General features: G+C 38.6%; 1 long non-coding RNA gene across 4 annotated transcripts; it reads right to left on the bottom strand.

The window, feature by feature from the left end:
* Positions 1-32797: 32797 nt before the first annotated feature.
* On the bottom strand, positions 32798-124078 carry LOC106027181 (uncharacterized). Of its 4 annotated transcripts, none has more exons than XR_010039999.1 (5): positions 123923-124078; positions 91902-91956; positions 37067-37265; positions 35761-36053; positions 32798-35498 (listed from the first exon to the last, which is right to left on the bottom strand). It is a non-coding gene; the product is annotated as an uncharacterized LOC106027181 (long non-coding RNA). The 4 variants fall into 4 exon arrangements; XR_010039997.1 differs by having other exon boundaries at positions 91902-91953; XR_010039998.1 differs by lacking the exons at positions 91902-91956; positions 123923-124078 and adding exons at positions 49983-50023; positions 52012-52521.
* Between the last annotated feature and the right edge of the window lie 20101 nt (positions 124079-144179).

Raw genomic sequence — 144179 nt, 5'->3', positions numbered from 1 at the left:
ATAATGGTTACCACAATATATCTTATTACCTTAAAAATAACTGCCCATATCATCAGACATAAACCTTCATAATTTTTTAAAGATATTTTATTTATTTAGACTGGTAGGAAAAATACAAAATACATTGGTCATTTAAAACATGTAGTCTCCCTTCTTAAAAATCTACATTCATTAATCTTGTTTTCAATCTTATAAGCTAAATAAGTCCCCTTTTACAGATGAAGCAACTAAAAGAGTTCCCTGAAGTCACTCAGAATTTAAGCCAAGAAATCTGGGTCCACACACATATACTCTGTTTTCTCTCAAGACCAAATACAATGTACTATTTCTCCCTCCCATGGGGATTTGTTTCCCAAATTGTTCCCATAGCAAAATTGTAAGCAGAACTATAAAGCTCAGTTCAGGCCTCTCTACCACCTGAAATAGCCCACATCCCCTTCGTCTCTGCTCTGATACCATTCTATGTTTGCTGTAGTTACAGCCCTGCTCATATGGCAAAGTAAGTGATTTATATCCTTGTATGTCTGTCTCACCTTAACAGCCCAGTATCTGGTTCATGTCGGTACCAAGCTCAACCCTTTCTGCATAAAACAGATTCAGTTAAAGCCTGTAAGTGCTAAAAAGTAGAAAAAGACAAGTATGGAATAAGCAACCAGGAAATGTTGTGATCAAAAGGACTTGGGTTAGTATTGGCAAAAGAAGGAAAAATAGTATTGGAAAAATAGTACTGGAAAAAGAAGGAAATGCTTTAACATAAAAAATATCTACCAACCTAGTGATTTCTTATATAAGATTATACAGAAGTAAAAATAACCAACCTATTCACCATCTATTTTTTGAACTTCTCCTATGGGCATACCACTGTAGGGAGAAGGCTAGCAACACACGTTTCCAGTGTGGCAACTCAGAGAACAGACTACTGAGAGAAGGAACTTCATTCTGGAGAAGTTGTTTGTGTAGGAACACGTATTGAAAAGAAGAATTGGATGTTCAAATGAATGATTTGCAAAATCTTCAAGATGAAGACATCTGCATTTTCTGTTTTGATTTGATTTTTATTTTCCTTTACTCAACACAAGCAAGGACATGTATTTGTCAATCATAGAAGAAAGGCTCATAGCAACAGAGTATTTCCCGTAGGTGGCAGGGGGGTGGTTTTGAATGAGCGTTGGCTTGGTAGCTGCATAATCAAGATTGCAGTGTTATTAATGTTCCAAAATTCTCAACATAAAACCTGAATTGTTTGCAGTTTTGCATGAATTTACATGCCAAATTAAGGGAGTTTTAACCCATGTAGGAGGGGGAGGAAAAAAGAAATTAATACAGTATGTATAATTATATTCAAGTCCAAATTAAGAGGTTGTTATGCATATCATATGCAGAATAGTTTAGTAAATCCATCAACTCAATCAGGTCCCAGGTGAAGGAAGTTACAGGCTTCCTTCAGCTACAGTGATGTGCTGGTAAATGTTTAGCAACCAGCTCTCTGAGAAGAGAAAAATTCTGATTTGTAGAGTTGGCCAATTTCCTAAGCAAAAATACTCTCACCATAGACAATCTAAAACCACCTATCTGGCATCACTGAACTCACTAACTGGAAAGAGATTTGGCTTTCATGATCTGTGATATTCCAGTTACAGCATACTACTGGCTTTCTTTGAAGATTATTGTGCTCATTTATTGTGCTTCTAAATGTAAGTGCTTGTTACAAGATGGACCCTCATACTAGTGAAAGGACCAATAAAAAGCAACAATATTAAACAGTGAGTCATGCATCTCCTAAATTTGTGGATTTGTGGCATGTTTGGAGAAGACATGAAGCATGAAAATAAATAAAAGCAATTATTTTCCCTGATGGGATGTATATCCCATCTCACAGTAGTATCCCTGACTCACAGTAGATTCTACTTAATCTGTACATTAAAGTGAACTTGCAGGGAAACTGTTATGGTTTGTGTCTGGATGTCCCCTCAAAGCCTCATATGGTCATGGAAGGGGGGCTTTCATAGGTGGCTGAATCCAGTGTTTGTGATTGGTTCATTTTCTTATACTAGGATTGGTGGTATGAGTGCTGCACCTGCCCTGGGATACATAGCCAGCATACAATATTAGGGAAGGAAGTAGGTGTACTCTTCGCTTTTTGCTCCTGTGTCCTTTGGTATTTGCCACAGATGCCATGAATGGTTGCCTCTCAGCCACATCACCCTGCTTGGAGCCAGCCAAATATGGACTGAAACCTCCACAAATTGTGAGCTAAATAAACCTTTCCTTCCTTCATTTTAGGCATCAGATATTTTGTCTCAGCAATGAGAGAAAAGTAACCAGAAACATTACTTTTAGAATACTTGCACTGCTTCCCTAACAGGTACACTATAAGAACTAATGCAATGACAGATGGAAAATATTTTGAGAAGTGAAAGAATTAAACAGATGCTGACTACTATCATTATTATTGATAATGCTGGTTTATCTCAGAAGATTCTACTATCACCTAATTAAAGCAGTATGAGTATTTTCTACTCAGGGATATTGACAATAGCCTCTTATAGGCATGGAAATCTCCTGATGATAGCATAAGTGCCTTAAAGTGCTGTCTTCTAAATTATTGTCAGAACATGACAGATAACCAATCTCAGAAGCTTGAAGTATGAAGCACCCCACTCCCTGGGAAAACAAGGAACTTTGTGACAGTGTTTCTAAGATCCATATTCTGACAGTAATTCTACAAGTGCTGTAGGTTCCTTTTCAAATATGTCTGCTTAGAATACTGTTAGCTACTTTTTGAAAAAGATTCTACTGAATGCAATTAGGTTCTACTATAGCTGCTTTAGCAAACAGCAAAATTTCTGGTCTGTTGACCTTTACTTACTGGCCTGAAATTTTGTAATACTTCAGAGATTTCCAAAAGCGGATGCATATCAAGCAGGTCAGCGGAATTTGGGAAATTTTTGTACACTGCACATGTTACCCAGAAATTCTAATAGGCCTCTCATATAATGTACCCTCTTCCTCCCTCCAGCCTGAGAATCACTCATATGTAGTCCCTCAGATAGGATGGGATGGGAAAACAAAATGATTGGGAACCTCTGCTCTGAGATAGTGTAAAGTAAGTGTTTATAGAATCAAATTGTAAGTAAAGCTGAAGAAGACTAAAGTTGTATGTAAAGTTGAAGAACTAAAGAAGTCTTTAAAAGATACAATGTTTCCTTTAACCTCACCATTGAGAAACTCAGTGGTAGAGATCAGACAGGAAGTCTCACTGGGCCAGACAAAAACAGAGCGGAGGAGTCTGATGCCTGGCTCCCCTGGCCAGTGACCTCACTGTGCCTATCTCCTCACTGATGGTTTTATTTTAGTACTAGTGCCATTTGCCATGGTCTGATATTGAAAATGATATTTCTTAGTTGGTACCCAATCTGCTTACATAGTTGTCAGGTTAATAATTATTTTAATATTTGATATGAATTTCATTACTTTTATGATTCTTATCTCCTTTATCCAATTTTCTGTTTCCACCATAATATTTGTAACATATACTCACAAGCCCCAAACCTCTATCTTTATTCAGAGAGAGTAAGCCTATTTAAGAAACAATATTATTTTCTGATAATACCATAGTGCACAGGATGAACAATGCCCCTATTATCACAGAATTTACAATCTAGCATGCAGGCAAACAAATAACCAGTTAATTACAACATGGAGTAGTAGGCAACGTAATTCTGGAACTATAGACTTCTGTGAGAATCCAGCGAAGAATGACTGAATTCATTACCTATGCTGAGGAACGAGTGACCTCAACACTTAGTGGCCCAAAATATTGAGCACTTTTATGCCAGTTTCTTTGGATCAAGAACCCAGGTGTGACTTAGCTGGGTGCCTCCAGGTGACAATCTCTCACAAGGTTGCAGCTGTGTTTTCAGTTAGAGCTATGATTTCATCCCAACTGGTCAATGGGCAGCAGGAGTCATCTAGTTTGCAAGCTCAGTTGAATGCCTCTTTGAAGATCTAAAAGAATATTGGTTTCTCAGCTCATTGACCAGGTTGTCCCAGGCTTAAATTCCTCAACACCGTGTGGTAGTCTGGTCATTGATGATCTGAGAGAGTTAAAGTGTGAGATAGGGTACCAGAGATAAGAACCATAATCTTTCTAACCTAAGCTTGAAAGTAATATCTTAAATTGGAAATGTGCTCAGGTTTGCTGCAGTCCATTCATGTGAGCCCCAGGTGCAGTTCATGGCAAAAAGAAGGAAGTACACAAAAGTGGGGGGCCATTGAGATTACTCTAGAGACTCCCTACCACAGTTACTTTAAGTAGGCAGTGGTTGGGGTATCCAAGGAGTCATCCCACCCTCATTTCGGAGGAAGTGGTATCTGAATGAACTTGAAAGAGCAGAGGCTGAGCAGAAGTTGGCAGGTCATGTGGTCAGGGAGAGGTGTACACAGGGACACTCACTCAAGGAACCAAGAAAGCAGTCTGCACAAAAGAGAAAACTAATTTGGCATCCCTAAAGAGCAAAAGTTTAGCAGCATGTGGAGAATGGTAAAGGATAAGGTTGATTGGAGAAACAAGTCTGAGGGTGGGTCCTGACCCCACGCACTAACTTTCTTTTGTGTCCATATCATGGTTGTCCCTGTTTTACCATTTGGATATAGATAAATTATTAAAAGATGCACACTCTCGATGCTTTTGGCTGCGGGCAAAAATGTTAGCTCAAACTAACTTAATAAATAAGGAAATTAAGTTTGCATAGGACCAGAATGTCCCAGTGGCTGACTGAGGCTGAATGAGATTTTTCTTATGTATCCACTCTCTCACTGTCAGTGATGGCTTCATTCCAAAGCATCTTATCCAGGAGAAAGATGCTCTACTACTATATTCCCTACTGAAAGTCTCTGGATTTTCTCTCCTACTTCTCTGAGACCAGGCTAATCCTTCACAGAACCCTTCCTGAGGAAGTCGTGGGCACGAGGAATGGAATTCCCTTCAGTGACTGAGATGGACTGATGGCTGATCAGCCACACATGTCCAAACAGACAGTATCACACTTGGGCCAGGTTAGTTTAGAATACCACTCACTGGTTTGTACTCTACCTTTCATAACCTGGTCTTTAATTAAGTGCAGATTAAGTGGGATGACACACAAAAAATCTGCTTAGACATTGACTGAAAACTAATTTTTTAATTTTTTTATTATTTTGGAGGTAGTAAAATACAACAGAACAAGGCATGACATAGTCAATTTAGACAGTGTAGTGAAATTGGTACAGAACCTCACAGCAGATTACCAGGATAACAGAAATAGGAACCACAGTATATCTTGTTATCTTCACAATAGTTGCTCTTTTGATTAGGTATAGCAAAATAAAATGAAATACAGAACAGTATAGAATTTATCAAAACAGAATGTTGAATAGAGCAATATCATTGATCAGAACAAAGCAAAACAGTAGTAAAAATGTTTACCTTCAAAGAGATGGTAGAAAGAAATCCTCCTCATTTGCTATATTGCATATGGTCAACCTCCCAAGAGATACTCAGATCTCTGGCTCCCATTTTCTAAGGGGGAGTGGAGGATGGTTGATTTTTAGCCAGTGCACCGGGCTCACTATAGCTTAGCAGGGAGGCGAGCTGGTTGCTTGGTTTCCCAGCATCCCAAGTTCCAGCATGGCAAGGATCTCAGGGGATGCTGGTGGTTCTTTCCATGGGGGTCCAATAGCCTGCCACACCACAGCCACTTACCAGGGAGGCAAGCCGGTTGCTTGGTTGACTGAAAACTAATTTGAAGGAAATTTTTCCTTATGTCACTTGGGGTCTTTTGTGGAAAGCTATGCATGAAAAACTCCTTTCAGAATTAAGGTTGGATGGGAAAAAAAATCTGTTAAGAATGTCTTCCATCTTTCTTTCTGAAAGTAAGAAATGCACAACTGAAAACACTTTTTTTATGTGATGGTGTAAGGAAACATCAAGCTTATAAGTAAATCACAGGCTGCCATTAGTAATTATAATTATTGTCTAATTAATTTCCTATGTGAATTTTTTGTTTGTTTTGTTTTGGAGACAGAGTCTCACTTTGCAGTCCATTTGTAGGCCTTAAATTCACTGTGTAGCCCAGTCTCAAATGCATGGCCTCAAACTCATGACGAATATCCTGCCTCAGCCTTCTCAGTGCTGGAGTTACAGATGTGCACCACCACTTCCAGTTTCTACATTTTTTTAAGCTTCATTTTCAATTTCTATATCTCTGTCACCTAGATATCAATTGAAGCCTTTGTTTGTACTTCTCTGGTTCGGCTCGCTCTTTTTCACCCTTTGGTGTCATAGGCTCATTTCTATCACTGGTTACCACCAGAAAACCACAACGATAATCATTTGGATAAATTTATACACTCTCAGATTGCTGGGGGATGACAGGATCACAGGGAAAGCTCAACCAAAAAGCCTCCATTACTTAGGAATTTAACTCACCTGTGTGATCAATTCCTTTGTTTCTCACCTTGCCTTCCTCCATCTCTTCCTTGCATGTGTGTGGCAGCCTGGGCATCATCCTTGGCTATTTTAGTATGCCTCTGGGACTTCTTTTTCCACCCTGGGCTGCTTGTCACTGTACTCTAAATACAGTTCTCCCTAAGACAAAACCTGACAAGTAAAATTTCCTCCACCATCTGACATACATTTTGTTTATGAATCTAGTATGAATATCATGTTTTAAGCTACTCAAAAATTCTTTTCAGAAAAATTATACTACTTAGTAAAGTTAATAAAGCCTTCTAAACAATTCCATGAAGGACATGATTGGCTACAAAAATAAAATGCCTGACATAAGGAAATGTGCTGCTGACTAAGTATTTGTAGACTATTTGGTGAATGGTTGTATTAATCTTATTTTCTTAACCTTATTCTTTATCCTAATGCTTACAACCAAGATGAGAAATAAAGTATTATTTAATAAAATACTAAATGTTTTGGCTCCAAAACACAGTTCTCCAATATTTAGCAATTGAGATTGTAATGAACAGTTAGACCTAATGACTATATTGCAATCCACATGAAACATATGTGCACTTTGCTGCTATACAGAATTACAGTCAAGACAGAAACCTTGACATGATATTGAATGTTGCTGCTATACAGAATTACAGTCAAGACAGAAACCTTGACATGATATTGAATGGCTATATGATCCCACCAGGGTAGAAAGTTTTTTAAAGATGCTGAAAAGGATACCTAGCCCAAAACAATATTCTTAAATTATTCATTTGGCCACAATGCAGTTAGAAACTGATCCCTAAAGGTCTGCTTTCCCTTGTGTTCCAACCACCTTTCACTGTTCCTTTGGAGAGTTCAGCTAAAGTCACTGCTATTCAAAAATCTTTCCTGGAACCCAGCATGAGTATGCAAAGCCATCAATAATTCATTTTTTTCCACTTTGGGTGGTGATGATGTTACTGTATCAGCACAAAAATGATCCAGGTTGATAAAGCGAACAAGAGAGAGCTACCTTAGATGTCCCTGACTCATTTTCACCCTGGAGCACAAAATGTTCTCCTCGAATTTGGCTCATGTGTCCTTTCAAAGAGGTGAACGCTGGTCTGTTATTAAGTTAATAGAGAAGCATAAATGTTTATTCCACAATCAGCAGGAGAAAGTGGGACTAACTAAGAAAATGCTTTGTGTCTACTTTAAAATTTTCCATAGACTGAAGACAGAAATCATGTTTACTGCCTCTTTTTGAAAGTCCTCAGTTGTACTGGGGAAAATCAATAAATGTCATAAATGAAGCTAACATTGGCATGCGCATCACAGTTTACCATGACTCTCTCCATACCACCACTTCTAATCTTTAATACTACTGTACGTATGTAAGGATTTTTTTATCTTCATTTTCCAGATGAAATTAAGGCTGAGAGAGGTGAATTTATTTGACTAAGATTTTAGAACTAGTAAGTGGGAAGCCAGGACTCAAATCAAGATCCCTGATTCAAAACCAAGTTCTTTCGTTGCAGTGTTTCTGACTAGCAGTTGATAAGAGGGAGATTTAACCACACTTCCAATCATATAATAACACAGGGTGCTTCCTATTGTTGCTTAGGATAAGGAGATGGAAAATAACTTATTCCAATCATTAAGGCTTAACGTTCAACTGGAAAATGTGAAAACAACCACTATGGAAGATCTGTTTTTATTTGAAAATAAACAATTTATATACATAATATTGTCAAACGGCTCTGAGTTTCTTATCTACTCAGAAGTGACTTGACTCCAAGAAGCAAGACTCTTTCTAAGACTAGAAGGAAGAGGAAGACAGGTGTAAGTATGCTTTAGCTAGATAACAATTTAAACAGAGACATACCATCAACATGTAAATGTTAGATATGTTAGGAATGAGCACATTCAGCATGATTTGCTATTCTGGAGAGTTAAAGGGCAGGCAAGTTTTTAGCATTAGGACTGTCAGAATCACAAAGAAAGAAGGTGCATACATTATCTGCATGCCTGGCCTCTCAGAATTGACTAACATACTACAGAACTGTGGTAGAATCCAGGAGCTGGCCACCAGACATTGTTAGGAAGAACAGGCCGCACTTCTCCTCAGGCACTAAGGATAAGGATGCTAACAACCACCCACTGGTCATTTCCTAGCCAGACCCAGCTCCAGACACTGAAGATTATCTATCTTCATCCTCACAATCTTAACAGGAATCACCCTAATTAGCAGCTGTGAAAACTGAAACTCAGAGAGGTTCATTCCTCCCACGTTCCCAGCTGGCAAGTGTAGGCTGAGCCTCTTCCTCACCACACTTCCCGGCAAGGTAAGATAGAGCAGGGCTGTTCTTCTGTTAAACAACACATTGACTGCAAAGTTCAAGGATAAAGCAAAGCAACAAGGAGGAGGAAAAAGGATACAGGAAATCTCCCTCCCTGGGCCTACTTGTTTCCCGCTTCTGCACATGCTCAGTCACAAGCCAAGGCCTCTCCTAATCCATCTCCCGCAGTCCTACTGTAAGGTAAAAGCAGCTCCTGCTCTGGGCCCCACTAAGGTGCATTACTTAAGGCTGACCAGGAAAACTGTGACTTGTCCAGGATCATAGTGTAGGGGCTTTCCACGGGCTACCTTGGCAGTTATCCCTGAGACCTCTGCAATTGGGCCTCTTAAGCTTCCACGCACATGTGGAACAGATTATGTTGCTAATCATAACAGTGCCCAAGCTGTCTTCAAATAAGGAGCTTGAGAGAGAAACCACCCAAATAAGGAAACCAACGTGGGCACAACAGAATTGGCTTTCAACTTCTCACACACTGCCAGCATTTTGTCTGATACTATCATGTAAGCATCTGGGTTGTAATGCACAGACTTTTTCACCAGGCATCCTCTGTCTCTGGAGAACTTGTTTCAGATTTACTTATAATTCCATGCATTGATATCTGTTATTTTTCACTGCTTGCTTTTGTTACTTAGAATATTCTGCCCCTCAAACATATTTTCTGGAAAGAGCCCCAGGGTTCAGAACCTCTGAAACTGACTGGATGGATCACATGACAGTTCCCATTTCAAAGCGAATATTTTTGGCATGCTCAGTCTTTCCTGTGGCCTCTGCTGTGGTTCTAGCCTTTGAGGGAAGGACTAGATAAAGAACCAGAACATTTCTCCTCTCAAGGATATCTCATGCACCTTCAGCTTGAATCTTGGGCTTGAGACCTACCTCAGTGCCCGATTTGGTGTTCAAACCCCAAGTCCAACCCTCATTTCCAAATCACTCCCAAGTCCAGGGCATCTTTTTAGTGAAAAGACGAGCACATAATGATAATAAGTATCTTCATTATCTCTTCTCTCACAAAAACTCTAGGAAGCAAGCACTATTACTTTAATTTTCCAGTTAAGGAAAATGAGATGCAGAGGGATTACATAATTCACTGAAGCTCATGTCTGTAGTGAATTGCCAGATTTTGAATAGCAATAACTAACACTCACTATACACACTCACTATACTCCTGTATCCTGCCATTTATCTAATATTTTAGTTTGTAAATAATTTCAAAACTATCAAACATTAGCTAAAATATGACTAGTACTAAGTACACTGACATTCCTCACTCAGCTATACCTACTAGTAATATTTATGCTATTTACCATTTGCACATAAATCTCTATCTACATTAAGTACATTTTGTTATATGATATACAATATATATTATATAAAATGTTTTTTCCTGAGCCATATGAAAGCGGAGTACATTATGCCATTTTGCCTTTAAGTAATTCAATGTGTACTTCCTAAGATGATATTCTTTCGTATAATCTCAGCACAGTGACCTAATTGAATGGGTAATTGACATTATATAATATTAGCATTAAAGTACAATTTTACCTTAATCTAAATCCATATTACAATTTTTTCAATTGAACCTAAAGTGGCTTTTATAGCATTTTAATTTCTCCTATACAAGATTCAGTCTCCTTATCCACATGCAGAGGGTTGAATCCAGACCTGAATGTCTCACCACATACAAACTAAAATTAAAATGTATGAAAGATCTGTTAAAATAGGGGCACTTAATCCTCTGGAAAATAAAATAGATACAGATATAGGGTTAGACAAGGACTTTCTAAACAGAACTCCAGTGGCACCAGGAATCAACAAGTGGGATCACATCAAGTTAAAAAGCATCTGCACAACAAAAGAAATAACCAAAAGAGAGAAGAAACAGCCTACAGAATGGGGAAAATATTTTCTTGCCAGACACTCATTCGACAAAGGACTGATATCTAGAATATATAAAGAACTCAAAAAATTACACTTGCCAAGATGTAAGACTCAATCAAAAAATAAGCTAACAAAATTAAACACTTCTCAGAAGAAGTACACATAGCCAACAAATACATGAAAAAATGTTCAACATGTCAGGGCCCTAGAGAAATGGAAAATAAAACAATACTGATATTTTACCTTATACCAGAAAGAATGGCTATCTTCAGCAATGACACTGCAAGAGTGGGTGGGAGGAAACATTTCTGCACTGTTGGTGAGAAAGTGAACTAATACAATCATTAAGGAAATCACTATGGGGATTCTCCCAAAAACTAAAACTAGAAATTCCATCTGGCCCAGCTATTCCCCTTCTAACTATCTTCTCAAAAGAGTTAATGATATCATATTACAGTGATACATACCCATGTTCATAGTAGCACAGTTTGTAATAGCTAAATCTTGGAAGCAACCTTTATGCCCGTCTACATATGAATGGATAAAGACAATGTGGTATATATGCACAATAAAAAACCATAAAGAATGAGAAATTTGAGTCATCTGTAGGAAAATGGATACACCTTGACACCATAATACTAAGTAAAAATAAATGAGACACACGTTTAAATAGTATCTAGTTTCATTCATATGAGAAACTCCAAATATAAATAAAGAGCAAAATAAAAGATAGTAAGAAGTAGGGAGATGCTATTGATCTTTTGCATAAGAGAAAGGGACAAAGAGATGGTGGGAAGGGGAGAGAAGGGAGGGGAAAGTGATGGAAAAGAAATTAAGATGTGTTCTTCCCACTTAGCAGCAACTCTCTCAAAGGGCTGTAAACCTGATGTACACTATTGCAAATATTTACACATATAAAAAATTAAAAAATAAAATAAAAGATTCAGCCTAGTCAGGTACTATATTTATCATGTTTCTTTAGTCTCTTGTAGTCCACAGCCCTTTTCTTCTATGACATTGGTATTCAACAACATAGTTTCTTATTCCTTTCTTCTAGGAGAAGGTACCTAATTTGAGGTTTCTCCTGATTATATGTATCATATTCATTTCTAGCAAAAGTACTCCATAAATGATATTGTGCTGTGTTCATGGTATCTCATTTTAGATGTATATAATTTATTTTGCTTCTCACTGGTTATCTTACTTTGCTTACCTATTAAAGATATCGTCTGATTTCTTTACTGTTTACATATAATTGCTTACTTGAAATTATTAAGTAGTGTTTGTGAATGTAACTTATGAATGTGAAAGTATCATTCTCATCAAAATTTCCCTCCTTTACTGGGCATTGTGGCATATACCTATAATCCTAGCCTTCAGGAGACAGAGACAGAAAGATTGTCATGAGTTTAAGGCCAGGTTCAGTTACTTAGTGAGTTCAAGGTTGGTCTAAAGGGCATTGCTAGACTATATCAAAAAGCTAAAACAAAAACAAAGAAACAAAAAAAAAAAACCCTTTAATACTGATTGATGATGATTTTTGCCCAAATCAATTTTGAGCAAGCAGGATAAATGTAAAATGAGTAAGACATTATGGTCTTCTAACACAACAATCCCTTTCCTTTACTAGTCACCATTTTGCCTTCTACATTAACAGCCATCTCTTTTTCTTTCATTTTATTTACATATTTTAGTTATCTACTTACGAAATAAAGTAATTCAGGGTCATAGATTTCTACTTTTCTCCCAGTGGATTATAGTCATACCATCTTTTCTTATATTGGCTTTAATATTGTTTCAACTTTAGACAGAGAGCCATTTCAATTTAGCTCTTATTTTTAAAACATACCATCATCATTTTTTAACATATCCTTATTTTTTTTTTAATTTTATTTAAGGAGAAAAGAAAAAAAAAGCAGGGAAAGGGTACAAGTTATACAGATTTACAGAAAAAAAATGAACAGTAGGAAATCACTAGTTAATGGATTACATATTGTCATCTTAGAAATAATTGTTCAAGTCACAAAATTAAAGCTTGTAAAGTGGACATTCCATCAATGATACTGCAAACAGTTCTGTTCATTGATCCAATAAAACTCTGTGATATTATTTTCTATCTTATACACTTAAATATACATGCAGTTATATAGTTTGGAGCACTTTCTTTTCCTCTCTTTGTACCATGACTATTACACATTTTGGGTTTCATTGCTCCCACGGTTCTTATTACTTTTTTGGAAGAGAGTAAAACCAAATATGACATAACAGAACAGAATCGGTCAAGTCAAAAGGGTGGACATAATAGATGTAAAAACATAATACAAGGTGATCAACAATGGTTACCATAATGCCTCCCGCTATCTCTAATAGAATTGCCTATATCGTTAGTTATAATACAATTGAACAAAACAGTAAAGAATAAAACCAACAAAACCAAAACATTGGAGACAACATCCTTATTTTTTTTTTTTTTTTGGCATAATAAGGTGTCCCAGGATCCTCTAGAACTTTTGCTGCTCTAGTTCTAAATGTAAATATTTCTCTGAGGAGCCCTTGTTCTTTCAGTAAAGAATGGTATCAGAGGCCAAGATCTAAACAGTAGGTATACTACTCACTACTTTGATGTTTTTGTTTTAGCTCCTTCCAGCAGACAGAGCTAGAAAAATATGTATCTTGAGTTTCTCCTAAAATTTAGAGTTTATGACTACCAATTGTTTCAAGTATATGGAGGTTATTCACATAACATATACCAAGTCCTAAGACAGCTGTGAGTCCTAGGCATAGTCTTGTATTGAGAGGTTGATGAAGAAAAGCATAGGCATGTAAGCAAAGTGGGAATGAAAGAGGGCCATACCAAAGGAGAACTGGATCCCCTCTCATCTCTAGGCACTGGGGTGTGGCTGAAAATGCAGTCCCTAGTGATAGATGAAGTTGCTCGGTGACCCCATTCCTTGATGCTCTGTGTCTCCCTAGGAACTACATTCAGGAGTAGGGAGTTATTGATACTGTGGTGACCAGCAGCCACTCATGCAAACCTAGCAACAACACTGAGCCTATATGCATCTTCAAGGGTAACGGCTTGAGTCTCATGGACCACACCTGGGTGTGACATTGTCCCTCAAAACAACCATGCTTACTGGAACTAATTGGCTTTAGCTTTTAGCCTATATAACAATGGTGTTAAGGCAGCAGTCTGTGATGATTTTAGTTAGAATCAAACAGACCTGAGTTCTGGTCCTGTCTCTGCTGATAAATGTGTGGTCTTGTATCATAGTAACCTTTCTGAGCCTCAGGTTCTTCATTCATCAAATGAAAATTGCTGAGAATTTGTTATAATAAATGTGAAATTCATGCATAGCATGTAGCTTGATCTTAGATAAATGTAGATTTTGTTATGCATAATGTAAAGTGTGGTAATACCTAAAGTACGCTCTAAGTTCTTAGGGGTGTTCCTAAGCAAACAGAGTGAGGTGCTTTATGGGCTTGAGATATGATCTAGGAATGAACTGAGCTTGTCCAAATGCACAACCATTCTTGTTAGATCATTTCTCGGTGTTTATTGGCTAACTGCTAACAAGACTTTTTCCTATATGCATTAGCCAAAATTCTACAGCAGTGTAATGGTTTGGATTTATGTCTTTTGTTATTGAATTTTTAGCTGCTTTCATAACTGAAAACATACCAGCTCTCAGTCTGCAGTTATTCTGAGAACACCTGCAAGATGGCATTTTCTTTGGAATTTAAATTGCCAGATATGGTACAGTAAAGGCCTGAAACTAAACACAAATATACCCTTGCCAAGGTATTCCCTGATTGGTCCTGCTGTCCTCAGAGGCAGCATTTCCCCTTTAAAAAGGATGCATTCCTCCAGTTTTTTCTGCCCAGGATTACAGGTCCATAGAGCACCTAGCATGACAGGCTCCCCTGTTATCTAAGGATGACTGACAGGTAAAAGGCGGCTTTTGTTCTTTTCGTTCCCAGGCACTCAGGTACCAGAGCTGTTGATGGATGGTGCTCTGGCAGATTAATACTGAAGCGCATATCTTCCAGCAACGCTATGCAGGAGGAGAACGTCCTGAGCCAGTCTCAAAATCTCTCTATTCTGTAAGAAGCCATTGCTCCAACCCAGGTGCTTTTGTGGGCTACACAATACAAGTTCATCTGTCACCGGGGTGGAAAGGGATGAGAACTGGGCTGTGTGAACAATGGAGAGCAAACTTCTCCTCCAAACTCTGACATTCGGTAATTTTTAACAATATTGTACTGGCCAAAACTCATGAACCAGTGAGTGTGTGACTCCTCTCCTAACCCAGCAATTCTTCCTTGCAAACCTTTTTGTGAAGAAGCCACATCAGGTGCAGAGACAAAGTTCCTGCTCCTGGCTCTATCACCAAAGAGCTCTGAGCCTCATCCTGGACTACCTCTAAAATGGCTCACTTGGGTTTGGGGGACCCTTATACAATTGTGGCCCTTTTCAAGGGTAATAACAGCAAATTATAAAATAGGAATATCTCACTAATGAATATTCATTCAAAATAAGAAGGCAGAAAAACATCGATTTTAAAAAGCTTACAAATACTAGAAATATCAAAACCCTAGAAAAACAAGCATAAGATGTATTTTGACTTGTATTAAAAGCTTATCAATGGTAGTAATTATCTGACAGACCTTTATAAATGCTTATATTCTGAATTTTGGCTACATCTTTTCTGGTTGTTTCTTCTTTTGAAAAAAACTTTGTAGTGTCTTCTTCAGAGAGACTAGAAACATAATTCAGACTTTTCTTATAACATGCTTGATCCAAATTTATTTTTTCCTAATAATGATCTAGAAATTTTTTTTCCATTTTGCAACTTATTACTGGCAATGTCACATATACTTTTAGCACTGTTGTCAAATCTGAAGACTTTTCTATCAGGTGTCATTCATTCATGAGCTGAAAGGTTCATATTTCATTGGGCAGAGGTTAATCTGATATAGTCTTTAAATTGATGATACTCATTAACCAAGACCTTGAAAAAGTCAGCTACTCTTGTCACCAGGCACCCGCTAACCCTGCTGTCATGGACATGGGACTTCTTACCTCTTCCTGATGAATGGCTCTGCAAATGCTGACCCTGCCTTTGAGCTGCCCAGGCTCCCTGCTTCCATATACCCACCTTCAGGCCGTCCCACCTTGTGCTTTTGGGACTAGAAGAGAATCCCTCTGTGATGTTATAACTCTGTTTATTTGACTGCCTTCCCCACTACACTCAGATTCCCTTGAGGGAAAAGAATGGATCTTCCCATCTGTTTAGCATAACACCTCGCTAAAAAATAAATAAAATATAAAATAACTCAATAAGGGTGTCACAAAACAGAAATTGTTTCACAACACAGATGCAAAATAGTGCCACAAGTGTTTACCTTTCTAAAGCAATCTTTATTCTGCTTTGATTGCAAAATTGTTGACTGGTGAGTAAGACAGTAGTGTTCATTTATTGGATCATCTTCTTCCTTAGAGTCAGGCACACAAAAAGAGAGTTGCTCTCAGGCCATGAATCAACTTTGACTGCCCTGTACACTTTCTCCTGTCTCTAGGAGGGGGACAGAGCTTCAGTCCACTCCACTTGATTGCTTGGCTCCTACAGATCTGTTCCTTGGCTTTCAGAAGGTAGCACAGGGGCAGGGATGGAGATCAACCACTAAATCATCCTCCTCTTGAGTTGCCATCAACTGTAGGAGGTACAAATGTGGTCCTAGAGCAGGTCTGACCTAACCAAAGAACACTCATGACTCATTTTCCTTCAAAGACCTCAAAATCTCCCCTAAATGACAAAGTACTCACCAAATCTGTGTATCCTCACCAGTCTCACAGAAAGAAATGAAATTTAAAAAAGAAGAAGAAGAAAGTGTCACCGGGATTTGAGATGTGGGAGTCTCCTTCTAGAGGTGGTTTCTGAGCAAAGAGTTGGTCTAAGCAAGGTTTTATACTTAGAGGAAAAGAAACAGGCTCTGCAGAGCAAATTTGGGCCAAGAAATGTAGAAAAAGAAGTGCACCCTGCAGCCCAAGCATGGACTACGATGAAAACACACAGTAGCACATTGCTCGGGTCTTTGTATCACCCACTCCTCAGGCTGACGTCAGCTCTGGGCCTCCTCTCAAAACAGGCTCTGTTCTTTCTCCAAAGAGGAACTAGCACAGCAAGCTCTGACTGGGTTCACAGGCAGCACTTTGAGAACTGCTCTGTGCCTGTGTCCTGGGATTTTGTAATTAACACGTCATGCCTACTTCCCCAGCCAGTCTGACTCGCACTATTCTCCTGTCTCAAAAAAAAAAAAAAAAAAAAAGAGAAAATATCAAAAGGCAAAAATTACAATTCACCTAACAACTTTAATTGGCTTTATTTTCACTCCTAATATTGGCAACCCTTAGTACCATAAAAATATAAGCCTTCTGATAAGCCAGAAGAGGAGGGTTGGTATAATAAGCAGAGAGTAGAAAACAAAACAAACAAACCACAAAATGCAGGTCATTTCAAAGTTACTTTTTCTTGTGAGGCGGTGAAAGGAAGCAGAATAATAGAAAGATAACTCATAAGTGACTTTTTTGTGTAAGGGTTAAGATAAAAGAAAACTTCATTATCATGCCAGCTGTAACCAGTCTGTTTAAGATAGTCAGCCTGTAGTCCTGACTGCTTTACAGTCCTTTTCTCTGGTCCTAGGTGCTCCCTAGGACAGTGCAATAAACAACTTAGTTTCAGCCTGGTGATGTGGAACTTCAGCATTTTAGCCTAGTGTGTTGGGACCTGGTAGAGGACTTTATCCCCAAACAATACCTCCCTGGAATGTATATTTAGTGAAGGAAGAGAAAGAAGAAAAGAGAAAAAAGGAAGGAGAGGGTGAGAAAAAGAAGGAGAGAAAAAGAGAAGGTAGAGGGAAAGGAAATAAGAGACTTCTGCAAAAATACCCCAAACGCAAGATGCAGAAGTCAAGTCACCGTTCCTCTGTGGATGAAAGATGCAGTTACTTCATCCATTTTCTAATAAGTGTGCTCAAGCAAGAAAACAACAGTAATAATAAAATAAGGCACAGGTTAATTCCTACGTTAACTTATTAATACATTAGCCTGTCAGAAATGATTATTGAATGGATCATTCAGTGACTGCATTCTCATGGTTCATTCATTATTATAATCTATTTTTTTTTATTTTGGGTTTTTTTTATTTTTAAAAGCAAAACAGAAAAAAAAAAGGTAGAAATAATACAGAATTTCAAAAAACAGTAAGAAATCAACACGTTAATATATTGCATGTTGTTAACAGTATTTGTTCAAGTTACAAGATCTAGGCATAAAAAATGATAATCTATTTTTTAAAAATGACATTAATATGGTGCAGGAGGAAAAGCGTCCCTCTCGTCACACTTACATAATTGTGCAGGTAAAAACAGTGATTAGAAACCATTGCCTTGTGGCCCTGAAAACATAGAACAGATTTGTTTGTATCTGCTACAATGATAGAATTTCCTTCTCTGCTTCAGAAAAAAAATGATTATGCTTACTCTGTACTGTATTTTACAGAAAATGATTAAGGCATTTGGCTCCCACTGGCCAACTTCAAACTATATTGCACAGGTTAAAAAAACAAAACCATTTTGCCCTTAATCATAACTCCTTTACTAGAGGCTGGCTTATTGTGCCTTAATATCCTGATCAAAAGAACTAGCAGATTTCCAGAATGAAAGGCACCCTGAGGAAACGTGGTGCTCGGTGTCCGGGGGAGAACTGGAGGCTTCACTCTCCCACATCATCCAATCCCTAAATCATGTAGCAGAACAAAATGGCTTACCAAGCTCTTTTCTAGTTAGCAGGACTTATTTAAATTCCTTTCCCTCCCCAATTTCCCTTTTTATAACCGGCAGCAAATTACCAATATTGATAAACCATTAGAAAATAAAATAAGAGACAATTTTATTGACAGCTAAGTGAAGTAATGCCTGGGTTGTGTTGGTTTCCAGCAATTGAGCTTTTTGTATTCATTAAAACTCTGCAAGCAGCATGTGTTAAATTTTTGATATATGCAGTGCACACTGAAATCTTTATCAACATTAACTGAGACACCAATTTGCACCCCTGTTGCACCCTAATAGGCTGATTTATTGTGGTTTTCCAAGGCCTATTAATGAAAGAGCCTGGAGTTTTTTAGTGGCCTAAATCAATTCCATTTTTTGGATGCAGCAGAACCTGTCAAGGTCCATGTCTCTCATTTCCCCTAATGTCAGTGTGGATGGATTGTATGTTGTCTGCAGAAGCTGGAGGCTTGACAGATTGGCACATAGGCTGGGAACTACTTGGACATCTGCGCAGGCTCAGTGAGTGGAATGACAAAGAAATGCCATGGGATTTCCACCTGTCTTCAAGAGGAGGAATGCCTACAATATTTTTATACAAATAAAAAAATACAAATAAAAAGGGACAAGACACATCCACCTAGAGTGGTAACAATCACTCTCCACTATTATTAAAAAGTCCTTGAATTGCCTCCTTTAAATTATTTTTCTTCACCCCTCTTTCCACTTCAGTGTCTGAGATGGGAAGGAAGTGTTTGTTTTTATCCATAGAATCTGAAAGAGATTCTGAGCTCAGTAAATATTGTCCATGGACACACTTTCATACAATCAGGAAAAAAAGAACTAATTCATTGAACAATTACTGTTATAATTGATGCTTGTTTCCATAATGGTCAGGAGACCTTTGAGAAACCAATGAAACTATGACCTCTCTCTCTCTTCTCCTCTCCTCTCCTCCCTCCACACCACCTAAATTTTATTTATTTTGTTTTTGTTTTCAAACACTAAAATTTCCTGATAATTTCAGGTTTCTTTGAGCTTAGGGTAAAACACCTTCTGTCCACACAGTGCAAAGACCTCAGACTGTACAGGGAGCAGGAGATGTGCAGTGTTACAGAGAGGAAACTGATCCAACTGGATATAACGTACCTATTTGCTTACTGTCCCTCAGAACATCCTAACTCAGTCAGCCAAACAAACCATCCAAGTATTAATTTAATATACTAATCTCTGTTCATAGCCCAGAAAAGATTAAAGAGATAATGAGCAAATTTGTCAAAAGCCACATAAAAATTCCCTTCTTTCTCTTCCAAATGTGTTGGTTGATTTGTTCCCTAGGATGGATGAGTTAGGGAACTCTCCTCTGGTTTTGCTTCCTCATTATGGAGCAAGTTCAAAATATTTAGGAGCTGATTTTACTCTGAAAGCAACTGACCCAGAATTAAGATACTCCATCATTTTGCAAGACCTCCGCGTACTCCCCGGAATCTGCGAAGTCACAGAGGAAGGGGCATCTGGCTTGCTGTGGGATGCATATGATGCATCTGGATTTAACAAATTGTGGCTGTGTACATCACTCTTGTTGTCTTAAAGACATTTCTGAGAAACTTCATCAAGGGATGTGATATAACGAGGTTAACCTTTCTACATTATATAAGTAGATTTATTTATTGATTTATTTTTGGTCTATAGTTTTCATGTCAGCAATCTGAAAACCTGAATGTTATCCTCCACTGCTCTCTAACGTGATGATTGCCTTATTTCATCTTGTACCAGAAAATGTGATCTAGAGTCAAATATCTCATGGTTCATATTGTTATGAAACAATGTGTCATAAAATCCTGATACTATGGCAGAATTCTGACAAGAAATATGCTAACCCAAAATTTAGAAGAAAATGTAATTTAAAAAACTTATATAGTCTTTCAGAAGCTCCAGTGTGTCTTTTGTAGCAAGAGGAAAGTTTTCATATTCTAACAAATCCTTTTGTAAATTTTAGCTTTGCCACTAATTCACTGGATAACCTCAGGCTACTTGCCTACTTGTCAAAGGGTTTCCTTACCTTTAAAACAGGTAGCAGAAGGATTAATAAAGATTATGCTTATATGTCAATTAGGGTAAATCCTAGAAGCACAAAATGTGTGCTCACAAGAAGATTACATTGCTTGATCACGCCTATATCTTGTAATATGAGCAACTACTTTGAAGATAACAGTACACAATATATTAACCATTGTAAATTTCCTATTATCTTGTTTTGAAATTCTGTATTGTTGTTTTTATTCTTTTTTATACATGAGGAATGGAATCATGTCTACTGATGGATTCAAGTGTTATCTCAGTTTATAATTCCAAATTCTATATTTAGTCCAATAAACAATACTATTTCATAGAAAAACAAACAAGCAAAAGAGACTGTTTGTGATCTCTTCCAGGGACCAGGGAAAAACTGCATATGCGAAGCAGAGACCCAAGCAGGTCAGGGGACTAAGAAGACACTGGTGGAGTTTCCAGGCTTCAGAACTGTTGACCGAAAAATAAAGAGGTTTGAATTTGAGGACCGTTTCTGTTGGGTGTGCTGGGAGGATTGGCAAATGTGGCTTCTACTAGGATGTAAGCTGGAAACGGAAAATGCAGTCCACATTTTGGCAGGCAAATCAGTTGGAAAAATTGCAACACTAAAAATGAAATCCAGGTCTCAGTTAGCAATGATAAAATTTAAATACGCTACTTTATAGAAGGAAAAAAAAAGGTACCACTGAGGCCAGTGAAGCTATCATCAGTGTGTTCTCAGGTCAAAACTGTAACAAACACTTACAGTGAATGAAAATACTTTAAATTCACAGCAAAAGCAACACCATGGGCCCAAAGCCAGAAACTATTTTGGGCCAAAACATTTTTGCATTTGATGCTAAATTTAACCAACTGGAGAGTTTTTTGTAAAAATAGCCTCTTTGTCAACCTTTCCAAATGAAGAGTTTGCATTTGATAGGAAGCACAGAGATGGAGCTCCATGCCTTGAGCTTTGCTGTTCTTCGAAGAGCAAAGTCACCTTGTCACAAATACTGTAAGTGACCCAGTGACTAGGGTGGCCATGGATACAGAGGGGCAAGAAAGGATTTTCTCCCACCAAGGGAGGCTGCATTGTGAAGCACTAATCTTGTCTACCAGGATAAAACACATCCAAGGAAAAGGTACGGCTGTGGAATAAAACACCTGGTATAATTAAGACTATTGTTAAGGAAGAACTTAGTTATCAAAGGATAAGAGTCAGCAGCAAGTTTCAGCAATGAAACGACATGCCATGGGCAGTTTCTCAGATTCCTGCTTACTTTAGGACATTACAATGTGCTAATCAAAGAGAATCCTGATCCCATAATAGGGTGAGAGAGTAAAGGGAGTAGTGAAGGACAAAAGAACTCCAATAATTCATTTCCAAGACAACAGTTAACTCTGTGGCTAGGAGTATCAGCAGGTTAATTAAATAGTCAGTTGGCAATGAGGCTAGCGCATTTTCATTTGCAGATGATACTGCTCATTAACCCGTGAGCTTAACTAATAGTTGCCGCAGAGTAGCATGCTTTTTCAGCAGGCAGAATGCTGGGGATGATCTCCTAACTCAGAGGGAAAAGCTCCCTTTGCTTACTCTGCCCACCAAATCTCTACTGCTAAAGAGAAAGTAGCTCTGTCATCCCTTGTATCTGTTGCCTACCTATGAATTCAACAGATGGAGAACTCAGATTCACAAGCTTCATGGATTTTAGCCTATAAAATCTTCACTAACTACATTATTTGAATACTTTGATGGCAAGACAGAAAAAGTCCCAATTTAAACAAGAAGGATTTGTTTTTCATTTGCTCAAATCTAAGGCACTCATTCTAATATAGCATGCTATTTTATGAATCAGTAAACAAAGAAAAAAAGGAAAGAAACTACTGTCAAATAAATTGATATGTTTTCTAATGACTTAAGATATTTTATATCTGCTGAAAGTTATAAAACTTATTTAGATGTCTATTTTAGCATACATAAGATACATTTTACCAATATTATATATCATACAGTCATTTACATCTGTAAGCACTAAATAAGCATATTGCTCTCTATTCATAAAACATCTTCACATTCAAATCTGAACCTTCCACATTGCTTTTTAATACAGAGCCATATATACTTTTCCATTAAATATTATTCCCCGTGATATCAAAATATGGGTATGGGGGGTGGTACCAGGAAATGAAGTCAGAACCTTCACATTGAGCTGCATCCTGAGTCCTTTCTTATTTTTATTTGGAGATAGGGTTTCCCTAGTCACCGTGTAGCCTAGGGAAGACTAGAATGTGCAGTGTCCCTGCTTTAGCTCCCCAGAGTGCTAAGATTGCAGGTGTGTGCTATCTTGCCCTCATGGTAACATCTTTTAAAAGAATGTTCTACTACTGCTTCTTGAATTTTCTTCTAAGCATGGACAATCATTATGCAACTTTTGATGAGAGTGCTTTCTTTATCTTTTCAGAAAATGTCAGTAGAAGTTTCTCAGATTGAAAACAGGATCTTTACTGCAACGCCCTTCCATGGTTTGTTGACTGAAATGTCACAGGGCTGCAGTCATGTCTCAGGGAATAACAATCAAACTGACAGATATACAAGGAATGGCAACTATGTCCAACTGCCCCTGACCAACAGTGATTATAAGATGTGATCATGGCAAAATATATCCTGATTTCAGAGACGTGAAACTAGGAAAAAAGATGCAATGTTGAGTCAACAAAATGTCTTATCTTACTTGACAAGAAACTTGATGATATCATTGTTGCAGGGCAAAAAAATTCAGCTACTCGATATTACTGGGAAGCAGTTCTATTCAACCATCCTCTGCATGGCATCCTGTGCATGACCCAGATAGATGGCAGAAGGTTCCCAGAGTCATAAGCAAACACAATATCCAAAAGAATTAGAGAGAATGTTTACTCCCAATAATCTTTGTCAATACCCTCCCCCAAATTTTTTGAGAATATTCCAGGCACAACAGAAAGCAGAGAAAGAACGTACTTTTTTGCTCAGCTCTAGTCCATTATCACTTTGCAGGAACCAGGAATTAATATTAACAGATCTTCCGATTTCTCAAAAAAAAAAAACATATTAGAAAGCTAAATTGTTCTGTGGAATACCCTGATTTTTAAGATAAGTCTCCAAACAAGTTTCTATACTGTTCCATGCTATCCCTGTACAGCATGGAAACTAATGAACTAATGGAGCCTCGGTGCCAAGATACTCTGTAACAGCATAGATCTGGCAATGGGGAAAGGTTACTGAAAAATCATGCCTGACATAATTCTGGAGACATAGCTCACAAACTAGTTCTTTGTACCCGAAAGACTGGGTACAGACAAGAGAGGCAGAGACGGCCCCCAAGCAGGTGAGACAAGACTTCTGCTGATGAGCCCGAGGCTTGAGCAAGGCGCATGCTGCTCAGAGGTGGAAAACCTAGTGAAAGTCCTCTGAGACTCCATTTAGAAGTTCAAACTTGGCAGGAAGTTTTTACTGGAACCACGAGCACCACTAGGAGTCCTTCCAGCAGATGACTCACACAAGTCTTGGCAGCTGACCTCCTTCAGCCTGCTGACCACTCTCTTGTCCACCCCTTCAATTCCTTGGTTCCCCTCCACCACCATCCTCTCAGAGAACAAAGTGCCTGCTCGGCCCTCCTCTGTCCTCCATCGTCATCTACTTCTTCCTCCTGGCTCTGGTCTCTTTCATTTGACCCTTTACCTGCCTCTAGTTTATTTGGACCAATAGTAGTGAACTTGGCCTCTTGTTTGCTGCACTATCCCATCAAGCAGTTTTCCCATCATGCCTTGTGTTCAATACTTGTCCATTCCTCTACATCTTAGTCTGGCTTCACTCAAGGCCACATTTCCACCACATTTGGAAAAAAATGACAAAATCCACAATTCAAATTGAGCACTTGTGGGTTTAGGGACAACACAGCCAAGGCTCTTGCATAAGTGTGAGTGGTAATAAGAGAAATACTTTTACAAACATGATTTTCTTCCTTCCTTTCTTCTTCTCCCATTCTTTTCTTCCTTCTTTCCTTCTAACTACCCTTTGCTCCTTTTTTTCCTCATCTCAAATGAATTTGCATCTTTAAAATATGTAAAATATAATAAGGTATTTAGGGCCTTTCTAAGATAGACAAGAATGAAAACCTGAGTCTTGTTTCTGTGCCATAAAAACATTACTTTGAGTATTTTAATGTATTATCTTTCTAATTTTTTTCTTTATAGCTTTAATTATTGATTGATTGATTTTAAGCTTTGATAATGTTTATTTTTCTATTTTTAAATCACCAAGTGTTTTTCTAATATAATTTTAAAAGTTAAATTTTCTCTTAAATATATACCATAAAATTTTACCATTAATACTTATATACAGCATTCAGTTAAAGCAGGAATCTATCAGAAACATTTTCATTGTACTCTCACAATTCTTTTAGCACAGTAACCAGTCAATAAATTTACTGAAAGTTTCAAAATAGAGAAACCCAGATACAATTAAGTACCATTCTCACTAATTTTAAATACTCTTCAGTTTTGCTTGACCTAATTTTGTTCTTTCCTGCTCAGGTTTGAGTAGTACCCCATGCCTCGGTCACTTTCCTGGTACAAAATAGTTGATGCTTACAACCCAAAGGAGGACAGTTTTACTTTGTCTCAAGATTTAGTCCATAGTCAGCTGGTTCCAAGGCAGGAATGCCATGGTAAAGGGGACGTGGAGGAGGACAAGGTTCTCAACTCAAGTTGGTCAGGAAGAGAGAGCAGAGAGGAGCTGGGGACAAGAATGCAACCCTTCAGGTCAGGCTGCCATTCACCTGCTTCTCAAAGGACCCACCTTCTAACAGCAAGGAGCCTGCACATTTATCTGTGGACTAATCCATTAATGAGCACAGTGCCTCCACTGTTTAGGGGAGGGGACTTTTTTTAAGTTTAGGGGACATTTTAGATCTAATCATTGTGTGTTGTTTCTTCTTTAAATTAGAACATTGTCTGGGAACATTTACAGAAATCCCAGGGTTTTAGTCCCTTTACAAGTGTCAAAACCAGGACCTGGCACGTAGCAGGTACTTAAAACACATTGGCCATTGCGGCTGTCATTGTAATTGTTATTCTTGTCAGTAAAAATATTTTTACTTTTAAGGTGTCATTAGGAATCCGTGCTTTTGTTACTGAATTGCCCAGCCTGTCTCGACTGCATGGTAATAAAGAAAAATGATTGAATCCATGTTTCCACTGAATTTAATCCATGGTTTCATTGAATGAAAAAAATTTTAAACTTGCAATATTTTCTTTCATTTTTGAACCTCTCAAAGCAGAAGAAAAAAATGTATCTTTTCAAAGAAAAACATTCCTTCATCACACACACAAACACCCTCCTCACACAAGATATTGTCATATCTTGGTGTTTACATTTCTTTTCTCATTTTGAAATAGATGCTACAAATAAGTTGTCCAATCAATCTATTATGGTTTGTACCTGGATGTCCCCCCAAAGCCTTATGTGGTCACTGGGGATGCCAGGTTTTTTGGAGGTGACTGAATCCAGAGTTCATGATTGGTTCACTGTCTACTGCTGGGACTAGCAATGTGCGTGCTGCACCTGCCTGGCATAGGTAGCCTCCGGACAGTATGTGGGGGGTGGAGAAAGAGGCTCGCTCCTCCCTTTTGCTCCCTTTGCTCTTGTTACTTTTGCTGTCTTCCACCACCATGAATGGTTGCTCCTCTGCCATGTTACCCTGCCTTGGAGTCAACTGATTACACACTGAAACCTCCACAAACTGTGAGCTAAATAAAACTTTCCTCCTTTAACTGAATGTCATGTACTTTGTGCCAGCAACAAGAGAAAAGTAAGTAAGACAGAGTCCTTACTGCTCACAACCAAGTTATACAGAAGTCAATTTTCATCTAAATAAAAATTAGAAAATTATTTTTATCTCAGTATCCTTGTTTAGACTTTCAGAGTTCTTACCTTCTGAATTAAACACCTTCATGAACTTTTAATAAAGACGTCTATATTTACATATAACTAAATTCTCTCACATAGACAATGGTAGCCAGCAACCAAGAAAGTGGACCATATTGTTAAATGAAATAAATCAAATACACAGGCTTAAATAGTGCATAGTTTTTCTTACATGAGAAACTCAAATTAAAAACTAAGAATAAAATAAAAGGTAGATAATAGGAAGCAGGGAGACAGATTTTTTTCAAGTGGGAAAGAGATCAAAAGATGAAGGGGTAAAGGTGAGAAGGAGGCAAAAGAAATGCAAAATGGAGTTCAGATGTGTTATGCACATATGCAACTCTGCACAAGGAATGTAAACATTATGTGCTACACACATGTATAAATAAAGAAATAAATAAAATACACTGTTAATTTTTTTTTAAAAAGGAAGCTAAAGAACAGCTACAGTATTCACTCCTGTTCCCTTCCCCTCAGACTGTTTGTCAGTCTGTTTAGCTACTTGTACTCTCCTCATCGAAATACACGAGTGGACAAAAGCAACTTTGCAGTATCTGAAAAAGCTGTAACATGCATTTATTTGATCTGCTAATCCCAAAGCTAATATTCAAGTGTAGCGAGTTTTGAATCAAACCCTCAGTTCTCTGAAAACCAGCCCATTGTATACAATCCATCCTGAGTCATAAAGCTCTGCCTTTGGTTTGTTGCTACTGCCTCAATTTCCTGGAACCATACAATTTTAGAGCTGGAACAGACCTTACATTATTTGCGACTTGACCTCTTAGCCATTTTAAAACCACTTTTCGATAACACTGTACTCTAACTCTTCTATTGCTAAATTCTTATGTTCTTTAAAAGAAAAGAAACCTCTCTTTCAGACGATTTTATGGGACAGCTTGTTAAAGCATTGTTCAGTGGGATCCTTTTATAATCACAAACTTTGAGGGAATTTTTGAGCCCTTTGATAAACACTCACTACTTGAGTTTGGATTTTTTTAAAAGAAAAAAACCAAAAGAAAACAGAAAAAAAGATAGAAGTAATACAGAATTTCAAAAAAATATATTAACACTAAGAAATTACTAGTTGATAAATTGCATATTTTCTTTTTAGGATCAGTTGTTCGAGTTACAAAATCATGGCATAAAAAGTGGACCGATACTCAAACATGTTTGGACCTTGAGTGTCCTCCTGGGGGCCATTTTTTGAAGGGTGATTGGCCCACAGGCTGTGGTGGCGTTGTTGGGTACAGTAAGTCTTAGTGGAAGGAGGTAGTTACTAGGCATGCCCTAAGTGGGGCCAGTGGAGCCTCAGCCCCTCCCTCTTTCGGTCTGTTTCCCAGCCACCAGCAAGTGAACAGGCCTCCTCTCCCATGTGTTCCATTATGATGTACTGCGCCTTTGCAGACCCAAAGAAGCAAGGCCAAGCAAGCACAGAATGAAACATCAGAAATCGTGAGCCAAAATAAACTTTTCCTCTGTTTAAACTGATTTTCCAATATTTTGTTACTGTGACAGAAAGCCGAGTCACATACTAGCCTAAAAATATTTCCTGTAAGTAAGGAAACTTGGAAAAGAAGCAGGCAAAGGGCCCAGCCTCTGCTGAAGGATACTAAGTGCAGGGGATTATAGTATCTCTTTTGATATAGACGTCAAGGTAACTATTTTCCCTGTTTTACAGATAATGCAACTGAGACCCAAAGAGGCTTTAAAAGATTCATTCAACACCTCAGAGATGGGGGTGGGGGGGTCACCAACAGAGTGTTAAGTCCTAATGTCTTCAGCTCTACATATGGCCAATGTTCTGTTCATCACATCAAACAATTTCCCTTGGTCTTTATTTAAATAAGTAGCTCATTTCATGGTCCTCCACATGACTACTTGGACATGGTAGACACTCTTCTCCAGGGCACTATTCAAAAGAACATGTTTGAAATCTAAAGATAATGAGTTCCTATTTTCTTCTGTTTGGCTCCCAGATAATTTTAATTGGACACATTGTAAACCATGGTTCCTTTATGCCACAAAGCAGTGATTGATTATTCCCTTGAGGAGCTGTCTGCCAACATTATTCTAGACTCTACCTGAACATTTCAAAGGGTCGAGGCCAATCAAGGTTAGATGCTGACTTTATCCATAGATTTCTCATAATGGGACCTCAACTCAGGCAGACTGACAGCTGTGCGGCCTTCAAACAACCAAAGTGCAAGATGTGTTAATACCTGAGGTTCAAAATGACTGAAATCCATATTATCGATATGGTCTGGCCATTCTTCAACACCATTTTATGCCCAGGAGCCATTCAATCTGCCAGTGAAAGGAAAAAATGGAAAGTATAATAGCATTGCCTCCTTTCTGGACTTAGAGTCTAGAAAGAAACAATAGATACTTAGAAGTATTTTATACTACTCTGCACAACTGAAGATTACTTACGACTTTTCTGAGTTGGATTCTACCAATTTTTTTTCTTGACCCATTTCTAAATTCAGCATGGCACAGGCAAGATTACAAGATGCCATGCAGATGGCTACAATGGAAATGTAAGTAGTAAGCCTGTATACTGAAACTACCTCACTGCTCTCCAAAGTGATATTGAAAATCAAGAGTTGCTTGTAAGGTTAAAGTCACGGACTATAGATCTTTCCCCGCAGTCTTTGTCAGGTATGCACTTAATCTCAGTATTTCTTAAGCTTCGTGCTTTAATAAGACAAAGCCAACCTGCATGGTGCTTAACGGCAAGGCTCTGTCACATTCAAAATACATCATGCTAACACCTAACAATAATGGTTACTACCAAGAAATGGGCTTCTGGTTTAATTGTCTTTATCTTTCTGACCATTTAGCACCTCTGTTCTTTGCCCAACTCAACTCTTTGGCTCTCTCTTGACTGCTTCTTTTTCAACTTAACACTCTGTGATTCTGTGATCACCTTAAACCCTCGTCTTTAAGTCTATATCACCTTAAAACCTCGTCACCTTAAACCCACATACCAGCTCCTCTCCAGGAAATCCTAGCATCTTCCCTTTTCATCCTGTGAGAACATACAGTGAGCACACAGTAACTTCTGCTTTTGGGATAGAGTAGCCCTGTGTGTCTTTGCAGGTGAATAGCTTAGCTTGCCAGGAATGACTTACTTTACTTTTCTTTCATCCTTTTAATTGCTTTCTTAATGCATCCAGGCAAGCATCGTGTTATAAAGAATCTGGGCTGTCTAGTGAGTGAGCAGCAATTTATTTTTCTCACCCTTTGGAAGTGTTTCTTGTCAATGTTTTTCATTCAGTGACCCAAATAATAAATGTTCCTGTTATGCAATACATGTGACACGTCAGGGAGAGATGTGTTCACATAGCAACTTGCATGGCCTTAATCAGACATAGTCAGGTTGTTTTTATTTAACTACAAAAAGAAAGTAGAGAAATTCAAGGAAGACTCTATGGGACACTAGATAAGGAAAATCATTCTTTACAGGAAGAGAGAAAATTTTGTTTTAAATTCTTTTTAATCCATTTTGACTCAGAATTGGAAGCAGACCACTTGAATATGGAAATAGTCCCATTTGTGGTTTTATTAGGATGCATGTAAATTTGGAAAGCCCTTGACTCAGCATAGTATAGATGCATTTTGCCACTTTTTCTTTTTCCAATTTAAAGCCATTCATATTCCAAGGAAATTTAATCTGTATATTTATGATTCATTTGTGCTTAACTTGTCAAAATATGAAGAGTTGTTTCAAATAAAAGAAGACTTTGGGTTTTGATATTTATATGATTTTTATCCTTAGAATCAGAGAGCTGTGCTTTGCAAGGAATCAACAGCCTGCTGCTTTATAGGTGTGTGCATCATATGTGAGAAAACGCAGGGACTCAGGTGGATCACAGATCTATTGCCGTAACTTTAAATTGCAATCTACAGGGATACATAAATAAAAAAGCTTTGAATTTCATTTTTTTTAAGAAAACCATGTAACACATGGTGATTTATCTTAAGTGAAGTTACAAACTTATCCCATCCTTTGCAGACAGTATGCAATGCTGTTCAGGTTTCACACTGCACAATTTTGGGACCTATCACTCACAAAACAGTGAGACTCATTCACAGTGAGTCATCTTCCTTGCATCTTAGATGTTTGCCTTTCACTTCAGGCTCAACTATACCTACGAATATACCAAGCTACCATATCCTTATTAATCAGGTCAAAAATTCTCTCTTTTATCAAATTTTCAAGGACTTGTAAGGGCTTCATATATATTATTCTAAGATGGTTAGTGGCTGGTGAATGCATAATCAGGCTTTGGGTTTAACTCCAATTCAGTTTATTACTTGGTTCTTGCCTTTGGAATGGTTTCTTAACCACTAGCTTCTGTTTCTGAAGATGGGATGCATACCTCTGAGGACATCAGCTATGTGAATCCAGTCCACACACCCAGGTGTGTTCTCCCTGAGTATAAATCCCCACCGAGATAGTCACAGGGAACTATCAGGTCAAAGATGTAGGTCAGAGACTTTCTGAAGATGACCGATTTTTGTAACACAACTGTTTGGGCTGGCAGGTGGGGGAGTTGAGAGTGGTGAAGGAGTGGAATGCAAGGGAACAGAGGAGCACCAGACTGCAGCGGGTGAAGCAGGAGCTGTGCCTGCTGAGGTCTGCAGGGTTCCGTGCGCAGGAGACCCAGCCCATCTCGCTGGGCAGATGGCCGGCTTTTCAAAGGGCAAGTGGGGTTGACAGCTATAAGAGTGCAAGGATGGGATATATTTTGCACTGTCATCATGCCTACATTTCGTGTGACATAAAGGCATACTGTTTCTCCTTGGCCCTTTTTGGGGCATGGATTCACTTCTCCAAGGCAAAATAAACACTGTAGAGGAGCTCCCTTATAACCTCCCCCCCCCTTGCCAAACACAAGGGTATTTGTTGGATATTTTGATCTTGTCTACCTTGTCTGAGTTTACAATCTGCTCCCCCTCACTTCCTATGTTTCTGGAGGGGCTCACGACCTTGGGATTCTAATTCAGAAGCACAGGGGAAGACACAGGGTCCATGCTGACCACAAAATTCTTTTCTACTGCAGACAGGGATTGGGCTAGCAGTGGAAATGGCACCATCAGTACCAGAATATTTTTTCAGAAACTAATTTGGCTGAGAGAGAAAAGATTATTCTGCTTCTAAGACTGCTTAAAAGAAAGCACTATCAGAATTGGCTACATCCTTCTGATCATCTTCCCACTGGATAGGGCTAGCATGTAAGTAAATACTACTTTCCAAATTCCATCCTAAATTCAGGGGGTAATTTTAGTGTTGTGCTCAGTTTTGCCAGTTAGATGTGGCTTAGGAATGAACAAAAGGATTCCAGTGAATTTGGACAGCTTGTGACAGTGCAAGTTTGGTAGGATTCTTTCGATATAGTGTTTGGTCATTGCCTTAAAGCAGTCTCTTGACGCCAGGAGCACTGAAGCAGTCCAGCTCTATAAAGGGCATTGTGTTGAAGAGAAATGAACCCTTGTTCAAGAAGCTTTAGAAGCTTAACATAGTCTACACAGGTGGAAATTCTTTTCAACTAGATATTACTCAGTGTGTTTGAAAATGTTTTCACTGTGTTGAGGCAAACTTTTAAGTGGAATGCAGATGGTGTTTTACTTTTGTATTTCTCTTTTCTATTTTTTTGGTGATTAAAAGTTTATGAACATTTGTGTAAGACTTATTCAAATCTTTCCAACATCTGTGGTCCTGTTTTTAGTCCCGCAAGAATCCACAGACGGTATAAACACTGGATACTAATATTGCTGAGTATGTCTAGCCAGGAGTAGGATGACTGGAATATCTCAGTTATGAAGAAACAGCACAAAGGCATTTGCCATTTTAGTAGTGCAGTACAGTAGCTGGAGAAGGAGACCTTTTAAGTCTGTCTGGACCGGGGAAGTGTTCTTCTAAAAAGAGCCTCTGAAGTCATTGCAAAGGAAGAGTTGATTATCTTTATAGCATATTTAATAATTATCTACATGAGGATAGTAGGACCCGTCCACGTGCTCCCTCTTCTCCAATGTCCTCCCCCTTTTGCCATAGCCCTAGTATAGCCTCATCTGCATGGGTGTACCAAGACGCAGTGCTGCTGCTTCCCAAGACAAGTGAGAAGACCAGAATCTCATGCCTGGGGATCCTTTATGTGAGGTAGCACACACCTAAAACAACATACCACAGTCTAAAGACAACATTGTGAAGTGAAACATGCACTTTATTGCAATTATTCATTTTGGTGTTTATTATCCTAGGTATTAACTATTTCTAAAGGATCCCCAAATCATCACTTAGGTGAAATTATAAAATGACATTTCTGAAAAATATTTAGATCCAATGAGCCATAGTAGGTTTCTAGGAGTGACTTCAGGGTAGCTAAGTGAACTTTTCTGTTTTGAATATGGTAGAGTCAAGAGACTGTAGATGCCTGGTTCCACTTAAACCCTACAACAAACTTGCCTTGCCTACTGTGTGGACAGCAAAAGAGACCAGTGAGTCTGTTTATCTTCAGAGGTCTAAGAAAATGCTATCCATGTGAGTAGTTGTACAGAACTGATCTAAAAGTGATTGATAGTAATATTTTGGAATAACTTCAAGAATTGCTGACAGTTATAAATGTGCCCTGAAATATTAGCATGCCATTTCACCATTTCCACTGGCATGCTTTTGTAGTATTTTTGTACCAAAAGAACTGAGACTTTGGACTACTTTGAAGAAAAAATTTATATAATTTAGCTTTATTTTAATGTCTTCTACGGAAACACTGGGGATAAAGTATGTTGGTATAGTTGTTAATTCAGGATATTTAAAGTATTAAATACATTATAAGAAATTAAGTGAACTTGTATATTTAAAAATTATTATTAAAAATAATTTTTATTTTTATTAAAAATAATAATTATTAAATATTATTAAATTTTTTTTCCAAAAAAAAAGTATCTAAGCTAAGAGTTGTCAAGGTCCAAATTAAAAGGAAATAGTAATTAGATTAAGAAAAAAATAGATATCACTGGATCCGCCTGGGCCTGATACACTAGACTTCAGTTTTATAAGAAAATTAGTTGTGTTTAAATTAATTTGAATTGTGTTTCTATCAGTTGCAACCAATAAACTTGACAACTATGTGGGAATTGTCATTGGGAATTAAACATTATCATAGAAAACATTTTTTAAAAATTATCTCCCCCCCCCATTCCCTATTTACTATGGATTTTAACTTAAATTGATATTTTAAATTTTTTTTTTTTTGGTACCGAGGATTGAACTGAACAACTTTGTGCTTGCCAGGCAGGCGCTTACCCCACTGAGATAAACCCCAGCCTGTATTTTAAAGTTTAAATTAAGCATTTCTATTCTTCTGCCACCGAATGAGTTATTTCCAGAGACACCCAAAGGGACTTCCGAGGCCGCACCGTAAAAATCCTGCCCGCAGTGCAGTGGCAGCAAGGGCTCCTCCAATGGTGATGATACTGCTGGCCCAGTGTGGCACTAGTCCTGTTCAGGGTCTCAGGGGCTGTGACAATCAAGGGCACACACAGAGTGGACATTCCACCTCACAGCAGGGCAGTGATGGTGTCAGAGTCAATGAGTAAAGGAAGCGTCCTAAAGACTTAACAGAGAAAGGGGCAGAGGTGACTGTCCTAGGTCCTAGGCACAGAGTCACAGAATTGCCAATCATCAAGTTGGCAGCGGGAGACAACAGATTTTGTAGGGAGAGTAAGAAAACAGACCTGACCCCACTGGACCTGTCTGCTACCTGAGGTACTGAGTGGACTGAGACCAGTACAGCTAAAAGGAGACCTAGCCCACAATCACAGCATAACCAAATGAAGGGGACACATAGTTACAGGAAATAAATGCTCATTCATTTACCAATGTATCAACACGTTGTTTTGTTTTTGTGATAACCAATCATATACTAACACCATGGACTGAGAGTGGTGCAAGTGCATTGGAGACAGAGAAACACAAGTAGCCTTTGCCTTCTAGGAGACAAAGCCTAATCAGAAGTCTCTGGAGGCGTGCACCAGTAACCATCAGTGTGCGATGGTTAAATAGCAGCAGCTGCTACAAAATACTTAGGGAGCAGATGCCGTTCCTGGGTGATCACAAGAGGCTTCCTGGAAGCAGATAACAAAGTGGCACAAGTAGTCCTTATGAGGAGGGATCCGTGCGGATTGCAAGGTGACAGGCTAATTGCTTATACTAATGTGACTTTAGGCATATTTGGTTTCTGTGAACTGCATTTCCCTCCTTTGCAAGTAGAGAATACTATATCAAATACCCAGGGTCTGGTCAGGATAAGGGAAAAATCTGAGATAGGACCTGAGTGAATCCCAGAAGTGGCAAAAGTATCACCAGTGTCCCCTAGCCCAGCACACTGAGAGAAAACCCACAGGGTCCCCCAGAAGACCAGGCAGGAGCTTAAAGTTCAACCCAACTCAGAATGCTTCATGTAGCCTTATGATCCAAGAGGAGCAAAATGACCAAGAGTAGCAAGAAGAGTCCAGTGCGGAGGCAGGAGGGGCAACAGCACCCTTAGGAGAGTAAGGACTCAGCAACTTCTCCCATTTTACTTCCAAGCGAGGATAGGACTCAGGAAACGCTGAGGACCAGGTGGCACAGCCTCCCTGTGCTCCAGCCATTGACAATACCACACTGCCCAGCAATCCATCAGCATCCTCTTCCGAGAACCTAGAGGTCAGGGAAAATGGAAGCAGAATCCCCTCCTGGCTGGAGAAGAAGTTCCTGACAGCCGGAAGGGATTCGAAATAGGAAGTACTTCCAAAATACGTAGACACTTTATTGCTTTTGCAGTGGAGTTTACGAATTTTAACTTATGCCAGCCACGTAAACCAGGCATGGCCTGTATTTGTTCTTTTCTTCCTTCTCTCTTCCAGAAATTTGCACTTGTGGATGCGATTCTGTATGGAACTGACAAAAACAGAAAATTAACAGGTATATATTGCCTATTACCGATCTGTTTCTATGGCTTTAAAATGAATTCAGAGCACATGTTTCTCTCAATGGCAGGAAAGACACTTTACTGCCACATGGAAGGGGGATCATATTTTTTAAAAAATCATTTCTATATACCTATGTCTCCGGCTTTTCAGACCAGAGAAGTTGACACAATTGTGACTGACCTATGAGCAATTTTTGCAAGCTGGGAAAATGGAACCAAGTGTCCACTTACCCACAAGTGCAGCACTCTGGGGAGATGGAAAGGCTTCTTTCACTGGTGACATTTAGGAAAACAGCAGGGACAGCTATCACTCTGTGTGGCTTGGCTGCCTGAAGGGCAGTGTCACTATTGCTGAGAGCGCAGTTCCCAGGGCTCCAGGAAATGGGTCAGAATTGACAGCAGCCACCGCTCAGCCGCACCTCGCCCACAGCCGCTTCCACCCAGGTCTTTTCTGGGCTCCTCCTGTTGGCCTCAGATGTCAGCTCCCCTCCTTTCTTCGACTTCCCCTCTTTCCCACTCTCAGCCTGCCAGGAACACAAATCCAAAATAGTGTCCAAATAGAAAAATGAGAAAAACTTTCCTGGAAAAATTACATTGAGAGCATTAAAAAACCTTATTCATGGTTTGCCCAGAATTTAACTTTTTAAACCCTATATTTTGAAGTTTCTGTGCTAAGGCCGAGGATGATTTGGAGTCTGCCTTAGTTTCTTGGGTTGACTCTTGGGAGGCCAATAGATGCTATTGTAATTCTACAGATTTCAAAATCAAATATTATATATTCGTTAATATTGTGGATAGTTGATCATTGTCTTCGGAGCATAAAAACTTTCTAATTTAAAATGTAAACCTTCACTCAATCAACATACTCTATGGAGAAATATTACCTCATTGGTAGGTCATGAAGAGCCACTGTATTGCACCCCCATGGCTGAGTGGTACTGAACTAATTTTGTAGAGTCAGGGAAGGCTGGGTCAGAGGTCCCTCAGGACTATGTACAGACCCTCATGCAGGTCAAACTTGTGCAATATCTGTCACCTTCTCTGCAATGGAGTTGTAATCAAAACCACCACTGGACCTAGTCAGCATGAGGCTTTTATTTGATAGTAAGAAACTGGGTACCATTCCAGTGTGAACAGTAAGACAGTGCAGTCTGAACAAGACCACCCTAAGGAGCAGATTCAAAAAGGTGAATGATACAAGGGTCTGAAGATGAGAATAAAATCAGGTCAGGAATGGAGTTGGTAAGAGTAACCAAAGTCAGCTGCCTCCTGAATTTGGAGAGCTGTGTGCAGTGTGCCATGTTAAGTGGTTTCCATTGCTCGAGTTTATATAGTTACTTCTATTTGAGGGACTTCTTAAAGGACCCCCACAATTTTGACCCTAGCATTGACATGAATGATTGCCATTATGCTCATTCTTATAGCAGATTGTTAATTTCAAAGGCGGGTTCCCAGCATTCGCCCTCCATCTTTGTACTCCAGCCTGACAGTCAATGTGATACAAAATGGAGAATGTCCAGAAAGCACTCACACATACCCACACCCACTGACAGCAGCAGCACAGCCACCCTATTGTCCAGCCAGTTGTCCTTCACTTGCAGCTCTGATTCAGCAATTCGCTCTGCTGTCCCCTCAGCTACTGAGGTACATGGCCCCGGAGAGAATTATTTCCTGTCTCTGTACCAAAGAATATTCCACTTGTTTATCAAGTCACAGCTGTGTTTCAGTTGGTGTCCCTGGAGGGTCAAAACAAAACAAAATCCATTCTTCACACTGCAGCCAGAGTGGTTTTTTATTTAATGCAAACCTGATCACGTAACTCCTTTTCAGCAGCATGTCATTTTCTTTAGAAAAAAAAAAGCCCAGAATGCTTCTCAGGCCCACCTGGTCTCATGTTGCTGGGCCCTTCAGTCTCCTCTCCCCTCTCTGCTCAGCCACTGTGGAGTGCTTTATTCAGACTCTCAGCTCCATGCGCTCCCCACCCAGCCCAGGACCTGGATACATGATTGCCTGCACTTAATTAATATAGCTCCTCCCTTGCCAGAGAGCTGAAATCTAAAGCCACTCATTCTGCAAGACTCAGTTTACTTAGTGAGAGAAATCTTTGCAGACATCCCTAAAGTCCAAATGCTTCTCTGCTGAAGCCACACAAATTTGCTGAAAACCTTATTCTGTCAATGACATATTTAATGTTAATCTTGGTTCACTATTCTCTAAGCTCTAGAAGGGTGAAATAACAGATGTAGAATCTGTAGTGCCCAGAACTCCTATGGTATGGGTGGGCAGTGTTCTTTAAGAAAAACAAAACAAAAATAGTTTATTTTGCTTATTTTACCAAACAGCACATGATCATGTGATCATATTATTAAAGCCAGGGGATCTCAACTTTACATTTCTTCATGATAAGTCTGCCTGTAGGCAGGGGCTACATTTATCTCGTTTGCTGCTATCTAAACTCTCTGGTACCTGGCATAAAATTTTAGGTGGAAGACTACTACTTATTAATTTTCTAATCACTGAATTAGCCAAAGGAGGAATTATAAATTCTATAAATTTTAAATATAAAGTCAACATAAACTTACCTATAGACTTCCATTGGGAATGACATTAGCATATGGACTCTGAGTTTTAGACAGATCATATATGGATGATGACACTTCATCCTGTGTCCCCCATGAGAGAAAGGCAAGAACTGTTGCATGAGTGTACCATGGTGGCACCACTGTCAGGCCAATCCTGACCTTTAGCCCTTGCTCTAAGCAAAGAAATTTGATGTTCTCTTATCCTACAAGTCTGAATCAGGGATCTATGATAAATGCACATTGCTTATAAAATTGGTAGTTTCTGTCTATGTTCCATTTTCTGAGACAGGGAGAAGCCCACACAAGTGCCTGCAACATGCATGGAATCAGTGGAGATGTCAAAACAGCCCAGCCAGATCAGCCTCATATCTCAGCCCTAATTCTTAGTCAATGAGCATCCTCATAATTTATTCAATCATTTTTGAGTTTACTTAAATGTATACTAGGGCTGCTTATTTAAGGAAACTGTCGTAGTACCCATGTATATCAGTATGTATGTGTGTGTTTATATACATATATATACAATATGATGCACACATTGTCTTGCCTATTTCTGCCTCAGAGCACACACCAAATAAATGTCCTTTCTCATTGCTTCTAAATAAATAGCTTTTCTTTGCTTTAGAATAATCTCTGTACTGGAGATTAAATTATATAAGAATAAGGCATTCATTTACCCATTAATTCATTTTACTTTTAAAGGTTATTCAGCACCTAGTACATGCCAGACTGTGCTAGGCGTTGGGCAGGGAACAGGGTGGGAATCAAAGAGCCCTAAAATGATTTAAGAAGTGAAGACATATCAAATGAACTGGAAAAAAATCAAGAAGTACTTTTGAAAATCTTCCACTTCATCGTGATGATGCATTCTCTCTTGGAGATGAGCCTGTCTGGCTGTCTACCCTACTTCAAAGTGGCAGAATAAAGATGGAAAAATGTAGTCAGTCATGTGCCTTTTTGTGTAAAGGATACCAATTATCTTAATGTTTCCAACATTCACGGCTCCTGTGTTATCTAGACAATAATTTCCGAAGATTAAAACTTTCATTCTCAGTGGGATGGTGTCATTTTTGGTGCATATAGATCAGATAATTTCATATGACAAACCACCAAAACTCCTGTCTCTGATACAGTGCAACTGGTTCTTGTAAAACAAACTTCACTTACAAAAAAAAATGTTATCAAAGTTAACAGCATTACTCAAGATATCTCTCTCTCTCTCTCAATCCCCTCCCTCCCTGCTCTCTCTCTTCTCTTTCCTCTATTCCCTTCTCTTTTCTCTCCCTTGCTTCCCCCTCCTTCCTTTCCCATCATATTTGATTTCTCTCTGCGACCCCTGCATGCTGACCCTTCAATTGTTCCCAGCGAACAAGGCTTCCTCAAGTGCACACATTGTCTGGTGAGCCTCACCACACGCCCACTCCCACGTCCCTCTAGGTTTGTCAGATGAAACACAAAATGCCTGTTTGAAGTAGATAAACAGCAGACACTTTTTATGTGTACGTGTCCCTATATATTTCATGGGACATATGATACTAAAATTACTCTTTCTTTATCACAAATTTGCATATAACAGGACATCCTGTACTTTTCAGTTGCTACATCTGACAACCTCATCTCCACCCCTTCCTGGAGTCATGGCCTGTGACCAAGTTGCAGCCACTCTCAGTACTTTGGACTGCAATGCCATTTCCACTCTGGCCCATCCCAGTCCCCAAGATGACACATCTTTTCTAGATGCTACTCCAAGTCCCTTCCCCGCTCCCAGAGATGTTGCAAATCCTAGCTTTGCTTTCTCTGGTCTGCTCCCCAGTGATGATGTCTGATATCACAGGAACCCTTCCCCACCTCAGTCTTCCCTACCTAACAAGACTACAGCAGGATCTGGTCTCCTCCATGGCTGCTCTCATTCACAAGAAATAAATTACCTGACATCCTTGATAAAGCAACAGGGTAGCAGGTCTATATTCAGTTTTCAAGATAAAAAGTGGTTGCATTCATAAGTGAACATGAACACAGAAGGCCAAACAAGGCAGGCAAAAAGACATTACTTATTTCCTAAGAAGAAATGTAACTAAGTGGGAAAATATCTAATGAACCAATCTATGAATTAATAGTTATACAAAACATAATTTGTCTCAGAGCCTGCAGTTCAACCTCATAAGCACTCATAATATCAAAGCTTTTTTATTTCCTCTAAATTTATCAAGGTCTTACTTAATTGCTATAAACACCTGAAGACACGAGCAGATTAGCATATAAAATTGCAGGATTTTAGCTGATACATATTCATGAACGCATGTTGTTGTGATCAGGCAAATAATGACCCCAGACATTGATAAATTTGGTATAAGTAAAAGAAAAACACAGCACACAGTAAGAATTCGCTGTGGATCACAGGACGGAATCTTGGATAAGCCTGGTTCTAAGAGATCATTCATAACAATTATTGTATTCCTGTAATTCTTTCAAGAGAGAGATCAGCAAATGTTTAATCAGTAGGCATCATAAAAAAAAATACTGCCCCCAAAATGCTTGAATGTTAGATCAGTGCTAAAGAATGCTGGCTTCTTGGAAGGCGAATCCAGCTCCTGTTTCTCAGAATCTGTCTCACATTCTTCCTGGCATTCTTGCTGGGGTATGTACTGCCATTAGGGTAAGACTGACAGTTTCCACACATTTGTGGGAATCTCAAGTTACAGCTGTTGCAGGGTCTTCCAAATGAGTATCTTTTATCTTTCACTTAGATGGAAATATCCATCATGTGTTGGCTCATCCCGAGTTGCTACACTGTAGTTATTTTTGAATCTCTGGCCTGTTAACCCTTCTCGTTAGAACCTATCCATACATAGCTCCTATTCATTAAATTCTTTGTTCTCTCCCAAGCAGGCAGTGCCCCTGTGAGCTGGATACTGCATTTAGTCTGAACATAGCTGGACTGCTTTTGACAAAAGAATCTATGCAAATGCCTGAGGCAGTCCGAGAAACTGTGTGGCAAAGGCATGGACTGTGGCAAGCCCTGAAAAGGGCTCTTGAGAAAGAGGCAAAATTATGCAGCACATGATAGGAATGCTAATTAATTTCACCTGAGCCCACTAAACTACAGGCTCCTTCTGACCTCAGGATCCATTTCCAATTAACCTGGGGCAGGAAGCCCTTTAAAGTTTTTTTTTTGCTTTTGCTTTACCCTGTCCATTAAAGTCAACAAGGGAGTTTAGCCTAGAAATAAAAAATAATGACACTGCTGCCAATCTGGTATTTTTAAAGTATTCACTATGTTTCAGAAACCATGGCCTCTATGCACGGACTCATATATTCCTCACGATAATTCTGTGACACTGGTGCTCAACTGCCTCAAAGTGCAGATGCGTGCTCCAAGTCACAGTGAAGATCAATATTCAAATAGGGCCCTATCTCCCTCTCCATTCTTTACTCTCAACCATTCCACTGACAACTGGACTAACATTAATTGGGAAGAAATTGACAGCTGCTCACTTTGTGTCCTCAAGAAGTAATAGGAAAATCCTTTCCATTCACATTTTTAGGAGCCCCCTCCCAACTCGAATCCGTCTGCTCATAATGGAAATGAACAAGGAGTAGAAGATAGACGGGTGTGACCATGAAATGTAGTACTCCCGCTCAGCCTATACATAGTAGACTGACTGCTTAAGTATTTTAGCCTCCCTGGGCATGATCATGATGATACTTAGCCTGCAAGATCAGATGAGCATTAAATGAAATATGTAGAGAAATATATTTCACAAGTGGAAAAGTATGCTAAAGAGTGTATTACTATTATTAAAAGCCAGAATGACATAAAAAGTATATGATTTTTCTCAAAAGTATTTGCATCTCGACAGCGATGTTTACACTTAGATTCTGAGTGCAGTTGGGAGCAGGGTGGCAGTGGCACTTTAGAAGGTGAGACCCAGGGGTTCTGGGGAAGCAGCATAAGACCTGTTACATGGCTGGAGATGGGGAGATAAGCCTGGGGCTCCTACTCTCGAGTCATCATCAGGGACAGTGATTTGTCTCACCATCAAGCCCAGATACATAGACTGGATTCGTGTACTATCTTTGTTAGAAAATTCCCATTCAATTAGACATTTTCTAATTAGCTCTTTTAAAATACAGATGTGATAATTTGAAAGTAGTTATCATCTGTGGAGATACTAACATAAATACGATCCTTTTGAAGGTGTCTAAGAGTCTGAGAGGGAATCATCAGGGCTAAGCAGAAGTGCACACGCTCCAGTTTGGGGTTTGGTCTGGGTAGACTTGGGCAGGGAAAGCTTCCGGTTCTCCACATCACCTATTGCTCCATAACCTCAAGGGCTGCCTATGGGTCTTATTTCTATTGAAAGGTAAGTCAGTCCAATTATTTTGCAGGTCAATTAGGCGCGTTGAGGAAGGGGGCTAGCCACTGTCATCAGTGTCATTTCACCTCTCTCTGTGGCATTTCTCATACCTGTGTGGTGCTTTGAACACTCATCCAGTAAAAAAAGACAATGTGTAAGCCCTGTTTAAATATTTGTCTGGATCACTCGTTTGGTAGATGTTCCACAATATGACTTTAATCAAACTAGATGGGACTGAACTTAATTCAATTGAATTTAAATTAATTGAACTGCTTCCTCGTCTAACCTTGCATCAACTAAGGAAAGGCTTCCATTTTCCTCCCGGTGCTATCTCAAACTAGCCTTATCTTCGAGTATCCCGACAGTGAATGGAAAGCTCATCTGGCCAGATGTGGGGAGTCCTTTCTGATGCCATTTCAGCTCCCTCAACCTTACCTCCCCAGATCCTCATCCGTTTGAGTGTGGAGTGTGTGCTCATGCCGGGAAGTCAGTCCCACTTTCCATGCTCGCCACCACACTCACCGCTGTCTGTCATCTGATCAAGCATTGAACAATCCCTATGTCTCTTCTTGCTCCAACCCCCATTCTAGTCTGTACCACAAAACTAGAGAGTTCTCATTTCTTGCAAAAGAAAAAGCAGTAAATTACCAATAATGCCCCCCGATAAAAACTTGTAAGGCCTTCACATAGTCTGTGAACACAATCCAGAACCCTCTCTCCTGAAATGTTCATACTTTACACCAGTCCCCAGTCTTCATTCAGCCATTCCAACCAATCTTCTCAAAGGCTCCACAGTTCTTCATACTGTACATTGTCCCCTCAGCCTAAAGGTTCTCCTCCTCCTTCTGCTACTGACTGACATTAGTAAATATGCTCCACCAGGTCCTACTGTCATGCACTACTCTGGAACACTCTTCAAAATGCATGCCAGAACCTGAAAGTACACATATAAATGTGATTATCAATTTCATTTCCCTCTAAATAACAAGATTTCTGAAAATAGGGACCATTCCTGCATTCTGACCATTCCTGTTGCTGGGCCTAGCATTGGGCCTGACATATGATAGGGAACAAAGACCATGTATTGCTGAAAGTTGAAAGAATGGATTTCACTAGCTCTTAGAGCCATGAAATGTCAATCCAGAGGGCAGAGACATGATGAGCTGATAAAACCCACCTACTTCTTATTCTGTCTCTCCTCCCGTTTACAATTACTCGTTTCTGTTTCAGAAACGTGGGGTATACACTTTGCAGTGGCATTTGCATTACATTTCCAGGGTGGGATGACAACACCGTGGATCACAGAGATGTTCAGAATGACTTTTGACAAGCTTTTTGTTATGGCATGGAGTATTTTAGAATGCTCATTATTTATAGAGCAAAGTTTAGAACAGTCCCTGTCACATAATCATTGGAAGGATGACCCTCAGGGCACGTCAGAGTCCTGTCTTGACTCATTGCTTCAGCAGGCTCCTGAAGCAGGCCACACGGGAGGCTGCCTCCTCTGTATAAAGGGCTCCTGGGATGAGAAGGGAGCACAGCGTCGCACTGTGGTGCAGCTGCACTTGTTTGGAAGTCCTGCCTTATGTTGTGCTGTGATATGCCTTACAGCAGCCTCTCCTGCTGTGTTCTCAATGTTTATAGTCCCCCAAAATTTGTGTTGAAATCGTGTCTGTGAAAGTGATAGTTTCAGACAATGAAGCTTTTGAGAGGTGATCAGATCAAGAGGGTGAACACCTCTTCATGAATGGGGTCAGTGCCCATTTAAAAGAAATCCTATAAATCTTCCTCGTCCCTCTCACAAGATGAGTACACACCTAGAAGACACCTCTGTGAAGGAGAAAAAGGACCCTGAATTTGCCAGTGCCTTTGAATCCCCATCCTCTAGAGTGAGAGAAATATATTCTTGCTGTTTATAAGCTATCTGGTTTATGGTACTTTGTTACACAACCCTGAACAAATTAAAATCCCCACCCACACACCATGCTCTTGGAACCAATACCAAGTAATCCTAAATGCTTTCCACAAGGCAATCCTTCAGTTATTTGAAGAAAACTAACATCTGAAGTCTTCTGTATTTTATGCTTTTCCTAGCCTTGATTTTTTAAAAATTTATAGACCACATCTTGCTATTTTATTGCATGCATTCTTATAAGCTATCTTAAATCCTAGGTACACGAAGGCCATATATAAATAAATCTGTCTTTCTTTTCTTCAGGCAACAACTCAAGTTCCCCACTTGACAGTCTTGTCACAAGCTCTCTATATTACCATCCCATGTCTGATCACCATGACACTGGAAAAGAGGCTCTACACAACCTCAGTGAAACCATCAAAGAAAGGAAATTAACATTGCACATCATTACACACGCTCTCTTCTCCCCATTCAGTCTGTACCAATTGTCTCAGTCATACCCTTAAGAGTGCAAAGATCTAGTGCAAATTTAAACACTTGGCAGTCTTTAAGTCTCCAGCAATCCAAAACACTCCTCCAGTCTTCCCTTGACATGCATCCCCTTGAATTTTTGAAAATGAAGTCTAGTTATTTGTAGAATGGCCCTCAGACTGAGTTTGTTTGATGTTTCATTACAACTAGATTCAAGTTATACATACTGTTATAATTAGATTCAAGTTTACATACATACATACTCTTCTATGTCTTCCTATCCAGTTAACTTTGATAATTGGATTAAGATGTTATCTGCCAGGTTTCTCTAAAAGTTACTCTTTTTTTCTTCTTTAACACATGAATCATAAATATTTTACAGGAAGCACTTCTTTAGGACTATGTAAATACATACTCTTAAAATTTTACCCACTTAATTTTTATTCATAGCCAAGATATTTCTTGGCTTCATTATTATTATAATGGCTGCCAATTAGTGATTGTCTAATGCAATTATTCACTTCACGTTTATTAATCAGCATTTACTTCTCATATCATCTCATGTCCTTTTTTTGTGCTCATATCATTCTTGGTCTTTAAGTCCTTGGATGCTCAGTTTTTCTAGGCTTCTCTTGTACTTGTCCTGATCCATCTCTGGCATCAGCCATTTATCTAAGAAACCATGATGGATTTTAATATGGGATAATATTTAGTAATTAGGATTTGCCTTTAATGTGTGATTTTTGTAATTGGAGTGTTACTATTCCATGACGTTTTTGTTGGTCCAAACTAGAAAATGCAGTCATCTATTGGTATCTTTGGCAGATTAGTGCTGGGATACCAAAATCTGCTGATGCTCAGGTCCCTTGTATAATATGGCATTGTATTTGGATATAACCTATGTACATCCTACCTTATATTTTAAATCACCTCTAGATAACACAATGCAAATGTTACTTAGATAACTGTTACACTTGGTTGTTTAGAACATAATGACAAGGAGAAAATCTATACAGTGTCAGCACTGATACAATTTTTTAAAATATGTTCTACTTTCACTGATTGAAGCCACAGATACAGATATGAAAGACAAATTACATGTGTGTGACATACACTTAAGCAGACATAGACACATCTACATTTCTTTTTCTATGTCTATATCTACCTATGTACGTATTCCCATTACCTCCAATTCTAAGCTTACATCATTTGGGTTCACTCCACTTTTCTCCTTTTCCAAATTTACAATTCCTTGCTTAAAGTATGTGGAACATAACTCCGGGTATCTTCAGCATATTTACCATATTGAGTCAACCTTGTGCATGCATTCAGCTCACTGTCATGGCCCGGCTGTGCATCCCACACAAAGCCGCCTGAGGCCCTGCCTACACACTCTCTCTCTCTCTCTCTCTCTCTCTCTCTCTTCACTCTCTCTCTCTCTCTCTCTCTCTCTCTCTCTCTCTCTGACACACACACACACACACACACACACACAACCCTACTCAGACCAGGACCTCCTGGCACCATGTCATATCTCCCCACCGCTCCCACCTCACCTTCCTCACAGAAGCTAGTTTTGTTCAGTCCCCCATAAGGGTCTCTAGCCTCGATTATTCAGGAAGTTCATGTGTGTTATGATGGACGAGCATAATGTCCCTTGCCCAGCAAGTACTCACTTTAAGTTTTTAAAATATAATAAAATAAACTTTTTTTAGAAAAACTTCCCTATGTGAGGTTTTTCACATAAAATTTAATGTTCATTCAGAAAATAACATAACTTATTCATTATAACTTTCTTATTATAAAAAGAAAATAATCCAATAACAAGCAATAACAAACAAAAAGGAGCCTTTCAAGAAGCCTAATCTTAATTTACTTTTATAATAACCAAAAGTCCTTCATAATATTATTTTAATTAATCTTACTCTTAATTTACTTTTATAATGACCAAAAGTCCTTTTATAACGACCAAAAGCTGACCTTCATTTTTCCCAGTCTGCTAGTAAGGAAAAAACTTTTTAAGTTTTTTTTTAATGTCTCTGTCACGTCATGAACTTGAACTATTTCATGCTCATATTCTTTTTGCTCAAGCTGTCTGAAGCACACTGTGGAGGGCATCAAAACCCACAACGTGGCTTTTGTGACTCAAGTGTGACTCAGAGTCTTCCCAAGAGGGTTTCCTCATCAGGCCCATTGACCTGGAGGTCCAGGTCTGAGCATTTGGCTCTTCCATTCCATATCCTGTTTGATTCTCTTATAACTTTTAAAAATTGTTAACATATTACAACAAAGCTTGTACAGCTTTCTTCAGTGATATTATACTTTGTTTGGCTGATTTGTTTTCAAATGTAGTACACACAGATGTGATAGGGTTGTAAAATAAACAGGTGTGTGGCTCATGAAAATAGGGTTCATTACTTTTGTACAAATAAATACTTATATTTATATAAATATACAGCTAGTAAAAAATATTTTTAGAAGTATTTATCCATTAGGATTAAGATTCACTTCAGATTAAAGGCGACAGCTAACCAGCATTCAAATTTCTTAAACTTAAACTAAAACTTCAGTAAATATAAAGGCTCAAAGTGAGCATTTCAGGGACTATTGAACAGTGCTGACCATAAAACTTTAGGTTTGGTCCAATTTCAGATACAGTAGGTATTCAGTTGCTAGTGTCATCATCTTTAATTTTCATGACAACAATAACAATCCACAAATATTGTTATACATATTCCTCACAAGAACACTTTAAGGTAGAAAACACAAAGGTTATAACATGATTTCACAAGCTTACACATCTAGTAAATGGTAGAACCAAAATGCCATCCTAGGTTTTCATTCAACCCACACATCACATCTCTCCAGACTAGATTATGTTTGTAATCGGTTTCCAATTCCTCAACCACATCTTCTTATGCTGTGCATCCAAACTCCCTTCTACCTAATGAGGTAGATAAATCAAGCCAATCAAGTCTAACCTCGTGGGGAAAATGCCTTCTGAAAAGATGTTTTATTGAAGATAACTGTCTTATTCACAAAACTATTTTCCCTGCAAATTAAGAGCAAGATATCTAAAAAATTTCTCAACCAGGTTATAGTCAGAAATCAGAACATTCTTCTGCTAATAATTAAGGGCAGTTTTGAAACTAACAAAATAGGGTGAATTCTTTTTCTTCTGGACTATCATTTTTATATTAAAAAATAGTAAATTCCAAAGATGGTTGTGCAACAGCCAGGAGAACATAGAATGGGAAAGAAGGGATATTGATAGTCATTACAAAGACCAAAAATCACCATTTTCAGTTTTTAATGAATCTATTACTTTCATCTACTGAGCGTTCAAATCATTTTATCATAATAAGCACTATTTGTTGTGTTTTGATTATAAATTTATTACATGGTTATTATTTTTAGTGCAGAAAGTTATACAGAAGAAAAAATGCATACATTTTTAACTACCAAACAGTAACTACTTATTTCTCTTAAAAATTCCTTTTTATGTATTTGCATATATGGTTTTGTTTTTATAAAACTGAGATGAAATATGCTTTACTTTCTGCTTTTTTTCATCTGTATCAGTAGCCTTTTATCATGATATTAAACTGAGTAATGTGACATTACTGGATATGTCTACAGTAGGTATCCTAATTTATCTAACTCTTTTATTACAAATGGTAGTTTTTTTAATTTTAATTGTTAAAAATAACAATGTAGTAAATACCTCTGCATGTAAATCTTTGTCTACAACTTTGGGTGCATTCCTGCAGGTAAAGTTAAGTGATGAGAGGGCACAAATCCCTCTGAAGAATGATAATTCACATTGGAAAGTCCACTTCAGGAAATTCACACCATTTTATACTTCTAGTAATAGATTATCAAAACACTGAACCATTTAATATTTTAACAACATTTTGCTAATTTTCTAGCTTAAACACTATATCTCATTACTTGTATTCATTTTCATTCATTTAACTATTAATAAAATTGTGTATTTTGCATGTTAGTCTACCCTATACGTTTGTATACATATGCATCTGCTCTATATGTGTGCAGCATCTATTTTTTAATGAGATATTCATATTATTGCTAGAAACATATGTCTTCATGCACCAATGCCTTTTTCAAATATTCAATATAGCCCCTGACATATCTGTTGTCAACATTATCAGTTTGTCATTTGCTTTCAACTTTTATGCAGTCAAATCTTGAAGGTTCCACTATGTATCAGAGTTTACGGTGCTTAAAAGATACTACACATTTTGGTAAAGAGAATAGTTTACCATCAATTTTTCCATTTATGGCTATATAGCAGAAATTAAACTAAGCTGCCTTGGGAGGCCAATAACTCCTAAGCAGCAATCTCTACAGGCAATTTTAGAGAGCTGTGAATTATACAAAGCTACACTTCCAGACCCAACCTTCCATAACCATTTTCAGTGGAGATTTGAACTGACCTAGGGCCCTCTGGGAACTGTATTTTTCTCCATACATAACAGTACTTCCCAGATATAAGAATTAAATCTTATCAAAAGCACTTTAAGAATCTTCTAGGAGACGTCAAATATCTATCGCTAAATAGCATTTTGATGAGCTAAGCATATGGACTTACGGACTACATTTCCTTTAAATAAACACAAGAATATAAAATAAAAAGGTGTTTGGTCAACTTTGGGATGGTTTAGAAGGAAAAACTGAGTTTAATTGAAGTATAAAATATAATTGTGCATATTCGAGCTCAGAATAAGTTGGGTCTGTGTTGGCCACAAGTAACAATAATTCCTGAAAGAAAAGCAGGAATTCCAGGAATATTTCATATCAACCTACATTCCAAATCCCTTTGTGACCATATTTTCAAAAGAATGTACAAAGTGTATTACTTTTCCTTTCATTTCAATTCTGCAACTGTAGGAAATTAAGATTCACATTAAGCCAGATGAGGCCTTCCATCCCACTCCAGGCTGAGCCAGCCCAAATGTGTGTAGGAGAGACCAGACCAGTAGCACAGAATTACCTTCGAGGAATTGAGCTAGTCTCAGCCAAAACTGCCATCTGTCCACCGTGAAATCTGTCAATTGTGGCTATTTATGAAATATTTAGTTGAGCCTATAAATGATTCTGTCTTACCTTGCCTACTCTCTCATCACGAATCATACAGAGCTGCTTTTCTGAAAAGAGATTAGCATAGAACAGTCACTAAAAATATTCATGAAATGTAGATTGCTGTTATGACAAGTAAAAGGCTGGGCTTTGGAATGAAGCCTAGAGTCAAACCCTGCTGACACTTGTTATGTATATTGGATTTGCCTTTAATATCTCTGTGCGTCAGTTTATCTGGCTGTGAGATGGGAACAGTGATACCTGTCCTGCCACATCCAGTGGTAGTGGGAAAGTGTCATTGAGAAAATAAACACAAAAGTGGCCATCGATAGCAGTTTCTTAGCACATGGCACTTTCATAGGACTGCCTAGCGATGTTTTTCAAGTCACGTGACAAAGAACTGTCAGTGGAGTTAGTAAGGAAAATGGGGGTCAGTTGACAATAAGATTAAAGATGTTGTAAGAATATTTAGCCTTCACTTCATTCTTTGGGAGCGGTCTCCTTTCTTCAACATGATACCATCTACATTTTCATAAAGCTAGAATTCTTAAGTAGTATTTGAGGTGTTATGGCTTAAATCTAGATGTCCCCTAAAGTCTCATGCAGTCACAGGTGGGGCTTTTCAGAGGTGGCTGGATCTAGAGTGTAGGATGCTGGGAGGAAGGATGTGCGATTACTAAATTATTTCACTGATTGACTTGGCACAGTTCTGGTAGATTAAGGGTGCCTCACCCTAGGTGTGAGTGCTACTAAGGGTGTGTAGCCTGGATAAGATAAGGGACAAAAAGAGGGTTAGGGTTAGGGTTAGGGTTAGGGTTAGGGTTAGGGTTAGCGGACTCTACCATGCCCCTCTATTATGCCACCTTGCTTTGGAGCAAGTCAATTATGGACTAAAATCTCTACAAACCATGAACTACCATAAACCTTCTTTCCTGTAACTTTGGGTGTCAGGTATTTTGTCTTAGCAATGAAAAATGTAACAAAGACATTGCCTGATTTTTTTGATTTGTTAGTGTTATCTGGAATGACTTACAAATAACCAGAAAATCATCAATGGAGAAAATTCCAGGTTAACCAAAACATTGTTGGTGCATCTCAAAAATGTTAAACATTTTCTAAACAGTATTGGAATCATATTCTTTTTCTCAGGCAACAGATTCTGCAAGGCATTGCTGAGGATTCTGAAAACAGTCGTTTTTATCTCCAATAGACTGTTTTTCCCAAACTCTAACCCCTAAAAATGTTATCACTTTACTCTAAAAATGTTCACAAGGTCATGCGTGATAGTATGTATGCGGACTCCAAATGTCTTCTACAAAACCAAAGCAGAAAGAGTAAGGGAACAGCTTAAAACTAAGTCTATGAGATTCTTAGTATTTAAAGACATACCAGGAAAGTGTGAGACCCTTCATAAAATGTTGGAAAATTTGACAATATTACTGTATCATAAATCTGTAATTAAAGTATCTCAGAATTTAGATTTCATAATTTAAATGAGAAACACATCTGAGTGTCATAAACTTTACCAGACCAGAGCGTAAATGAAACCCAGACCAATATCAGTTTTCACCTTATTTCTTATTTATAGCTTAACACTTGACTATTATACATAAAGCCATAGACAACATACTTTTCAAGACAAGGTCAAATTTAAATATCATGTTTATTTTCACCCGTGAGTATATTTCTCTTTTCATAAATATACAAGGTTACTGTACTTAGGTAAGAATATAAGCTTTTGAGTCAGATAGAAATGAAATGATCTGGATTTACTATAAATTATTAGTGTGATCCTGAGGAAGTGATGGATGTTCTCCATCACTTCAGTCTCAGTTTCAGTCTCAGTATTTAGAAATTGTGTTGGGCAGCATGAATTTTAGCTTAAAAACTGCAGTCCTAATAATCATTGTATTCTACCCCAAAATATGTGAGCAATGCTCCAGAGTATGTAGGTTAGACTCCTAAAAAGTGGCAAAAATTCATGATGTTCAGAGTATTTACACTAAAACTTTATTGTCCCAACCAAATTATTTTCTTTAAACACACACATACATACCCAAATGTTTCTTAAGATTTCTGGAGTTAGTCATTCTTCTTCATTCTGTTTTATATATGGACATTTCACAGCCTTTTAGCTCCTCACCTGGAGGATCACCAAATGGAGAAAACTGTGGGTGCCTCAAATTTGAACTCCTTACAAAAATGTGTTTCTTGAATAGGTATGGTAGCACACACCTGTAATTCCAGCACTTAGGAGGCTGAGGCAGAAGGACTACTGTAAATTCAAGGCCTGCCTAGAACTCATAGGGAGTTCAAGGACAGTCTTAACTATACTGTAAGACCTTGGCTGAAAATAAAGTTGTGTTTCTCTCTTGTGAATCAGATTTCCTTATGCGTAATCTTAGAGAAGTTTCATCCCTGTTTAGATTCTATTTCTTCCCTACATTCTTTGAATGCCTGTGCCTTCTCTGGGTCTGTCTTCAAAAATTTCAATAGTCATCATATAATAAATAAATTCATTAAGCTAAACTGAATGTTTCAAATGAGATCTTAAAACCACCTTCATAATTTAATAATTCTTACTGTCTTTGACCATTGCACCGAATAATATATCTTATTTTTAATAAGCCAGCCTCACTATGTTTCTCATAAAATGAAGTCCATGATGAACACTACCTAATGAATGCAAGTTCCATTTCACTAATAAGCTTGGTCTTGGCTGTGGGCTTTTTAGAAATGATTAAATATTACAAATGTAATCCACGTGTAAGAGTACGTGAAATGTTGGGGAGCAAAATTTCCCTAAAAGAAATTTTCCTAGCTCAAGAGTAAGGCCAGTATGGCTGGGGAAGGAGCTGAAAACACACAGAATAAGTGAGACTTGGAGCAGGAAGGAATCTGAAAGAGGGGGTTCTAACCAGTGGGGAAAGATTCTCCAGGAACCCCTTAGACCCGGGCACTTTTTTCCTCCATCTCCTTAAAGCCAGGAAGGTTTCTAAATTCCTCCCAACTAGTGTTGCAGCAGGCATTTTATATAGAGTTTCTTGTTCCAGAAGGAAAAATCACTGGAAATTATCCTTAGTGGAGAAGAGCTTGTGTTGCAAAAATATACTACAGACCTGCGAAATGACAAAAAAAAAAAAAGATAATAATAATAATAATAATAAAGGGACAGAGACAGTCAGGGAACTCTGTAATTAAAACTCAAGTACTTTGCATTTTCAAGACTGAGAGGAGACAGCTCCAGATCAAAAGCAAGGGAATGCGGTTCAGTCAAGCCCTGTGCTGGAACAGAGGATGCGTCCAAAAGGGGTCTTAAAAGCAGAGCAGAGGATGCTACAGAATGGCGTGATGAAGGAGGGAGAATACAGAGGAGTCAGCGGCATGGTAACCTTCATAAAAGAAGCCAAATGCTGTCTGGGAAATGTGCAGGTCTGAGGGCGGAGAGTCCCATCTGTGTGGCTTTGGTAAACAGAGTTGACCTCATCCAAGCAGAGGAGATATCTGACCTTTCTACTGTATACTTTATACAGGTCTAAATGAATTGCAGATTCTTTCCTGCAGCAATGTAAACCCTCAATCTTAAAACGGTGCTGTGTGCAGAGCAGGCTCACATCCTCCTCTTTATAAAACATTCTCATTTCTTCGAAGACAGTTATTAAATCACATCTCAGAACTCGGGTATCTTCAGGGAAAAAAAAAAAACTCAAACTGCTGTTACTTTGCTCCCCTCCCCCAAAGATTCAATTAACAAGAGGGAAAAGGTGGTGTGTTTTTAACAAGTTCTTCACGCTGAACTGCTTAGAGATGTACATTAGGCCTCCTTTTAGTAATAGGAAAAAATTATCTCGTCATGATTCGGCTCTCTTCCCCACCTCCAGCGTAAGACTGCAATCAATCAGCCGGACAGCAAGATTGATTTTCTAATTAAGCTGGCATTTGTATAGGCGCAGAGAGCCACAGAAGGCTTGCCTACTGTATCTTCCCAACACATTCCTATTTGTATTCATTTACCCTCACGCAGGCTGTTCAAAGTTGGGGAGGGGAAAGGGTTAGTCACTCTCTCCATGCAAATATCTAACAGGAAAGAGTTACATCTAATTACTGAGCAAAGGAGAAAGGGAAAAAAAAAAAAAACGGGGACAGAAATCCATTTGGACTGCTGCTGCTCTGGGGTGGATGAGACTGGCCACTGTGCGGTCCCCCTTCCATCCCACCCCTGGGTGGGGGGGCCTGCTGTGGCCGCAGCTGGGCTGCCAACACAGATGGCTGGAGGGACCCGGCTCTGAGCATTTCTATTTCAAACATCGCTTGCCAAAACGGTATAGCAGGCTGTGGTGGCAGCCTAGGCGATAAAAATGTGCTCCCGATTTAATTTATTTAGGGGAAGAATATGAAACGCTGAACAGCTCAGCCAGGTTCTGTGCGTCCTCCGGGATTCCATAGAGGAGAAAACTTCCTTTAGTAATTCTGGATCCCACGCGCGGGGTCTTGTTGGCCGTGATCTCCTTCAGTGCAAGACACCAGGGAATAAAAGTGAAATCAGCAAGAAAAGCTTGCATCTTTTTTAGTTCATTCCTGGTACATCCATTACCTAATATTTTATTTAAAAGCTCAGACTCGCCCTAATTCAAAATGCTAAGTTCAATTCGAGAAACATTCTGACCTGAACTGAAATGAGGTCCACTTATTTTTTTGTTAATGTTCAAAAAAATAGGAAGAAAAAAAGAGAAGAAGGTAGTAGACCTGAACTGAAATGAGGTCCACTTATTTTTTTGTTAATGTTCAAAAAAATAGGAAGAAAAAAAGAGAAGAAGGTAGTAGAGGTAAATAAAATGACTTGAGGGGGTGAATGTGTGTAACCAGTTTGTGTAAGAAATTATGTGTTTCAAAAAATAGTCTTCAGGTAACACCACTCATATGCTGGTCTTTGGTGGCCACCAGATCGTTCCTGTTGCCCTGTGCTATACAAACACAACACACTCCAGATGGAACCCTTCACCCTTCCCTGAAACCCTGCTCTTTTCTGATGTTCCCATGTCTGTTTATTGGATGCCCATGTGCCTGATCGGTAGGTTTAAAACCTGGATATCACTGTGAATTCAATTGTCCCTTGAGCCCCATATCTAATAGGTTGCCTTGTTTTATAAAGCAGGTGTCTGGTTCAACTAGTAAATTTATTATCATTCCTCATTCAGGTCATGGTAATGATTTCCTAACAATTGTAGTGAAATCATTAGTAATGGTCTCATTATTTCCCCAAAGTATCTTGTATTCTGACACTCTATCCTCAGATTTCCTGCAGCTTCCTCCTGAATCTACTGAAGTATAAATTCATGAATTAACAGGCCTTTAGTTACTAATATGACACTGAAAGTGCAGGGATTTGTACGGGAAGTTGACGCCTTCCCCACCAGTAATAAAGATGCTTTGCTGTCCAAACTTTAATTTTTTTCCTAAGCCTTCTCCTAGGCCTATCTATGCATTTCCTTGTAAATCCAGTTTTAACACGAACCCTCTTGAATGAATTCAACAAGAACCCTAAGATCAATCACTTTTATTAGCCAACCAGCTTCAGTGTTTCATCATTTCTCTTCCATCATTGTCCATGTGTTGTCTGATCACTTTGGCCTCTTTAGTAAGAGTTATTTTTAGGTAGGTTTAGCCAGAATCCTTTTCCCCCTGGTAATGTTTTATTAATTTACCATCCTGCTCTTTGACTATAAATTCTCAGGTGCCCATCCGGCCTTTGGAGTTGAGCCCAGTGCTAACCTTTGCCCCAACCCCTACCATCACACATATGCAGATTACAAATCTCATGGTCATTGACCCTATACCTATTGCAACGGTACTGACTAGTATTCCTTTCCATGATTTAATAAGTATCATTGAGTAATTTTGTCTGTATAGAGGCATTTGAAAGCTGTGTCAGATTTGTTTCATATGGCGTAGGGACTAGAAATCATAAGATCCTAAGAGTAAGACATTCACAGATGCAGTACCCTACTGAGGAACACTACTTCAAGTCTGGCAAAATGTAACTTCCTCTTCCTCCAAATGAGCCTCACCTTGGTTATGACTCTCTCCACCTCCATCCATAAGGCAGCTCTTTCAAGCACATGGTCCTGATCATCACTGAGTTGTGCACACACACATGCCATATGCATTGGACTTTTCTCATTGTGAATTTCAGTTAGGACCTTAACATGGTAGGTCTTATACTAATAAATTAGGGACTTTTACAATCCCTTCCCTTAAACTGTAAGCTCTTCAAAAGGAAGTGCTTGTAATATGCATTTGTATATAAGTGACACAAGTTAAACAATGCTTAATGTACAGTAAGTATTCAATTCAATATGCAGTCATTAAGTTGATCTGGGTTAAGCTTCTGTGCTGGCAATGAAATCCAGAGGCTCAGGGAATCAGTAAGTAGAAAAGGCAAGAACAAACCATATTCTCAGAAAGCAGGAGTCACAGCATGCAGAGAGAAGCTGTAGCTCAGCTATCTGAGAAAGCAAGCACAGCATTCCCGATGAAAGGTCAGGCAAGAAGAGCTCAGAGCCTCTGTGAGCCAGCAAAAAAGGGCAAAGCAGACACAAAGAGCAGCTCAAAGAAGCCTAACAAACAAAAAGACAATTCAGAATCAAAAATGATTTCATCACTGAGAACCTGAGTGGTCAGAGGCTTTGACAGGAAGAGTCAAGCTGCTGAAGGGAGCAACTGCATGGCTGTGGGGCTGGGACACAGCTGAGCCAGCTCGTGTTCTGCCCCAGGCTCTGTGCTCTTAGCAGTTCCTCTGAGGCTGAGCATTCATCTTGGCTATATTAGCATGAGCTCTGCAGGAGGGGACAGACCCCTGGGAGCACTTGGCCTGTGCATTTGCAAAAGTCAACAGTAGCTTTTCAGAGAAAAAGCTAGAGAAGGCCATTAGCTTCCCAGCTGCTTGGCAGGAATGGCTGCAGGTTGAGAAGGGGAGAGACGGCGTTTCCATGTACTCTCAGCTACATGAGTCAGACTCGTGATAGACTGCTAAGAAGCAAGTGACTTGAGGAATAAAAACCACACCTGAAAGTAATTTCTGCAGAAAGAATGGAAGGAGGAAATGTTAGAAATGAAGAGAACTCCAAAATGAAAACAACTGTGCAACACAGTAGGACTGAAGCCAAGGAAATAGAGTAAAAGAAAATGAGAAAATGTGCTACAAAGAAAATTGCAAAGGAAAAGATATTTTAAAAGCACAGATGATTCTTGTTTGTGTGTTTGTTTTGGTACCAGAGATCGAACTCACAACCTCACACTTATCACGCAAGTGCTTGAGCCACTGAGCTAAATCCCTGCACCCAGAAAAAGGTATTATGATCTCAAAACATAGACTGTGTCTAGAATAGAGAGAACAGAGGCAAATGGCCATAGTGTAAAATTATGGAAAATAACTGTCTCCCCACTAGGCAGGTCACACTTAGGTGGTAGTACCCACAAACTGGTAGAAAGAGAATGATTTGGGAGAAACTGAAACTTAATTGAAATTGTATTTTGAAAAAGGAATAACCATTGATGGTGACAAGAATAATAAGAAAATTCATCACTGAGGACATATGTATTGGAGGACTATTTTTTGTGAAGTACTTTTTTAAAGCAAAAGATATTTGAATTGTTCCTCAAAAGTCAGAATTCATAAAGAGAATAGAGCATTCCTGGGGAATGCAGACACCATGAACAATATCAGCAACATATGTAGATACAGATTAGTCAAGTGTGCTATGGTTTAGATCTAAACCAGTTCTCTAACTCTTACTTTGAGGGGTGGAGCCTGGTTAGAAGAGGCGGTGACTGGGGGTGTGGGATCTGAAAGGAATCACTCCTGCCCTCAACTCTTGCCGTAACTCCTCTCTGCTTCCTGGATGCCAGATGAGAGCAGCTTTCTTCTGCCCTCCTGCCACTTCTTCTACCTTGCATTAGAGCCAGCCAAGCATGGACTGAAATTGTGATCCAAATTTAACTTCTTGTCTTTTCAGTTGGAAATGCTGGGTATTTTGTCACAGTGGGACAATGGCTAATCCAGAAAACTGACACTGAGAATAAGGGGTCACTGTTAAAATCACACCTGCCCATGTGGTTCGGGGGCATTTGGAGCTAGTTTACTGGAGAAGTTTGATAAGATGCTGGAGATGTCCTAGGCTATTGTGAGCAGTGCTTGATATGCAATATTGACAAAGCTTGAAAGGCTGGAATGCTGTTAGGAATGTCTATAATAAAGATCAAATTCATGAGGTTTTTGTTGGGAATAAGGACTCCACTGGGAATTGGTCAAGAAGATATATATGTTATAATCTTTCAGAAAATTTGTCTACTTTTTACCAACATCCTGACACTTTGTGTGAGATTGAGATTAAGCATAGTACTCTAATGAACCTAGTGGAAAAAATTTCAAGGGATCCTAATGTTCAGACTGCAGCATGGGTACTCATGGCTGCTATTAGCTATATCTAAAGCTATATCTAAAGGGAAAATTTCAGAGCTAAACATTTTGCAAAATTTTCACTTTTTCCAGAAAGCAAAAGCATGCAAAGTTCATGTAAGGAAAGAATAGCCTTAAAACTAAGCTAAGTACTTTCTACAGAGACAAGAAGAAAAATTTCTTGAAGACAGAAATTAGTAAGACCCCAGTGATCACAGTTTCAAGGGTGAAAAATTATCAATCTTTTATTTGAGAAGAGAGATCCACGGATGCCTATCTCTTCAAGATACCTAAAGAAGTATATATCTGAGTTCAGCCACCCAGACTCTCAAAAGCCACTCCAGCCATGGTCCGAGAGGGCCCAGTCACTGCTCAAGCTGGCAGCTGACCTTGACATCAGCAACATGGTTCTTGTTTTTCAAGAACTCAGAATGTAAGTGTTCTGGGGTCACAGAGACTTCTATCTAGATTTCAGAGGAATATCTAGAAGTCCAAGCAGTCCCTTCCAGGAGCTCCATAAAACAACAGTGTGTGAAGATGTTGAGTGAAGCCAAAAGTGCAGTTAGAGATGTCTAGAGTATAGAACATCGAGGGAAAGGCAAAGAGGGCTGCAAGAAGTAAGACTTTAGGGGCAGGACCAGCTAAGCTCTTTGTGCTCACACCTCAGTAGAATCTGTCTCAGGTGTTGGACATAGAGTTGCAGGATTTAATACTTGCCACATGGAGTTTTGGGCTTGCTTTCATGCAGTTTGTATTTATTCCTCTATTTCTGTTTTTTGGAATAGGAATATTTACTACGTCACTATATGTTGGAAGACTTTAACTTTCTTTTTCATTTTCACAAGAGCTCACAGTGAAGAGCTAGCCTTGAATTACAAAAGGAGGCTTTAGCTTTTAATTTTTTAGTAGTGCTGGAACCATTATGATCTTGGTGATTCCTAAAAATGGACTCAATATATTTTGCATAACGAGATGGGTATACGCCTTCATGTGGTCAGGGGAGCAATATTATGGTTTAGATGTGACTTCTCCCCCAAATGTCTTACTTTCATAAAAGGAACTCTTTGAAAGAGAAAAGTCACTGGGGGCATGACCAGGAAGGGTGTGTTTTTGTCCCTAGCTTTCCAGTGCTCCACCCCAATCTCACTGCTTTCTGACCACCATGATTTCCTCTGCCATGCTGTTCTGCCACATCATTCTACCTTACAGTCAACTGTGGAATGAACCCACCAAAATGAAAGCCAGTAAACATCTTTTAACAGTGGATGTTGGATATTTTGTCCCAGCAATGGGAAAGTGACTTATACAATGTCTTGTTGGGAAATAAGTAGAATGGAGAAGAGAAAGGACATGGGAAGAGTTTATTAGTAGTGCTGAAAATTTCACCATCATTTGTCCAGTGGTGAACCATTAAATTTCATAGAAAAAAAGATACAGAAGTCATAGAGACAGTGAGAAACTGTATTCACTGATTTATAAAAATAGTTTGTTGACGTAGAGAATTATGACACTGAATTTACATGTACAGGAATCACTTTTCTCCTTTTTCACACCACTGACTATTCTGGTAATTATTTTTGCTTTATGAGTCCAGCAACAAGAAGCATTCTATGAGCTCCCTGGACTTGGGCTGCTGCCATCCTTAGCATGGTCCTTTAACTTTGAGAGTCTCAGTTGCATTCACAAAGGGATGGTGACAGAGTTAATTAGAAGAAAAGTTAATTAGAATCTAGATCTTCTAAAATTTCTTCCTACCTTCAGCAATTCCTAAAAGTGCCGCTTAGAGGAAAAACTTTGCACTGAGGCAGGACTTTGTGGCTATGAAAGTAATTCTAAAATGATTATAGAGAGATGAATATGACCTGTATATACAGGAACACTTGGCATTTCATTTACTATATCTTGTCATCTGGGGATAACAGGATTGTAGAGACAGAAGGTCCACCTGTGTCTCTCAATGAGTCACCCAGTCACTTTAGATGAGGAGAAAAGAAAATTAGATAAAATAAATAATAAAGAGGAAGAGACTTGGACAATCTATCGCTACTATTTATGGGACAGTAGAAAATTCATCTCCATGAAATTATTTTGTCACATCTGTGAATCAAAAATCTAGTCAGTTTTGATAAGTAGATAGAAAAAGAATCACTATAGCATAAGTACATATGTGGGGGAAGTTAATATGGATCTTTCATAAAAATAAAATGAAATGAAAGTAATTTCTGCAATCTTTATTCTCACAGTTAGAGACATCTCTGTTGCAGTTTTCTTGTCTCTAATATGCAAATTATAATACCTATTTGTTGGGGAAGTTGTGAGGCCAGAAAAATCATGTACTATAAACTTAGCCCATGCTGATACCCATGCCTTATGGTTTCTATGAAAAGGAGCCATATTGGCAGGAACACAGAAGGCCACAGGAATGTTCTTCCTATCGCATGGTTCCTATTTGCATGTGCACAATGGAGGGAATGGCAGTTATCACATAGGCAGACTCATCTGTTTGTCTCTCCCTCTCATGAGTTTTTGGTCTGGCACCCAACAAAATAAGTTGCTGTGGATCAAAATGAGTGCAAATCCAGCATCTATTATTGGGATCTTTCTTAATGTCTTTGACACCATTTAAAAAAAAAAAATGAACCAACCAGCCAACTGGAGACTATTCAACACTAAATAAACATTTGAAATAATGCCAGACCTTTTACAAAATTACAACCTACTCAAAATAGATGCCTCAGAAGTCAGTTTCAAATAGGCTCACTGGATGTCCATGTTTGTTTACTTCTCCTCAAAGGCAATTTCAGGGCAAGTAGCTCAGACAGCTGCTTGGGCATCCAACATTAAGTGCAGACACTGCTGTTCCTTGAACAAGACGTGCTGCACCACCATTTCTATTTTAAAAGGATTTCCCATCTTCCTTTGGCACGGCCAGGATCAAGTGTGAATGCTGCACTAAAGACATTTAGAAAGAAAAGTAGGAAATGGAGAAATGAGGAATGCAGAACTCACATTTCAGATGTGGGCACTTACTTAGTCTATAACTGCTCCTACCCCAGGTAAAAAGATTTCCTGATGTGAAACAGAACAATAAATAGACCTAACAGTTTAGTGAAAGTAAATAAGTATTTAAAAATTAGTTTTCACAAAGCATAATTTCTTGGTTACTTTTCTCTCATTGCTAAGACAAGACACCAAACATCCAAAATGAAGGAAGGAAAGGTTTATTTAGCTTACAGTTTCTGGAGATTTCAGTTCATAATTGGCTGGCTCCAAAGCAGGCTGGCATGGCACTGGGGCAACACTTCAAGGCAGCAGCCAGAGCAAAGAGGGGAGCAAGCCTCTTCTTTTCCCTTATATTGTACACAGGCCAGCTCTTCCCCATCTCCAGAGTGGGTGTAACACTCACAAAATCTCTGTGCCCTCCTCTTGCTCAGGATGAAGTTATTTACAAAGTAAGGATCCTGGTTCCCCCTGAGTTCTTTAGTTAAACTTCTAAACTTCTCAAATTGACACAATGTATCAGACATAAGAATAACTTCATAGTTAAATAATCAGTAAAACAAGGAATAATCAGCTCCTTTTAATAAATGCATGTAGCCAGATGTGGTGGAGCATACCTGTAACCCCAACATTTGGGAGGCTAAGGCAGAGGATCATTGCAAGCTCAAGGCAGCCTAAGCTGCAGAGAGAAACCCTGTCTCAAGAATACAAACATACAAACATACACATGTTGAAAAGATAAAATATATTTGTGGAAAAACTTTTGCTTCCAAAAAGCAAAACACTCAAAAATCAGTTTTGGATGTAAGATATCTTCCCATTTTTATCTTAACAAATAATAATAAACTCAGACATTCTTTTAGGGGCAAGAAAAAAAGTCAGTTAGCTTCAGAGTTTCAGAAATTGAAAAGGCTAACAAATTGACTGTTGAAATGCTTTTAGAAATCTTTAACATCAGTTGTTCTATATAAACTAGTTACCATATCTGCCCCTGGGTCACCTTAAAATAAAGCAGAAGAATGACCTACCAAGAACTACCAAGTAAAAATTTTCTTGTACATTGAGAATACTTTATTTGACCAAAGGAAAACAATAATTCTTCTGAGTAATTGTGGCTTGACAACTCAATCCTGAACAGATTTTCTCCTTTACTGAATTTTTATGTAATATATAGGTTACTCCATTCAGAAGCTAATTACACACAGCTTTTGTGTGTGTGTGTGTGTGTGTTTCTCAAATTGTCTTACATGAGTTTATTACTCCAACTACATGGAAAGCTTTTTTCCACTCTGAGTGGCTGCACTAAACGTTGTAAACTTTTTGATAGTGGTCACGTATTATATTTATTCTGTTCCTTTGGGGCATTTGTTTGGTGCTGGGCACATCAAAGACTTTCAGTAAATATCTGCTGAAGGAAAAAAGTTTCAATTACCACAGTGTAAAGAGAAGTGTCGTTAATATAAGGTGTTACTTCAATTAGAATTATAATCAACATGCAGGTATATTAGAATCACCTGGATGCATATTAGATTCACCTGAGGGAGCTTTAAAACCATTTCTATGCCCTATGTTAGATGTTGATATTAAAATGAAGGAAATACAGTAATCTCATTACCACCAAGGAGCTTACAAATCTAGAGTTGAAGACAGATATTGCAGATTATAGTAAATAAATATAATTCATAACTGCTTCAGAGAGACACATTACACATCAGCAGATAACACTGTAGTTTCCATAACTGCCATTAATTTCTGAGTAATCATTTTCATGGTAACCATGACTGAACTCCGGTGTTCCCCAAGACTTCTCCAATAATTCATTTACCAAACATCCTCTAAAATAGGTTGTTTTCACAGATGTTTAAATTCAACAGTTGTGCATTGATGATGATTAATTTTTCTGATAGAAGAAAATTCTATTTCTGGATCACAGGAAAAAATAGTATAAGATGTAGCTTCATATTTATGGATATATTTTATATTAATTTGGTACAATTTTATGTTAGTATTACATATTCCAACAAATATAAAATAACAGGGACCAGATTCATCTCTTAGAGCTGGGGATTTAGCTCAGTGGCATAAGTGCCTGCCTGGCAAACATGAGGTTGTGAGTTGGATTCCCAGTAAAAAAAAAAAAAAGCAAAACAGATTTATCTTCCTGCCTAAAACAACTAAAGAGTTGTATAATTCAAACTCTCAAGATATTGAACACTGACTAGGAAAAAAATAGTGATCCCTAAGACATGGGAAACAGAGGAAGTGAGTCCTGTGGATGCTCCCAATTGTACCCCGGAGAATGATTCCAGGCTGTGGAGCAGAGATAGAGAACACAGGCAGAGCAGACAGACTAGGTCGAGGAAGGAAACTTGAGAGACAAAAACTTCCAGGATTTGCAGATCTCTCTGAAGTATTCTGATTGATATCATCTCACAGCCAGGGTAGAGAATCTCGCAAACCTTGAGTTATGGATTAGAGTGGAGTGGGCAAACCATGGTCCGCAGGCCAAACCCAGTCGGCCACCTTTTTCATAAGTTCAGTTTTGTTGGCACACAGTCACACCCATTTTTTAATGTACTTACTATGTTTGCTCTACAGTGATAGAGTTGGGTAGCTGGAACTGACACCGGATGACTCAGGTGACCTAAAATATTTACTATTTAGAACCTCAGAGGAAAAAAAAAAAATTGCAGACCCCAAGGCAAAGTATTAAGAAGTGCTTCTCCTTCATAATGGAAAAACTGAACCCTATGCTAAATGTTTTTCTGGTCCCATCCAATAAAGCTGGCTTTTGAAGCAAGATTGCTCCCAAATAACTTATGTTCCAGAATAAGCTCAAGACTTTCCATATGAATCCAAAATACATATCCAGCAACTGCCAATGTAAAATTCACAAGATCTGGAATCCAGTCAAAAGCTACCATGCATGCACAGAAGGGAAATACAGTCCATAAGGTGGCATACTGTGGAAGGAGACTCACAATTAGTCAAAACTGAACCAGACATAACACAAATCATAAAATTAATAGACGAGGACATTAACACAACTATTATGACTATTTAATGTGTGGTTACTTGAGAAAAGATTGCACACATTAAGTGAGAGAAAGGAAAATGTCTTTTAAAACCCAAATCAAGTAGTCATTTAAAACAATATAATAGCAACGTATTTGGGGATATATCATGTTGGCCTGTAAAACATAAGAGATCTCCCAAGTATCCCATGATAACATGAACACAAAGAGTAAGAGAGATGCAAAAGACACGTATCATTATTTTCCAATATGAAATCATTCAACATTGCCATTAGTGGGGGTGCATGCCTACAATTATGGATTCTTCTGAAAATAAGCAGGAGAATCAAGAGTTTGAGGCCAGTCTGTATAACTCAATAAGACTCTCAAAATGTTTTTAAAAGATGTGAATGGGAAGGAAATGGCTCATTGGTCATGCACTTACCTCGCATGGGTGAGTTCATAGTGTCAATATCCAATACTACTAGACACACAAAAAATTAGTCTTAGTAGTAAGCAAGGTGCATGTGTGTAACTGCTGAAGCAACTATTTAAAAGCACACACACATAGTAGTATGTTGGTAAACCCATCAAATACCTATTTTGGGCCTTTCTATTTTCTTTGTATAGCTGCTATTTCTCAGCTGATACATCCTTCTCATTCATTTTTTCCTGCCTACTTTTTTAGTGATGTCTTCATATATTTACATGGTGTTGTTAAAGTAGTCTTTTTAAAAGAATTTTAACAATGAAACTTATATTGGTCTGCTTGTACTTTTTCTTTTAATTATGTTTAACATTTGCCCACTTCTGCATGCACCTTACAATTTGTTATCGAATGCTGGACACTTATGTAACAGAACAGTAGACTATAGTACATAATATTTACACCCACTAGAATTTATGCTTTGCTTCTTCTATCAGGCCAGCAGCATTCTGTGGTGGTTCATTCTAGACTTACTTGAGTTAGGTACCGCCTATGTCTATGTTGCTGTCATGCTCATTTTACCGCTGAACCGGATGGGATAGAGAGGGATATTCCTCACAGCCAGTCAATGAGGTCTAAGAACCTGGAGGATTCTGGAGATTCCAGCCTTAGCCTCTTGTTAAATTGCTTGAGACCTTGATTAGCTCTCCACTCTCACCCTCACCTCTCGGCGCCTGAGATTTTTGCCTGTATTTTCTTTACTCCCATCTGGATCAGATTCACTCCATCTCCAGCAACCCCACCTGCAATGAAGGCATCGGTGGGCCTGCTCGACTGCCCTGGAAAGAATTTACTTTTCCTGGAATTTTATTCATTCAGGTTTTTTTAAAAATCCCTCAAGTCTTTGGAGAGTTAAAAATAAATCTATGATTTTTGTAGCTATCCAATTTATTTTCATTGTTAGGATCAGAGTAATGGTCTCTTTGGATTTTCTCCTTCCCAAATGGAAGCAGATGTTCAGAGTTCATTCTTTCCAGTGAGACACATGAAATGGCCATTTGTTGCAAGAACAATAAAGGTGGTAGGAACAAAGGAATTGTATTAATTTATACTTGTATTAAATTGTATTAATTTACAATTTGAAAAACTAAATTGGTTTTTCAAAACTAGAAAATTTTCAACCACTGACTCATGAGATTTGACAGTAAACTAGTAAGTTATTTGCACCATTTGAAAAATTATAAATTATTTGCATAAGTTCAAGGTTGTATCTTCAGAGGAATTTGCCACAGACTTAACTAGAACAGGAGTTGACCTAATCCAGAGATTTAAACACAAAGTCCATAGAACTCTAGGTACCTACACAAGTCTATGTAGAGCCACCACAAGATGTGAGTCAAAATCCAGTCTATTCTGGCCCCTTCTCTAGCTAAATTCTGAATTTTCCAGGTTTTTAAATATTATTTTTAGTTAGTATTTGAAAGAGAGGTTCTGATCCTTTCAAAATTATGAAATAAACAATATTTCTCCAATTTCCTGTCCTTTTTGCCTCTCTCACACATGTGTATTGCAAAGAAATACATATACACCCATAGAATTACTGATGTTTTCTTAAGGAACAAAAGCAGTTATAGAAAGCAACTTCCTTAAGATCACACAGGTACCCAGTAACAGAAAGGATACTAAAACTCCTCCTAACCCAGTACATTTTCTTCTGAACATGTTCCTTCTCATTACGAACTAATATGACTGTCCTGGACCATTGTAAGTCCCCGCCTCACAGGTCAGTTTCCATGTGGAACCACGGATGAGTAGGCCTCGTTGGATTGATGAATGATCCTACAGCTTCAGAGGCTCTCGTGTGACATCAGTTGGACCCAGGTGAAACGGTAATCACCAGTGTATAAATGATTTGGACACTGTAATTTCCCCCTGTGATTTAGTTTGCTTTCTCCTGTTGATTTATTTAGAATGTGCTCTGCTACATGTTCCAACCTTGCTTCCCTTTGAGCACCAATAAATGTCAAACAGATTAGACAGATCCATAACTCAATGGGCACATTTCTAAAAATGGTACAAAGGTGAAAGCCTAGCAGTTTCAGATGATTGGAGTATTTACAGGATGTTAAGAAAACATCTGCTACAAAAATTCAGAGGTTCAGGAGTTGATGTAATGTTTTATTAGTGTCCTGTACCACCGCTAGTCATTGTACAGAAAATATTAAGTTATTACAGAGTGAATGACTTTTGAGCACCTATTACCTAGAATGGGCTGTACACAGACAGGCTCTCTAACAGCCACTTAGAGTGAATACATTTTGCTTTTATCAAAAGAGAAGAGAATAGTGCTCTCTTTTATAGCTTTGCTCAAAGACAAATGTGGGTTAAAAGAGGTATTTTCTCTTTTGGTAGTGACCACGTAGGTATGGGACTATAACATACTCGCTCTGGTATACAGTTACCAGGACTCACAAGCAGATAAAAGGTGGCAACAATTCATAGAACAGATCTGAGACTTTTGATTATCTACAGTGACCACTGTTCTATCACCAGTTACAGCACCAACCATAATGTTCTATCTCACTTATACCAATATCTCAGACTGCTGAGATACTGGTATAATTATTCCCATTTTACACAAAAGGAAACTGAGATCTAGAGAGTTTAACATGGTCAAATATTTTAGTAAGTGACAAGGCTAGGGCTCTAACACAATTTGATTAATTCCAAGGTTTTGTTTCTTTCTTTCAAAGGAACAAAGCCCAGGGCCTTATCCATGCTAGGCAAGTATTCTACCACTAAACTACATCCTGAATCCCACCCCTTTTTTAAAATTTTGAGAGTGTCTTGCTAAGATGCCCAGGAGAGGTTCAAACTTGTAACCTTCCTGACTCAGCCTCCAGAATAGCTGAAATTACCAGTATGTACTACCATAGAAAGCCAAGTCCTCAGTTCCTGCCATTGTCATCATTAGTTTTACAGAAGACAGCCAGCTTAAATTTATATAAAAGCAAGCAGAGTAGGTTTCTCTGGTTATTTTATATCCATAAGAAGTTTATAGTGCCATTTACAGAGCCATCTGGGATAGTTTGTTGGTGGGAACATGCCACAGTTACTAATGGATTAGCTCTAAAATCACACTTATGCAATTTGCTATTCATCAAGATTTAATTAAATCTCCAGTATTTTCTTTGTGATGTTGTTCTCTTCCCATAGCTAATGGACTAGTTTGTGGGGAGTTTGCAAATGAGGATATGCCTGAAAAAGAAAAAGAAACATGACCAGGGCTTCTTTGCTGGAGCCAACCAGCATATCCAGTCTATGAGGCAAAATTCACTGTGTAGTTTCATAAATGTACACGTATGCATTCATTTGTGTGACAAAAAGAAATGCAGAGAAAGAAGAGATGCTGCTTTTTTGTTTTTCTTTGCATTTCTGAGGAAGCAGTAGTTGGAGTCATCATTTATTAATCACAAATTTTGATGCTGTGCCTTTAGAACAGAAAAGCATCACTGGATTTTCAATGCATATTCTGCTAATTGGTAGCTTTTGCCTCTCAACTAAACTGTAAGAGAAGAGTACACACTAAACCAACTGCCCTACTTAGGCAGCTCCTGGCAGGAATGCTGAGATAGATTAACATGCATAACAGCAGGCTTCTGTGACCCTGGGAGATAGCAGAACCTGAAATAACCTTAATATCCTGTCAACTTTCATTACCAGACCCCACTGAACAAGAAAAGCCTATTTAACAATCTGTCTGAGAAGGGAAAATCCATATCTTTTTTTTCCTTCTTCTTTTTAAGCAGGATTTTTTACCCTGCTCTTTTTTATCCTGGGGATATTTTCTTCCACCTCACTTCTCAGAACAACATCGCTGTGCTAGACCATGTTATATGGTGTCCTGATTTCATCAGATTTCACAGTGTGCATGCCACTCTGCAGACACTGCTGCCATTGTCCTGGAATGTCTTCAAACATCTAGGGACTTCTTGAACAACTGGCAGACTGGGCCTAGCAATGTGTTGAACTAGAACTAACTCTGTCCTGACAGCAGTCCGGGATCAGCCCTGTGTATGAAGGTGGTCAGCCTCAAAAAGAAGGTCAAAAAGAATTTGTCCAGCTACAGACAAAAAAGCAGGAGTATCTTGGATAAGCACCTACTGTCTTTTCTATTTTTTTAAAGATATACACAAATCCAGATGTCTTGTCAAGTTGTCAATTGCATTTGCTGCAAGTGTCCTAAGTTACCTTAGCTTGCCAAGAGCTGTACACTCCTCGAGGGATGTGTTTATGGAGAATTCTAAAAATACCAGAGCACTAAAACATATCCAACAGAATTGCATTTCTGTCAATTTTTAACAGCGCTCTCAAGAAGGAGACAATTCCCTCAGCCTTAGCAAATGCTTCCCCAAATTTCCAAATCAGATTTAACATCTTCAGGTCCAAATCCTCCCTTCGCAAGACAGGGCTTAGCTATAGGCTTAATTCCATTTAAACAGATGAGTTGAAATTGTGCATTTAAAAAAATTACAGAACAGAGGTGTGGATTGTTCAACATTAGCAGCTCTGCAGCCTTGGGCAAGTCATTTCTCTCATCTGGACCAGCAAATGAAAAGGGAAATGCAAGAATTCATGGTGATATCAGGCATTTGGCCATCATTAGCTTTTTTAAAAAATTTAGTTTGGTACTGGGAATCAAACTCCAGGACCTTGTGCTTGCCAGACAGGTTCTGTTCTGCTGAGCTATATCCCCAGTCCTTATTTCTGCAGTTTTAATCTTCTCTTCTATGTACTGAGTGCTCAGATTGATTGAGCAAATATTTATTTACAGATTCTATGTACCCTGCAAGAGTCATTGAAATCATTCTGAGATTGAAACACTAAAGGATTTTTGCATTTTTTAAAATAAACCAGGCCTTCAGATTTCTTTTTCTATAAACTGCAGAAGAACAGCTTCTTATTATATTAGTGAGGCCACGGTGTGATATTATCCTATCAGGAATTCTCAACCTACTCTCTTGAGAAATTTCTCAGTTCCTCCCAATGTAACTTCATTTATCTGAGTTCCGTTATCTTTAGCTATAAACTGGCTAAGTCTGTTGGATATTTAACCAGAAAGAACAATAAAATGAGGATCGGGAGAACTGGGTTTGAATTTTACCTATGCCAATACATGTTGTAACGTTTACTTTTCCACTCTGAGTCCTGCTTTCCTGATAGGAAGAACTTGGCAAAGATGGGTTGGATCAGTTAGCTTATCAATAAAATTCTCATTCAGCATTAAGGAAGAAAAAGGGAAAAAGAGAAAACATGAAATGGCTCAAAACTGTACTCTGCAATACAGTGGCCATTAGCTACATGTGGCCACTAGTTCAAACTGAAATATGCAACACAAAAACATAAGATCTCTGATTAAGAATTTTGGTATTGCATATATAATAAAATTATAGTATTTAGGGTATCTGAACTAAAGATAATACATAGTTAAAGTTAATTTCACCTGCCTTTATTTACACGTAAAATTTTAAATTATACACTTGGTTTACATTTGTGGCTTGCATTGTATTTCTGTTGGACAGCAGTGGCCTAAACCTTCTGAATTACATACCTGTTAAAAAGCTATTAGCTTGTGAAGAGTTATGTAGGACATACCATTCTGATCCACGTTTTAAAAAATCAGAAAAGCAAATAAATAGGAAGGAAGAAGCTTCGATCCATTCTGCAAATCCCACATATCTCTTTCCACCTGAGGCCCAAGTTGTATCTCTCTTTGCGGCTCTAGGACTTTATTCTGCAGATATGAGTAAGAGCCAGCTGAGATCTATGGCCGGCAAGGCCCACTGACTTTATACTGGAAAAGGCAAACAGCTGCTGACGGGAGAAAAACCTCAGCCTCTGAAGGGGAAAAAGGTCCGGGAGGAAAGGAGCTTAGGCAGCCCAAAGGTGAAACAGTTTTAGAGGAGCTGGAAACCCAACAGAGCTATTCCTTTGGAATCACATACTCTGCCTTCTTCCTTTCATTTCTTTTTTTTTTTTTTCTATTTCATTCCTTCCTTTATGTCTTGCAATTCTCCCCACTATGCATTTTCACTTATGTATCTCATATAATTGTAATGTGCTTCCGAGGTAACTATGATCACCCTCATTTTAGGATGAAGATATTTGGAAGCCAGAGAATGTATATGACTTGACCAGGTCTGAACAGTTAGCAGCTGTCACAGAGCCAAAGTGTGAGTCCATAGCAACCAGCTTCAATGGCTCTATTTTTTTTCACAAAACTATATTACATGCATGTCTTTCAAAGATTCTTAATTAACTTTTGATATTTTAAATTCATCTAACTCTCCAGTTGCTCTATGGAGATACTTTGGAGATTATTCAACTTCACATTTTTAAAGCTTATCCTAATGTACGGTAAGGTTAATTTTCAAACCTTTTATCTCCCTGATAACATTGTCCAAATATTAATCAGATTTGGATACATAGGCTAATAAGTGGGTCTTTGGCTCATGTGAAAAGCTAAGGCAAACCTACGAAGAAGGGAAATTAGTTGATATTCTAACTCTCAGTAGAGATTTGGACAACAAACACACTAAAACATTTTAGTCAAATGAATTAAGCTTAGCTTAGTTGATTATGAGAAATATTAATATAGAAGTATGAACTTAACCCTTTACAACCATAATCACATAATTTCTGTAATTTAATTTCAACAGAAATAGCAAAATATTTTGCTTTTTCACTTTCATAGACCACAAAAAGGAAGGCAAGTGAAATGTATGCATTGTGTTAATTTGAAAGAAAGTTCCTTCATGTTCTATCCCTAATCCCTCAAATGCCAGCATTAATCCATCTGTAAATCCACAAAGCTTTCCCTTCAGACCCCAAAGAGGGCATAAGTAATATATACAGAAACTGTGCCAGTTCAAAACCACAACAGACACTAGATCACCCTAAGACTACATTGAGAATTGGACTTCAAACAAAGCTTTGAGTTGGGGATTTAAGCGTACCTAAGAGCCGCGGCTCAGAAATAGCACACTCACCAAAAATCATGTTATTCATTATTGCATTTCAACCTATACTTTTCATCTGTATTGTAAAATTTTACAAAGGAAGAAGAGTTAAAAAGATTTCTGCCCTCAGGAATCCTAAAATGGTGCAAGAAAATTTAAATGTATGAAACAGAGGCAAGGGGGTGAAAATTGTTGTCATCTCTTACCAACAATTTATTTTCAGAGTAATTGAGTTGCTTAAAATAGCATTTTCTCTACATCATTTAAGAACAAATGTACGATGTTTACAGACTGGATTGGAATAGAGGATAGTAATTAGAAATCTTCCTAAAGCAGGGTGAATTAGGACATACCCATAATCCCAGCTATTCCAAAAGCTGAAGCAAGAGGATATAAAATTTGAGACTAGTCTGGGAAATTTAGCAATAACTTGTCTCAAAAATAAATAAACGAATTTTTTTCAGTAGAGGATTGAAACTAGGGCCTTCACATTAAGGTACATCTCTTATGTCTTTTTTTCAATTGATTATCTTGAATCAGGCTCTCACTAATTCAATAAATAGCCCAGCCTAGCCTCCAATTTGTGATCCTCCTGCTTCATCCTCCCATTGTTAGGATTATAGGTATGTGTCACCATATCTATCTTAAACAAAAATATTTTCAAATCACATCCCACAGAAAATAAGATAAAAGGTCTATAAAATAATATAAATCATTCAATAGAATTTGATTGAGAAAAATTTGAAAATTTCATTGCTCAAGAAACTTTTATAAATGTGTGTAATATGGAAGAAGGTATTTCCATACATAAAGAAGTTATAGAAAGTCTGAGAAACAACTTTGATAGGTATGCTAGACAGACAGATATATTGATAGATACAAACAAAAGACACATACATACAAATATGCCTATCTGCACATTAGAAATAGATACAAGATTTTTTCGTTTTAAAATCATGAAAAACATAGTAAGGATATATTTTAAAGAAAAGTAAAGATTCATTCAACTTACCATACACAAAATAATTTCAAGTGCAATTTACCCTATATTATAAATATATTCTTAGAATTTTTCTTGAGTTATGTTTATATGAATCACATTAAATGTCCCAAGTATGATCATCATTTGAAGAAAATCTCTAGTGAATTATTTATTTTTAAAAAAATCAATGACTTCTTCATTTATCTGTGTTGGAAATTCTTTACTCGACAAACAATAACTGAATACTTACCTTGTGCCAGGCACTGAGTCTGTAATACATTCTGCCATTCAGACACTGAGAGAATTCAGGTGCAGAAAGACAAGGGGAACAGGAAAGTTCACCAAATGAGCATAAAGTGTGTTGAGTCTTGGCAAGGAAATAAACATAGTGTGTGACGGAAAATAACTGAGAATCTATTATATATTAGATAATCATACATCCGGCTCCTAGAAAATGACATTAAACTAAGATACTAAAGATAGATAGAATTAGTTAATCGCATAGGGAAAAAGGGGGCAGCAGAGTAAACTGTGATAGATGAAACACGGCTTAAAGACCTGAGAAATGACTAAGGCTAGAGGATATGAGGAAGGAGGGCAATAGCCAGAGAAGAGATCAAGGAGGATGGGGAATAATAAACACTATGGCATTTTGTCCACCGCATGCTTCTGATTAATCATGAACACTGCTGTTTGGAGAACTGAAGAGAAGCAGCACAGAAACCAGGCCGCATGTCAGGGGCTAAAAGTACTTGCTAATCTACTGTATGTGAAAATATACTCTGTGTCCACAGCAATTTATTTAAACTTCTCTAGTATAGATCTTCACTACCCTTTATAACTAAATTTCTATGAAAAAATATAGCAAGAAAAAAATGTAAATCTGCAACGTTCTCTTCCTCCAGTATATACTTAAAGTGAACATTTATTCCTGCTTTATTCCTTTTCAAAATCTCCAGTGGCTTTCATCTATGTTGTTGTTTTATATGGTTAATTTAAATCCTTCTTATTTAACTCAGAAATGATTAAAGGAATCTATCTAACTAGGTCACTTCTTGGAGTGGGTCATTTGAGTACTTTTCCAAACTCTAAGCCATGGATCTAAAATATTAGAAAACAGCCAGAGTAACAAGAAAGATTTGGAAAACAAATTTTTTTTTCACAAAATAAAGAAAACAGTGGAGACAACCAAGATAGCAGAGGGGGAAGCAGCAAGAGAAACTGCTTCTCTGAGAGTTGCCATCCAGACGCTGGATTAGAGTAACATGAGGAAAACAAAAAGGAGGCAAGTGGATCCCTTGGACTTAGGAAGAATCTGTAGCACAACTTGAAGCCCACAGAGAGAGTGAAAAGAGAAAGAGGTAGTTGGCAAAGACTTCTCGTTGAGTCAGGACTCTGAGGGAGGCGTGATTCAAACCTGAGACTGCTCAGAAAACCAGAGGCTTCCACGGAGACACACAGCAATGGAGGAGAGCAGTGGACATGAATGAAGAGCTAGCTGGTGGTAAGTGCTGAGGGCTCAGTCACCCCATGCAAGAAAATGACCGTGCAGGAACCATCTTGGAGAGGGGCTAACTGAGCTCAGAACTCAGAGCTGCTGACGGTTCCCTCTAGCAGCGCCCAGCTGGGATCAGGCCTGTGGAAGGTACACTCATGGTTACAGTATGGTCTTACCCAAAAGATACAAGTTTGCCAAGATTATCCACTACTCCACCAAAAAGCTACTGCTGACTTGCTGGGATAAATCAACATGAATCAGAACTCAGTCTCTGCACATGGTCTACCAGTAACAGCACAGACAAATATGGAAGTGGAATTTTTCCTTTTTTTTCTGTTTTTTTCCCCCCTCTCTCTCTTGATTGTTTTTTGTTATGGTGATGCTGATTTTGCTTTATAGTTTTGGTTTTTCTCCTTGTTTTTATATGAATGTGAACATTGTTGTTTGCCTCTTTGTCATTGTGGCTGTTTAGTTCCCTTTATCTTTTCCCCTTTCTCTTTCCCTCCAATATTCTACAACAATTTCCCAAAATTAGCCTGATCCCCTTTTGTCTTCTACCCTTACTTCTAATCTCTTCTTCTTCTTCTTCTTCTTCTTCTTCTTCTTCTTCTTCTTCTTCTTCTTCTTCTTCTTCCACATCTCTATTTTCTCCCTAACCCATTTTAAATTTCAATCTCTTAGGACAAAAACGACATATTAAGAATTTGTATACTGCATATGATTTTTTGTTTTGTTTTAGATTTTGTTATACAACCACAAATGTAGTTCATATGGTTAAAGATAGGCAATTAATGATTAGCTCAGTTTGTCATTTTCTAAGCTGTGTTTGATGCTATTGTTATCAGCAATGGTACTATTATAGCCAAAAGTGACCTAATTGTTCTAAACAGTTGTTCTTGCAAAACTAAGACTGACTAAGGGTCACAGAAAATACTGTGGCACAGTGCCAAAGAACCAGGGGCTGGGCCAAACAGACATTGAATTCTCATTCTCAACAAATTGAAGAGATAGGATCTTGCAAGAGACTCAAAACCCAAAATCTTCCACCTACATCTGGAAGATAACTCAGAGAAGTAGTCATAACCTAAGGGTTTAAAGACTAGCAATAAAACAACCTATCATAGGTGATTTACAAGCATCACCCAGTAATTAACTTTAAAACAAAGGAAAGAAAACAAGAAGATACTTAAACAAGATGCATCCCAACATCAAGTTCACCAGGGGGCAATGAGGTGGGACAACCTGAAAGCAACCCATCTGGCTGCTCTAGAGTGGTAGCAACTGAATGAGGCTCTAGAAAGAAGTCAAATCAGAAATAATTTGTCAGGCAGCTGCAGAGATGGTAAAAATCATACTTAGTAACTCTAGAGCAGATACAGGCCGGAAAATAGAAAACTTTAAGAAAATTACAGAAGTTATGAATGCTCAGCACAGGAAAGAAATGGAATCCACAGGCAGATTCAAGCAGATATCCAGGAAAATAAAAATTACATTGAAATTGTCACCCAGCAGATTAAGCCAATGTGAAGACATAATCTCAGATATCGAAGACAGCAAGAGAGTAGTTAGCAAGAGATTTAAAAAAAAAAAAAATAGCAAGGGAACATGCAAAATCAATCCACTAACTGCTAGATAAGGCAAAAAAAAAACCTTCAGATTAATTGGAATCAGTCAAAATAGATAATACAAATGATACTTTTAAAAAAAACTGTTCATAGATATCATGGCAGAAAACTTCCCTGATAGAGAAAAAGAATTTGACATGCAGATAACAGAGGCATATAGAGCTCCGCTTATCTAGAATCAAAAAATTCTACAGCCAGGCATATTTCATAGTCAAGATTCCAGAAATTCAACATAAGAATAGAATCTTAAAATCTGTCAGGAAAAAGAAATAAATCACCCATAAAGGAAAGCCCATCAGAATCACAGCTGACTTCTCAGCATAAACCCTCAAGTCAAGGACAGTTTGGAATGAAGTATTTCAAGTTCTAAAGCAAAACAACCTTCAACCCAGATTGATGTACCCTGAAAAACTATCTTTTAAAACTGATGAGACATAAGATATCCCATGACAAAGAACAACTAAGGAAATTTATTATGAGTAAACCAGCACTCCAAAATATTTTGAAGGATATTCTATAAAGAGATAACAAGGACTATAATTCCATGAAGGAATCCAGCAAGCAAGGCAAACAAGCAAAGGGAGGAGGAAAAAAGAGGGAGAACCAACAACAGGAAAGTAACACGACAAGGATAGGTCAATGCAAATCAGTTATAACAATCAATATTGATGGTCTCAATTCACCAATCAAAAGGCACAGACTGTAAGAATAGATCAAGAACCAAGATCCAACAATATGCTGTATACAAAAAACACATTTAATTCAAAAAGAAATTCATAGACTGAATGTCATAGGATGAAAAATAGTATTCTGTGAGCAGAATCTCAGAAAAAGCAGGAGTAGGTATTCTATTTGCAGACAAGTAAATTTCAAAGCAAGACTGATTAAGAGAGATAAAGAAGGTCACCACATCCTTATAAAGGGAAAAATCCACAAGAAAGAGATAATAATCATAAATATGTATACAACAAATATCAGTGCACCCAACTACATAAAACAAATATTAACTGTCATGAAAAATCAAGTAAGTACTAATACAATTGTATTGGAGGATCTCAGTATCCTTATGGTCTCAAAAAGACAGATCAACTAGACAAAATCAACAATGAAAGATTAGAACTGATCCAAATTTTTCAACAAATGGACTTGATAGATGTCTACTGAGTATTCTACAATACAACATCAAAATATACATTCTACTCTGCTGCAGAGAGGACTTTCTCCAAAACAGACTGCATACTAGCTCATAAAACATGCTTAAGTAATAGCAAAGGAATCAAAATTATCCCCTACATATCATCAGACCATAGTGCAATGAAACTGGAAAACAATGACAAAATAAATCACAAGAACTTCATAAACACAGGGAAATTAAATTCCATTCTCTGAACAACCAATGAGTCACAGATAAAATTAATGAAAAAATTAAAGTTTCTACAATTAAATAATAATAACAATACAACATACCAGAATTTACAGGACACAATGAAAGCAGTCCTAAGAGGGAAATTCTTAGCAGTGAATAACCATATCAGGAAAACAGAACAAGAACAAATAAACAACTTAATGGTGAACCTCAAGCTTCTAAAAAAGAAAAGCAGGCTAAGCCAAAACCTCATACAAGGAAGGAAATGATAAAGATCAGAGCAGAAATTAATGCTTTGGAGACTCAAAAAAAAAAAAAATACACAAAGAATAAATGACTCAAAGAGTTAGCTCTTTGAAACATTAAATAAAATGAACAAGCCATTACACAACCTTATCAAAAAAAGGAAAGTAAAGACACAAATCCACTCAGGAATGAACAGAGTGAAATCACAATGGACCTTGCAGAAATCCAGATCATCTACACTTACATTGAAAACTTGTATTCTAAGAAGATGGAAAAATGAAAAAGAAATGGACAGATTTCTAGGTACATATGAATTACCAAAGCTGAATCAAGAAGATATAAAAATCCTAAATAAACCAAAATCAATCAATGAAATTGAAGATGTAATTAAAAACCTAACAACAAAGAAAAGACCAGGCCCTGATGGATTCACTGCTAAATTCTCCAAGCAATTTAGAGAAGACCTAACATCATTACTTCTCAAATTCTTTAGTGAAATTGAAAAAGAAGCTATACTCCCAAATTCATTCCCAGAAGCAACTATCACCCTGATACCAAAACCAGAGAAGGACTCAAGTACAAATGATAATTAATCACATGCCAATCTCTTTAATAAACATCAATGCAAAAATCCTCAATAAGATACTAGGAAGCAGAATGCATCAAATCATCAACAACATTATACACCATGATTAAGTGGGATTCATCCCAGAGATACAGGGATGCTTCCACACACATAAATCAGTAAATGTAATACACTATATTAACAGAGCCAAGAATAAAAATCTATGATAATCTCAATAGATGCTGAAAAAACTTCTGATAAAATCTAACACCCATTCATTATAAAAACCCTACAGTAAATTGGAACAGATGGTCTTTATCACAATCTGATAAAAGCCACCCAAGACAAACTATAGCTAAAATCATACTAAATGGACAAAAACTGAAAACTTTCTCTCTAAAATCAGAAACAAGAAAAGGATGCAAAAAACGTCTATGTTGAAAATTACAGTACACTTAAAAAGGAAATTGGAGAGGATATCAGAAAATGGAAAGCTATCCCTTGCTCTTGGGTAGGAAGATCCAACATAATGAAAATGGTCATACTTCTAAAACTACTATACAGATTTAATCTGATCAAAATTCCAATAGCATATCTCACAGAATTAAAGAAAACATGACTAAAATTCCTTTGGAACTAGAAGAGACATGAAATAGCAAAGGTCAATCTGGGCAACAAAGGCAATCTAGGCAGCAGCAAAATCACCAATCTAAAATTGAACTATAAAGTTACTATGAGAAAAACATCATGGTACTGAGAAAAAAAAAAAGAAAAAACAGACTGTAAGATCAATGGAACAGATTAGAAGATGCAGAAAGAACTCCAGACACACTAAGCCACCTTATCTTTGACAAAGATGTCAAACATATTCACTGGCAGAAAGATAGCCTGTTTACTAAATGGTGCAGGAAAAACTGGCACTACATGCCAAAGGTTAAAATTGGATCTGTACCTTTCACCATAAACTAAACTAAATTAAAAATGGATCAAAGATCTGAATATTAAAACAGAAACATTAAGCCTTTTAGAAGAAAGAACAGGTAAAATTCTTGAAGACGTTGGTGTGGGCAAAGACTTTATTAACAAAATGCTGATCACACAGGAACTATCAGAGTAAACAACTGGAACGTAATCTTAATAAAAGGCTTTGCACAGCAAGAGAAACCACAACAAAGTGAAGACATAACCCACAATGTGGGTAGAAAATGTTTGCCAGCTGTTCCTCAAACAAAGGATTACTATCAAAAACATATAAAGAACCCAAAAAATCAGACCTCCCAAATCTGAAGATCCAATCCAAAAATGAGCATCTGAAATGAATACACATTTCTCCATGAAGAAATACAAATGAAAAATAAATATATGAAAAAATATACATCACCAGTCATTCGAGAGATGCAAATTAAAACACTGAGATTCCTCCTCACCCCAGAAAAGATGGCTATTATCAAGAAATCAAGCAATAACAAATGCTGGAGGAGCTATGTGAGGAAAGGAACTCTTCTCCACTTTTAGAGGGAGTGTAGACTGCTGCAACCACTGTGGAAATCAGTGTGGAGATTCCTCAAAAGCTAGGATTGGAGGTCCCATTTGACGTAGCTATTCCCCTTCTGGCTATTTTCCCAGAAGAATTAAAAACATCCTAGCACAGCAATATAAGTGCACCTATGCTTATAGCTGCACAATGTGTAATAGCTAAATCTTGGAAACAACCCAAACATCCATTGACCAAGGAATGGATTAAAAAAAGATGTGGTCTTTTTATATAATGGAGTACTAATCAGAAATAAAGAAGGATAAACTCGAGACTTTTATTGGAAGATGGATACAACTAGAGACCATATTCATAAGTGAAATAATCATACAATAAATCATACACCCCTACTCAAATATCATATTGTCTACCTAGTGTAAGAAACTCAAAGAGTGAGTAATATCCAAAATGTACAATAGATGTTGTAGAATGGGGACAAAAATCTTCAAAGGAAAAGAGAAACTGTCGTGAGAGAATGGAGAAAAGAAGGAATGGAAAAGCTAAAAAACCAAAGATAGTTATACTACTACTTTCTGTTAATTCATTGAAAAGAAACATTTGTGATAGTATTTTTGGACAATTAAATATGGGTATGTTGTACTCTGAGTAACTAATTTAAAGATAACATTCCACGATGTATTTAACCACTGTCATTTTCTTGTCAGTTCATGTTGGTTGTCTGAATAACCCAGGATTTCTCCAAACAGTTTACAACGGTTTCACCAGGGATCTTGTTCCACAGCGAATCACCATGGTGTAGCATCACAGATGATTCTCAAGGAGGCCGAAAGATGATACTGATCCATAGCAGTGGCCCCAGACAACTCCAGAAACAGAGGCAAATTCCCAGAGAAGTTAGTAGGAGAATTTTCAGTCCACTCTTAACCAGAAGCCTGGTTCACATTTGGTACTATGTTGACTGACATGCAAAATAGATGATGTTCTTTTAATCTACTCCTGGTAGAGCCAGCATTCAGGCTTGCTATCTTATGTGTCAGTTTTTTACTGAACTTTTTTATGTCACACACAAGATTTTGAGCCATAGGATCACTGTGATTTTTATCCACATGAATCTAGGTCACTCTCATGAAATCCTGAGTATTTCATGCTGAAAAAAACTAGGACCTAGGAAACAGACTCATACCTGGTTCCCACTTAAAATTATTTATCTCTTTTAGTGCTGACCTCCCTAAAATTTTAATTTTAAGCACTTTGAATAGAATTTGTTACAACTAAAACAGATAAAACAGGGTGCTTGTCAAGATCCAGTCTCCTGGATCTTATTTATCATTGAGGCGCTATACTTCTTCCATCTTTCCTCACAACAGTTCTTCCATGCATAAAATCCTACAGCGTAGGAGGCAGGCCTTGAATTTCAAAGACCAGCTATTAAATCTATTGGCAATAGAGTTTAGTAATTCTGAGGGTCTTCCAAACCTCCTTGACTTTCCAGGGGTCTTCTGACAGAAGACCAATGGGTCTTCTGTCATCTTTTGTCCATGTCTTCCTCTGACATGAATAAAGCTTCAGGAGTTGCTTTTCTTCAAATTCTTAATTATAAACATAAATTCATAGAATATAAGCATTTCCTCACATTCCAAAAGTACTTAAAACATTATCATTGACTTCTGGTTCTAAATAGGAAATAAGCCTATTTTATATCAAGAGATTCTCCGAGGTGGCCCAGGTTGAACAAAACTAAATGGTCTTCAAAACTATTTTCTTTAAACATAAGTACACTACTAATTCTTCTTAGTTCATCTAAAAGGACAGTTTTTGCTTTCAATGTTCAATTGTTTGATCATATTTTTCATGCCTGTATCTTGTAATCTGAACAAATTCTTTGAAGATAATATGCAATATTTCAATCAGTGTTAATCTACTATTATTTTGTTTTGAAATTCTATATCATGGTTTTTGTTATTTTTTGTGTCTTTTAAATAAAAAATCAAAACTATTTTCAAATTTCAGAGTACATGAGCAAGGCCAGATTCACAGTTCCCACTCTGTCTTCTCATTCAGTTACAGGTCTGCACAGAAACCTGCATTTTACAAGCATCCCAGCAGATCCTGATGCGAGTCATTCTCAGAACTCACTTTCAGAAGGTCTGAATAGAAAACTCACAAGGTTTGTTTTTTTTTTTCAATTCCATAGGTTGGTATGCCAAAAGAATGTGATGAGCAAAATGAAACCTAACAGTATGTTTCAATGAGCAGGAATGAACTGAATCAAAGGAATATTCTTCAGTCTTTAACCCTCTCCTGAAATTGCAAGACAACTTACATTCTGTACTGACATGAATCTCTTTCTGGAATCTAAATTACTTAACCCCTGGATCTATCTCAGAAACTGTCCCATCAGAACAATGCCGCAATCCAGTCACCTAGTTACCCTTCTCCCTAGGGTCCTTTAGGTACAAATCATGGTTCCTCAAGCCACCTCTATCCATGCTCACATGGAGGCTTTGGGGACAGCCTCTGCCATTTATAACCATCTATTGTTCACACCAAAGGGACCTATGCTGTTTATCTGTCTGGACTATGACTCTCCTTCCTGATACTAAAATTGAATTTTAAACCTCTGACACATTAGAACAACTCTAGGGATAGACTGACTGTGTCAATTAGAAGTTTAACTAAGTTGGCTTAGCAATTCTACACCCTAGGGTGGCTCATCACCTGGAGGGAAGGTGATGAAAGGGAAGCAGGAAGGACAAATGAGTTCCATTCTTTGGAGAAGCTACAGTGTCTGCCTTTGGTTTCAATGCCATCTCCTGGCTTCCAGTGTAGACTCTTAAGCTTTCCAGCATAGCTCCTATCGGCCTGCTGGTGCAGACTTGCACTGGACACTGGGGTAAACTGCAGACTTGGATTGAATCTTTTGGCCTCCAGCATGCAGACACCCTCATGCTTCCTCATCCAGCTCTGTGGCTGACCATCGTAAGCCAATCTTGCCATTTCCTATACATTTGTGTATCTCATGTTATATCTGTTTTCTTTAGTAAAACCCTAATACAACAACCAAGCTTTGGATATCTGCAAGCTTATTCCAGTAAGAAAATCGTGTATATTTAAAGTGATATTAGAAAGTTCACAGACAACTGAAACAATTTTTTTTGCTTAACATCTTTTTTTATTTGAATTTAAATTTTAGTAGCACATGTTTGCACTGCATAATGCTCCCCCTTCCAGGCTACTGAAACCTTTATTCCTGTCCAAAACTCTCAAAGGTTTCCTTGCTTCTAAAACACATTATTTTCTGCCTCTAGGGATAAATCTGTTTGACATATATTTATTACCTATAAATCAACGGACAAACCCAACACACCAATAAGATTTTAGAACTTTTAGAATGTAGATAGAGAAGGGTGGTGATAGAAATTTAGGAATATTGGAGGAGGGAAAAAAGGAGGAGTTAACAGAGCAATCTAACTTCAGACAAGCTGTGCATGCTTCTGGGAAGATGAGATCTACTGGGTATGGCTTCATATTGAGTACGGCTAGTGCAAGGCCATTGGTGACAGACTGGCCCTTAACCATCATCGTTAACTTGATTGGATTAAGGAAAACTTAATTAGAAAAGCACACTTTTAACTGTGTCCGTGAGATGCTTCAAGAGATTGTTTACATGTAGGTCAGCAAACTAAATAGGGAAGACCCACTCTAATTGTGAATGGCACTACCCAGTAGCCTGGTAGTGTGAATTTAATAAAGGGAAAAGAGGCAGAAGTTGGCTCACATTTGTAAAGCTTCCTTCTGCTTGAGCAGGTACATCTTCTGCTAGTGCCATCACCCGTGGATGTCAGACTCCAGGCTCCACTTACTTCAGCTTTTTAATGCAGACTCACATCAGCAACTTACCAGGGAGATTTCAGGACTTCAATCTCAGACTGCACTGCATCCTCCATTTGGCTTGTTCCACAGCTTCCGTCTCCTTCAACCAAGCAGGTACCAGATCCTCTGCCTTTTCTTCATGCAGATAGTCACTGTGGACTCTTCCTGCTCTGATTCTGTGAGCCTACCTAATAAATCCCTTTGCGTCATTGGTTAGGGTTCTTTTCCTCTATAGAACCCTAATGAATACAGAGACTCTGGCAGCAGCAATCATCCTTCGGGATATATTGGGACTCCAATAAAGACTTGGGACTCATAACATTTTGAAGAATACAGGATGCCTCTTACTTGGTTTCAAATAAGGCATAAATTAGTTTCCAAAAATGTCAACTTGGATATACAGGCACCAAGGCCAAACAAGTCAAACCTGACGAGGAAAAGCACCTTGTAGGAAGTACTATGACTCGTGCATGGGCTGGGCAGCCAGCGCCTGGCACAGGTGGCAAGCAGATTAACAGGTTAATTAGATTAGACAGCAATCATTAAGAAGATCTGACATCCTAAGACACATCTAGGTCATTTACATATTTCCCAAAATATGGAAATTACTCTTTCCTGTGCCCATGATCTGGAATGAGACTGATGGCAGAGGAGACGGCTGTAATACAATACTTCTTTGCAGGGTTAGTTGAGAACTAGCATGCAATAAGTAGAACCAGTAATAACTTTGTGTAGTTACTCCTCAAGACAAATGAGCCACATTTCTGAACACTTTCTGTTATGATGATGCATACATACCATCTACACCCCATCTCACCACCATTATGCTTCATAACACCCTTCCAGGTGAAGAGAATCCCATAAAACATGGGCACGCAGGCCAATGAGCAGAACTTTAATGATGCCTCCATTCTAAAACCAACTGACTGCTTTTGCCTCCAGTTAATCCTTTTCCCTGCCATTCTTATATCCACTAGCTTACCAGTACCATCAAAAAACATACAAGGAAACCTAGTACAGCTGGCCAACATTTTGGAGGTAAAAATAAAAGTCCTGAAAGTATATCAATGCCAAACAAATGATAAACAAAAATCCAAGGTATAAAACCACCAAGGCAAAAATACTTTTCACTTGTAATTTGCATATATAAGTTTTTCATGTGTTTTGTCACAAAAATTAATACAAAAAGGGAATAAATGATACTTGCAAAGCTTAAGCCAAAAAATTTTTTCAACCAAAGGATTTTTCTGTTCAAGATGAATAAACATTAATTTGCATGTGTTTATTAGTCCTAATTTTCAAGCATATTGGATGTCAATTAGTAAATGGATAAACCTCTCTCCTTAAAAGATTAAAGGAGAAAAACATTAACACACTATTAATATGCTCACCAAAACACAGAGCTTGGTAAAAGTAAATGTCCATGTTAATACTTCCAGATGGAAAACTAATGAAAAAGTTATCCTTTTCACACCTCAAAAAATGAATGAAATAGAATATTGTAATATAACAACAGGCATATATTAAAGTATTTATATCCAGGTATAATAAACAAAACTTAAAAGTAACACCTATCAAACTCAGAAAAAAAAGCTTTTTTACTATTTATTCATGCAAGTTTCACAACTACCACTGTAAATAAATTAACCATTTATTCACTAAATGTCCTAAAGTCCTAAAGTCAAGATGCTTGAGGGTTACACATATTATCGCTGAGATAGTTAATTTTATGTGTCAGGCAGACAGTGGGCTAATCATCATTTCTGAGTGTGTCAGCCAGCAGTTTCCTAGAAAAGATTAGTATTTGAATTGCTGAATTGAGATAGTAGAGTTCCCTCCCCAGCGTGGGGGAGGGGGCACCATACAACAAGCTGAAGGGTTGAGCTGCATAAAAGACTTTATATTCACTCTGCTTGATTGTGTAAGAAAGGATTTTTGAGCTGCCACTGACATTCTCAATTCTCAGGCTTTGGGACCTGACATATATATACCCAGGTTTTAGGCCTTTCAACTACACCAGCAGTTTTTGTGTGTTTAAAGCTTATAAATTTAAAGTCTTACTGATTGTTGATTCACATTCTTCAGAGTCATGTGAACCAAAACCTTATAGTCTTATAATAACTGAATATAAATTATATGTATTATTTATTTCCTGTTACAACCGATAGGTTCTATTTTCTAAAGAACCATAACAGAAATCTATGAGATGGGTAGTCAATACCTAAAAAGTTTTAAGTGATTGAAAGTTACTAAAATAGGACCAGAGAAAAAATAAACATTCATTTCCATCACTATATATCAACAATTCTGGAGAACATAAACAATGCTCAGTGGAGATATTACAACTTTGGCCAGAAATGAAAATAAAAGGACTTACCTTTCAATCGTCCATTCATTTAGCAAACCATTGTTGAGTACTTATCAATTATGTGATCCTATGATAGGTAGCAGAGATTCGAGTGAATCCAATCTACCTGATGAAACAGATTTTCCACTTCCTCCACAGGTTTCTCATTACCCACTGACATTACGGGAATCAGAATAGAAAACAGTACATGGATGTGGAGGAGGAGACTGAAAATAGAATATAAACAACTAAGGTAAACCCCACAGGTACAGACCAATCTAAAAGAGCTTTTCATGCCTCTATTGATGACACCCACACTGGGGATTATAGCAAGTTTTAAACTTAGCGGTAATGTGACCATACCATTGTTTTAAAATATTTGGAAATAGGCTAGGTTCCAGCCTGATAGCAAGTGGGTGAGCAATAAACTTGCCGTGATCAGGAGAAAAATTTCAGGCGGCCTGGCCCTTCACAGGAGAGGTGGGGCTATCAAAACATAAGAAGTTTCAAATGGTATTTTAAGAATTAGTCTTAAGTGAACCTGGTGATGAGATGATGAGGTGGTGAAGGGGAGAAGCCAAGGGTGATGTTTCAGTTCATCTTCCCGAACCCAAATGTTTCAGCTAAAACACAGATGTATTATCCCAACAGTATGCATGCAAATTGCAGGATTATTGTAGAGATCAAAGAAAAACAATGAAAGTAGAATAAATTTTAAACTGTAAAGCTCTGCATAAGGGTTTGTTAACAATACTAATAATCAAAAAAAAAAATTTTTTTTGAATCTCAAATTCCATGAAAAAAGAAATAGCAAGTGTGCTTTCCAGTTCTGATTTCTGTGACTCCATAGAAAAATTCACTCAATTCCTTGATATTGGATGGAAAGACAAGCCAGTGACTATTATTTCAAATATGAACTATTAATATAACTATTAATTCTTCCCTATACCTTAATGTGTGATAGGCAGGCTTTCCTTCATGCGAAACAAATTCATTACTGTATTCTCTCTCTGTGCCACACCTTGACCTGAGGGTGTGAGTAAGAGGTCTTTCTTAAGAGAAGCTGCTGCTTATCGTCTAAGATACATTTCTATTACTCAGTAAAGCAGATGCAGAGGCCAGATTTGGTGGCACATGCTTGTAACCCCAGCACTCTGGAAGACCAAGGCAGGAGGATCACAAGTTCAAATCCTACAAGGGCAACCTAGTAACGGTTGAGATTCTGCCTTAAAATTAAAAATAAATAAATAAAAAGGCCTGGGGACATAGCTCAGCATGTAAGCCCTCAGATCAATTGCCAGCAAAACACACACACACACACACACACACACACACACACAATTATTGACATAGTCTTTCCTCGCAAAATGTAAATCAGCTCACAAGCTCTCAGATGAATGTCCCATGACTTTCCAACAAGTCGTGTATGCTCTCTAAACCTACACTTTTGCCTCAGTTCTCAAGGGTGACATCAAGATCTAATCTTAAATTAATAAATTTCCCCTAAATGTATGAGAAACCAAATTCATTGTGTATTTAAATTATCATAGTCATTATAGTTTTACTTCACATTTGACCAATTACCATCTCATCAATTTATCCAGAAAAGTAAACTGAAAAACAATAGTTTACCTTACCCATGGCCTCAACAGATGAATCATCTACAATAATTCAGAAATTGAGCCTATTCTGGTTGTTTCCCAGCTTCTCTTTTCATCTTTAGGTTGGTCTTGAACCTTGTATGATCTCTCATACATAGATTTGCTCCATAGATTTGCATTATCTCTCCATAGATTTGCATTATCCTCAACTTTTGTTGAGGAAAACAAAATACCTGAAAGATTAGGTTTGTTTAGCTTTTCTCAGCAGGATCAACCACTTGCTGCCACTGTCACCAGGGATATATTCAAGTCTTTGAACATTTTTTTTTTCTGGCAGAAAATATAATTGTTCTTATTCAGGTCACTCTTCAAAGCATCGGCTTCATACTTTGATTTCGGCTTAAATTAAAAGCCACCGACTCTTCTTTCCTTTAAAACTTATTGGCTAGCAACCATAGTGAAAAAATTACAGTCTACAGGAGAGTAAAGAGAAAAGTTCTACTTGGAAAAACAAGAGAGCAGAAAGCCTTCTGGAAAGCCAGCTAGTTATCCAGTCTACCAGAGTAATGCAGACATGAGTCTTTAAAGATACATATAAAAGAGAATTGAGGGAAATAACCATTCTAATCTTCTCTGGTTTTTTTCCCCCCTAAGGACAACATCCTTTCCAGTTTTTTTCCCCCGAATACAGAGTTCCTTATTATTTCTAGCTCATTAGATTTTCTCTGTCTCTCTCTGAACCACACATCTCACCACTGTTTTGCTTATGGGAGGCATAAACAAAAGCCTGACATTTTAAGGCATGATCCCATGGGTCTTCCAGAAGTTTATATTTCATTGGAAACTCTGAGAACCTTTTGCCTAGCTCAGGGGAACATCTGCTTCCTCTTAGCAACTTTAAATGTGCTTTGATCCAGACATCCTTCAATATCACCCACACAATGCATTTGAGGTTTTCCTGAGCAAAATAGAAGAGCAGAGAGACATCTGACTTGAAGGCAAAGTGCCCCTATCCAGGAGACATTTAACTAAAGGTTTTGCTCTGGAGTCCAACAGCATCATTTTAGTGCTGCTTACTCTGAAGTCTTCCTTAGAAATCTCTTTCTGTAATAATACTCAGCATCTATGCAGCATTTTTAAAACATTAAACAAATTACTGCTCAACCAACTCTTTGTTGGGAAGTCAACTGAAGTATAGTTTGTAGATGAATATAATTTGTAAATGGAAAATTAAAGAAAGACCAGTCTAAATTAGATGTGTATTCCATGCTTTCCATGATCCTTCTCCCTAGACCACCAAGAGTTTCCATATGTAAGCACAATTTTATTTAAAACCATCCAGTAATTTTACTGTGTGATAATTATCTATTTCAAATTTGTAATGCTCCAGCAAGTACATTCCGGGGTGTGGGGGGTCCTCTTCTAGTTTATTCTAGTACTGTATGCAGAGAGAGTTTGGATGCTACAGTTTATTTTCCTTTCAAATTAATTATCTACCTTAGTGTTCAGCAAACTACAGCCCCCAGCTTTTGTTATAAACAAAATTTGACTGGATCACAGCCACGGCCATTTGTGTACATATTGTCTTTGGATGTTTTCATAATATTATAGCAAAAATGAGGTCGAAGCTTCATTCAGCAGTTGTGAGAGAGAACACATTGCCCATCAGCCCAAAAGATTAACCTTGTCGTTCCTTACCAAATAAACTTGCCAATCTCTGTGCTGCCTCACTGGTTTCCAAATGCCTTAACTGGCAGAACACAGGTCTCTTGAAACCTGGTGAAAGGCACAAACCCTGCACCTTACGGACTTTGATTCAGTTCGATAGCTGAATGGAAGAGAATATGCATTTTTAAGGACCTTTTCCAGGTGAGTGGGTTGGACCATCTGAGGGATGCTGTTTTTGAGGCAGTATTCATGGGATGAGATCTAAGAACACTTTCTTGGGGATGGTAGCTATCTACAAATCATGACAGATTTGGATTGCTAGTGACAAAAATCCAAAATTTATTCCAGACTAGAGATAAAACAGTCTGAGCTAAAATGTGGAGGTGGGGAGAAATAAGGAATAGTAGAATGTACACTAAGGAAACAGAAGCGACCAAGATAGGGTCATACAGCAGAGGCATAAAAGACAAGATTTCACTTCTATGGAGTTTAGCACATAAACAATAGATGTCTAAAGGCTTATTGAAAAGTAATTTGATTACAAATGAATCGTTCAAGATCTGCAAGTTGTAATGGAGCTGATTTGGCCAAATTGTGTATCCTCATTACTTTCATGAAGGATGAAAGACACTTGCATAATACTGTCACAAGATAGGCTCCAAGGAATCCTCCCAAAGAAGAGTTGAAGACCACAGCTCAGGGTACCAAGAATGCTCTTGATTCTGGTCAGAAAACATCCTGGACACATCAGTGAAAATCACAGATTTCATTCGGCAGAGTTAAACAAATATAAGTGAAAATAGTGTGTGGGTACACAAGAGGGAGGTACACTATAGTATAGGGTTGAGAATATACGTGCTCTTAAGGTTATCCTTCAGGATGGAGGATCAAAGAATTTTTGTCTGAAACAATCCTTGAGTCTGTTTCTTCATCTTGAATTCAAGTTTCTGCCCTTTGCCTTATCAACTAGGTTATTTTATAGACTCACAGTACAGTGGTCCCTCGGTTCACAAACTTAATTCATTTCACAATTCTGGAAAAGATGGTTCATGTTCAGGTGGGAAAGATGGTTGTGGTCCTGTGGGTCAGTCGGTGCAGAGCTAGCAATCAAAAGCAACATTTTGCTTAACACTTCTGTATGTGAACCAACTTGTGAGGTACCATTCTAAGGGGTTTGGTTGTGAGGGGACCTGGAAGGAAGGAAGGAAGGAAGGAAGGAAGGAAGGAAGGAAGGAAGGAAGGAAGAGGAAAAGGGAGAGGAGAGGAGAGGAGAGGAGAGGAGACAAAGTTAGGGAGGAGGGTGAAGCCTAGGGAATAAAGATATGGAGCGAAAACACAGATGACCTTGGGTAATACTGATTGTGTCCTGAAGTTGCCGTTTCCTTAAAGGCATATTTTAAGATTATGATCTTCTTTGTCACCTTTCTACCTATCTTTATTTGTTCTATCCTTCTGAGGCAAGAAATAGCTGGAGAGAGAAGGGAGGGCCTGCTATGCGTGCTCACTTTCTGTGCTAGATCCACTTCTGAGTTAAATTTCAACCCAGATCCAGGATATCCCGGTATAAATGTAAAACAAGAAAGTAACCAAGCAACACAGCTCATATATGTAAGGCTCTGACTATGAACAGAATGATCATCAGCAACCCTTGCAGACCTTGGCCCTAACTACTGTCATTAACTACGCCATTTCACACTCCCCCAATGCCCTCCATCCCTTCTCCCCCTCCCATGGGCTTTGGATGCCATGTGGATTCCTCCAAGGTTTATAAAAGGTCAAAAGCTCCACCAACCACTCAGCACAAAGGAATTGTCAAGGTACTACTCACTGGCAAGAGAAAAACCTCAGACCATCTGCTTAATTCCACCCCGAACTCTCATAGTTAAAACCCTAAAGGCCAAGCCTCCTTGGACCATAAACTCTTCTGACTGGCAGGCTCTCATCCTATTTTGTTTTGTTTTGTTTTGTTTTGTTGTGTTGTGCTGTGTTTTGTTTTGTTTTGTTTGGTACCAGGGATTGAACTCATAACCTCACGCTTATACAGCTGAGCCAAATCCCGGGCCATCCCACCTTGTGGAGTTTACTTTCACTCACAATAAATTTTTGATCTTTCTGCTCCTTTTGAGTGTCCTGCTCTTTTCTGGGTTCAGGACACCAAGAATTTAAACAAGACCTCTCATTTTTTAATACTTCCTCAATACTGTAGGTTAGAGTCAGGGCATAGAATTAAATCAGTGTCCATTTCGGAGTTTCAACCTTTATTGTTAATCTCATAAGCAGTGCTTTTAAATGTGCATTAACATCAGCTAGAGTACTTGTTAAAACCCAGAAAGCCCAGTCTTACCCCATCCCCTACCTCCCAGGCCCCAACACCCCTAATCTTGTTTCCCATTTGTGAGTCTGGGGCCACCACTGATATTTGCATTTCAAACAACTACCCAAGAGAGAAGTTGGTGGTGTCAGTCTTGGAGCCACTACTCTAACCAAATAAGATAAATGGTCAGAAAAGAGGGGTCACCTTAGTGTACCTGAAAACAGTTTTTGTCAGTTAAAGCCTACTGGGCTCTCTGGCTTTGACACAAAACGCACTTCTGTCTGTCAGGTTTAAGTTTGCAGGGCTCAATGCCATTTTGCATTAAAGCCATGTTGAAAGCATAGTTTCATAAATAATAATAGAATAGGCATCAAAGCTGATTTAGTGCCATCTGTTATTTTATAGATTAGATACAGAAACTGAAAATTTAAAAAGTTACCTAGCTTACCTGCACCCAGCTCCTTAATGACAACCCAGGCATTCCAAACTTCAGATGGAACCTGCTTAAATAAAAATGGGTGATGATATTTAATACTGAAAATAAACCACATCCCTTGGGTTTACTGAACAGCCTGCACATGGCAACAACAGAAAAACTAGCATTTTAGCAATAATACCAACAATGAGATCCTTGCTGAAGGAATATTCACATTTGCTGAAACAGTATAAAAAAAAAAAAGTTAAGATTAGAAATCAATTTTGGCTCTTGAGTAATCGATCCAAACTTACTACTAGATTGCCTTGTGACTTTAAAAACTAAGCCATTACACTGCTAATTTTGGCTACACTTTACTAAGCTTTTCACCATTCTGCTGAATTTTATGTGGAGGAAAATAGAATCTTGATTCAGGCTCAAGTCCCATTCCCTGATTATGGGTAAATGACAACTTAGGTAACCCTGAAATTGATTGAGAGCGACATCTAAGTACAGGCGCTTTTAGCGACCTCTGGGCTCCCAGAACACTTAGAAATAATTCAGGTATAGTGTCTTATCAGTTGAGTATTAGCAGCCTGTAAATTTGTAGCCCCATTCAGCATAATGGGTTCTGACAGAGTAAAAGCCACCTGGAAAACATTTAAATGTCCTTTCTGAAGAGGTTGTTTAGCTACTTTTCCCCCAAGGGACAAACAATCAACAATATATTATTTTAGTTTGTTAACATGTGAGGTGGGGCTTTTGTTTTGAATTGTTTTGTTTTGTTTTGCATTTGTTTCAGTTTGTCTTTTCCTGGTGTTCTGCATTTGATTTTCAAATAAAGACTAAAAAGCATGTATTTCTTTGTCCGGCCTCTTGTCACGTGTAGATAAAAATGAGTTAATCTTTAATGAAGCAGAAAGTGAGTTATATAAAGGCAATTTCCTTCTAGGCTTTATATAACGGCTCTTGTTCATTTTATTGGGTTCATCAACCAAATGGTTACTTATTCATATAGCCATCCAATACATATTGAACACTGTTCCATGGAAGGCATATTAACAGGCTTGAATTTTTCTTTTCCTTCTTGCAGTTATCAAAAAAGAGGAAGGAGTGAGCACATACTATTCCCCTCCTAGACACAGTTTGAGTGCTGTTTCCCCTCTGTTCTGTTATGGTGCAAAGCCTTTACTCTGGGTGGACTAAGCATCTTACTGAACAGAATTTCTCCTCTATCATTTTGAGTGGTGAAATAAAGCGTTTAATGATTTCTTGTTTTAGAAAACTCTCAGTATTAGGGCTGGCGATTTAGCTCAGCAGCATAAGCACCTGCCAGGCAAGCAGGCAGTTGTGAGTTCGATCCCCAGTACCGATAAAAAAAAAAAAAGAAAAGAAAAGAAAAGAAAACTCTCAGTATGGTGAAACAGTCTATTTCTAAGTTAAAACACATTTTTGCTCAGCCTGGTACTTTGAGATGTGCTCTAACCTGGTGTTCTTTCCAAATTTATCCCGACCTTGAGTGAACCTACATTGAAGACAGGCCTGTCTATGTGCAAATTCTGAAACAAGTAACAGGCACATCTACTTCTGTGTGTAGCCACTTTCAACTTCAACCTAGAGGGAACTCCACCTCCACAAAGACCATAAATCCTTTGAAGAACACTTTGAAATCCAACTTTCTTTGTTAGGCACCTTTGAGATCCATGACAGCTCACACTGAGATTTTTCTCTTCATTTCCAAGATACTGATTATTTCACAACACTCACTGGACACCTAACAAAAGATCCTACTTTGTACTATAAATTACTGGCTTCTGTGTACTATAAGCTGCTCGAGGGCAAATTATAGACCACCAGAGATCTCCTTGTAAACATTGTGGAGCCTAACAAATTATTAAATGGTTGGGTTTAAATGAGAGGAGAGTTGTCTCAGGAATGTTTATAATATTGGTCATTCTTAGAGAATAGCAATTGTCTCCAGCAGAATATTGTTCATGGAATCAACTAAAAAGCAAAACTAAAGGCCTTAAGTGACAAAGTTTAGTTAACAAAAAGGCTAACAAAGTGCCTGAAGTCATTGCAGTTGAATTTATAAGGGTTTTAGTGTCTGGGTTCTTTTCCTTTGTTTGTTGTTTTTTATAAGAAACTTGGAGGATTGAGTGTTTTTCTTAGCATTACATGATGCCACCTTGCAGTAAATAGTATATTTATTCTTCAAAGCGCTTTAAAAATTTTTTCTTATTAATTAACTCATTAATCACTAGCTAAACCAGCAAGTTGTAAGAAAATTTTCAAACCGGAAAGGAAATATTTGTAACAGGAACAATAAAAAAAAAAAAAAAAAAAAAAAACTATATACCATATTCTAAAGAGTTGTAAAAGGTAGAGGGCTTTCCTTTGATTTGATGGGATTTTCATTTTTTGCTTGGTTCTGGGAGTGGAAAGTTTATCTGACTTTGATATTAGACAATGTCTCACTGAATACTGCCTCGTGCAAATAGCTCACAACACCAGTTTTTCACACACAGGGTGCTAGTGTTTTTTGTTTGGTATAGCAGAATGAGAAACAAAGAAAGCATTACAGACTGACATTTACGCTGAAGCATCAAAACATGCTTCGAGAAATGGGTAGGAGAAAGGAAAGAGAGACGAATAGAAGATGTAATGCAAACTAGAAATTCCACATTTTAGTAAATAAGTCAAATCCTAAAGTTAGAAAGAAAATACTCCAGTTGGAAGCCAAATACATCTGACAATTTAATCTCTGGAATAACGGCAAGTTTCAAAATTAGGCTTTAAAAAATTTGACCCCTCAACTCATATTTTGAAGGGCATCTATCCAAGTGGTTTCTAATAATGCTGATGTTGAGACAGACAGGGTGTGAATGGGTGAGGGCAGTCCTGTGCTATACTCTGTCCCACCGATTTACTCACCCTCAAAGCAGTTTCAAAATCAATTCAGTATTTCCTGCCTAGGTTGATGTCACTCCTTTCATATGAGAGCAAGAAGTGAGCTGCTCACTTCATGCTCATTAAAATTCTGTACACTACACTATGCAGGGGCTGATGTCTATTTTCAGGGCAGCCATAAAACAAAGCAATGAGTGTTCTTGTCTCTGAGGCCAAGGTGGGAAGAACAGAGAAGATTCATGAGGGATGAAGTCCACAGAGAGGAAGAGGGGGAGGGAAACATCAATCTATGAATGTTTACCAAATTCTAGCAATAAAATGAAGTGTCAGCCATATACATTAACAAAGCATCCAAAAACACTGAAATTAATTCAAGAGTTCGCCAAGAATCTTAAACTGAGAGAGAGAGACCAGCCGGGAAGGTAGTAACAGACAATTTAATCTTAGAAAATGACTTTCTACCCAGGAAATTGAAAACATTATTCTCAGTTCTTTCATTATTTTTATTAAGCAGTTTTTCTTCTCACAATCCATTCGTAAAGGAAAATGCCTGTCACTTCTGTTGGTACTATTTGCATAGACAAGGAAGCCCGTTCTTCTGGATATTTATGATATCACGTGTGTATGGGGAGTTTGCACATAGCCACACTTCCATGTGTAAAGACAGGTATGAATATGTGCTTATTAGCAGGTCAATATTCATAATGACCGCGCTGGAGGGACTCTGAGGATTGGTTTTCCTTTGGCTTTGCGTGGATCTGCAGCTTACATTTGGCTCTGCTCTGATGGAGGGTGGCTACAGAGCAGTACAATTTTATAGTGCTGAAGGAGTTGCTATTTTTTTCTCCCACGAAAATGTACCTTTTGCACAATTATTCATTCAGCTAGGTTGCAGAAACCCTGTGTTCCTGTGGTCCATCCTCCAGCCAAAGCAGTAGACCTTGCAAAAGGAAGTGCCCCCCACCAAGTCCTGCCCCCAGGGACAGGGACACTGCCTCAGAACACTCTTGGAGAAATTCAGCATGGTGTGCCTTCTTCAAAGGCTCACTAACAAAGAAAAGATGGCTATGAATTCAGCGCAGGACATTCAGTTTTTGAGCCTTCCACATCAAGTGTTCTTTCTACCCAGGCAACAAACAGATCCAACTTCAAATATTATGAAAATATTCTCAGTGAGGCACTTGCTGTTGCTTCTTTTGCTGTGGATTATTACCACTTTACATACAGAGAGAGAGAGAGAGAGAGAGAGAGAGAGAGAGAGAGAGGGAGAGAGAGAGAGACAGAGAGAGAGAGAGACAGAGAGAGAGAGAGAGACTCAGGCCATGCATAAGGTAAAAAAGCAAGGCTATAAGGATAAGCTGACCATTCAGGGTTGACTGGAAACACACCCCAGAATAACTGTCCAGACTCTCATCTCTCTAGACTAAGGACCCAAAGTTCAAAGGCAATGCAGAACTGCCTAGGATTCAGCTTTCCTCTTACACTGGATCAGTGAAAAAGAAAAATGGGCAGAGTCCTTCCAGGAGAGGCTGGTACTATGCCTACTTGGCACATGAGGGAGCCTCCCTGGCCATGTCCTCTCTTTTCAGAGACAGCCAGGTTCCAGCCAGAGCTGTGGCCTAGCCTCGAAGCAGCCAGGAAGAAGGGACTCCTGTAGCACTGGAGTGCTGGGGCCAGGAGGGTCCTACTAGAAATCAGGCCACAGAGCAGTGGGCAGGGCTCACACCTGGTCCTTTATCTTCCTGGTGTAGGTCACGCTGCCCTGTGACATGGAAGGGAGCACAGTGCAATTTGTGGAGCATAGCACAGTTCTGCAGGACAGGGGGAACAAAGGAGGGACTTCTATTCCATCTCTTTCTTCAACCAACCAAGTTCAAATCTCAGTCTTGCCATTTCCCAGCTGTGTCACATAGGTAAAGTCACTAACCTCTCTGTGCTTCAATTCCCCTGTCTATCAATTGGCGTAGTAACAGACTCTACTTCAAAAGGGAATTATGAGGATTAAAAGAGGCAAACGGGTGGGGATTTAGTTCAGCGGCATAAGTGCCTGGCTTACAAGCACACAATCATGAGTTCAATCCCTGGTACCAAAAATAAAAAAAAGGCAAACATTCAAAGGGCTAAGGAAAAGTCCCTGGAAGCCAGTAAATATGGTGTGTTAAGTGTGGCTACTAGACACCTATCTCAGGAAAGACACAGGGTCCCAAGCTTCTGCCCTGAGGCTCCAACCCTCAGACCCTAGTGGCCCTTGACAGGTGGTGTGGACACTGTCTTTGTGCACTCATGTTTTTTTCAAACCCAGTGGAGGCTGCCATATTGGCTGACTCAGCTGAAAGACACAGGTTTCCTCACTACACTGAAACACCCTAATTAAGAGAGTGCAAAAGCGGTGCTTTCCTTGAGGAAGAACTTGGTCCCCTCACTAAGTACAGGAGGTTAGGTCCTGGGAGCACTTTTTGAAATGAATGCTGAGCCTTATATATTATTAATGACGTGGAGAGAAAGTGGAACCATTGAGACTCTGTTCTGTCTTGAGATCTTATTTCTCTTATGTAAAGCACCCACTCCCTAGGGAGCTATGCCAATTATCTGCAACCTGCTTGCCATGCGCCATGATTACAGAGGAACTGCGCAGCCAGAGGTTTCTGGGTCTGAAATTGCAGGGAGATAAGTGTTCTTATCACTAAGCTTGAAGGCTTATTTCAGACCTGAGGAGAATGGGTGATGGCGGTGTCTCCTCCTTAACTTTATATTTTCCAAACCATAAATCAGACCTGAATCTTAGAAGATTGCCACGTGGCTCTGCACTACCCTTAAGCCATTTGTAAGGAAAGAGTTTGAAAGCCAAAATAGTGTTCTTTGGGGATTATGAGGGACTGCATGATACAGAACATTTGAGTACCCTAAAAAATGCAGGGACTCTCCATATCCATTCATTTCACAGGCAGGTAAAAGGTGTCAGATAGGAAACTATTTTCTAAAATGGACACCCACCGTTACTATTTATAACGGTCACCCTATTGTCCCTATCTTGATCTGAATAGCAAAGAGAAACTAAATCAGCACTGAGTCTCCAGAGTGACTATGAAAATGTTTGTATTCATCAGCAGATCTCCCAAAGAAAGCCACAGCTCCCTAATTCTATCCCTATTCTGTCCCTCAAAAGGGACATCATGAATCTCACTACACTGTCCTCTGCATAGGTCATTTCAAAAAGGATAGGGTCTCCTCTGGAGCACTTTTGATCCACTCTGTGTGTTCCTGGGTGTACAATCAACTCTGAATGGAAGGATGCTCCCACTAGGCCCCTCAGAGCTCCGCCCACCCCACAGAGCCAGTCTAGAAGACAGTGTGTGATCTATGCAGTCAGACTCTCTGCATTCAGATATTAGATTTCCTGCTTGTTATAAGCTAGTTAACCTCTCTGGGCCTGTTTTTAGTCAAATAGATACAGTAACAGATACCTCATTCACTGGAATAGCTGTGATAATATATGCAAAGAACTTGATTCATGAACAGAAAGCAATGATTGTTAGCTAGGAAAAAAAAATATATATATATGGTAGCTATCAGCACTAAACTATAGTTGGTTATAAGCAATTAGTAGTCTTCTTGTCCCCTCCGAGGGACTCTGAAAAGAATAAATATATAAAGCATTTTTCTAACATTAAATCAGTATACTATATCAAAACGGAAAATATAGAGATATGCTCTAAAAAAAGGAAGTGAATGCTTGATTTGGATGAGAAAGAAGGCCAGAGAGAAAACAGTGGGGCTACGCATCCTCTGATCTGCCCCAATGATTTATTAACGCTCCACCAGCCACAGTCCCCGCGGCATCTACCGAAATGTTCATACTGAAAACAGGATGCTTTGATGATCTGTATTTTGACTAACAAGCCTGGCACACTAACACAGGGCTAAAGCTACATGCATATCTGGGTGACAGTTTTATCTAACAGATTTGGAGCACAACTTTTAAATTTTTAAATTGAATTTCAAAACTGAAAATGTATACTTTCCCTATAAAATTGTGGACATAAGTGTTAAATCTAATGTCGTGGTTTTGTTTATTCCATCTTTTATTTTGTTTTGTTTTGTACATGTGTTTGGTTTTGTTTTTGTTCTTTGCCATATTCTAGATTAATTTTCTTTTTTCTTTCTTTTTTTTTTAATCGGTACTGGGGATCGAACTCACAACCATGTCCTTGCAAGGCTGGCATTTATGCCGCTGAGCTAAATCCCCAGCCCCCTAATTTTCTATTTATAAAATAAGAAGCTAAAATAAAATATATTTCAGAGCTATTTCTTTTTAAACTTTTTAATCCTGTAAATTCTTCAAATATCAAATTCTATATTCTATATTATATATTTTGTAATTTGTGCAAGGTTTTTGAGAGGACTGAGAGACCTTCCATATCTCTAAAACATGCTTATTTAAATGACAGGAAGATCATTTTCATAATTTTACAAACCACAAAATACACAGTCTCTATTCTCTGCATCATTTAATTTGCAAATAGGGAAAAGTCATGATTATAAACAAGCCAATGAGTGCAGCAGGAAGATTCTAGAAGATGTGAGGCAGAATCTAGAAGCATTTGTGATATGCAGTTGAGGATAAGAAAACAGTGAATTTGTTTTCCAATATTTCATCCCACCCTGTCCAGCGTGGTCTCACCCCATGTCTGCCTGTCAGAAATAGTGGTAATTCTCCTTCTTCTGTTGCCCTCTTTTTTCTCACCGCTCAGACATCCATGCTTTTTGTAAATATCACATTCAGGTTACCACGTGCACCAGCCACAACTACCCAGGGGTGTAAGGAAAGCAGTCCAATTAGTGATCACTTGGCTTCTGCAGAAGCTGCTTCTCTGCACTGTTGATAAGCAACCTAACTCTCGTTTCTCTCTCTGCAGCAGGTTTCACTCTCTCTAAGGTTGCATCAAAAAAAAAAAAAATGCATGGTGTATTTCACCTAACCATTGGGCAGATTTAATCTACAAAATAAACAGAAAACATACTCATTTCAGAAACCTCTATGCTGCATTAATGTAAATGTTTGGTGATTCTCAGTCACATGTGAAAAAACTGTCTTGAAATGGAAAACACGAATCCAGCAGCAAGGATCTTATCTTTCAAGCTATTTCCTATGGAGGCAATGCTATATTATGTTCTTCAAATAGGATGCAATTTAGTTGCAGAATGAAATTAAAATTCAAATAATTGTTTAAATTCTCACTGACGTAACACTGAAAAACTATACAAAGACAATGTAACTGGGCATACTTACAAACAGAAGGAACAAGCAGATGTGGATACAAATTTAGAAAAAGCCAAAGGGGGAGGGGGCGGCTAGTGGCACAGGGCTTTAGTCCCAGTACTCTGGAAGGCTGAGGCAGAAAGATCCAGAGCTTGAACCCAGTCTAGGCAACTTAGTAACTCAGTGAAAGCCTGTCTAAAAATTAAAAATTAAAAAGCTGGGTATGCAACTAAATTTAAAAAAGCAAAGCCACAGTGCACTGTGGTAGTGGGAGACAAGTTTCTACCAGAAATGAGACCTCCTTGGAAACTGACAAAGCAAGGGTGTAAATTTGGGGCTGACTGAGTAAGGGGAATCAAGAAGAGAAAATGGGCCGGGTAAATATCAGGGGCAGTTGGCTACATGCAAAAGCCTTGTTCAGAAGCCATGGCTAGGAGGGGTTGAAGTTTCATACAGGGGGCAGGAGATGGTGATAATAAGGAAATGTCTGACTTTGAGACAATTTCGAGAGACCTGAGTCCACCAGATCACTCTAATTACATTCTCTCCGCCAATAAAAAAATATTTATTAAGCTCCTGTCACACACAAGACACTGCTAGGGGTGATAGAAGGCAGGGGAACCAAAAGCAAAGATCTAATTTGAGCCCAGGAGCTAGACATAAAAACAGGAAGTGTTAACAATGCCAGATACACTAAACAAAACCAGAAAAGAAAATGAAAAAGGGAAGGTGAGTTGGCAAATTAATTACTCCATCTGTGGAGGAAACCAGTTAGTTTGCCTGCCAAATCCATTTTCCTTTCTTCTCAGAAGAAAACAGCTTGCCTTTCCTTCTGAGTATCTTTCCTTCCAGTCCAGTTTGAGTCCTGTGGCACATACCAGAGCCACCATTGCCTCTATGTCCACTCCTGGTCATCACTCAGGGTAGGTAAAGAGCCAGACCTAGGAGCATGCAAGTCCTCTGGTCCCAGTTACTTCCTGGATCCAATGACAGCTATATTTTTGTTTGTCTCTTGGTTTGAATGCGGGGTGTGTGTGTGTGTGAACGCACACGCTTTAGCATTGTTCATTTGTTTTTGAGACAGGGTCTCACTATGTCTCTAAATTGTCCAACCTGGGCTCAAACTTGTGATCATCTTGCCTTATTGTCCCAAAGTGCTGGGATTACTCACCACATCTGGCTCAAATGAGGCACCCCTGATGTTTCATTTCTATAGATGATTTTAACTGGAAACCAATGTGCTCTCAGTGGTAGGAGACAAGATGAGCCACTAAGCAAAATAAAGAGCAGCCTGAAATAAGAAAACTAAGGAAAGTTTATATATCAGTCAGTGTTTTACTAGAGAAACAGATGTAACACAAGATATACAAATGTATAAGAAATTACAAGATTGGCCTATGAAGATTAGCCAGAGTCATATGAGGACGTGCAGAGGGTGTCTCCATACTGGAGATCAAAGGTTTCAGAATAAAGCTGGGGTTCCCAGCAGTGTCCCACTCAAGTCCACATCAGCAGGCCAATGTGTCTATGACAGAAGACTGAAGAGTCTGTGATGGAGAGATGAAGGAGTTGAGGCTCAAGTCAAAGAGTCTGCACTGAAGCCAAGAGATGATGTCCAAGCTGAAGGCAAAGACTGGAGCTCCTCAGAAGAGCAGAAGAGAGTCCACCCTTCCTCATCTCCTCTTTATATCATCCAAGCCATGAGCCATCCTAGGGCAAGTCTTCTAAACTCTAGGATATAGAATTGCTAAGCCAACTTAGTTAAGCTTCTAAACTTCTCAAGTTGATACAATCAATCAACCATTACAATCCACCTCTTGTCAACTTGGCAACCAGACACGTTTCTTTAGATCAGTCTCTAGATACAAAGACATGCTTGTAATTACACTTAGCATGTTATAACTGTCCGGCATACAAACAGAAATGTACTAATTCTCTCCCCAGAATAAAAGGTAAATATTCTTTGAGTGATGCCTACTCTTATTATTTCATACTTTGAACATTATAACACAGGTTTAATAATCCTTAAGGACTAGTATTAACTCTATCAACTTTATGCATTAGAAATATTTTAGGAGAGGTAGTACAATATCTTTTCTGTAGATGATCACAGGGTAATAGCTGGTGTTTAGAACTACCTTCTCCCACTACCAATTTTGCATTCCCTTGGCCTTCAGCAAACACCTCAGCAGGTCTTGGTTCTTTCCCTGGTGGAGTAACCCACACCTTCATTCTTGAAGGCTCTGGATCAGGTGTCATTCTGCCTGGGTTAGGTTGTTGTAGTTTCCCACCGATTTTAAAAACAGGTCATGGTAATACTAAGTGGTGCCGTAAGGGAGCTCCTGCACTCCACGTATATCCTTCCTTCCTCCACTGTGGAATAGTAGTCCAATTTCCCCTTGATAGTCTAGGTTGATCACTGTAACTACCTTTTTAGCTTGTTTCCCCAGAGGCATGCGGAGACCAAAATGACCAGGGGGAAGACTTCCCTTACAGTTCAATGATGTCATTGTGCTTCCTGGTACGAGCCTTTCCCACTCTGGAACTAAGACTCCTAAGCTAGCAGAATGTAAGATCACAGGAATGGGAAGCAAAAATTTTGCTAGTGGGTCACTAGGGTGAGTGGTGAATAGTACCATTCCCACTGCCACTGGGCCCAGGAATCCTGGCTAAGGGAGGCACAGTTCCTTATATGGGACACTGATTCAAAGTACATGCAGTATTTTCAAGTACCTTGCCCCACCCTTGCAAGCTATTGCCAGATACTGGGGGAAATAGCTGGTACTGTAAATGTGTCTTCAAAACACCATTCCACCTTTCCATCAATCCAACTGCTTCTGGATCGTAAGGAATATGGTAAAATCAGTGAATTCCATGAACATGAACCCATTCACTTCTTTGGCTGTAAAGTGTATTCCTTTGTTAGAGGCAATGCTATGTGGAATTCTATAAAGGGATTCTGTGAGTCCACAGATATAGATTTGGCAGAAGCATTACATGCAGTGAAGGCAAATCCATACACAGAATACATGTCTATGCCAGTGAAAAGAAAGCAAAATCCCTTGCATGTAGAATTGGTCCGATATAATCAACCTGCCACCAGTCACAGGCTGATCACTCCAGGGAATGGTACCATACGGGGGCTCAGTGTTGGTCTCTGCTGCTGGCATATTGAGCACTCAGTATACAGTCCCACATCTGGTCATGTCTCCTTCCAGGCAAATGTACTACTAAGTGCACTGCCCAAAGCTCTGCCCAGTGTGACAATTTCCCTTCACTACAGTTCTTCAGTGATGTCCCAGAAGGGCTTTACTTTTGCAGCTGTCTGTTTACAATCAGTTCCTGAATATGCAGAATGATCCAAATCCAGGACCTCACCATCTCTTCCTCTGACAACTGGTCATACTGTACACCCCACAAGGCATCAGTACATGCTGGGAAACTAAAGGCAAAAAGCCATGAGTATCTGGGTAACTTCCTCATATAATTTACTTGTACTCTCTGGACCTTCCCTGACTCAATCACATATATAGCATTTCTACTTAATAATAGACTGTTGCTGTGAATGTCCAATCTTATGACTCAGTGGATCACATAATACCTAGGTCATAATAGGCAACTCAGGTCATGTGGGACTTTGTATCCCATGGTCCAGCATTCAGTTTCAACTGAGACACATTAGCAGGCCAAGAGCTGTTTTTCAAAGGGAGAGTAGTTGTCTGCAGATGATGGCAGACTCTTGATCTAAAATCCTGAAGTCCTCCACTGCAATTCACCTGTAGGAGCCTGCCAAAGACTCCAAATAGCACCTCTACTGACATTTTACATACTAGTGGATCTGGTAGACCATACGGCCCCAGTGGCAAAGCAGCCTGCATAGCAGCCAGGACCTGTTGCAGAGCCTTTTCTTATTCTGGACTCCATGCAAAACTAGCAGCTTTCTGAATCACTCAGCAAATGGGCCATAGTACGACAGCTAATGTGGAGTGTGTTGGCTCCAAAATCCAAATAGGCCTACTAGACATTGTGTTTCTTTTTTGATTGTAGAGGAAACTAGATATAACAACTTAAGTTTTACCTTAGAATATCTTTATATGGCCCATGCCACTGTACTCCTAGAAAATTCACTGAGGCAGAAGGATCTTGCATTTTTGTTGGATATATTGCCCATCCTCTGGCCGTAAATGCTGTGCCAACAAATCCAGAGTAGTTGCTACCTTCTGCTCACTTGGCCCAATCAGCATAGCATTCTCACTGTAATGGGCCAGTGTGACATCCTGTGGGACAGAAAGGTGATCAAGAGCCCTATGAACTAAGTAGTGACACTGGGTTGGAGAGTTAATAAAACCCTGAGGTAAGAGAGGAAAGGTATATTGCTGGCCTTGCCAACTAAAAGAAAATTGTTTCTGATGGACCTTATGGAAAGGTAGGGAGAAAAAGGAATTTACCAAATCAGTAGCTGCATACTAAGTACCAGGAGATGTGTTAATCTGCTCAAGCAAGGAAATGACATCTAGTACTGTAGATTGGAGTCACCACTTGATTCAGTTTACGTTAATCTACTGTCATTCTCCAAGATCCATCTATGTTCTGCACAGGCCAAATGGGAGAATTAAATGAACATGCGATGGAGACCAGCCCTCCTGTGTCCTTCAAGTCCTTGATGGGGACACTAATCTCTGCAATCCTTCCAGGAATATGATACTGCTTTTTTTATAGGGAAAAGTTATCTCTAATGGTTTTCATTTGGCCTTTCCAACCATAATAGGCTACATTACAGGTTAGAGAACCAATATGAAGATTCTGTCAAGTAGTCAGTATATCTATCCCAATTATACATTCCAAAACCAGGGAAATGACCACAGGAGGATTTAAGGACCTATTGGACCCACTGTGAGTCAGACCTCTGCTAAAATTCCATTCATCACCTGACTTCCATAGGCCTCTACCCTTACTGGAGGGCCACAGTGATGTTTTGGATCCCCTGGAATCAGTGTTAGTTCGGAACCAGTGTCCACTAGTCCCTAAAATGTCTGATCATTTACTTTCCCCCACACATAGCCACTTGGGCCAAAGGCCTTAGGTCCCTCTGGGGAAAGATGGGAGAAAGAATGAATATATAAATTTTTAGTGCATCAAGATCTTTTCCCAAGGGGACCCAGCCTTCCTTTCATTCAAGGGGTTCTAGGTCATAAACTGTCTCAAATTTGGGTATTGGTTGAGGAACCGTGATTCTTTCTTATCATGATTTGAAGTAAGTTTCTGTTCATTTGCACTTAAATTTTTTAATTATATAAATTTAGAAAAAGTTTTTAGGCTTCCCATCTATCTCACTTTCGGAAATACCCTGGCCAATGGGTCAATTCCATAGGTCTACACGTGTCAGATTGTTCTGGTCATTGTTCTGCTTCTGCTGCCCATTATGGTAAGTATGTGGACCTTGCCTTTGGCAGTTCAGTGCTGCTACTTGACCTCTGCCACTATTGGATCCAGTCAAGCCCACTGTCCTTAAATTTCCCAAAGGAGTAACCATGGTCCCCATCATAAGGTCTTGCATACAGAGAAGAACAATGACAGGGCCCTTCAGGGAGGCTGGTGCTCCCCTCACAAATCTGATTCTCAAGGTGCTGGTGAAGAGTGTGTTTTCTGGATCACTCCAGTGCAGAGGATTAGGTTTAACATGACAGATACATTCCAGCATTCCCATTTCTCTGAGCCTCTGAATCCCCTCATCAATAGTAAACCATGAAACCTCAGGTATATCTAACTCACTCACAGTGGGTCATCTTTTGATCCATACTTCTGCCAACCAGACAAATAAACTATTAACACCTTTATTTTATGAGCTGCAACATTAAATTTAGAATCTCTGCTCAGTGGGATCCTATCAACAAACTTAGCCTGATCTAGTTGTATATATTGGCCACCATTATCCCACCCCCATAAAATTCATCGTCACATGCTTATGAGTTAGAAAAATTCAAGATGATCTTTGGGAGAATAGCAGATCTCATGGGCCACACCTCACCCTTAGAAACCCGTGGTTTGAACCTAGTTATAGACCTAGAGGCAAAAATGAGTGACGAGGGTGAGTCCTGAGGAGTGTCAGCATTACCATGCTTGGTGAACACAAGATTATATTCCCCCGGTATGTGAGAAGAAACCAACACAACAGTGGGTGCGAATGGGGAGACCTCTTTCACCGTGGGTGGGGAAATCCCTTCCTCTGGCAAAATAATCTCATCAGCATCTAGAAACTACATCCTCAGCTTCCTCAGGATCGGCCCACATATCTGCATCCTAGATTATGGGATCCTATTCTTTTCCAATCAGGAAAAGCCTCAGATACCCTCCAGATACCCTTTGAGGTTAAGCATTAACCTTACAGTGTAGTTGAGCCAATCAAATTATGAGGGCTGTGTTTGGGTTTCTGCAATCTCAGCCTTGCAACTAAAAGAAAGGAAATTTTCTTTCAGGACACTTAGAAACTTTTAAATTTCTTATCTGTGTCTGGAGCTGGGAATTTGAGTCTTTGAGCTCCTTGTTTTTCTTTATTAACCTGTCCCCTCACTGTCAGAAGACATTAGATTCCCTATGGATGTTTTGAGCCAGTTGTTTTCCATCATCAGTTTGTCTAGAGATGCTAACATCAACCAGCAGGCATCTTTATGTTTCCCACTCTGCCAAAGATATTCGAAACTTTTTAAGTTCCCAACATTTCACAAGTGGTGAATTAGGACAGTCAAATGGATCCACATGGCATATTAGTTTAAACGGTTCCCACCAAGGATTACTAGCATTCCCCACAGAATTAGAAAGAGAGACCATGGTATGTTTAGGTCTCATCAAATTACAGAGCTGACTCCAGGAACCCCTAAAGCCATTAAAAATCTTCATCAACATTCTGTTTCTCTAGAGCCACTCTTGGTACCAAAATCTGTATCAGTCCATGTTTTACTAAACCTACAAATATAACACAAGATACACAAATGTGTGAGATTGGCTTATGCCACAGAGTTGGATGAGGAAGCGTGCAGAGGGTGTCTGCACACTAGAGGCTCATGGGTCCAGTCCAAGGGCTGACACTCGCTGTAGTGTCCCATGCAAGAGCATATCAGGAGGCCAGTGGGTTTGTGAGAGAAGGCTGACAGACGTGTGATGAGAACTAAAAAGTATACACCAGAAGGTGGAAGGATCCAAGGCGGAAGCTGAAGAGTCCGCACTAGAAGCCAGATGACATCCAAGCTGAAGGCAAAGACAGAAGCTGCTCTGAGAAACACAGAAGTGAGTCTATCCTTTCTCATTTCCCTTTCATGTTGCCCAAGCAACAAGCCACCTTAGGGTGTCTTCTTTACACCCTAGGGTGCAGAATTGATGAGCCAATTTTGTTAAACTTCTACACTACTCAAATTGACACAATCAACCAACCATTATGGTTGTTTTTGTTTTTAAATTATCAAGCAGCCTTCCTGGAAAAAATCAAATGTAGTAGAAGATCTTGTTTCTTTCTTCACACTTACTTTCTGTATTACTCAAAAAAGCAGAGCTGAGGCTGGGTGTGGAGGCGCATGCCTGCAATCCCAGAATTCAGGAGGCTGAGGCAGGTGGATTGCTGCAAGTTCAAGGCCAGTCCAAGGTCAGCCTGCACTGCATAGTGAGACTCTGCCTCAAAAAGACAAAAAAAAAAAAAAAAAAAAAAAAAAGTGGAGCTGACTTTGAATGAAACTGTGAACTAGGCCTCACCTATTCTCTTGCAGCTTTACCATGTCCCTGCACGGAGTAAATGCACCTCACTGACTCCACTGATTCTGTATTTCCCCATTCTCCTTCCTGCCCATCTTCCCAGAATGCCTGCCTCAGATCTCCTCCTCCTAAACGTACCATCTTGCATTTCAGTTGTGAGGCTCTGCCCTGCTCGTGGGAGCTGCCTAGCTCCTCCTCTGTGGGTGTGCTCCCACAGGGCATTACCAGTGCTTCCAGGTAGAATACAGACTTGTTTATTGAGGCCTTCTGGAGACAAGACCTTACCCCAGAGGAGCATCACTAATCATGAAAACTTCCAAGTGAAGTCAGGCCTCTGGGGAGGAGACGAGGGCAGGCTGAACTTTTGCTGCCCTTTAAGTCACACCAGGGGAGGCAGCCACTCTCTCTGTCAGATCTGGCAGCCCAGCTATCAAACTCTTTTTGAAACAGTCACTGTCTTGGTTAAATTAACACTGAAAGGCCTCTCCTGGCAAAGAAACTTCAGCCCCCAGCCAGTCAGAAAGATAACGGTTGCATTAATTGAGATCTTTTCGAAAGGATGTCTGAGTCACATCCTTTGGACCATTCTGACTCCTTTCTTTCTGGTTGTTACAAAATTCCTCTTATAAATCATAGTTACAAGCACACAACAGTGGTCTGTGGTGTCCCTTACATACTTCTTTGGGAAAAAAAAAAAAACTCACTAAAGTCTAGAGAGGAAACTTGAACTTCTTGTTTAAGATTTTAACTGTGACAGAAGCCCTGCAGCCGACCATCACCAAGGGGTGGAGGAGGGACATCCTGCCACAATTCAATGAGCAAGAGTCTTAAAGTCTTTCCAGAAGGTTTCAAAAAGTCCAAGTTGCCACATTAATACAAGATAAGTACTGGCAACAATTTCACCTGTTTTCTTTACCTTTTGTCACTACTGCTGATTTAAATCTTCTAAGAACACAGAGTGCAGGTAAATTCATGTAGTGATGTATTTATATGTAAATAAATATATACATACATGCATTCATATGCAAAGTCACTGTTCCAAGAAAAATTCCCAAAGGAATTTGTCTCTTAAAATATTTTTCTCCTTCAAAATAAGAGTAGGTCCTAGTCTTTTTTGGTAAATTATAATAGTTTCACATATTCAGCATACAGATCTCTCGAAACACAAACAAACATTTCCTTCGTAACTGAACCACAACAATAATAAATATGACTTTAGCATGATAAGAAGCTTACTGCAGTTTTAATCTTTATAGAGAAAGATAAATGAGGTCACGCTGGAGCCTATGGGTCAGAAATATTGACATATTCAGGGGTTTACGTAAAAGGAGCTAAATTAACTTGCTTACTTATCTGATGCCACAAGAGACCAACAGAAGAGCCTTTGCCTATGGAGGATGTGACCTTAGATGCACAGTGAACTCTGTGTGTTAAGCAGACCCATGGAAACCAGTCAAGTGATAGAAGACAGCAGAGGGGAAACTATAAAAGAAATCAAGCACACAGGCACAGTCCTTTATGAGCTATGACACTTGAGGATATCACCCTGTTACCCAGGATTTACTAATAATAATCAGACTGATGGTGCTGAGTCATAAAGAAAAGGTTAGGTCACATCTGGTCCATTGTGTTTATTAAGACAGAGAAATGAGTAATGCATCCTGGATAATTACCCATTTACAATGGTTTTTAGAAAGCTTTGACATATAAAATGTACTGTTAAGATTCTAACCATTGAAAACACTTGATTCCTCAATATTACCCAAGATAAGTGTGTGTCAGCCAACTAAGTTTAAGAACTGGAAAGAAACTGATGAAAAGCTACTCCATCATTTTTAATTCACTTTTGTGCTGTGAAATACTTGGATTATTTTTAATTTTAGAGACTTTAACAATTAGCTATGCATGCTATCAAATTCACACATCAAAAGCTGAAAAACCATGCTTCTGAAAAGCTTGCAGATATTTATTTTAGTCACTTATTGAAATATGGCAGGCACACTTCTCCATTCAGATAATACAGTGGTGAAAGTCTTCATCCAAACAGCGTTTCTAGCCATAAACAATTTTGCAATGGCCAAGTGTGCAAAAATCCTTTACCTCTCCCTCAAATTCTTACATATTCCAAATCAACTATGTTTATGTAAAGTGGCAATCGTGCCAAGCAGTTTTCAATTGTAAAATAGAGGTAGCAATAATACCTAGTTCAGAGAGTTATTAAAGTCTTTCAGAGAGGAGAAACAAAAATCATCTTTGTCTCTTTCTTCATTAGTGGTATATTATTGATGTCCTTTAAGGTAAATCCATGCTCATCAAACTTGGGGCTATTCTGGTTTTCATTTTTAAATGAGGTTTAAACTGCGCTCAAAACTAAACAGGGAAGGGGGAGGTCAAGCACTTGAGCCATAGGTATGCACTCTCCAAAGACAGGCAACAGAGAGGCAGGGGTCAAAGCTCCAGCTTTTCTGGAAGCCCTCTTGAATACCTAGATATTTTTAGGTTATTTTCAAAGTGGAAAACAAGACACACACCAAAAGGCATAGAGCAAACATCCAGAAATATTTTTGCTTTGATTTTACATGGGTTATTTTTATAGATCTGTCTTGCTATGAGGATTTCATTGTGAATGAAATGAATCTGTGATATTGCTTCCATGGAAACCAAGTTCTTTGTGATTGGCTGTGTGGTACCCAGGCACTTCCACAGAAAGTACATTACTGTTAATATTTACCAGATGCAGAAAAACCTGCCAACCCCCTGGCATTTGTTATGCAACTCTCCATTAACAGGGCAAAAGAATTCATGTTCATCTTGGCATTTTCTCGCCCTCCAAATGTCTGTGAGATTTGTTTGTTTTCTTCTTAAAACCTGACATGCAGAAAAATATAGTGGGGAAAGGGAGGACAGGACAGGAGAAAAGGACACAGAACCTTGAAGGTATGATAAGATAAAATCTTATCATGCCTGTAATTGATAGGGCCTCTATTCAGATATAAATGGCTTAAAAAGAGAAAAATGATGTATTCAAAAGGAGAATTTTTGTCATTTTTACCATGATTAAGAAAGCAAGTATCATGCTGCCTAAGACAAGCGTGCTGCCCAGTGTTACCAAGGAAGCAAGAGAGGGCAAACATTGCAAATTAAAGGGGCCAGAGGAAGCCGCAATATGTATTTACCAGGGTCTATGGGAAATTAAAGGGTTTTTTTTTCTCTTTTTTCTAAGCACATATGCTTTGAAATGCCCCGTGTGCCTTGAATTAAGAGAAGCATTTATACAAAATTGTTGGGGGAAGATTAATTTGCAAAACAGTTAAATTTTCCAGTAATTTTTTTTTGCCACTTTATTCTGCCACTACTTTAGAACTCTATGTATTTAAAGTTTTACTTGCCTCCTGTCATGAGCAAATCAACCACTTAACAAGTGGCAGGAGTACTGAAAAGCAGCCATGGTTTTTAATGCTTGTGTATATTAACATTGTACTTAGAATCTTATTTGAATATCTTATTTGATGGTTTGAGTGACTCAACTCCTGACAGAATAAGATTTGAACGTGTAAACATACATGTCTAGGTTAAAAATCATAAGGAGAATATACTATATTTTATGCTAATATATAAGTTACTCTATAGGATATTTTTATTTTGTGAATGAATCCAATAAAAATCATGTTATAGAATTCTACTGATCAAAATCTCTATATCTAAAGTTGATTTTGCTCATAATTCAGGAAGATAGCTGTCCGTATGCTTCATCTAAGTTGTTAAACAGATATAAAATTGAATAAGATAGGCTTAAAAATGTACATAGATTACTATCTCCTATATGATAAATTAATGTGAATTTATAGGAGACAGATAATACATCAAAATATTAACTCTGATTATCTCTGGAGGCCTATAGATGTTGTGGTTTTTTACTTTTGATGTATAACTTATCTCCACATTTTTACACAAAATTTTATTTTTTTAAAAATTATATATCTTAAAGATACCATCCACACTTAATTTTTCATTGTAAAAACAATCCTTTCCTGCCTGAAAAATGTCATGCATTTATAAGTGTTACACATTCGTGATCTCACTTCAGGTATACAGCAGCCCCAGAGAATGCTATTACAGGGAGCCGAGTATCACTTTCATAGAAGAAAAATGAAAGCTTGTGGTCAGTCAGCTTTGCAGCACGGCAGAGGACACAAAGGTCAGACCAGAGAGAACCAAGCCAGAGCTCTGGGCTCCACTGTCTCCAACATATAAATACATCAAAGTAACACACACGGATGTTTTTCACAGCATTGTAAACCAAGTTATAAATCCACTATCACATCTTAACTGTTTATGTTCTATCCCTGCACGTAACGCATTATGAAAAATCAATACTCAATAAACATGTCTTACTTTGCTTGTAATAGTCTTTTCCTCATGCTTTTTAAACTCATTTATTTATGTGGCTAAACATATTTGGTGAAGCATTAAAAAGATAACACTTCAACTAGATTTTCCTTTAAGCTTTTTTAAGACTAGGTACTTCCCCAGCCATCCATGCAGTGTTAGGGGAAAGGGTCCATGCAAAGACTAACTTGAATATTATACACGGAGCAATGGACACCTCGCCAGCGGCCAGCTCTCCACCCCCAGCAGATGGTACAGAAAGAAGGAGAGGAAGGCAGGTGAGGTCAGCATTCAGAAAGGGTCCCAAGGGACAGTTCCAAGCTGCACAGCTGATAAGGGGAAAGATCAAGAGATGAGCGTACCCCCAGAGGCTAGGAGGAAAGGAAAATTATCGAGCATTCCAGTTTCTTTCTCGGGTTTCTCATTTGCTATAAAGACTGCATCCTCAGAGTCACTGCTAACATGAAAGAGTAAATTAGAAACAGGTGAGCCTTCCTCCTGGCAGTGACACTGCCTTGCACCAGCATGTCAGCCTGGGGAGTGAGGTAGGGGTTGGATTACATTACCCTCTTGTCCCCTGGCCAGGAAACCTCATGCAGGAAGTGACCTGCACAGCTGTCTCCTGCAGCTCTGTCTGCAAATGGGAACATAATCAAGTTGGGTCTGCCTCTAACTGGAGGGTATTCTGAGACCGCGCCAACAAAGTGTCCTGTGGTTGATAAATACGCATACATACACAAACCTTTTTATAACAAAGACATGGTTTCTAGAGTCCAGATTTAAATGAACGATTTCACCGGGATAAAAAGGGGAAAGGGTACTCAACTCATGGAGTATTATGAAGGCTGAGAGATAATTCATATCAAGGACAAAGCCTACTACTAATCATTCAATATAGTATTGGTTCCCTGCCATTTCTCCCACAGACTCTATTTAGATTAAGCTGCTGTTACTGGGGCAATGTTTTAAATCTAACCCCTTCTTGCCATAAATCCTAAAACCTTCCTATTGATTCACATAAGAAATACTTCATCCCTTCCCCCACCACCATCCTCCACAACGCATGCATTTTAGAGTAGCAGGCAGTGTGCCATAGACATTGAACCCATCTGGAAGAACTGCAAATTAGTTTTGTGTGAAATGTTAGTGCAAAACTCAAAGCCAGCTCTGACTTTACATTTTATAATGAAACTAAAATTTGGCCCGTGTTTGCAAAAAATGTTGCCAACATTTGCTATGGGCTTGTGAGCAAAAGATTCCAGACTTGCCTGAGAGCTAAGCAGGAGTCAGGCATGTCTCCCAAATGTCACTATGAACACTGACCCTGAAAAAAAATGAGCAGAAGTGATGCACAACGCAGACCAGAAAAATGCGCTGAGTCATATCTTTTCATGAACTTGGGTCACAGCCCTTCCTGCACTTCTCTGTCTCTCTCGGATGAACCCCAGAGGCGAGACGGATGAGCTGTGTTTGAATGTTCAACATGGATTCTGGAAGAACAGTGAGATTTCTCCTTTCCTATAGCTTTTTAGTTTTAAAAAAAAATTATGAATGCACAGGGAATATACCTGCCATATTTTGACCAAATTAAAACACAGTGGTAAGAAGACACCCAGGTTCTGTTAATATTTCAAATCTTGGCCATCATCAACCTGAGAAAAAATAACAGTGCTTCCAAAATTCCATTATTCTCCCCACTTTTTTTTTTTTTTTTTTTTCAAGACAGTGTCTCTTTATGCCAGACTGGCTGTGGACTTGTAGCGATCATCCTGTCTCAGCTACCCCAGCGTTGAGATTATGGGCATACACCACCACATCTAGATATCCCCCTTTTGAAGGCAGCTGCAAACCTTTCAGAACATGGGAACCCTGGAATCTCATGCAAACAATGGCTGCCGGATGTTTATATTTTAATCAAATATCTTAAAGTCAGGTTTTTTTCCTGACCTGGTATGACTCTAGCTTGGGACAATTTCTAAAGTATGGAACTCAAGGCAATCATCTAATGTGTTAAAAATGAGAATACGTACAAGCCAGAGACATCCTATCATGCTGGCAGGCTTGGAATGATGAAGAACATTGTGCAGAAAGTAGGTCAGAAAGCCAGAATTAAGCAAATGGAAACAGAATGACAATGCATGCAGAAACAACATAAGAGGGACGCACCTTAGGTAAGAAAAGAAACATAGGTTCTTTCATGGTTAGGGATAATGTAGAAGGGTTTTGCTATGTTTAATCTTACCCTCTTTAAGATAAAAAACAAGTGTGCAGACTGATAACCATATTACTAAGTTTTTGTTAGATCATTGAGCAGAACTGTTGGCAGTGTCACTATTTGAATGTCACTTTACATATTTTAATTTTGTAACCTGAACAACTATTTCTAAGATGATAATATGCAACCTCAGCTGAGCACTCAGAGGAGGTTAGATACTCTCTCTGCCAGGGATGTCTGGCAGGGAGAAAAACAGGGCCTCGCTTTGCCTCTATACTTGATTCCCCCCACATCTGATCAATTGTTTAGTACTCATGAAAGTAAGGACCTATTTGCAAACATGTCCAAATCCTGAATTTCAGCTTTACTTATTCCCATAAATAAACTAGTGGCCACTTCCATGAAACCTTAAAAAAACTCCGAAAAGTAAATATATGAAAAATCTTAACAAATTTTTCATCCTCAAGATTTTTGAGGAAATTTATTGACTCGCACTATTTCTGATGCTTTGTTCTAATTGTTTCACATGTTTTGTCTCCCTTTCCATAGACACCTTGAGTACCAACTTGCAGGTCAATTTATTGCCTTGATTGAAAGAAATATTTCAACACGTATTCATCTATTAATATTATATCCATGTATCTTCCTAGTTCAAAATTGATATATAATTAAGAACAAAAAACCTTCCAAACCACAGAAGTGAATAATAGCTTCATCAGCATTCTGCTTTTTCTCTGTACTCATTTTTCCCATATTCATTTACACAAATGTAGGTCCTAGTCACACTTCTAGACTTTCCCAGGGGAAAGACAACATGAGCCCTGCCCACAAGAATCCAGTAACAGACACAACAAAATTGCAGCAATGTAATGAGGCCATAAAAATCACTTAGAGCGATGATAGGACTCTAGATCAGGAATTATCAATCAGTCTCTGTAGCTCAAAAACCTTTTGAGTTTCCAGGGAAGCTATAACCTTAGAGATAAAGCTAGACATTCACATGCTCTTCCCAAGTCAGAGATTCTATCAAGTTCACCTGCACATAGCAGAAATTCCATGCTTGCTGCACGAAGGAAATGTGGGCTTGGATAAACAACTTTGGAGTTATAAATTCTTATGACGTAAGCCATGAAAATGTAAATGTGGATGTTAATTTTCTCAAAGACCAGTTCTGCTTCCCAGTGGTACTTCTTGGGGCAAATGAACTTCTCAAAAGGAAACCTCTTTGTACTATCTGAATTCCAAAGGACAAAGTCCCCTGAAACATGACCTAAAAGGATGGAGGATGTCTGATTATCTCAGCACTATTTCCAGGGCCTACATGATATTTGATGCATAGGAAGCTTTCATGAAGAAATTTTTTTACAAAGTAAGTGAATGAATCAAGAAGTCATAAAGCAATGAATCTCAAGAAGAAATAACAAACATAGACAAAAGATTCCAAAAAGTGAAGAGAGTCTTTGACCATGTTTTGTACTAAAATTTTCACCATCATAAAAGGATCTTGGTTCAGTATTTTGTAGGCCTTCACCTTTCCATGTGATGTGAGTGATAGGAGGAATCAGGATTTTCTCTAGATGTAGACATATTGCAATAACTTTATATTAAATGTATGCTCAAAGGCTGGGGCTGTAGCTCATGGGTGGAACACCTGCCTAGCATGCACTAGGCCCTGAGTTTGAATTTTAGCACAATTTAAAAAAAAAAGTATATATATATATATATATATATATATATACTCAAAGTACTGCTAGTAATGTAATACCAAACAGGAGAAAGTACTTGCTAAGTACTTGCTTCATTCAGCCTTAAAGTTTTCTTAGAAGTAAAGTCATCAAAGCTATTTATTTTCCATGTGAACCACAAGGCATGCCTTCAGAAGGTCTTTGCACTTGAACATAAAGAAAAAGGCAGTGAAGAAGATAACTCTATGCCTTCTGAAAGAAAGTAACAAAAAACAACCAAAAAAACATTCATCACAGACATCAAAGTCTACTCGTGGCTACATAACCTTGAACTTATTTAAAATGCTGGCAGCTAACAGTTGAAGAATAAGAAAAAAATTAAGAAGACATTAAATAAGGAGAGAATATAGATCTCCAATATTTCTGTAGGTTTACTGGGAAAGCATGAAAAATACCTTTCTGGCTCCATTTCATAGAAGAGCAAGACTTTGTGACCTGGTTATCTGAAGGTTTGTCTGACTCAACCCAAAATAGAGAGTTTACAGAAGCTCAGGCTCCCAAAGGAGAGAGGTGTTTGTTTAAGAGGGAAATTAAGAGTTTCAGAAGATTCTAAGAGATATGACCCCACCCAAGAGGACCTTAAGGTTCTGCTAATGAGGTGACAGAGGCCACATTCTGAACTCTGTATCTTGCATTCCAGAAGTGATCAAACTTCCCATGACCAAGAAGAACATAAAGGGACGGACTTTGTATCCACTAGCATTTCCATGAGTTGTTAGCAGCAGAGCCTTAGGTCACTCCTTGAGTGCTCTGAAGAGTTCCCTCTCCTGACCAGTACAAGTTCCATGGCAAAGGTTGATAATGTTCGGCAAAAGGTGATAATGTTCTACTTCCTACCAACCTTACAAAGAGAAGAGAACACAAAGCCAAATTTACTTGAACATAAAAACAAAACCATATAAGTCCTGTGTCACTTATATTGTTTTGTTTTGATTAGCTTTATTCTGTTTTATTTTGCTTGGTTTTATTCACTTTAAAATAAAAATTCCAAAAAAATTAAACCATATATAATTATTTCCCAGAGTAGAAAAGCAAATTCCACAGGTTCGACAAAAGTTCAAATTCTTTAAAAACAAAACAAAAAAAGGTTCCTAGAGCTTTGTAAATGAGTAGCAGACTAATGCCACAGGTGCCCCTATTTATCTCAAACACAGCCTAGTCAACTGGAAAACCAGTCAAGCTTGGTAAATCCGCTCAATAACTAACTTCCCCAGAGCCAGAAGAATGTCTTTCCCAGCAGTTTTAGTTACTGACCTGAGATGATCTCATGATTTCCTGCTTCAAATGACCATTTGAAAAGAGGTGGGGGTCATGGCTGCCCTGACCACAACGTAGTGCTGAGAATTTCTGTCCCGGCTAGACTGCTTACTGAGACTTCTACGGCCTACAGGCCTCATGGAAGGACTCTTACAGACCGGAAAGACACACAGTGATCTTTTAATATATTATGGAGGATGTCAAAGATGTAAGATCTAGCCAATTGCTCAGTACACACAATTAAGTTGCCATTTGACTCTTCCGGGAGAACATGGCAGACAGATAACAGCAACTACCTGCGGCTCTCTGAAAGACTCGGCTCAGAAGCCAGGAATGGTGCGGACTAAGGAGACATAAGCAGGTGGAGATATGCTCTGCTGACTCAGGAACGAACTGGGCTGAGAGAAGCCAACTTGGAATGCAGTCCTGGTGCTAAAACAGGAACAGAAAAGACTCGGTGTGGAGGCTGGAACCGCGCCATTGTAAGCCGCGATTTGGGTTTCCCGCCGCGCAGCGGCTGGCTGCCTCTACAGCGGCTCGGCAAGGAGAGAGACGCGCGGAAGCTCTGAGAACGGCAATCTGCGAACGGCAGGGAGGCGTGCACTGACTTATGGTGAGGTGAGTGAGAGAAACTGACACTCTACCACAGTTTGACTCCAGCAGAGGACTTTCTGGGCCCGAGCAGTCCTGCGGGAGCAGGGCGCGGTGGCGACTCCAGCCACACATCCCCCTCTCGGGCGGGATTGGTGAAAAGTGCCTGGCCTGCGTGACGCTGCCGGCGGACCTGGTAGGCTGGCCCAAACCAGATCCCAGAGCCTGACGGTGGCCGGGAGGGGAGACGCGTAGGCTGCCTGGTCCGTAACTCCCTGGTGCGCAGCGGTGAGCGGGAACACCTAACTGGCGCAATTCGATCAGGCTGTGGCTGACTGGGAGAGAAGCTGGGCCTCTTATATAAGCTTGCATATATAAGGAACAGAGAAGAAGAGGCAGCATGGGAAGAGGCAGCAACAAGAAAGGCTCCTCGGCCCCCAATTCTGAGAAACAGGCAATAGCAGACACCGCACCAATACACATAAGGCACCATATAGAGAGCCTCATAGACCAATTCAGGAATGAAGTTATCAATGACCTGAAGCTAGAAGTATGCAGAATAGTTAGAGAAATGCTAAGCACCACCCAAGAAAAAACAGGAGATGGAATGGAAGAACAGAAAAAAAGGGGAGAATTGTTTGATGGAGAAAACAGAGAAAGCATAGAATACGTGAAGCAGGTTCAAAGGGACTACCAAGATACTAAGAAGTCTATCGAAGACTGGCATAACAGCTTGAAAGAAACTAAGGACAGACTATCTGAACTGGAGGGCAGACTTGTAATATGGGAGAATGAAATGAAAAACTTCTTAAAAATAACAAAGAAACAAACAGCAATAATACAAAGACAAGAAGATGATAAGAGGATCCATAACTTAAGGATTAAGAACATAAAAGAAGAAGTAGGGATGCAAACAAGTGAACTACAAAAGCTACTCACAGAAATAATCCAGGAGAATTTTCCTAATTTAGCAAAAGGTAAAGAAAAGAGGTGGGGAGAATCCACATACCAAAATGTTTCCCTGGCCAATCACCCAGCTGACTATATAAATAGGAACAAGATGGCCAGTGTTGAAATGAAAGTAATGTTATACATCAGTGTAAAAACGCATGCTTCTTTTTGTATTTTTTCCCCACAGAATCTATTACCAATGTCTGAGGATAACAAGAATTTGATAGGGTCATGTCACTTTTCTAGATAGTAGTCAGTCATTGGTTTTTGAATATTTCATATGAGGCAGAACTTCTAGCTTATTGTGTTTGAAAGAAAGAAAAGCATTTTTGAATCAAAACAGAGGAGGGACAGCAAGTGGATTCCAATGAAACATGAGCAAGCAAGCACATCAAGTAGGTTTTGTTATGACTTATCAGCATTCAAGGCATGGGAGAAAAAAATAAAAAGAAACTGCTCAATTGCTAAATCGAGACTTCTCAGCTCCCTGTCCTGTAGTCAATTTGCCAAATGCCTTTTCTCTTCTGTAATCCCATTTTTCAACATCTCATAACTCTAACCTGATTGATCACTTGGTCACATCAGCCCAAACTCATTAGGCCAATTAAATCGGAGTGGATGTGGTAGAGAATCCAGCTCACTTAGCTTTGGCAGTTCCAGCAGTAACTTGGCTTCTAAACATTCCACACAGTCTTATTTCAAGTGGTGTGATCTTGCATGGCTGCTTTGATTTATTAAAGGGAACACGGTGCCACTCAGAAGAACTTCTCAGGACACGAGAGGGGGAAAAGCAGCAAAAACCAGGACAATATGACAAAAATAGGATGCCTGGCCACTCAAATCCTGTAGTAGCTCACATACATAGTGCTGATTTTAAACACGAAGAAAACCAGGTTCTGTTGGGAGAGCAGTCTTGGAGCCCTTCTTTCCCGGGATCTAGGTTCTAAGGCAAGCTTTCACACATTCTTTGGTGTGGCAGTCTCGTGATCGTAGCAGGCACACATGGAAAGATCAGAAGAGCCAAGAGCTCACCATCACCTGGACCCATGGCATCGGGTCTTCTGGGTAGAGCTCCTCTGTGCAGCCTAGAGGAAGGAGCGCCATCTCCATTCGGTGCACAGTGTACTTAGGAGAATTTTTCGGGAAAGGACTCATCTCCTTATCAGTAAAAGTGTATGATACAAGCATAGACCTTGAGACTTTGATAATAAATAGTCTGGATAATAATTTATTGTTCAAAAAGCTAGCAATGCTGAGACTAGAAGAACTCACCCTTTAGGAAGTCATGTGAATTCACTTTGACCCCCACCCCCACTCCAAGGATCTCTGTACACCTCTGAGATATTAGAGATTGTGGGAAAAGTCAACCACAGATCTGGACTTAGTGTGAGTTTCCTTCAAAATAGGAAAGAAGTATGGGCAGAAGGGGGACACTGACATAGTTTATGTCTAAAAACCTTAGTATTCATGGGAGTAGAGTTTATATCTTCATTGTCACTGAGTTCTTAGTACCAGGAACTCAATATATCTGTGTGGGTGCAATATACTTATGTCCATTTTATTTTTCAGTTTGTTGTTATCTGTAGTGGAAATTATTCAAAACCTATTGAATGTTATTGCATTAGGGTACACTTGAAGAACAGAATCAATATTTAATATACATATAGGTATACATGTGACTATTAGGTAAGCTTACAGGATCAGAAAGAAAAGAGTGCAACTGCCTGTCTGCGGAACACCAACTGGAAGCCTTTCACTTTGAAATCCTTTGAGAAATCACCAATAGAATAAACAAAATGAATGATCATTGCAAGCACCAGAAAAGTAAACATGCTGTAAAGTATACTGAGCATCAGAAAAGCTAGGCTAGAGCAGCAGGACACTCCCACAGAGTTATAGGAAAGTAGTTCGACTTTGCTGACACCCTGAGGGAACCCACACAAGACAGCCAGAGTGAAACAGCAGATCAATCTGCAAGAAGAGTTTAATAGGCCTCACCTAATTCTACTCTTCAGAGAGGGTTCCAGTGATAGCTTCTAAACAAAGCAGAAATCTTCCTGAAGGAGCACTGGATTCAAATCAATCAGAATAGCGATTTTGTGTGTGGATAGTGAGTACTAGGGGGAATGAACCCAGGGCCTTTGCACTGAGCCACTACTTCCCCAGCCTCTTAATGTTTAGAGACAGGGTCTCACTAACTTGCTACGTTGCTCAGATTGAGCTTGGACTCTCAGCCCTTCTGCTTCAGCCTTCTAGAATGCCAGGATTATAGGCATGAATTACTACTTCTGCCTAAGAACAGCAAAGGTATTTGTCTGGGGAGTAATTACAGATTTTTTGAAGTTGATTTTTAATGGCACAAGTAGCTGGTAACTTGACAAAGAGCAGTATGTGAAGAGCATTGCAAAAAACAGAGCATTCTCACCAAATAAAAACCAGTCTGTCTTTCCTCAGGTGAAAGGAGAGAACTGATTGAATGTGTTAAAAAAGGCAAAATTCAAAACTTCAATCATATTGGGGTCACACAGGCATTTATGGCTCAAGATGAACTTTAAAAATACAATAAAGGCAAGTCTACAATGAGCAATGGAGTTCTGGACTTAAAAAGTAATTCCATTTGACTCTAAAAAGTCTTCTGAGGATAGATTTTTATTATGTTTTGGACAACGAGATGTTCTGTGTTTCATAGCCAGAAAGTTGAAACTGGACTAATTTACCATAAAAGACAATTTTATTATAGCTTGATAACTTCGTGCTTCTATTCAATATTTTCTCAACTGAGAATACTTAGTAGATTGAATTCCCCATCTTTTCATATTCACCCACTCCCAGTGCTCAAGATCCTACACAACAGACAGGTTGAAAACTAACCAATCAGCCAAGTGGAGCAGAGGGCAGGGCAAGCATTCAGCTCATCTGGCAGCTACCTCAACCTGGCAGCATTTCCATCAGCAGGACATGAAGTGTAGATTATTTTCTTCCTCGTGGAAGAGGAAATAAGGGAAGGATATGGAAGAAATCTTTGGAAATAGCTGTCTAGAACTGAGTTTAAACTCTCCAGACCATAACTAAGGAAAGGAGAATGTGAAAGAACAAGTGACTCTTCCAAAATGAGGTTGGTTCCCAAATGAGTAACCAAATAAAGGAGCATCAGGTTAAATATAACCCAGGGTACAAAATAAGTAACTATGAGTTCATACTGGTATTTTACAAGATTGCTTAAATAAATAGAGAATGGACAAATGTCCTTCACGGAAAAAAATCCAAATAATGTAGCCACTTCACTTTTAAAGAGGTGGAGCAGGATCTCCCATTCTTTAAGAATGGATTGTATACATTAACTTTTTTCCAAGGAAGACCATTGGGACAAATGAGGGAAAGAATAACTTTTCAGTGAAGAACTTGGCAAGCACCACTTCAGTGAGGCAAGCATGACTGGAGAGGCAAGATGACAGCGCACACCCTCCCTAAGAGGTGACCAGCATGGCATTTTACCCCTGGGATCTCCCCAAACTGCAACCTGAGTCTCGTCTTTAAAAGCACCAGATAAATCCTTACGGAAGAGCATTTTACAAAATATTTTATTGTTACTCCTCGAAACTGCATATATATATAAATGAAAAGGAAATTCTGAGAAGCTATCACAGGCCAGATGAGTCTAAGACATGACTACTAAACATAGGGTGAAATCCTAGGTGGAATTCTAAAAGGTGGTGGAGGGCCAAAGCAAAAGTAATCTGAATAAAGTATGGACTTTAGTTAAAGTAACACATCATGGATATTTACATAACAGGAACGTATAAGCACAACATATAAGGGATTGATTTAGTGCTAATGCTGACTGAAATTTCACTTAAATGGATATAGTTTACACAATGATAACAGACAGTTAAAACAGTAGATAATGTATTAAGTTAATGAGAATTGGGAAAGGTTTAGTAGGATAGTACACAACTCTATATGCCAAATGATGGCTGACCTGCAACCATAAGTTGGCTACATATACAAGGGTTTAATAAAAATCAGTAAGAGCATCATGTTATAATCCATTAGATAAGTATCATTTAAATAAAGAATATTTCCTCAAAAATAAGTATTACTATTGATTCACATACTAGGACACATATACTTTACTAATCCAAGATGCTAATAATAGAGGAAACTGAATGGATTTGTAAGAACTCTTTTAACTATCTTTGGTTTTATCCTGTATTTTCCTGTAACCACTGAAATAAAAATTTATCTTAGTAAATGAAAAACAATATACTTGCAACAAAAAAAAAAAAAATAGTAGAAGAGATGAGGTAATAGGTGTTTGTTTTGACAAATAGTCAAAAGTAAGAGTGGAATCTGGAATGTCAGTCCTGGAGGAAAAATCAGGTCTTACTACAAAGAGATCTGTTTTGAACCATGTGTCAGGGGTCACCAGGAGGGATTCCCAAGCACAGTTAGCACCTTGATTGCCTGAGAGCCAAAGAGAAGTGGATTGTGGGGAATGAGTCGATGACCATGGGGCCAGGGTCCTAAACATAGTCCTGCAATGGCATCTTAGTGAGACAAGGTAACACTTTGACATTTATGTCACCTTCACAGAGATTTTAATGTCCAATCACAGGCATCCACTGCTTCTTACTGCTTTGATTTCTGCCCAGTAGGAGGGAACCGGAAAACAATGTCTGGCCATGGTGAGCCTGACCAGGACTCAGTTTCAGTAGCACATTCTTTATTTGGAGGGATTGAATCATCCATTTCTCATCTTTCTCACCAGTCAAGTATTTTTAACTTACTGTCAGCTATGGAGTGAATGTAGAGGAAAAAGATAACTCATTTTTCATTTTTCTGTTTTCCAATGCTGAATCCAAGAATGTACAGCAGTGAAAAGGTAGGGTCTTCTATGTAAAAATAATACTGTTTCACTTAACATGTTTTTCCATTTTTTCTTAAATACACAGAGTGAGTTGCTACAACCCAGGTAACAGTGACTATTTCTTACCTGATGACAGCTCATTTGTCCTTCCTTAAGTGGAGAACACTGTGCAGTAGCCTTGAGCTCCCCAGTGGGTTCCAGGAATAGACAGGTCATAGAGAGAGTTGTATCCAACTCCAAAACCAACACGACCTGCCCAGGAAGTTGAATCTCTGTGGTCCTGTTCTGCTAGACCATAAAAACCCAAAACACAAAAGAGTCAAAGCTTGAATTAATGTTTTACAGCCAGTGTACACAGTGATACTCTAGAAACTAACCAAACTAAACAATTTGCTCCAATACATACAAGAAACAATAGGGTTTCATTGGATTCTTAGGTCTAAAGTAAGAAAATAGAAGTGAAGAGGTCAAAGAAAGAGATGTTTCTTATCTCAGTGTGAGCAGAATGACAGTTAAAACATTTAAGAAGAAAAAGCCATTTTGGTCTCTCTTTGTTATTTGCATGATAGATAAAACATGCATTTCATGGTCACAGATAAAAAAAGACACAGCAATGACTGGATAATGCAGAATGATGAAATTCAGATAATGCAATTCTATGCAGTGCACAGAAAAACAGAAAGAATAAATTACGCTTTGGGGTAGGAACACTAGGGGAAATACGAAGCCAATTACAATAATGATTAACAGACACACTGGCTGACCAGTACTCCATGCCCAACACTGTGGGCTCAAAGGATAAAAGAAGGAAGTCAAAGTGAGAAAAGGTAACCTATAAAAGATAGAGAGACTTGGAGACAAAGCAGTGGGGAAGGGTCTGATAAAAGACACAGAATCATAGTTAATACAGAAGACTCTTGAAACCTGAGCAGTGCAAATTTTAAGAGGAGCCTGAGTTTTTACAGATGCTTTGGACACACAAAACCAAATGCAAGTCTATAAAAAGAAATCAGATTATTATAGTAAACCCTCATATAGCAATTGCCATATGCCAGACACATGTAAATATATTAACTCACTTAATGTTTATAATAATTGCATGTGGTAAGGATTCTCCTCTTCCAGTTTTGCATATGAAACACAAATACCAAGTGATTTGCCCAAGATTAAACAGCTAAGAGTTGCACTATCAAGTATTATGCTGATTCACATCTTACATAAGCTAAGCTACCTATTACCAACAAAAAAGTATATATTCAGTTTGTAAGTTTCATGTTCCAAACTAATTAAATTGCTTGGAAACTCTTCTTGACCTGCATTCTGTTATCCAATAGTTACACTAATATTTGTGGGCTGCATACTGTACTTCATAAACTATTATAGACTGTAAGGATATAAAACATTAAAATTCTTTGTCTTTCTGAAGCATACATTCTACTGAGGGTTAGCAAAAACAATCCACATTATATTATATGGTAATACGTATGGAAAAGATAAAGCAGGGAAGAGAGACAGAACTAACAGATAAAGTTTAAAATCGTGTGGCCACAGGTATTAGTAAAGGAAATGAGGGCAGTCTGAAGGGAAATCGTACAGATACAGAGGAGAGGAGCATTCTAGGCAAGTATGAATATCCTAGGGCAAAAACGGGATTTGTCCAAGGAGACAAGGAGGCTACAACAAGTTTACGTACACTGAAGTCTCTAGCCTATGTCTCTTGCCCCGTATGTAAGTGAAACATAACCATACTCCAAATCGTGCAAACGCACATATTACTCTTCGCCTGGAAAGATTCCCCTCTACATAGTATCCTTCCAGAAAGAACTCAGAGACCACAAACTCCTTCTGGATTCTTGCCTCCTCTCTACTAGAATTTGTGCATGCCTTTCTCAAATTGCTTACAGTATTTTCCACTTTCTTCCTTGTTTTTGATTAGTGTTACTTTTACAGACTTCTCCTCTATCTTTACATACTCAGTGGCACGAATCAACCTAGTTGACAAATTGTTCAATTCCCTACAAAGATAAGCCTTGTCCACGGATAGTATTCGAGGTATATTTCTTGAAAAGATTTGAGTATGATGCTTCTAGCAATTTAAACCCATGTCATAAAAGCATCACTAACTTCACTTCTTTTTTATTATACTGAACAAATACACTTTAACTTCATTTTATAAAATTTCTGGTTGTTTAAAGACAATGCTTTTTACTGAAACAATGCCACTCATCTGAACAAAAAGGTTCAGGCTAATATTCTAAACTCCAGTGATCTTAAGGAGTATTTTCCTATAACCAGAAAGGAAAAAAGAAAGATCAATTTAGGCACTTTTGCTGCAAATGTGAAAATGGCAGAATGATTACAAAATATTTCACTGTATGATCAACATATAATAAAGACTAACATATTTATATATCTCAAGAAGATAGAACATTTAAAACCAAGGACAGATTTTCATTTTTGCCTAATCGAGCAATGGCAAATGGCTTATTCCCTGTTATTGCCTGACTGAACAATTCATTAGATTAGGTGCACTACTGTCAGGTCTACAAACCTGACATGAGATTGCCGGAATATTACAGCCAATGATTCACTGCTGCACTGCTTTCAAAAACCAAGAAATATAGAGACAATGTAGGGCAGAATAGCACAAGATTTAAAATAATTTCCTCTGAATTCTCTACTCCTCTGCTCTAGAAAGTGCCCTGCCATATAACTGAGTGGAAACTAACCAAGCAGCTATTTTGGCTCATTGATTGTTAATGCTTTTAAAAGAATAAAAAATAAATGGAAAAATCAATGCAGGGGCTATTTTGGGAAAACAAACTCCTCACTTGGAATTGTTTCTTCCACTGAAAATTCTGTCCCAGAGTGACTTCTTTGGCCCTACTGGACTGGTACACATGACCCCTGAAAGACTCCTCTGGGGAAGCTGGGAAGGCTTCTCCCCAGCCCCTCATCCCAGCCTCCATCTGAACCAACTGGATAAACATTGCCAGTGCTGACACAAGCTGTCTCAGACAGCTTCTGACCACTGACACACAGAGTAACTGGGACTTCTGGTTTACCTGCAGGAGGGCTATCAGGGAAATGCAGAGGCAAAGTTGTAGACACATGGCCCTAGAAACTACCCAGTACCAATGAAACACAATGCATTATTCTGCGCCATCCTAGTTTCAAACTATGAGCCTCTGTGTGTGGAAGCTCTTTTCCCCTTTTCTTTTGCCTCTTCCTCACCCAGAGACACCCTTCCTTCAAAAGACATAATAGCATCACTTCCTCCACTGTTTGGACCCAATTTTCTCCCCATGCAATTCTGAGCTACCATTTCCGCCATCCTCAGTCATTCATGCCATAAACATTTCCAAAGTACCTACAACATGCTCATTGCATTGAGCCTGGAGGGCAGCCATGTCTTATAGTCATTAAGGATAGGGAAAGAAAGAGCAGGCTGAAGTGTAGGCAATGATGCACTTCATAAACGTCTTGATACAACACAGCCTATTTAAAAATGTAACACACAGTGAAAGACAAAGTATTACAAAGCGAGGTTCTGAGGAGAGGCAAAATTGATGTCAGAATCACAGATTTTCCAAGTTCCATCAGCCTAGGAATAGCATCCACCCCTCCTACCTAAGAGCCTCCCACTCTCTATTTCACTCTCTTCTGCCCAAGACAATGAAAGCATTTGTATTCTTCCTTCTCAGCAATGCTTCTTGCTCCCTGTCATCATCTCTAGGGCCAAGTAGGCTGGGATGGGGTAGAGTATGCATTTGGCTTTGTGTTTCCAAAATTGATTTGTGACATTAGCAGAGGCAAGCTGTTGAGAAAAAGAAAAAAAAACTTTGCAAATTCTGAAAATTTGTCTCTGAACTACAAAAACAGAATTCTGTAAAACTAAAAACAAACGATTCATAGAGTAGGAAATATTTTAGAGGAAACTGACTATCCAAAGAGCAGTTTCCTACAGTTTAGATAAGAGATAAGACTGAATGGCTCCCAGACTGCCAGAATCTAGAAAGTGCCCAGCAAACTGCTTACCCAGCCCTGGTAGAAACTGGGGGGTCACAGTTGTGACCACATCACAAGTTACAGGTGACAAGGGGAATATTTCAGGGAAGACCCCATTTCCAGGCTTTTCACCAGATGGCTCAGAAAGTGGCACAGCTAAGGGGCAAGTCCAACTCAGGCCAGATTGTGAGTTCAAAGGGCTGAAGGTGGGATACAGGTGGCAGAGCCCCAGTACAGTGCCCAAAGGTATGGCTCCCGTGCTTTAGGATGTTGAAAACTGTCAAGAATTCCTGAGGCAGGACATCCTGCCTTCCTGCAGAAAATCTGACGAGTAGCCAAGAAGGGGTGTGATGACTCCTGCTTCTGCCACATAGGAAACAGACTGCGTAACCTTTTCAATGAAGGAAAGCCTGGGATGGAAAGGAATAAGAAAGACTCCTCTGTGGGAACGAGAGATATCAGAGGGGCAGTGAAACCAGGTGCCTTTTCTTGTCCCCACACACACAAACTAGTGCCTGGCAGAAGGAAGGGGAAAGAAATTCTGATGAAACCGATTTTTAAACCAAATTTAGATTTTGGTTTAGCACTAAACTAGAAGTGAATGTTGTCAACATAACAACATTGTTCGCTATTAAAAGCAAGAATGATGACTAGGAGAGTTAAGTACATTTTAAAAGTTTCAGCTTTGCATACCCACACTCGTGGGCTGTTATTATGTATGAAACTCCCTACTGTTTACTGGCACAAAGCGGCTACTCCTCCAGCAAATTTATGAAGATTGTATGGCAGGATCAGAGCAAATTCCAACACAGCCATAAATCCAAATTATCTCTTTTTCAACACTGCTTTGAAAAGGGTCCCAGTAAAATTTTATTCAAGGATAATAACGAGTCACCTACTCAAGCCTTTCCTAATGAGAAACTGCCCTGATTAATTAGTTTAGGCAAAGTCCTTTGCAGCATCTTCTCATTGCAAATTTTTGCCACAAATGAATAATCTTTAGTAGTTTCTAATAGAGTTGCTAATGGGAAAGCTAGAAACTACAAAACAGTGCGTCCACACCAGAGCAGCAAAATCATGTTTGCTCACTAGATTTTCCACAGGGAGCCTGTATTCTGTTCCAGTGCTGCAGGGTTACAACAGTTTGTGTACCTCAGATCAGTGAAATAGGTCCCACTGTGAGAAAAGCTGGAGTCAAGTGGCTGCACGCTGCCCAATTCCCTTTATATGACCCTTCGGAAAAGGCACAATTACAGGAGCAAACACAGACCAATGGTTTCAGGACCTGGGGACAGGGTAGGGCTTGATAGAAAGGCAGGGAGGGGTGGAACTGTACTGAATATTGAGTGCTGTTTGTTATTCATTAAAAACTCATCAAAAAGAGCAAATTTTACTAGGTAGATGTAATGTTTTAATTCCCATTTTGCCACTTACTAATACCTCGTCTTAAATCTCTTCTATTTTCATTCCACTGAAAGTAAAATAAAAGCACTCTCATCAGAGGACCTTTATGAAGTCAAAATAAGCTACCAAGGCACCTACAGCTTGACACTCCTTATCATCGTCGGCATCATGGTAATCTCCACCTTCACTCCTGGCCTTTGTCAGACACAGGATTTCTGACCAGCTATGTCTCAACCCTTCTTCATACCCGCACCTTCCTCCCATGCTGGACACCTGCTGCCGTGCCCCTCCCATTTCTCCCCTCTCTAACAATTGTACTCCAATGCAGGTTAATGGCCAGTCATTGGCCACTTGTGGCCCTGAGAAAAGGCAATGAGCTTGAGCTAATGTGGGAATACAAAGACTTAGGCTCCTTGTTGAGATCTAAGGACAACTCTGAAAGACCATCTTAGCTCCAGAACCCCCCTTTATGGCTTGGTTTTTGGCCTCAACTGAATGCCCATCATGGGTCAGGTAGATCCTTGACGTCTTCTTCACAGGCAGGAAAGAGTGGACACCTGATCCTGGATCCACACCTGAGTTCATTCCTCTGCTTGGGTATAGGGATCTTGATGTTGGTTGCCCCTCAATGCCTAAATTTCCCACTGACTCTGGCAAGGGTAAAAGGAACAGATGGATGTGAAGGCACAGAGAGCAGTCTGGGGCACTTAGTGAGCTCTGTGAGCCATGAATTGCTCTGTGACCCAGCGCTAAGCTGAGAGTCCGTGACCCACATGATCTCATCACTCATTTCCACTTAGTTCAGTCCACAGTATCACTTCTATTTTAACGTAGTTTTCCAGTGCCTTATCTAACCTAGAAGGGAATGTTAGTCCTATTCTTTTCAATTTACAAGGCAGGGATAAAGAGAAAGCAAATGATTTGCCCAGGATTATGCAGGCAGACTATGTGGTGCCTGCTTTCAGAAACAACTTTTTTCATCATGCCACACAAACCATGTAAGGAGTTGTTGGTAAGCTGCTCCTAATACACATTTATTTATTTAACTTTATATAGTATATACAAGAAGAGTCTTGCTAAGGAGACAACAAATATGTACAAACTGACAGAACTCCTCCCCCCAGTACTACAACCCTGTCTTGACATTTCCAGCAACTCCCTGATTGTCTGCCTCTGAATATTATCAGTAATAAGGAATTCAAGGCTTCGTCTGGTGACACTCGTCCTTAGAAGCAGGCTATGTAAAACCTCTCTTCCTAAATATCTCTTTCTCTCATTGGTTCTCTTTGGCCTATGAAGCCACACCAAATAAAATAAATCTTCATCCATGTCCTAGGCTTCTAAATATTTGAAAACATCTATTACTTGATCCCAAGTTAAACAACACAGGTGCCTTCAACCAATCTTCCTGTCTCAAAGTACTTGGCGCAGCTCTAGCCTTTGGGTCTTCTTCTGCAAACACTTTAGTTTGCTAGCACAGAAATACAACACCTGAATCCAAGAGACTCCCATCTCTATGTTGAGCAATCCAGAGCAGAAGGACACTAAAAACCACTTATACATAAATACAATGTTTTCATTAATTCAGCCAAGGGATTTAACCTCTTGAGGAATTCTTGTCATCCTTGGGGATGCAAGTAAAACTTATCCTCAAAGGCAATCACCAGACATCTTCCTCTCCCTACACTAGCCTATCATTGCACTGTTTCAGTAGGACTATCCATTTAAAATATATCTGATCAGAAGTAAACCATTATTTTAATTCTTCATGAGCTCAAATAATCTAAAATATTTGCTTTTCCCAAGTAGAGCCCAGTTGGAAATTTTATCAGCATGCCATTATGGTCTATCTCTAAAACATTTATGAAAATAATGACTTGTTTGGCATGGAAGTTCAGCTCCGTGGCACAAGCACCTGCCTGGCAAGCGTGAGGCTGTGAGGTTATGGGTTCAATCCCTAGTACCAAAAAAAAAAAAAAAAGGAAAGAAAATAATTACTTGTCAATGGTTATCACAGAGACCTCCCTCAAGCATGTTTCTGATCTTTTACTTATGGAGGTCTCTGTCCAAGCAGTCACAAATATCCCTTCTGGCACTGTGATACAACCCTCATTCCCCCTTATTCTTTTGTAAGACAGCATTAATGACTATGAGATGTTGCTTGCAGACACAATGGCCACTCCTGAGACCAACAGGCCCTCTGAGTCAAGCCACCCTGGGGCTCACGTCCCAGGAGCTGAGCAGTCTCCCAAATTGAATGGTTATTGAGCATTCATCACATTCATTACAGGATGGAGGGGAGTTCATCCATGGCAGAAGCTGAAAACCAGAGGTGGGGCCAATGGTGCAGGATCTTCTTCCACCTTGCCAATACATCACCAATACACCACTGTGTGAACATGGGGGGCCTGATGAGCAGCACTGGGACTCACCACAATCCGGAGCCTGAGCTCTGGAAGTTATGATGATCCAGAGACCAGGATAGCCTGGGAGCTCAAGGGCATTCCAAACAGACAGAGTGACAGTCACAGACAGTTGTAGAGCTCCAGGACAGCTCTGAGAAGAGCAGAACCTAGAGCAGAGTCTACAAGCATTGAGCCAGAAGACTCAGTGGATGAGCAGCTTCATCTTTAATGCCATGGGGAGTCTGACACAAGCAATATGCACTGATCTGATAGTGATAAAAATATCTGTATGGTAAAAATATAATTTTTGAGAAATATATTTTATGTTTCTCAAAAAGGATTCATGAGGTAAGATTTTTACCACATACGCTGTAGAGTTATCACACTGTAGAGTCACCACACAAGTTATCACACAGGTGTGCAGGTTGTATGATGATCATATGAGTCACAAACTAGATTAGACTCATGAAGTGAGTTTAGAACCAGAAAGAAGCATAAGATGGCTTCTGCCTGCTCACATCAGTCAGAACCTGGCCAAAAGCTCAGTGCATTATATTTCTACAATGCCAAAATTTTCCAGATCTCCAAACTCTAATCTGTTCTTTTATATGTAGTTTCAGTTCAAACATAAAAAGCTTTCAGTATTACCCTAAGGAGCAAATAAAGACCTTCGGATTAAATTCACAGGATCTTCCTTAGATTAACCCTGAGGGCTATGAACTGGCCAAGGAGACAGCACTGCCTATGTACAGAAACCAACAAGAAAGGGCTCCATTTAAAAAATTTAAATCCATGTGCTAGAAGGGAAAAGCCCAAGAGGATAAAAGGGACCAGGTTTAAGACTATAGGATGGGCAGACTTTCCAACTTAGTTGGGGAATTTCAACTTTTTCCTGAGAATGATGGGGAGCGGTCAATTGATGTTAACAGGGACAATGGAATGGCATGATCATATTTGCATTTTAAAGAGATCACAGGCAAAGGTTATGCTAGAGAGCCCTGCTTTGCAGAGACGTGAGATTAGGTGACCTCAAAGGTCCTATCTAATGCAATGCTTTTGGTTCTACTGCTCAGCAGATCAGGAAACCCAAAGAGGTTACCTTTTCCAGGGGCATTTGCACTTTTCCTTTCCCATAAAATTGTTTAGATTCATCACTCCCATTGAGTGTGGGCTTGTGTGTGTGTGATCATGTTTGTGTGTGAGCATTTGGGAGGAGGCGCAGGCATAATGAACATTGCGATGCCCGTGTCAGGATACAAGCTGCTCTCACTGTTTCTCCATTCTTTCTGCTGGGCAAGCTCAGCTGCTGGGAATTAATCAGTGAGCCTCTAATTCCTGAGCTGTGACCCACACACTCGCCCACTATCAATGCTAAAAGAATCAAGGAAGTGACAAAATTCAGACACTTAATTAGAATTTCATTTTTATGAAGTGTCATGTCAAAAAATGTGCAACAGATGACGAGGTGGCAAATTCAGAAATCCTCATGCCTCTAGTTAAGAGTCCATAACACATAAACAAAGAATGATTATATGCCATTTCAGGGTCATGAAAGTCTAATTTTATAAAGTCTTTGCTTGACTTTGCTACTTATAAATTAAGGGTTCAGGATCTATGAAGTGATGGTTACTTTACAGAAGCAATATCTTCTATTCCAGAGAAATCAAACAATAGTCTCAAATTCAGTGGTTTATTATACTGTTGCAAATTAAGCAGTTTGTTTCTATCCTACCAACATGTTTAGCATTTATTAAATTGCCTATGAATTCTTGAATGCTCTTTGGACCAACTTTAGGATTTTACTATTTCTCTCATCAGTTAACGAGTTGAGCAGCATCTTTGACTCATTCACTTTTGTATTTGTATGATAGCTTTATCTTCATTTTGAAAAATACTCTTGGGCATTCTAAGCACTACATAATTTAGTATTATTCTTCATGTGATATAGGGGAAGGAAACTCTTGACCTATTATATGTACAGTACAAGTTTGTGTTCTTTAAAATCAATGAATTTTAGGAACAATAGAGATTAAAAGTGCAATATATTTATGGAGAGAAAGAAAGCTTCTGTCTGAGAGACAGAAAGGGTTCCGAGTAGGTTGCCAAAGATCGTCTTCTCTAGGGACTTTTCTAGAGTAAAACGAGGAGGTGAAATGGGTCCAATGTGGGGAAAAATGGGAGTTTGCATGATGGGCATAAAGCGGGATAGAACTAAGGTCAACCAATAAGATTAATTGCTCAGGTGAAATTGATTAAATCAGGAACAAATGGGGAAGCTGGTCATGCAGTAAGTGGGCATTCTTAACAGCAGTGACTCTTCCTGTAGGGAGTAGGATGCTGACTCCTGGCTTCCTCAGGGTGATAGAGAACTATTTGGACTGTGGGTCCTTAGGATGCGGTTGTATTTGCTTTGCCTTTGTCTTGAGATCTGGCCCACGGCAGGAGGTGATTGTCTCTTCGAAGGCTGCAAGCTATCTGAACTTCTGAGGGCTCCTTTGAGGACCCAGCCCTGTGTGACTGCCTGTAATATTTCTAACTAACTCAGCTGCCTGTGACAACTGCACTCCATCTTGGTGCTGGGTTTTAAGGTATGACTATTGACAGATATGTCTTCACAAAGCAGATCTTTCTTCTTCTTTGTCCCTCTCTTTTCCAATTTATTAGGAAATGGAGCAGAACTAGGCCAACTGGTACACTCTGACTTGTAGTGTCATAGAAGGTAACAACCTAAATGATAGGATATTTATATCTGGGATAAAAGAAAAAAAAATTTCCTCTCTACTCTCTCTCCTCCATTTTTACTCGAAATTTTCACAAGGCAAAGTATATGCATGTCATAGAAATATCTTCTATGCTGGGAAAGAGTTCTTGTCCAACTTAACAAGTAAACGTTCTGTATGTTTAAACCCAAACCAGGATGCCCCTAACTCCTTCACAGTGTGCAAGGGCTGGGACCACCCTTCATTCCGCCCTGCTGTACCATGTGGCTTTCTCCTCCTACCTGAAGAAAGTCAAAAACCCTCCAACTAGGTGTCACCATACAACTGTGCTTTCAGTGATACTGTTTCACATATTCATGACAACCAATTAGAAAAGTAAGACAGCATTATGGAAAGATTTCCCAAAGCCTTTGTGTTCTATTTATTAAGCTTTCCTATGAAAATAGATTGTGTTCTCTATGTGCTCCATCATCTGAAAACTGAATTTTCCACACCATTTTGACCTTTGGTTTTTCTCCTCTTTAAAAGAAAAAAAAAGTTGCACCCCTTTGTCACCACATAAAAAGTAGAGAAAGGAAATGAAATGAACAACCCTGGTTGTTCATGCTAACTCACAATTAAATTGCTTATTTTATCTCATGCCATTCAGAATCACTTGATCTTCTTAAAGTCTGTTAGCTAGCTTTTCTTCTGCTTCTTAAAAATACGGTATTGGTTCTAATAATCTCTACTTGAGATTATTTTTATTGTTACCATAGATTTCATTTTCTCTTATGCTAGAAGAATTGTGTGTCTCAGAACCATTTGATCACTAAGCACCATGCATTCCCTGGCTTTCACAGGACCTGACAGTACTAGTGGTTGTCTTCAAGGCACATTACGGTACAAAGGACAGTCCTCAAACAGGGACTGTGCAGAGACTACCATGAATATGGCAGTAAGTCTTTTATATTAAGCTGGTTCCTGAAAATATCTCTGACATGCTGAAGGCCAAAGAGCCTCCCACAGCTACCACTGCAGACAAATTCAGAGTGGACGTGTGTCCTCCTCCAGCAGTTGGCTAAGTCCCTATGACAGCACCCACAGCTCCATTGCCAGGCTGCGGGTGCACGTAATGACTGTAGCCGTGTTGCAGGGTATGTGGCTGAGGGGGCTGGGCACTGATCTGCAGAGCCAGAACTACCCTTGGGCAGAGCCTGGCACCAGCACACAGCACATCCACAGCTCAGGAGTGAGACCAGGGGAGGGGACAGAGGCCCGAGAGAGAAGGGCTTCCTGGTGCTCAGTAAATGAGCTCTCTGAAATTAATTGCGAGACTGAAAATCAGGGTTTTCTTTATTCGTTCTTCACATTTTCTGTGATTTTATTGTTTACTTAATTACTTCAGCCCCACCTCATTTCGGAAATGACTGAAGGAGCCTTGCTGTGTTTAAAGCAGTGCCCACAGAACAAACACCCAGGGTACCATTTGCTTCTCATGGATGCAGGTCTGTTTTTGCCTTCCAGACAAGTAAGCAGGAGCACGCAGGTTCTGCAGGCTGAGCTGCACCCAGCATCAGCAGGCTCCCAGGACACAAATTTGGTTCATCCTTTCAAGCATCTAGATGACACTTTATTTTAGCGAGACAAAATGGGTCAAAAAAGGGGATGGCTCCACAGTCCTTCCAAACACATCCTCCTGTGCTATTATACACCTGCCCTCTCGGCCCTGAGAAAGAAAGTCATAGACCCCTCTTTCTAAAGTAGATTGTGAGAGGAGCAGATGTAGACAATAAAAAGCATGATCAAAATACACAGCAAACGCTTAGATTTTAAACATTTACTACACATTGCCATTAGTTCCCCTTAAGATACTCTCCCCTGCTTCAAACAGTTTCCTCTCTGCTCTTTCCATTTCTTTTTGTATTTAAAGAAAAAAAATAGAAAAAGGGTAGAAATAATACATAATTTTAAAAAACAGTAAGAAATCACTAGTTGATAATTATATATCATCCACTTACAAATAGTTGTTCAAGTTACAAAAGTGAATCATACAAAGTGGACATTCAAACAGTGAGACTGCAAACAGTTCTGTTTAATGATTCAACAAAAACTTAGCAATATGGTTATCAATCCTACATACTTAAATATACATGCAGTTATATTCTTTAGAGCACTTTCTTTTCCTCTCTTTTATATAATAGCAATTACACATTTTGGGTTTTTCTACTCCTACATTTCTTATTACTTTTTACACTAGAGACACAATGTGATATTTATAAATCTAATTTTTGTTTATTTCACTTATGAGGATAGCCTCAAATTGCCTCTATTTACCTATGAAGGCCTCAAGATCACCCTTTTTATAGTTGAGTAATATTCCATTGTATAAAAATACCACATCTTTTTCATCCAGTCTGCAGTTGATGGGCATCTTGGTTGTTTCCAAGATTTAGCTATTCCAAATTGTGCTACTATGAACATGGGTGCACATATATTACTGTGATATAACTTTTTCAGTTTTTCTGGAAAAATACCCAGGAGGGGAATAACTGGGTTGAATGGAACTTCCAATCCTAGTCTTCTGAGAATTCTCCATACTGATTTCCATAGTGGTTGCACCAGTCTGCACTCCCACCAACAGTGAAGAAGTGTTCCTTTTTCCCTGCAGCTTCGCCAACATTTGTTATTTCTTGATGGCAGCCATTCTGTCCAGAGTGAGATGAAATCTCAATGCTGTTTTAATTTGCATTTCTCGAATGACCAGTGATGGTGAATGTTTCTTCATGTATTTATTTGCCATTTGTATATCTTCATCTGAGAACTGTATGTTCATCTCCAATGCCCATTTTCGAAGAGGGTCTTTGAATTTGGGGGCTTGATGCTTTTCAATTCTTTATATTCCACTTTCTAATGCATTTCTAGAAGTCCTCTTCCATGAATGTCTTCAGGAGTTGTGATCAAAAATGTGGTAAACACTGCACCAAACCACATTCAACAGAAATGCAGGCCTACAGAAACATTATGATCATCTCCCTTATCTACCAAGATCTGACCCTGTATGGCTTCTGGCTCTTCCCTAAAGTCAAACTGACCATAAAAAGTAAACATTTTTTTTAATCAATTCAGGATATCATCCCTAAAGACATTCATGACATTCATGAAAAAGGACTTTCAGAACTGCTTTAGAAAGTGGCAAGAATAATAGGATAATTGTGCTCAAAGAAAGAGGGAGCTTTTTAAAGGCAGATTATTAACAAGGTGTTTTTTATTGTAAAAATCTGTTTTAAACTTAAGCATTCATATTTTTTTTTTATCATACCATGTATAGGCAGCACTTGTGGCCTCATGCTGTTGACACTGGCTTAAAAGGGAGTCTTTACTTCCTGTGTAAAGCTCCAAAGATAGCAAATTATACTCCCAGAAAGCACAGGGTACAGTGCACAAGTGGAAGATAATTTGAGTCAATAGCTATCATAAAGGAGAGAGAGTGGGGGAGGAGCTATTCTGAAACTGCAGAAATAAAGGGCAATTTTGTTAATTCAGTTGCTGTTCATTAAGCGTTCTTATGGGCTAGTAGCTCTGTAGTCACAAAAATGAACAAAACCAGAGGCAGATCTCTGCCTCTGAGGAGCTCACTGCCTAACACAGGACATGTCAGAGGACTGCAACGGTGTTTAATATAGAGTTATATCCTACGGTCAGCTCAGTGGACAAAAAGCTTAACAAACTCTGCTAAGTTTCACTTGAAAATCCTTTAGTGAGGAATTAGGTTTTCTTCAGTAGTACAAGTGGTTACCCTTTAATGGGCCCTGGATAAAACCAATTTTTTTGTGTGTAGGTTCACGTTTTGTGAAAAAGTAAAACCTTTAAATGCTAGATTCTCCTTCCACATAGAGAGAATCTCTACTCACAAAGCCCCAGAAAAGAGACTGCTCACACAGCCGAGAGACTTGTGTCTCCCAGCTTCACCCGCTCCTCCTTCAGGAGACTCAGGCTGTGCCAAAGAGTTGTCTCCTCTGTTCCGGCTCTCCCTCCACTGTCATCTGAGCCAAGCCTCTCTTCTTGCCTTCTTCCCTGTCTCCATCCCCATTTATCCTTGGTTTGTTGGTCAAATTATAAAAGATGCAACCCTTCTGAACCTCACTTGAAACAACATGGTAGGTGCTTTCACAGAATAAAAGTTGAAACCCAGAGTCATAGAAGACAATTTTAATGACTTGAGGAGGTCATTAAAATGACTGGTCTGGATTAATGTGTTTACATATCTTAATTCCAAAGAAACATTATGACTAAGAACAACCAAGAACATTCCCAACTCATGCATCAGTAGGGAGACTGACAAGGTCTTACAGAGGTGCCCCCACCTTCTCTATCCTGCTGGACTTTGACTGCCGCCAACATCAAAGAAATGTGGCATCCCCGCCAAGAATTCTACCCAGTGAGTCTTCAGTTATTATAATGCAATATTTAAAAATACCATATTTTAGTTGTTAAAAATATCTCTCTAGATAATTTCAAGATTTGGATGCTTTCAGTTTTCTTGATTTTAAATCTACAGTGCTATTAAAAACCCAAAGAGAATGAAAACTTGCATGTGAAGGTAGCAAAGGTCTCACACAATAGGCAGTCTTTGAACTTAGTCCTAAAGGAACAGGTTAAAGAAAGCTGGGCAGAGACAGAGAAGTAACCCATCACTGTGGAAAAATCACAAAAATAAGAATACAGAGATACCCTTTATTAAAGAAATATGCCTTCTATCCCTGTTTTCTCACCCTCTTTTTGTCCCCAGCCTATCACTCTTTTTTGAGAGAAAAAAAAATGATGCAAAATTTCAAAAGAAGAAAATAAGAAATTAACAATTGTTAATATATTTTATATTGTTATCTTCATAGCAGTTGCTTGGATTACAAGACACAGGCCTGCAAATCCAATCAAACAGAATAAGCACAAACTGTTCTTTTCAATGAACTAAAAGAAATTAGTAGAATAATTCCCTTAACTATCTTGTGTGTATATACATATGTGTACATGTATGTTTTTCTTTCCCTTCCTTTTTTCTTTCTGCCATCCCAATTGCTCTTTCCTTTTGAGCAATTTCTTCCCTTTTTACAATATCTATTTTATATTTTGGATATTATTCATTCTTTGAGTTTCTTACAGTGGGGAGACAATATGATGTTTACACATGTGTGTCTGGTTTATTCCACTTACGTATATGGTCTCTAGTTGCATCTACCTACCCATAAAAGTAAGTAGCTTATCCTTGAGCTTATCCTTCTTTATTTATGAGTAGTACTCTCTTGTATAAAAAGAGCACTTTTTTTTTTTAATCCATCCCTCAGTTGATGGGCATTTGAGTTGTTTCCAAGATCTGGCTATTACAAATTATGCTGCTATAAACACAGGTGTCTCTGTGCTACGATGTTACTTCTGGGCAAATACTCAGAAGGGGAATAGCTGAATTGAACGGGACCTCCAATCCTAGTTTTTGAGGAATCTCCACACTGATTTTCACAGTGGGTACACCAGTCTATACTCCCACCAACAGTGCAGAAGAGTTCCTTTTTCTCCACAGCCCCTTCAGCATTTGTTATTAGTTGATTTCTTGATGATAGCCATTCTTTCTAGGGTGAAGTAGAATTCCAGCGCTATTTTAATTTGCATTTCTTGAATGATCAATGATGTTGGACATTTTTTCATATATTTATTTGTCATTTGTATCTCTTTATCTGAGAAGTGTGTATTCATCTCAGATGCCCATTTTGGATTGAGTGTAAATATGGAGGGCCTGATTCTTTTCTGTTCTTTATATATCATAGATAGAAGTCCTTTGTCTGAGAGACAGTTGGATCACATTTTTTCCCATTCTGTGGATTGTCTTTGCACTCTGTCGGTGATTTCTTTGATGTGAAGAAACTTTTTAATAAAATGAGATCTTAGTTGTTGATTCTTTAAAATATTTCCCATGCAGTTTGGGTTTTGTTCATATACTCTGCATGCAACTATGTCTTCAAGATTTCTACCCATTTTTTCTTCCAGTAGATTTAGTGTTTCTGTCTTAATATTTAGATCTTTGATCCAGTTTGACTTTAGGTTAATTCATGACGATAGGCCTAGTTTAAGACTTTGGCATGTAGAAAGTCAGTTTTTCCAATATTACTTATTAAAGAGGCTGTCTTTCTTCCAGTGATCGTTTGGCTCATTTGTCAAAGATAAGGTGGCTGAGTGTGTTCGTAGTTAGGTATACATCCTCTAATCTGTTCCATTGATTTTCAAGTCTGTTTTATTGCTAGTAACATGCTGATTTTATCATAGTAGTTTTGTAGCATAGTTTCAAATCAGGGATTGTGATGCCTCCAGCCTTTCCTTTGCTGCACAGGATTGCCTTTGCTGTTCTAGGCCTCTTCTGTTTCCAAATGCTTTAAGAGTGTTTTTTTCTCTAGATCTTGTGGTTTGCTAATGATATTTTGATTGGGATTGCATTAAGTCTGTATAACAGTTTTGGGAGCATGGCCATTTTCACAATGTTGGTTCTTCCTATCCATGAGTAAGGGATAACTTTCCATTTTCTGAGACTTTCTTCCATCTAACTTTTTCAGACTACTATATTTTTTAATGCACAGCTCTTTTACTTCCTTTATTAGACTGATTCCTAAGTATTTCAATTTTTTTGGATGTTATTGTAAAGAATGTTGTTTCCCTAATTTCTCCGTGAGTTTGTTGTCTGTGTACAGGAGTGCTATTGATATTTCAGTGTTGACTTTTACCATCTACGCTGCTGAATGTGCTTACTAAGTCTAGAAGCCTTTGGTGGAGTTTTGGGGGTCTTTATATAGAGTATCATGTCATGTATGAATAATAATAATTTATCTTCTTCCTTTCCTAATCTTATTCATTTTATTCCTCTCTCTTTTCTAATTGCTCTGGCTAACGTTTCCAAAACTATATTAAACAGAAGTGGTGAGACTGGACATCATTGTCTTGTTTCTGATTTTAGAGTGAAAGTTTTCAGTTTCTGTCCACTCAGTGTGATTTTGGCTGTTGGTTTGTCATATTATAGATGACTTTTATCAGATTGAGGTAAAGATCATGTATTCCAATTTTCTGCAGGGTTTTTGTTTTTTGTTTGTTTTTTATCATGAATGAGTGTTGGACTTTATCAAAAGGTTTTTCTGCATTTATTGACAAGATCATGTGATTTTTGTCTTTGGCTCTGTTGAGATGATGCATTATGTTTATTGATTTGCATGTGTTGAACCATCCCTGCATTCCTGGGATGAATCCCACTTGGTCATGGTGTATAATCTTGATGATTTGCTGCATTCTGTTTCTTAGCATTTTATTGAGGATTTTTGCATATACATTCATCAGGGAGATTGGCCTATAGTTTTGGGGGGTTTTTTGTTTTTGTTTTTGTTTTTTCTTTTCTTTTCTGGGTTTCTTTTTTGGTTTGCCTCCAGGAAGGAGTTAGGGAGAATTGCTTCCCTTTCAATTTCATTAAAGTGTTCTAGGAGTATTCACATCAAATCTTCTTTAAATTTCTAGTAGAATTCAGCCATGAATTCATTAGCACCTCAGGTTTTCTTTGTTAGTAAGTTTTTAATTTCATGCACTGATAATGGGTTATTCAAAAATTTTATATCTTCTTGATATTTGCCTCCAGGAATGATCTAGGGAGTATTGTCTGCATTTCAATTTCATTACAGAATTTGAGTATTGGTATGATATATGCTCTAAATTTCTTGTAGAATACAGCCATGAATCCATCAGGACCTGCAAACTTTCGTTGGTTAAGTTTTTAATTATGTTTTCAATTTCATTAACTAATACTGAGTTATTTAGAATTTTTATAACTTCCTAATTCAGTTTTGGTAATTCATATGTTTCTAGGAATCTGTCCATTTCCATCCTATGAGAGTACAGATTTTTGAAGTAAATACTGATGATATTCTGACTTTACACAGGATCTGTAGCAATTTCACACTTTTCATTCCTTATTGCATGAATGTTAGTTTTTTCTTTCCTTTTTCTGATAAGGTTGTTTAGGGTTATATTGATTTTATTTATTCTTTAAATGAACCAATGCTTTAATTCATTAATTGTTTGTATTATTTTCTTAGTCTCAATGGATTTAATTTCTGCTCTGATCTTTATAATTTCCTCCCTTCTTTGGGCATTTGACTTAAACTGCTCTTCTTTTTCTAGTAGTTTGAGGTGCAGCATTAGACTGTTTATTTGTGCTTATTCCATTTTTGTGATTTGAGAATTTGCTGCTATAAATTTTTCTCTTAGAAATGCATTTTTTAAAAAAAAAACTGCATTCATTGCATTCCATAGGTTCCTGTAAGTTGTATTTGCATTTTCATTTGATTGTAGATATTGTTTAATATCTTTTTTCAGTTTCATCTGTGATCCACTGACTGTTCAAGAGGGTGTTATTTAATTTCCAAGTGTTTATGAAGTTTTTATGGTTTCTTTAATAACTAATTTCCAATTTCATTGCACTATGATCAGATAATGTACATGAGATAATTTCAATTCTTTTGCATTTAGTTAATCATTTTCTATGGATTGGTACATGGTCTATTTTAGAGAATGTCCTGTATACAGCTGAAAAGAATATGTATTCTGATGATGGGTAGAACATTCTATAAATGTCTACTAAGTCCATTTGTTTACAAGTTTGGTTCAGCTCTACCATTTCTTCAGTGATTTTTTTTTTTTTTTTTTGTCTAGTTGATCTACCTCTTTGTGACAATGGGGTGTTAAATTCTCTTGTTACAATTGTGTTATTTGTTATTTGATTTTTTGTGTCTACTAATACCTGTCTTATATAGTTGGGTGCTTTTGTATATGCTGCATATATATATTTATGATTGTTATCTCTTCTTCTTGAAATTTCCCCCCAACAAGTATATATTTCTTTACCTCTTTTGATCATTCTTGATTAGAAGTTCTCATTGTCTGCAAACAGAAGAGCTGTCTGTTTTTTTTTTTTTTTTTTTTCTGGGTTTCCATTGCATGGAGTATTGGTTTCTATTCCTTGATTTTTATTCTGTGAATTTCTTTTTTAGTTAAATGTGTTTCTTGTGTATAGCATATTGTTGGTTCTTTCTTGATCCATTCTGCCCCTGTGCTTCCTTTGGTTGCTAAGTTGAGGACACTTGCATTGATGGTTATAACTGATATGCATTGAATTATCTTTGTCATGTTATTTTCCTGTTGCTGGTTCCCTACATTTTCCCCTCTGTTTAACTGCTTGCCTTGTTGTACAATTTCCTTCTGTTGCTCTTCTTAGAATTATGATCATTTTTTTCTCTATACAGAATATCTTTCAGTACCTTTGTGGTGTTGGTTTGTTGGTCATGAATTTCTTCAGCTGTTCTTTGTCAAGAAAGTATCTTAATTCTCCATTAATTTTGAAGGACAGTTTTTCAGGGTATATCAATCTGGTTTAGAAGTTGTTTTCTTTTAGAACTTAAAATACTTCATGCTTTTCTTGACTTGAGGGTTTGTGTTGAGAAGTCTTCCATGGTTCTGATAGGCCTTCTTTTATGAGTGATCTGTTTTGTTTTGTTTTCTCTAAGAGCTCTTAATATTCTGTTCTTGTGCTGGATTTCTGGGATCTTGATTATTATAGGTCTGGGTTTAGATTTCTTTTGGTTATGGCTAAGTGAAGTTCTATATGCCTTCTATTATCTGTATTTCAATTATCTATATTCTTTTTCATGCTCAAGAAATTTTCTACTATTACTTCAGCAAATAGTTTTTTATGACATTTGTGTTGATTCCTGCTTTTTCTTTGACATTTATTATTCTTATATTATTATTTTTTGCATCATCTTACTGTTAAATTATCGTTTC

The sequence above is a fragment of the Cavia porcellus genome, unplaced genomic scaffold, assembly GCF_034190915.1.
Source record: "Cavia porcellus strain 051 isolate PalLab524CR breed Dunkin Hartley unplaced genomic scaffold, mCavPor4.1 scaffold_17, whole genome shotgun sequence".
In the NCBI taxonomy this organism is placed as follows: domain Eukaryota; kingdom Metazoa; phylum Chordata; class Mammalia; order Rodentia; family Caviidae; genus Cavia; species Cavia porcellus.
Note: the sequence above shows the minus strand (reverse complement) of the source record. Positions and strands in the feature narration are given on the sequence as shown.